This window comes from Plecotus auritus (assembly GCF_963455305.1).
Source record: "Plecotus auritus genome assembly, chromosome: 8".
Taxonomy (NCBI): domain Eukaryota; kingdom Metazoa; phylum Chordata; class Mammalia; order Chiroptera; family Vespertilionidae; genus Plecotus; species Plecotus auritus.
In genome coordinates, this window is record NC_137782.1 from 88,327,447 (window position 1) to 88,471,245 (window position 143,799).

Here is a 143,799-nt window from a genome sequence, read left to right on the forward strand (position 1 = left end):
AATACATAAACAGCACCGATATATAAGAGGAGAAATAATTAAAAATGAGCAAAGGATATGAACAGGAATTTCACAGAAATGCAAAAGATGTTTAAACATTTGAAAAGCCGGTCAACCACAACCTATACCAATCAATATGAAAGAAGATCGATATTATTGAGTTCTATCAGGCTGGCAAAAATGAAGTGTTTTTTGAAAACACTGTTGGTGAAATCCTGAAGTAACATTCATTTCAGGGGTCCTCAAACTTTTTAAACAGGGGGCCAGTTCACTGTCCCTCAGACCGTTGGAGGGCCGGACTATAGTTTAAAAAAAAAACTATGAACAAATTCCTATGCGCACTGCAGGCCTGGGACGAGTCGGCTGCTAAGCAGGACAGGCAACGGCACTCGGCGGGCCGGATAAATGTCCTTGGAGGGCCGCATGTGGCCCGTGGGCCGTAGTTTGAGGACCCCTGTGAGCCATTCTCATGGAGGCCGGGGGCTGTACCTGCCAACATTAGAAATGTGTATCCTGTGAAGCTAGTAATTCCACCCTTAGGATCCAGCCTCCTAATACACACACAAGAGAAACGACACATGCAAAATGTTATTCACTGTGCATTGAAATAGCAGAAGTTGGGAAGGAACCCCAGTGTCCCTCACTATGGGACTGGTTTAGTTATAGCTCATTCATGATACATGGATAGATGGAATCCCCTGAAGTTAGAAGAATGGATTAGGAATTCTTTATGAATCGGTATAGAAATAACACCGAGATCAGAGAGCCAAAGTGCATACAAATGTGCATGATATGCCACCATTTGTGCAAAAAGAAAGGCATCGAAATTCTCTGGGAGGATAAACAGAACTTTGAGAACAATGAGTATGTTTTAGGTGAGAAAGCTTTTTTCTTTTACTTTTGTATACTTAAAAAATAATTTTTGGCCCGGCTGCGGTGGCTCAGTGATTGAGCGTTGACCTATGAACCAGGAGGTCATGGGGTCATGGTTCAATTCCCAGTCAGGGCACATGTCTGGGTTGCGAGTTCCATCCCCGGTGGGGGACGTGCAGGAAGCAGCCTATCGATGATCTCTCTCTCTCTCTCTCGTGGATGTTTCTCTCCCTCTCTGAAATCAATAAAAATATATTAAAAATATTTTGGTGTTTACCTATTCAAAATATTCAATTAAAATCAGTTGCCAGCATTTAAAAATTTGGACAGTCCAGATAAAGACCTGGATTTCCAGTTTCTCGTAAAAAACTGGAATTACCTGGCAATATTGGCCCACGTTCTTTCAAGGCAACAATGAGCTATAGCTGGGTCGCTTTGGAGGGGCCGTGCTCTCCAGGTTTCTTGGATCAAACAGTTACTAATTGATTTTACCTGCCTGGCCCTGTGGGCATTGGCATTTGCAGGCATCTCTGTGCCCGATTTCAGATTCCATGGGGATGGAGTGGGGGTCTCATTATAGAAATGTGTGCTTTCCTCGCTCTCCTTTGGTGGGGGGGACTGATACCAAGTCAGACAAAGATATAAGAAAACTACAGACCAGTATCCCTCGCGAATATAAATACAAAACTCTTTGACAAAGTATTAGCAGACTGAATCCAGCAACTTATGAAAAGGATTATTCACCATGACCAAGTGGGATCTCCTAGAAATGCAAGGTTGGCTTAACATCTGAAAATCAACGTAACATACTGTATTACCAAAAGTCAAAAACTATGCAATCACCTCAGTAGATGCAGAGAATGCATTTGACAGCATCCATTTGTGATAAAAAGCTCTCCTTGAGGTGAAAATGGGAGTTCTCAGAGAGGAGGCCTGGATGCTTTGTTGACACCCAACCCCAGGCAGCTGGAGGCATCCAGGCATTTTCCTCCCCATCTTAAAGCAAAATTCCTCTTTGTCTTATGGTCAAGAGCACAACCATCTTGGGGTTTGCAGATTCAAAGCAATCCTGACTCTGAGCAGCTGTCCGTGAGTCCTGTGGGTTGGCTGTGCATTCAAAAGCCTGAAGCCTTACCAGACATCAGCTGGATGCACTTCAGGCTTGCAAGCCGCTGGGGAGGGGCGGTGGGTCGAGGGCTTGTCTCTGCCCTCTTTACTGGGACTTGTGGCGGGTCTGCTTTGCTGGCTGGGAGTTTGAGGAAGGGGTTGAGGAGCAGACTGTCCCAGACAAATGTATTTGGTTGGGATAAAGTGTGGTTCTCCCAAAGAACCAAACCAGCCCCGCCTGAACGCTGGAAGCCGGCCCCTGCACCCGGGAGGACTTTCTCCCTGGGTCTTGCGAGGAGCTGCCCCATTACAAATGTAGCGGTGCTTCAGCAGCACCACTCTTCTGGGAGAGCCAGGCCGAGGCGTCCGTGAGGGAGACCTGGAGGAGCGCCCCAAGAACAAGGTATGTGCTTTTCTTCTGTTGGCATATCCAGGGTGGCTTCCCGGGGACTCCAGCCGGGGAGCAATGGCTCTCCGTTTAGGCCCCTCGTCTTGCTGCCCGTGAAGCGGGGAGACATGAGGGCATTAGCTTGCACACGTACAATTGTCTGCTACACCCAGGTTGCATCTGAGTGTAGAGATGGGACTTTTAGGCTGTCCGACTGGTGTTCAGTAGAGGGGAACAGAAAATATGGTCTGACACCGGAAATTACTGTGAGCAAGTCTGTTAATCAGGGGAAGGCTCACGCTGTAGCCCAGGCCCCCTTGTGAGTCTTTAATACAGTGGTTCTCACCCTGGCTGGGTAGCTTGGTTGGTTAGAGCATCGTCCCTATACACCAAGGTTGCGGGTTGGATCCAGTCAGGGTCCCCAACCAATGAATGCATAAATAATTGGAACAACAAATCGGTATTTCTCTCCCTCTTTCTCTCTCCCCCCTCCTTCCTCTCTCTCTCTCAAATCAGTTAAAAAACCCACACAAACAACCCCACCATGGTTCTCAGTCTTGGCTGCACATTGGAATCTGCCGGGCCACCCAGCAATCCAGTTACATCAGCGTCCCTGGGGGAGGAGCCGCAGCATGGCTAGGTTCTGTGACTTCAGCATGCGCCAGGGCCAGGATCAGTGCTTTTAAAGAACAGCAGTCAAGAGATTTTTAAAAGGGAATTTGCTACCTCTTCTCAGTCGTAACAATGGCACTTTCCCTGCGTGTGTGTGTGTTTTTAATAATATCTTTTTATTGATTTCAGAGAAGGGAGAGGGAGAGATAGAAACATCAATGATGAGAAGGAATCCTTGATTGGCTGCCTCTTGCACACCTCCCACTGAGGATCAAGCCCGCAACCCAGGCATGTGCCCTTGACAGGAATCCAATCTGGGACCCTTCAGTCCACAGTCCGACGCTCTATCCACTGAGCCAAACCAGCTAGGGCCCTTCTGTTTTCCAAACTTGATGGAAAAATGTAGTTGTCTCACCCTGGCTGGTGTGGCCCAGTGGGTTGGGTGTTATTCTGTGCACTCAGGGGTTGCTGGTTTGATTCCTGGTCAGGGCACATGCCAGTTTCAGGTTCGATCCCCGGTGGGGACGTGCAGGAGGCAGCCGATCGATGTTGCACTCTCACATCAATGTTTGCCTCTTCTCCTTTCCTCCCTCTCTGAAAATCAATAAACTATTCTAAAGGAAAAAAAAAAAATTGTAGTGGCCTCAATATCCATCTCACGTCTTCCTGAGTTTGGTGTGGAACTGGGTTGACCTGGTTCCACCTTAGGTTGAGAGATGGGTGCTGACTGATCTGTCACTCAAAGTAATCCTAGCTCAGCAACTCACCAAGGTCGCTCTGGCCTAAGCCAGGGGCCACAGAAACTTGTTCTGGAGTGGTCAATGGACTAAGAGTCTTGTTCAATAGGAGGAGGGGAAACCCTCTCAGGGAAGGTGAATGGAGGGGCCGATGAACACTGGGGTGCCTGCCTAGGATGAAGGTGACCATGTGGGTGTCAGAATAAAATAATAAAAAAAAAAGGGTCCGGAGCCCTTGCTGATATTGGTGAGCAGCCTTCCCCACTCAGGCACAGTGGGTTACCTGCGTGTCCCCGTGCTTTAGCCGCCTTAGTTGGTGTTCCTGTTATCTGCCAGGGAGACTCTTACTCCATAAAAAAGGAGTCTAAAGCCAGAATCAAGTAATCACAGACTTCCCTGGGAAGCACTCTGAGCCAGAGCCATCCCTTGACTTCTGGTTCAGGGCCACCGGCACGCAGTAGGAACAAGCCACACTGAGACAGACAGGAGGCTCATCCAATTCTCTGTCTTGCCTGGCTGGGCCAGGGAGAAAGTCTCATTTTGATGCCCGTGTGACCTGAACCCGATTTTCCTTTTTAACCAACAGAGCAAGTTTCATGCTCACAGACCTCAGCAAGCAGTTATAGGTGGCAGAAATTTAGTTTTTTCTTTCTTGTATTTATTTTTATGAAGGCTTTCCTTAAATGGCAAATTATGTTGGGTGTTCTTTTTTGCAGAGGTAGCTATCTTTTTTAAAAAGGGGAGTTGAAATATACCAAGCACACAGCAGTTTCTTAGGCAGATGTGGCAAAAATGAAGGCAGCGTGAGCGAGCATGTTCGGAAAACTGTCAGGGAAAGCATGTGTTGGTTTAGAGACGGGCTCATGTGTCTGCATTCACAGCAGACAGCCTTTCTTAGGAGGCTCGTTTTTGGTCAAGACCAGGGCTGCACGGTGTGGTTGGGAATTCCAGTGACCATGGGCTCAGCCTGGGTCCAAGTTACTTCTCTGAACCTCCATGTTCTGAAACTGGGTGCTAATACTCCCTTTACAGGGCTTTTATTCGGGGCTGGAGCAGGACTGTCTTGAGGACTCAAATTACCTTAGAATCTAGTGTTCCACAGCTAGTCCCAGGAATACTTCATTTAATATGTTCATTTGCAAGGACTTGCTGAGCACAGATGTACTGAGGATGTGCGCTGAGCTCCAGGCGTTTGGGAACAATGCCACACTCCTCTGGCCTGGATGTCCCCTCCCTGGAGGACAGGGCTCTGAAGTTTAAGCCCCTTGGTTCCCTCCTCCCAGAAGCCCATATATTTGTGCTGGCAGTTGCAGCCACCAGCAAGCTATGCAACAGTCTCCAACGCAGGGTCCAACTCCTACACTCCCAGGTGGCTGCTTGCCTTACACGGCTGTAGATGGCAGCCAGCAGACTTCCCATCAAGCACATTGGAAAAGCCTATCAGTTTCAAAAAGGTGAACAATTTGATTAGTAGGATATCCATTTTGCTTCATTTAGTATTAAGACATTCATAAAGGTACAGGAAGATTTATCGCAAAAAGCAGTCGAGGTTAAAATGGCTGTACATCTAAGACCTACTGGTGTACCGGGAGTGGGGGGAGGATTGGTGTGTACCACAGATGTACATTGTATTCTGAAACACACATACCTGCAACCTCATTTAAACAGAGCCGAGGACTCTGCCTCTCTCCTGGCAATGACAGTGGAATTCGCTTCCTGTCTAGTTGGAGCACTTGGAAATCATGACTTTCAGGACATGCAATTTCCCCTTTATATGCTTATTTTTGAACACAGCCCCCACCAGATTCAAGTTAGTGAATGTTAAAGTGAAGTAGATGGGAAGTAGCAGGATGCAGAGTATTACCAAATGGAGACCCTCATTTGGTATAAGTTTGAGTCTACTTTTAAGCTAACCTTCCAGTAGTTGCTGGCAGAAAAAGCCTCGCTTTTATTTTCTAGTTTGATGGCCAGGAGTTTATCTCAGCTGAAAATGCATTTTTCTAGAACACCTTACGGCGATCAACTGATAATTGATAGTTGCAACACTGTTTCAGAATGGTGGGCGCTGCCTCTCCGTTTATTTCCAATCTTTGGGGGTTCGAGATGTTTTCTCATGACACTTTGGTGAAACATGCCTGCAGTTGGAGCCAACCCCATGAGCAAACAGGATGGTTAAAAATGAGGGTCACAATGGGTAGAAAAGACCATTGCTGGAGGGGCACCTGCTGCTCTGTGAAACCCAGTATGTCAGGAGTAGACTTCACTCAAGCTAAGTGGTTCTCACGCTTTAGTGGCAGACACTCACCTAGAGATGATTTGGGGGCCCCACCTGGAAGGTTTGGTGCTGGTAGCCTACAGTGGAGAAGCACCCCTCTGTGGCAGTCCTCATTGGCAAAAGCTGCTTCAGTGGCTTCTAGTGAAGTGTTTCAAATAGGGCACTCACCCGTCTGCTAGATGGCTCTCAGAACTGGCACTCATTTGTTCTCTTAAAAAGTGTGCATTTTTTACCAACGACCAGGCATTTGGACCAGGCACACAACTACAGGGCATTAAAAAGGCACAGATACTTCACAGCTTGGATCTCAAGCGGGGACAGAGCTGTGTGAGAGACCCTAGAACTGCTCAGGGAACCAAAGATGGGACGACGACAAAGCTTCCAAGTGCTGAAAAGGGAACCGCCCTACTAGTCAGCTGGACTCCAGAAGCTTGAAGGGCAAACGTTCTCTGGAATCATATTCTTCCTTGTTATAAAGAAAACTTAAAGAATTGTTCAACTTCTAGTTGTGTTCTCTAATTAAGTAGCAGTTGGCCAAAGCTTTTATTTCCAGATTATTCCAAAAGCAAACAGTAAGCAACAACATTCTTTTAAAATGGCTTTTATTGAGACACTTCCAGGGCTCCTGCAACATTGTTAGTTGGTCCCCTTCTTAGTTGGCTAAACTTTTCTGAATGTCAACAAAGTCCAGTCCCACCACCTCAGCAAGAAAGCACTCATCTGTCTCTGCTCAAACACCCAACCAGGAACCCCCACCCTGGCTATCTTGCACAAGTCTCTCATTAGTCCTCCATGGAGGATTAATACGCCCAGGCCAAATTCTTCCCAACTGTTAATTTCAAAACAAAGTGAGATGGCTTAAGTTCAGCTGGTATTACTATCCTCAAGTAACACACCTTCTTAATGCCATTTCTCCCCACCTCCATGTTATTTGGGGATATCCTGTCCTAAATATTAGCTGGCATCCACAGAACTTATAACCTGTGTAACAGAATTGTATCAGCCCCATGCCACCCTCATATTAAAGACTCTAGTTTTATGCTTTCTCCTGTATGGAGTAGCATGACTAACATTTTAGGGGGAGGTTGGCCAAATTTCTACTCTCAGATAACAAAAGCATTAACGAGATGAATCTTTCGGAAAGTCTTAGAAATTATAGAAACCAGCCTCTTCAGAAGTGAGAGGTGGCTGCCCAGCCTCTGCCCTCTGCATGGATCAGAGGATCACATCAGCATTATAATTGCTGAAAATGCTGGCTAATTCTGCTCCTTGTAACTTCCCTTCTTTAGTATGAGTTGATCTTGGGAATCTTTGCATAGTAAATATACCAGCTCCTTCCATCTTGAAAGCCCTCCAAATGGGTGATCTCCAAGCCTTTTTCTTATTAACAAGGTGGTTGAGTTATAACAAAAGAGAGTAGTTTCCTGTTTAGTACAATTGTTCCCATCATAAGGTGAAACCTAACATTTACTTCATTTAGAAGAAAGAACACCAGGGTATTAAGATTCTGCTTGCAAATTAATGCCAATTTATGTTTACATCCTTTTATCATCGAGACATTTACATATATAAGCAGGGTATGCTCCTTAACAAAAGGGAAACTGAAAAAAAAAAAAAAAAAAAGAGAGAATGTTTATTTTAGCAGTTAGAAAGGAGAAAAAAAAAAAAAAAGAATTTAACAGGTGCCTTGAAAGCCTTCTTCATGCCAGTGGCAGATCTTGGTCTTCCACCAGTCTCCTCAGTGGCCTTGGCTCCATCTCGGATGAGAGAGAGCCAGGGCATCAACTGGTACAGACATAATGGACACACAGGACTGTAATGTGTAATAAAGCAAATATTTACATTAAGCACAATACAGCAATTTATTTAGATGCTTAAAATGAATACAAAGGGAAATAAAGATCACAAAATTATACATACTACAACAGTGTGTCATATATTAAATGGTATAAATGAATACACCAGGTGGTGTTTAACTAAAGATAAAACTAAATATCCAAAATGCAGCACTCATTGGTTTGCTGCTTCAACACAACACACTTTCATACAGATCTTAAAAGGTGTCAAAATTAGTAGCTGCAAAGTCAATTCTTGCGTGTGGTTTTAGCTTAAAAGATTTCAGAAAACAGATCTGAAATACCAGTTTTTGTCTGTCAGCTGTAATGTCAAGGATATTCAGAACAAGAAAAATTCTATAATACAAGAGAGTCCAGATATATATCTTACGTGGCTGGCCTCTGTTGCAAGATTGTACAAGGTTATGTGCAAAAACTAAGTCTGTTCAAAAGTTTATACTAGCGTAGTTTCAAGCTTTTGCTAGGTAAACTAGATACAGCGTTTGTTACACAGCAAGGGCAACACTAAAAAAGAAACATCTATGATGGGTACACAATAACAATATCATAAGCATTACCTGAATAGGTCTAAAAGACTGTACAAATATACATTTTAACTATTCAGAATGAATACATGAAAAAAAATCAATTTTCCCCAGTCTACTATACACATCAGATTGGTAGCTTGTATGTTGGCCCTATGCTACCATGTGAATCAGGGTAACACTTCTTAAGAACATTCAACCAAACATTTTACAGAGGGAAAGAAATGTTGAGAAGGCAGATAAAATAAACCTCTGCTTTTCCTTGTGTGCATTCGTGAGCCACCAGCTTATTGGTTTTTCACATTTAGTTACTGTGTCTGTCACAGCAAGTTCTAAAGCAAATCAGCCAGTCATGTATCATAGAAATAACCACCGGGAATGCAGTGGCCACACGTCCTTACAGCCTGATGACCCAGCAACTCAGAAGGCAGTACCAGTTAGAATATAGTTTTGCAGTCATACTCAAAGAACAGAGTTCCAGGCTGCAGCATGTCACTGATGCCAGAGAACCTGGCCCTGATGTCCGAGAAACTGTCACTTATGCCTGTTGGCTGCTCAGTTTAACTCCAGTTAAGCTGCCATGCATTGGCTCAGCTACTCCATCAGTCATGTTCTCAAACTGCTCCCCATCCTCACTGTCAATTGTGCTATTCTGCCACTCAATCTGTGGACCCGACAAGCGCTCATCATTTTCAGATGCATTCTTCCACTGTGACTGGTCCTTGGACCAAAACCCTTCAACTTTTCCATAGGAACTATTCTTCCATTTCAACTGCTCTCTGTCACCTTGCATGGTAGCCTTTTTTTTGGCAGCTGGCTTACTGCTCCTTGCATCCTCACTCTGGGAAGACTCATCGGACCAGGTTCCTGGTTTCATTTCACAAGTGTTGTCCTCAAAGTCTGACACGTGCTGGGAACCAGGGCCACTCTCAGATGGAGAAGCGCCACCTTTCCACTCTACAACATCATCTTGGTCAACCTCACTATCAGAAGCATCATGCATTAGTTTGGTTGGTTCCTCAGTCAAATGAATAGTTTCATATTTTGAACCATCCACACCTTTTTGGTCTAGCTTTTCCTCAGATTCTAAAGCATCCTCAGAAATTACCTTCTGTATATGCTCCTCTGGATTATCATTAGGGATTTTAGGCTCAACTTCAAAAACAGGGTCAAAAGGGCTACCACTTCCATTGGATTCTTCTTCCAAATTTTCAAAACTGTCTGAGGAATTGTCATCTTCTTTCCCAAGGTGGAGCTTTTTGTCAGCAGTTTTACTAGCATTAACTCTAGAATCTTTCTCATCATGATTTTCAAATAACCACTCAGCATCAAAATCCATCTCATGCTTAACTTTGTTTAATTCTTTCATGTTGAAGCCCAGCAGCACACCAGGCTTGTACTTCTCACAGTCTCGGACACACTTCTTCCTCTTGTTACTAAAGTGGGAAGCAATGTCACTCTTCCACAACCATAAACTGGCTGCCAGCTTCTCAATTTCTCTCCTGGTGGGATAGGGCTGTTTGTTGAAATACTTTGTGAGGAAGCTTTTCCTGTCTTCATAGGAATCATCTTCATGACCCTTGGGGTCTAAAGCTAAAACAACAGGTTCCTCAGGCTTCTCCTCAAAGAAGCTGGGTGAATCACTATCATCATCTAACTTTCGCTTTTTCGTCAAGGGAAATTCTATTTGCTCGTAAGTGCGCTTCACAGGTGCCAGTCCTGGTGACTGATTAAGCCGAGAGGGTGCATTTGTCTTATCCTGGCCATTCTGGGTCTTCCCAACACCCCTGCAGTGAACTAGATGCAGAGTGATAGTTGAGGCAGTCATGTTGCTGGTATACACACCAAGGCAATGGATACATTTGTAGGTAAGCTTTTTCTCCACTGGATGAACCGTCTGAATAACTTGGTGCCTCTCTCGTAAGTGATGTGCAAGTGCATCAGATATGGGTCCTTTTAGGATTGAAAAGCAAAGAGGGCAAAGGGTTTTCCCAATATCTTTTTTATAGGGTACTGCAGCTTGAGGTGAACTTCTAACAGGAGTATCTGCCTTCTCCGGAACTTTTGGCTGTGGCTTTGGAGGGATTGGAGGGTTACTTTGGGCATGATAAGCAACAGATTCAGCTGGGGCATCCCTCAGGTTGTATGTGGTTACAAGGAGATGAATGTTAGTGTGACTACCCTGCTGCAATGTCAAATCAAAACTCAAGGTAGAATCTGTTTTAGGTCCCAACTCTTCATCAATGTGAACCATCCTCATGTGTGCTGCCATCTTTTCCACATCATTGAAAGTTGAACGGCAGAATGGACAAGACAGACCATGAATTAACATATGGTTGAGCAGGGTATCTGTGGGCAAATAGCGATTACAGTAGAGGCATTTGCTAGTAAAATTGTGTATTTTCATAATGTAGTTGGCTACCGCTGGGACTTTCTCAGCCTTATGTTCTTTTTCGAAGTGCACACTATAGACATTTTCAGGAAAAAGCTCATTACAGATTGTACATATTTTCCACTTCTGGGTTGAGGAAGTGTTGGCCAGGGGTGGGCCTGTGGCAGCTGCAGTAGGTTTGGAACTGGACTGACCTAATACTCTGGATGCCTGGGACTGGGAGAGGGAAGGAGACTTTAACTGGCCTGATGAGACAGAAGAGGCATTAGCAGATTGCAGGGAGTATCGTGCAGGTGCCTGGGACCTTTGCTCTGCCCCAAGCCCGAAAGATCTTCCATTTCCACTTGGAAGTAACTGCTTCACAGACTGAGACTGCTGAGGGATGGAAACTGGTGCGTTGCCACCTAGACCCAGTCTCATTGACTGACCAACGCCATAGCCCTGGCCTACAGATTTGACTCCATAATTGTTCTGCTGTAGGTGGACATTGGACATCATGTTGACTCCTGTAGAATTTAAGTTAGGCTTTGGTATTGAGAGTCGATTCACCATCTGCTGTGAAGGCAAAGACCGGACGTTTCCAGAAGCAAGGGAACCAATTCTTGATTGGAGTCCCATGCCCTTCTTCTCTTGAGGTTTGGGAGCAATTAGCATCAGAGGCTTGGATCGGGGAACTACCACATTTGTGTGCCCAATCATGGCAGTGACCTGATAGCCTATGCGTTCGTGGTCTTCGATGACATGTTGTACCAAAGCTTCATAGGACTTTGGTATGAAAAGGCATCGCTTGCAGTGAATACTACCCTCTTCCCAGGCATTTGGGCTTAAGGGGACAGCACCGTTGAGTGATTTTTCGCCTGACTTTGCTATGTAAGGTGCTGCCACATGCTGAAAATGTTCCCTGTAAATGTGCTTCCTAACTACTTCATAAAGAGGATCACGGTAAGTGCACTTCTTACAGTAATAAACAGCTTGCTCCACACTGTCAGCCTGCTTAGGTTTAAGGCCATCATTTTTGCTTTTATCTTTGAAAGTGCTGAGGCTGCTACTTGGTGTGCTGGCGTTTGGAGCATGAAATATTTTAATGTGTGTTTCCAAAGTCTTTTTGTCTGCATTGAAGGTACAGTAGGGGCAATTAAGGAGAATCCTATTTTCAAAGTCTTCACTATGGACATTCCGAAAATGACTTTTGTAGGCAGAGAAGAATTTTGAAGAAAATGGACAAGCGCTGCAGCAAAAAGGTTTTGTCCGATAGTCCTAAAGAAAAGACAAGACTGGAATCAGAATGCCACTTCAGATAGGCAATAACAGGTTCTAGGTTCTTGTTCTTAAAAGACATTATTTTTAAAGCTGAAACTCTACCAGGTGTACCAGTTAATAATGCGGATTTTATAATCAAAGAAAACACAATAATTTCAAGAGAAATAACAAAAGTGCTTTATTCAAAGTAATGTCCATCACTAGCTACACATTTCCCCCATCTTTCAGGTAATTTGTGGATACCGTCCCTATAGAACTTTTCTTGTTTTGAGGCAAACCATTCAGAGACCCAATTTTCCACTTCTTTGTACGTTTTGAAGTGCTGCTCAGAAAGTGCATGTGCCATCGATTGGAACAAGTGGTAATCTGAAGGAGCAAGGTCTGGTGAATACGGTGGGTGTGTTAATACTTCCCAGGCAAGATCTTTTAACATGTCTTTAACTGGTTTTGAAGTGTGTAAGGGTGCATCATCATGAAGCAAAATTACTTTGCCGTATCTTCTGGCCCATTCTGGTCGTTTTACGATCAAAGCGTGGTTCAAATTGATTATTTGTTGTCGGTAACGATCAGTATTAACGGTTTCACCTGGTTTTAGAAGCTCATAATACACCACACCTTTCTGATCCCACCAAATGCAGAGCATTGTCTTCTTTCCAAAGCGATTTGGCCTTGCAGTAGATGTTGATGGTTGACCTGGATCAACCCATGATTTTATGCGTTTGGGATTCTCAAAATAAATCCACTTTTCATAACCAGTCACAATTCGATGCAAAAAAGACTTTCTTTCGTGCCGTTGAAGCAACATTTTACTGATGACTTTTCGGTTTTCCATTTGTCTTTCATTCAGTTGATGTGGCACCCATTTTCCCTCCTTTAATATCTTTCCCATTGCTTGTAAACGATCAGAAATTGTTTGCTGAGCAACATTTAATCTTTCTGCAAGTTGTTTTTGAGTTTGACACGCATCTTCGTCCAATAATGCTTGTAATTGTTGATCTTCAAACTTTTTCAGTTGACCTGGACGTTCTTTGTCTTTCACATCGAAATCATCACTTTTAAAGCGTTTAAACCAGCGTTCACTAGTATCTTGAGATGGAGCATGTTCACCATAAGCTTCCCGAAGTATACGATAACTTTCAGCAGCACTTTTCTTCAAAATAAAGTAATTAATTAAAACTTCCCACAAATGCTCTTTGGCACAAAATTCGACATTTTTAAGTATAAAATTATCTATGATGTTAACACCTTCAGAAAATTTGACATATGAAGTTTGAAGCTTGTTGTCAATACAACAAAATAGCCTACATATCAAATCGCATATATATCAACATATGTTGTAACTCCATCTATTGAAAAAATCCGCATTATTAACCGGTACACCTGGTAAAGTATTGATTTTTTTTCTTTTGCAAAATAAATTTATGAAACAAAGTCAAATGAGAAAGCTGTTCTAAACTAAATACTTTTGAGTTTCACAGTGTAAATTAAAAAACAAAAAAGCCTCAATTTTAAGTTCTTCCTCAATGCTTGGGTAAGACCAGAGTCACATTTGCTGATTGAATGGCTTGAAGATAAATGGTCTATAGTTAGAAATGACAAGAATAAACTGTAATTACTTTCACTCTGTGAATTAGTAAGGCTTCAGATTTACTATATAATAAAATTCAAAGCCCAGAGTGTTGTAGTACAATTAAGCAATAACATATAAAGGCACACCTTTTACCCTTCCATTCATGGAAAAAATTTTCATTAAAAAAAGGCACATCTTCAAAAATCTCAAACATTTTTTCCTCTGATTGAAGTCCAGTATAGTATTCAGATTTCACTGCTGATCAAAATACTGATCCGAAAGTAGGCTTTCTTCTACAAGCCACGCTCTCCCTTCTTAAGAGCAGCCTCAAAAAAAGTAATGAATTGACAGCTTCTTTGATTCAAATTAAGAAGTAAAATAAAAAATGTCCTACAAACTGGGGAGCCAATGATGTTACAAAAAGCCAGAAGCACTGGTATCAAAGAGCAACTTCCAGAATTATGCTCATTGACACTTGTGTAGTAATTTGGTCCTTTGATGAGGACAGGTGAAACACAAGGTTGGTTAGAAGCCTACTTTAAGATACTGGTTTGAATCAAAATAAAATACTCCACTTTCCCTTAAGTCTCAACCCTTCTTTAGTGTTGGAATATGAGGCTTTGGGATTCATAAAACTGAATAATATGTCCCACTTGGAAGCTTTTGTATTCTAAGACTGTTGGTTAATACCTTTTCCTGGGGAATTAATAGCAAGAAAAAAACCAGATAACTATATCAAATTTCTGAGGAAGAGTTTAAAAGTACTAATTCCTTGCCAAGTATGTTCCAATACATGAACAGATCAATAATCCAGAATTATAATTCCTACTGATTATAGGAATTCCTAAGTCAGGTAACTGTAAAGTTACAACGGACAATCGATTCTCTCTGTGGAAAGGAAATACTATCTACTAACTCACTCTCTCTGTCATATTTTCACCTAGTGATACTTGTTAGTATCGCTGTTGCCTCACACTAGGTGTAATATTGTTTTTAACTCCTATTTGTAAAAACTTACGTTACACCTCTGTCACTGCTATCTTACAGAACCACCAAACCCTCCCCCATGTGCTGGCTTAGGCCACCCCCTTGAGGTGGGGTGAGATCAACAAAAAGGAGTAAGAAAACTTAAAAGGAAGAAAAAGTATGATCTTCTCCTCTCTAGAAAAAACAAGAATTGCGACAGAAAATGATGGATAACGGCCCTAACCGGTTTGGCTCAGTGGATAGAGCATCATCGGCTTGTGGACTGAAAGGTTCCAGGTTTGATTCCGGTCAAGGGCATGTACCTTGGTTGCGGGCACATCCCCAGTAGGAGGTGTGCAGGAGGCAGCTGATAGATGTTTCTCTCTCATCGATGTTTCTAACTCTCTATCCCTCTCCCTTCCTCTCTGTAAAAAAGCCAATAAAATATATTTAAAAAAAAAAAAAAAGAAAAGAAAATGATGGATAACGGAGATGAACAGAATGTTGGAGGGGAAAATGCTGGTATATAATGGGCTTCAGAACTTTAAGAAACAAAACTTCTAAATTTCACACTTGAAGTTTTAGTCCAATGACAAAAAAGACACAATGTTTTTTCTAGTTTTCCCTACTAAAGAAAATATGAAATACAGTCATGCATCGCATTACCAACAGATATATGTTCTGAGAAATATATCATTAGAAGACTTAGTCGCTGTATATCTAGATGGTATAGCCTACTATATACCTGGGCTATATGATGTACAGCCAGTTACTCCTAGGCTACAAATCTGTATAACATGTTACTATAGTGAATACTACAGGCAATTGTAACACAGTGGTTAAACATTATGTATCTAAACATGGAATAGGTACAATAAAAATACAGCATAAAAGATTAAAAAATGGTAAACCTGTAAAGACAGAGCACTTACCAAGAATGGAGCCTGCAAGACTGAAGGTGCTCTGGGTGAGTCAGTGAGTGAGTGAACATGAAGGCCTAGGACATTACTGTACATGACTATAGACTTTATAAACACTGCACATGAAGATTACACTAAATTCATTAAAAAATGTCTTTCAATAAATTAACCTTAGTTTACTGTAACTTTTTTACTTTATAAACTTAAATTTTAACTTTTTTATTTTATAACAGCTCAAAGTATAAACACACTGTATAGCTGTATAAAAATTATTTTTTCTTTATATCCTTATTCTGTTGTTTTTTTCTATTTAATTCTTAAAAATACTTTATAAACTTTGTTAAACACACAAACACATTAGTCTCGCCCTATCCAATGTCATCTATATCATTGTCTTCCACCTCCACATCTCATCCCATTGGAAGGTCTTCAGGGGCAGTAACACGCCATCTCTGAGGATAACATTGCTCTCTTCTGGAACACCTCCTGAAGGACCTGCCTGGGGCTCTTTTTGAAGTGACTTCACTCTTTTCAGAAATACAGTGGAACCTCGTTTCTCGAACTTAATTTGTTCCAGAAGGCTGCTTGAAAACTGAATCTTTTTTCCCATTAGAAATAATGTAAATTGAATTAATATGTTCCAAACCCCTAAATGATTCCGTTTTAACCTTTCTTATAGACAGTACATGTCTAATGTACTGGTACATTTATAAATACTCTTTTTCTTAAAATAATTGAGCCACTCCCTACTAGCGTTAAACAAATTTTTTATATACCACTGCCTTGGAAATGCTATCACCAGCTAACTGCTTTTCCTTTATACAATCAACAACCGTTTTTCTACATATTTAATTGCCTGTGATTGTTGTTTGGTGAGCACTTTCACACCCTTAGGAATATTAGCACTCTCAATATTCCTAAATTGTGCTAATCCTCGATTTCTCTAGCAACAAAAGCATTCTCTCCTTCGCTTCGTTTTATCTTGCTGAGGTATCAGCATGAAAGGGTCACATCAAAAACTGAAGTTTTGGTCGACAACTGAGACATTTTTTTACTGTGAATAACCTGGCTGAGAATCCAACTGTTCAAGATGGGAGATGTTTGAGAACTGAGATTTGACTGTATATCCATGGTGGTTTGTTTGGTTTCTTTTTTCATTATAGATTTGCTTGTAAGCAAATAATGCACCTCTCTAATGAGAACCTTTCAGTGTTTGGGTCCATTTTTCAAACTTTTTAAGGAGCTTGTTGAATGAAGTCAGCAAAAACTTCTGCCAAAGCCTTCACTGTGAAGTTTCTTGGAGATTCTTTTTCTTTTCCTGCAGTTTCCTTTTCTCTTGCCTTTTCTTCAGCTATTTGTTCCTGTTCCACTCCTAACGAGTCCTCATTAGTCAATTCCTCAGGAATCACCTCTAGGAGCTACTCAACCTCATCCTTATCCATACACAGGTTAAAGTGGTTTGCCACTGGTCAGCCATAGCCTGACTGATTTCTGCAATATCCCCATCCTTGACAAATCCTTTGAAGTCATGGATGGACTTCTTGCGTGTCTTCTTCCAGATGCCTTTCAGATATTCCTAGGTGACATCACCCTAAGCAGGGTTCTTATGCAGTCATAGATATTGTAATAATTCTAGAATTTCATCAGTATACTCTCAGTGTTTTTCTGTTGCAGCAATAGCCTGGGCCAGTGGTCCTGGCTTTAAAAGCTGCTATAACTCCTTGATCCACTGGTTGAATCAAAGAGGTGTTGTTTAGAGGGAGAAACACTTTAATGTTGGGGTGAAGATCACCAATAAAAGGAAGATGTCCGGCAGCATAATCAACAGTAAACGAAGTTCCTTGAAAGGTATGTTATTCTTCAAATAGTATTTCTCCATTTTGCTGCTATTGCAACTCAGGAGGGCATCTTGGAAGAGAAGCTGGTCATCCATGACATCCTATTGCTCCTGTGTTATACTATCAGTGTATGGTTGACCCTGAGGTTCTGTGTGTCAGATCACAGAGGGTTCCAATTTGTAGTCTGCAACATTGCCCCCAAGCAAGATTACTGCTTTCCTGTCCTTAAAGCCTTGAAACTTGGCATTGACTTGGCCTCCTTATGGACTGAAGACCTCTCAGACATCTGTTTTCAGAGTAGGGAGATTTCATCCATATAGAATTATTTACTCTGGCAAGTAATTTTCCTCTACAATCAGTTTATATAGTTTCCAAAAGTTCTTCTGCTGCCTTCACATCAGCAATAGCAGACTCACCACTCTTTCACATTATGTAATGAATGATGATTCATTCTTGAATCCTTTAAACCACTCAGAGCTAGCAGTATACTCAACGTCACAAACATTTTGCTTTGGCCATGATTGTCATGATGCTGAGAACTATAAGCTTCTGTGTCTGGTCTTCAATCCAGGTCATTAGAAGTTTCTCCATATCTGATATAAGCCCTTCTTGAATTTTTGTTATCTCGTTGCCTTCAATGAAGCAGATCCTATAACAGCTTCTGTCACTTTGTTCTTATTCTTCAAGATTGTAGCTATGGTGGAATGGGACATGCCTGACTGCCCAGCAATAACCATCACCGGTTTTCCACCTTCATAGTCCTTAATCACTCTTAATTTCATTTCCAGGTTAATCACTCGATATGGCCTCTCACTGTCAACATCAGCAATAGATTTTGTATGTTTAGGGGTCATGATGAATAAAACAAACAAGATTAAATCAAGCACAAGAGAAATGATGCAATCAAGAGCTGTGGTAAACAGATGTATGAATCTGTTTCTGGTGTAGCATACACAGCATACTGTTTTATAGCAAACTCTTGTTTTGTGAGTAGAAAGAATATTCTCTCAACAATAAAATGTGTAACACTGTAAATATATAAACCAATAACATAGTTTATCATTATTAAATATTTTGTACGTACAGTTTTTAAAATCCTCGCCCAAGGATATGTTTTTATTGATTTTGAGGGGGGAGCGCGGGGGGGAGGGGCGCGTGGGCGGGGAGAGAGAGAGAGAGAAAAAAAAAAGAGCACGAAACATTGATTGGCTGTCTCCTACATGCACGCTGACCAGGGCTTGAACCCGCAACATAGTTATGTGCCCTAACCAGGAATCAAATCTGCAACCTTTTGGTGTATGGAATGATGGTCCCACCGAGCCACTCAATCAGGGCTATGCTATACTTTTATGATTAGCAGTGGTTTGTTTACACCAGCATCACCAATAACACATTGAGTAATGCATTACATTACTATCTTTCAACAGCTTCAACACTAGACGATAGGATTTTTCAGCTCTATTATAATCTTATGGGACCACTGTTGTATATTCAGTCCATTATTGACAAAAACATTATTACATGGCACATGACTGTAATCAATTTTGACATTCCCCACTATGAAAGGCCTAGGGCTGAAAAGGGAGTATACCTGTCCGACTTACCTGGTTTTTTGTGAGTGAAGGGTCCCAAAGTCCTACATCCTCCCATGTAGTGTTTTTCAAATAAAAGTCATTAGGTTCAAACTGTTTAAAATCCTAGAAAACAGTGAAAGAAGTTTACAAAAACATAGTTGTATCAACTCTAGCCCAACCTTACTTATATATCCTTTCTCTTAAATAGGGTTGGAGTGATGTACCGGAAAAATCAACCCCACCGAGAGCTAAACTAGGAGCCAGAAGACTCTTAGGAAACACAAAAAGGCACATGGAAGTTGCATTGAACATTTTACAGCAACCAAATGTTCCCCTAATGATCAGTCAGTTTCCAAGGAAAACACTGAAAGTTTTAATTAAAAAATTTAGCCACAGATTAAATGCCAAAGTACTCTTCATTAGAGTTCTGAAACTCATCAATTGTAGTATTAGAATGGAGTGTAATGTTCACTTATAGCACTATAGATGTGATATTCTGGTTCTGTACAATAAATATGTTAGGGGCGGGGAAGGGGGAATCAGATTGGGAAGAAAACTGAAGATTTCAGAACCCAAAAAGGAAGAAAGCTATCCAAAGAAAATAAACAGTATTATGTTGAATTTATACTCATATAAAAATTTAATGGCCTGCATCTTCCCAGGCTAGGAAGATAGTCTTAGGGTATAATTCCCCTTGTTCCTAAAAGGTTCACAGTTCAGTGTGGGAAAACCAAATACATGTAAATTGCAGAATATGTAATGGGTGTAATCATGGGGGGGGAAAATCATGCAGGATAGAAAGGGTGCCTTATTTGCATTATTTAGTCTATGAAGATTATCTCACTGAGTGTGATATGAATGGATATTTCATCAGGTAGATCTACCTGAACTTGAGGGGTTGGAGAGATCATCCATGATGGGAATAACTTAACTAGAGAAGCTTCAGTCTACATAATCAATCCCTAGACTATTATTAGTGGGAATCAGGAAAAGAAAACCTGTTGAATAAAGGAAATTGCTTTTTACTTTCAATTCCATCTAAACATTTACTGAATACCTATTTCGTGCCCAGCACTGTACTAGGTGCCTGGGATATACAGATGGACAAGGTAGTTCTGATCCCTGACCAGGTGGGACTTAAAGACTAGTGGGAAACACAGCTTTAAACATTGTCAATCAGAGGCTTTGTTGACCAACTAAACATAAGACCTGGAGCAATGAGATCTGGAAAAGGAGAAACCAATACACTGGCTATTCCACGGGGCTGTTATAAATAAAGCTCATCGAATAAAAGGCTAGAAAAACAGTTTGTAAAGTCCAAACTGTTATACAAGGGGAAGATAATGGTCTGTGATGGGTCAAAAGGGCCAACAAATGCTCAAATCCTATGAAAGAGACGAAAAGCACCCAAACCACCATGACTCAACAATCAGAAGGTCAACCAGAACATTCAGGTGTATTAGAATGGGAACAGGCTCTGGAGTCCCAAAGACAGATTCTGCCACATGCATAGCTGTGAGGTGGACCTATTTCCTTACAGTTACTTCCTCTGTAAATTGGAGATAAGAATTTCTATATCCCTCCAGAGGTTGTTTTAAGGACTTGAAATTTAGAGATAATTTTAAAATTGCCTGAGATGTGTATGTCCTCAATGGTAATTGCTTTTGCTTCAGGATGCAAAGATGAAAAAGCCCATTTTAGGGAGAAGGGAACAAGTTAGGCTAATTGAGAAAGCTATGGTGAAGCTAACGGTGAGGTTCAAAATCAGAATCACACCTAAGAGTTCACCATCCTGGCCGCTGACACAAAGTAATGGATCCGAAGCTGAGTCATGTTAAAATTAAAAAATGGCATGCTACTTACTTCTATGTGTTCTTTACAGTATTCCAACCCAATGTCACTAAGTATTTTTTTCACAGTTTTCCGGGCTTTTCTTAAACTGCCAAGATTGTTGACAGGAAGTTGGAACATAGTTTCTATTGGAAAAAAAAATTTAAGTCAAGTCAAAACATGTACAACTTGTAATATTTACTAATTTCACTGATGGTAGGATCAAAAACTCTGGCCCAGTCTGACAAAATAAGATGAGTAGATATTCTATTATGTTCTGAATACTTAAAAGAGGCAGGCATAAATAAGTGGTCTCTGATCTTTTCTATTTTTAACAAGACATTTTATGTTATAGATTGACTATGAGTCCAACCTGGCACAATTCTAGTTACACTTTTGGTGATGGACTTCTAAAGTTGAGAATTAGGTTAATTAATACTGATTATTTAAAAATCAAGTGTGAGTGCTTTTCTCCTTGTGATGCCAAACCTCTGAAAATAGAAAATGCTCACCATTTCAGCATTATTACCGTATAATTTTGAGTGCCAGGGAAAAGCAGCTTTTGCTGTCTGGGAATTGTCTTGAACATTAATTGCTATGGCATTCTTTTTAAAAAATGACTTGTATTCCTTAAAAAAAAAAAAAAGTTTTTATTGATTTTAGAGATAGAAGGGGGAGAGGGAGAGAGAAACATCGATCAGTTGGTTGCCTCCAGCATGCGTCCTGACCAGGGATTGAGTCTGCAACCTGGGCATATGCCCTGACTGGGAATCGAACCAGCGACCTTTTGCTGCACAGGTTGATGCTCAACCAACTGAGCAACACCAGCCAGGGCTTGTTACGGTATTTTTAAAGAAATATTCTTAAAAGTTTCTGTATACCACAAAAGACACTAATGATTGTGTAACTTGCCCCTCAGCCAGCGCCATTCCTAGACAAAGGCACTCACTTATGGTCATGGAATGAATGCTGAGATGGGGAAAGCTAGGCACAGCATCAGAGCAAATAACAGTAACTGTTATATGACTTTAGGGGAATCTTGAAAAATGAAAAGCCTGTATGTGTGGTGAGGGAAACGAAAAGTTATTTAAATGATAAGACCTATCAAAGAAGAAAATTTTTATTCCCTTTCCCCAGGTCCTTAAAATCAATGGTTAAGAACATAAAGTTAGCAAAACTTGGGTGGATGAGAATGTGTATGGCTTCCAATGAGACCATAAATGTTTATTTTAAAAAATGATAACCATTTATCATCAACTTAATAATCTAAATCAGTTTTACAGTATATAAAGTTGTTTAAAAACCAAAAACAAAGGCATAAAACAAAAGCATCAAATAATTAAAACTTAATACATGCAAACCTGCTTTTCTAATTAATAAAGGCTATTACTCTATAATACCACTACCATTTGTAAACCACAATCATGAAGTCAACTAATCCAAATGCAATACCATGTTACCTCATTTATTATTCTAATGCGAAAATCAATTAACTATGAAAAATGGAAAAAAGGGTGAACCCTACCAAAACAAACAGTAACTCCTAAAATTCTGAATCTGAATATATTATCAGAACTTAGAAGTCTCAATATCCTATATAACCCTATATAATAAAAGCCTACTATACTAAGTGTCTGGTCATCCAGTTGGCCATTCAACCCATCAAAGCGTAATATGCTAATGATATGCTAAGGCCGCTCAACTGCTTGCTATGACATGCACTGACCACCAGGGGCAGATGCTCCGACCAGTAGGTTAGCTTGCTGATGGGGTCCAGCTGATCGGGACTGAGTAAGATGGGCCAGACACACCCTGGAGCCCTCCTGCAGCCCCTCCCCGGCCCCAACCATGCATCGGTGGGGTCACAGCTGGCAAGCGCAGTGGCAGTGACAGGAGCCTCTCCCTCCTCTGCAGTAATGCTAAGGATGTCTGACTGCTGGCTTAGGCCTGCTTCCTGTGGGGAGTGGACCTAAGCTGGCAGTCGGACATCCCCTGTGGGCTCTTGGACTGTGAGAGGGTGCAGGCCGGGCTGAGAGACACCCCCCCCTCCCCCGCCAAGTACACAAATTTTGTGCACCAGGCCTCTAGTATTCTATATGAAGAACCAAAGTTGAGCCAAAAGAGAACTGTATTTCACTGAGAAAAACAGCCTCTTCACCTTCAAGATGGACTCCTACCACTTATAAAGAATGACTATGGTATTCTCTGCCATCCAATAACCTGTATAATATTTAGCTAAGAGCTGACTTGAAAGTCACTTCTGATACAATTTAATGTGCATTCAAGGCCAGATCTATTACCTTATAAAAATGTAAATACTAAAGAGATGTCTTGTTTCTCTAGTCATTTATAAACTCTCTGTGGGTCAAAAACCAGCAGAACTTTCGGAAGAAGTTAATCTTGCTTCACTTCAGAGCAGAGATGTGCCCACAAGGCAGCCATTACTGGTTTCCTCTGCATCCTGGATTATTAGCTCAACATCTCAGCAAAACAAATACACAAAGATTTGGAAATGTTGCCACCACTGAAGCCACCAGTCCATATAGAAAACATACAGGGGAGTCAAACTACAGCTTAGAATAAAGAAAAACTCCTTCTTCTATGGAAAATACCAGGCATTCTAAGTGCCCACCCACAGCTAACAAAGTTGTTTGAAGACATCCAAATGAAGTACCAAGGTAGGTACCTGCATGGTAGGTACCCAATTTATACACCTATAGTTCTGAAAAAGTGAGTAAGCTCATAAGAAAGCTTCATTGTAAGAAGCATAATTTATAAAAAGTTATATTTCTGCCATACAGTAAACATCAAGTTTACTCATTTAGGCTGAATTAAATAGGCTTATAAACAAAATAATAATTCTGCTTATTGGAAAGTGCTATATAAAAATGGTTCTTTGTTCTATGATTAGCAACTAGGAGAAACCCAGGTTAAAGTTTATATACTGAAAGATATAGAATATTCTGAGCTAAGATTATAATTGTCTTCATGTCATTTCTAATCTTGGGAATTCCATTATCTGCCCCTTTCCTCCATGTATGTGCTTACAGTGGCCATTTTTTCCAATACTTTGTTCATCTGGAGCTGGAATAACACATTCATGTGTTAGAATCCTCAAAAGCATTTACAAAGATTCTGCTGTTAAGGGCCACTGTGTATACTTCTTGAGCTTTCCTGTGCCTATAGCAAAACAAGCCAAAGATTCCTTGAAAGAAAGCCTCCACGAAGCTCCATCAGTTAATGTCAATTATTATGGGTGACAGGTAGAACTCAACTCTTTATTTTTTCCCAGCCTCCTGCTTGCTGTAAAGAGAAAACTTCAAATCAATGGCTGGCTCCAGGATTCATTAATGTTATCTATTTGATTATTGTTTAAATACTTTTATTTACCCTGGCCTCCTCTCCACCCCTCAAAAACCCTTTTGAATTAGAAATCTGGAGAAGGTGCCCAAACCTTAAGTGACTGAAGGGTAGGAACAGAATAATTAGGAAATTCAGTGCCTGAATAGAAAGAGAGCTAAAAACAAAGTATTTAATTATTAGTCTTAGGGAAGATGTCTCACAGTTAATATTGAAAAAAATATTGTGTAGAGATGGGCTTACTTTCCCTCCTTTCTCTTGAGCTACCCTTGACTGTCAGGATGGCCATTTCCACAAGGTCAGCACCATTATCCTAATACCAAGGAGAGATCCCTTCAGCCAAACCATAAACCTCTTAGATCATGGTATAAACAAGGGAAAATATCCAATTTAATAGAATGGTACCATTGTTCATCAATAATTTTCAGAGCACCTTCACTTTGCCAGTCAATAAACTAGGAATAGAGAGATTAACAGCACACAATTCTTATCCTTCAACAGCCCATCAATTCTAGGGGACAGATCTAGAGCACACAGTAGGCACAAGGTCATTGGCGTTAAGAAGATACTTTGTTTTTGTGTGCTCAACTTCCTCTTGGAACCACTCCTGCTGTTGATGTGCAATCAGGAGGAGGCCCTTCGTCCTTTAGAGCAGAGTGTATATGACGACTCAGGCCGACCAATTAGTCTATCTCAGTAGACATTGACGGTACAGAGTTGGGCATGTGCCTCAAAAGGGGCTTACTGTAATGCTGAAAAGCAGTCAGGACCTGCCACTACATGGAGAAAGAAGAGGGTGAGAAAGATTCCTGCTGACATTGCTTAAGGTCCTCAATCCACCTGCACCTGAAAGCCAGTCCCACTATCCCCTGACTTTTCAGAAACAAGAGCAAACACATTATCATTTTTGCTTAAGCTTTGGTTTATGTCACTTGTAACCATGTCTTGGTAGTCCTGCAGTAGGACATAGAAGAGGAAAGATGGGGAATTTTGTGCAAAATAATTATACTTGTAATTGGGTCTATCGGCGGAATAGTTTACCAGAAAGATGTAATTATTCTGAAAGATGCTTTGGCCCTGGTTTCATTAATAAAAAACACAATATGGAAAGAGTAAAACATTTTCTAAATTCTAAGAATTGGGAAAACTTGAGGTATTAATAACAGAGCTGAAGATAAGTAGCTTTTGGGTAAGCATATAACACCTGATGAGCTAGACTTAAATAATTTTTTTCAGAACGATTTAAATTTATTGTTGAATGATTCAGTCACATTTCTTTTTTTCTGACCAATCTTTGTAAAAATTATACCCTCATCTACTAACTGGGGCCAAAACACTGAAGTTTTACTAATTCTCGGCCAAAATCCTACTCACATGCTTTTGTCGGATGACTGAAATAAAAATCTAAGATCCATAGGCCTCGGCTATAGATGAATTACAACCATATAAATTATATATAAGACAGATCAAATGCATGCACCTCCTTCTCCTCCAAGCAAAAATACTTCTTTACTCCAACTACTAAGAGGGCAAATAAAGGCAGAAGAGAGCCTGTCTCATGAGGAAATATTGATTCTGTACAGAAGGATGATGATACAGGATCAGTGACTGTGGACTTGACTGAAGGAAAGAGGTCATTAACTGGGGAACATAATTATAATCACTTATGAAAATATAGCACAGCCAAAAGGCTTGGATCTAGTCAGGTGTACTCGGGATCTTCTGAGTCAGAGAGATGAAGGGAAAAACCAACAAAAGGTAGTGCTAGTTTAGCAGGCTAAAGGCAAGGTTTGTAGGATCTGACACACCAAGAGTCAATGGGGCTTGTCTATGTACGATAGTCCCTCTGCAAAGCTAGCTGCCAGATCAAAGATGGTATAATTTAGTTCCTATTTTTAGGGGTAGAAAAACAAACAAACCAAAAAAAGGCATTTATAACTGTGCCATTTGAAAGTGAGACAAAACCAAAAACAAGCCTCCCCCGCCCCCCAATAAAACCCAACCTTAAACCTTTGACCAGACACAGATAAATAATCAAGCCAGGAAGGGGGAAAAAAAAAAAAAAGCCTCCAAATTAAACCTCTCCAGGTTATTTTAAGCTATTACAAGTGTGGATCTAGCATGGCATTTTCCAGTACATAATTCTGCATATTTTATATTCATTCTTATATGATGTTCCCCACGTTACTAATAAGAATACATGTTAATTTAACATACCAGAATATACAGAAGCAAATATGATCATGTGTCCTAGTTCCCATCACCTGCTGGTATAACTCTGCTACTTTCTAATATAGAGATGGGCAAAAGTACATTTACAGTTGTAATACAAATAAATACAATAATAAATAATACAACCCTCTGCCCTACCCTGTATTCAGGAACTGCAATCTGAACATATACCGCAGTCACAACTAATGCATATTAGCAAATGCAACACAACAATTTTCATAAGGAAAGCATTTCTAACATTGCATTGAAGGCCAGACAAGGATGGTTACATGTAAGAATGTTTATCCTTCTTCAGGGTACACCTAAACATCAGCTGCTTAGTCTAAACCAGTGGTTTTTAACCCCACCCCACCCTCCAAACCCTTGTTTCTAAAATCTTAGATGAATATTAAAGTAAATAAATAAACAAATAAATAAAATGGAGGGGCTTGGGTTGAAATGAAGAAGTTCTCTGTCCCCAAAATCTCTCCTTGAAACAGTAACTTGTCTAAACTAAGCTCATAATGCAAACTTATGCCAACAAGGCTGTCTACTGAAACATAAAATCTGGACCTGGTGGGCAATCAACCAAAGCAGGAAATTTGGGGGCTATAGTAGAATTCCAATAGTTCAGTGAAAATACCCCCAAAATATAATTAGTCTGATCAAAATATGGTTATAGGAAGCCCACAGTAAGCCTAAGGATTATAACATAGCTTTTACTTTGATGTTGTCTTTAAAGCTGTAAAAATAAATACAACCCAAATCAATCTTTAAAAAATTCAGACCCTTGATACTTAACTCAAAACAAAGTACAGTTAGTTGACCTTTGCACAATGTGGAGGTAAGGGACACTGACTCCCTGTGCTGTTGAAAATCTGAGTATAACTGAACTCTCCCAAATCTTGACCAGAAGACTTAATAAACATAAACAGTTGAGCCCTAACCGGTTTGGCTCGGTGGATAGAACATTGGCCGTGGACTGAAGGGTCCCAGGTTCGATTCTGGTCAAGGGCATTTACCTTCACTGCAGGCACATCCCCAGTAGGAGGTGTGCAGGAGGCAGCTGATCGATGTTTCTCTCTCAACAATGTTTCTAACTCTCTATCCCTCTCCCATCCTCTCTGTAAAAAAATCAATAAAATATACACTGAGTGGCCAGATTATTATGCATTCAGAGATCATAATAATTTGGCCACTCAGTGTATTAAAAAAAAACAAAACAAAAAAAAACAACAGTTGAGCCCTGACCGGTTTGGCTCAGTGGACAGAGCATCAGCCTGCGACTGAAGGGTCCCAGGTTCGATTCCAGTCAAGGGCATGTACCTTGGTTGCAGGCACATCCCCAGTAGGGGGTGTGCAAGAGGCAGCTGATCGATGTTTCTCTCTCATCGATGTTTCTAACTATTTCTCTCCCTTCCTCTCTGTAAAAAATCAATAAAATATATTAAAAAACAAAACAAAACAGTTGATTAACACATTTATGTTAATATGTATTAACACACTTGTATATTAATATTATATACTATATTCTTATAACACAGCTAAAGAAAATAAAGGAAATCACAATAGAAAATATTTACATTACTGTACATATTTATTGAAAAAAATCTGCATATACTAGTAAGTGTGGGCCCATGCAGTCAACTGTATTCCAATTAATGCTGATGAAAGTATATAACAACCTTATAACCCACACTGGGGTTTAAGAGTTAGAAATCTGAAGTTTCTTTAAACAGCTAGGCATTTTAAGAAAATTCTCATAGAGAATCAAAGCACCACTTACTTCACTGCTACCCAGGATAGTACTTATCCCCCCGCCCTCCCCCAACTGATTTTGTAATGTCTCTGTGGAAACATTTAGGACCCGGTTAAGATAAAAACAGTTTAGGCAGAAAGAAAGATCGTTCCCATATTCATACACTCTCTTTTCCCTCCTACTCCCCCCGCCCCCCAGCAACAAATTTAATACCCATCAACATAACTCATTAAAACTGTGGTCATCAGAAAACACTTTCTTTTTATAATCAACACTAGAGGCCCGGTGCACGAAATTCATGCATGGGGGGGGGGGGGGAGGGGAGGAGAGTGTCCCTCAGCCCAGCCTGCACCCTCTTCAATCTAGGACCCATCGAGGGATGTCTGACTGCCTGTTTAAATGGGCAGTCGGACATTCCTCTCACAATCCAGGACTGCTGGCTCCCAACTGCTCGCCTGCCTGCCTTCCTGATTGCCCCTAACCGCTTCTGCCTGCCAGCCTGATCACCCCCTAACCACTCCCCTGCCAGCCTGATTGATGCCTAACTGCTCCGCTGCCAGCCTGGTCACCTCTAACTGCCCTCCCCTGCAGGCTTGATCGCCCCCAACTGCCCTCCCTTGCAGGCCTGGTCCCTCCCAACTGCCCTCCCCTGCTGGCCATCTTGTGGTGGCCATCTTGTGTCCACATGGGGGCAGCCATCTTGTGTCCACATGGGGGCAGCCATCTTTGACCACATGGGGGCAGCCATCTTGTGTGTTGGAGTGATGGTCAATTTGCATATTACTCTTTTATTAGATAGGATGCGCTTATCTTTCCTGACTATTCTGGGATCTGAAGTAAACACAGACACCTTATTTGCTTTTAAGGGTGTAACTAAGTCTATATTTAAATTAAACCAGTTGTGAAAAGGTCTATATATTTGTATTTTTTAAAAAATGAACCTTGCCCAGCCGGTGTGGCTCAGTGATTGAGCACTGACCCATGAACCAGGAGGTCACAGTCAGGGCACATGCCCGAGTTGTGGACTCGATCCCCAGTGGCGGGGGGAGGAGGGGAGCATGCAGGAGGCAGCTGATCGATGATTCTCTATCACTAATGTCCCTATTTCTTTCTCTCCCTCTCCCTTCCTCTCTGAAATCAATAAAAATATATATATTAAAAAACAAACAAACGAACTTTTGTAAAGCCATGCTGGAACCACCCTCCAATACGTGAACACACCAAGATCCCAGACCTACATTCAATCTGCAAGTAATAATCCTACTCAATCTTTTTATAAAACATAATTCTGAACAGAAGTAGCTGATCTTTCAATTTCCTTCCTATAAACTTGGGTAAAAGACCTTCCAGATGCCAGAAGCTCTTCATAGAAAGGCAGCTCTGTCTTCTCTTTCTGAAGTCCCAAATACTACAGAACAAGTAACTGTCTGACTATCCCAGGGGCGGAATGCTCTTTTGGATTAGCAGTTAAAACTGTACAGCATGACAGAGGTAAGAAAAGAAAGTTTAGCTTCTTCTCTCAATGTGTAGTAGTGTTTAGCCTAAAAAGGGGGGTACTTGGAAAACCCTAGAAAATTAGAAACTATTTTGCAAATGAAGACACACTTGTACCAAAAGCTAAATCTGAAAAATGAACATCACTTACATTGCTCAGGATCATCATATTGGAACACTGTTAACAAAGGCAAGAAGCAGGAAGGAAATGTAACCAATTTCTGTTTTCTTTTATGCTTAATTACTAACTGCATTGACTTTTACTAGCCTGTTTGATAATGAAAATAAAATCAACACACCACCCAAATATTTGAGTAAAATATCAAATACAAATTGCCTCTAATTCAGGATAAAAAACACACCTTTGATTTTCTTCAATTTTTAACCAAATCAATTATTAAATTCCATATAATTAAGTTTTTATAACTATTTCTTTGGTCGGTAGACTATATTTATGAAGGCAGAGTGTATTTACCTAAATAGAGCATTCTGTATGAAAATAATTGGCCATAGAAATACTTTTACCCACTTTTTATAAACAATGTGTGAATTCCTTACACAAACAACCGGGCTCTCAGAGACTATTTCTATGTCTGATCACCTCAAAAGAGGGAAGCACAAACCCTACCAGGCAGCTCGATTCACACTGGACAGTTCCGTTCACAAGCTTACTCTTTATAAGGTTTTGTAAACTGCCTACAACTCTCAGGTCAGCTACAGAAGTCTAATCACTTAGTCACATAACAGCCTTAAGTTTTAAGACATTTCCTCCCTCCTTCCCAAGTTTTTCCCCCTCTCCAAGTTAACCATGTTCAGTTCTTTTCACCATTCCTTCTGCTATTGCATAATAGCATAAGTAAGCCAATAGATAGGCTCCAGCTTGTCAATCTCCTTGATGCCCCGAATTAACTGATATTCCAGATGTGACAAAATCAGAATGTCAAGTGGGATAATACTTCTCTAATAATATCATTCTGGATATTATTTTTAAATTAATGCTCCTGAAAGGTGCATTTGTGTTAGTGGCAGGCACTTCACACATATGATCACCCAAATAATTTTTTTTTTTTTTTTGCATATGTGCTGTCTTGTCAGCATTAGCTGGTTCAACTAGTGGAAAAAATATATTCTATGCTGAATCCATGTCTGGTTAGAAAGGAAGTAACATCAGCTTTAAGTTATCTCCTCAATTGAAGGAACACGAACATTCTGATTGCAAAATGAAAAAGAACCAATGTCCAGTACAAGCCTTAGGAAAATAAGAGATTGTGATTCATAGTCCAAATCACAATATCAACTGCAATGTTACGGAAAAGCAGCACTTTAAATCACTGAAAGAACCTATGGGATGTCTAATCTAAACTCTTCTCACTTTACATATTAGCAACTGAGGTGAAGCAACTGGTCCGAAGATGATCAGTTTTGTCAGTGTCAGGATTGGATCTCACACTTATATCCAGATCTAGCACTCCTTACTCACACAGATGAAGCTCTGATCTCTGACATTAATTAAAAGTGAACATCAGCATGTTGGATATGTATATCCAAAAAGTGCCAGAACTTCAATCCCCAGGATGAAGTGATGTTAAAATGTTAGCCAAACTAGCTCAAGTGGTGATCAAGAGATCAAGAATGTACACTCATCTCTAGTTAGATAGTCCAATCACTCCCAGAAAAGAATTGCAACAAGAACTCAGCTCTGAGACCATTTGCCCTACAGTGCTCTTTACCATCACCGTGGATGCCAACATTCACTGGCTAGTCACATCTGAAAGATATCTTTCTACCCAAATTGTAATGGTAGTATCATGCAAAAGGAAAACCATAACCTTGGCATCCTATCTAATAAAGAGGGAATATGCTAATTAACCATCACTCCATCACAAAGATGGCTGCACCCACAGCTGAGGCCAAGTTCCCATAAGGAGTCTTAACAAGCAATCAGCAGGGACCTGAGGCCGAGGCCACGCCCTCCCCCGCCCCCGTGGGGCTTGACAGGGGACCTCAGGCTACCCCCCTCCCCCCGCCCCAGTGCCAGGCCAGGGGACCTCAGGCCGTGCCCCCCCACCAGGTGGGGCTTGACAGGGGACCTCAAGGTGCACTTCCTGTCCTGGTGCTGGGCTAGGGGACCTCAGGCTGCTCCCTGCACCTGGTGGGGCTTGACAGGGAACCTCAAGGTGCGTTTCCTGTCCTGGTGCTGGGCTAGGGGACCTCAGGCTGCTCCCCCAGCTCCAGCGCCAGACTGGGGGACCTCAGGCCACGCCCCCCACAAGGTGGGGCTTGACAGGGGACTTCAGGCCGCACCCCCCACCTGGCACCAGGCCAGGGGACCTCAGGCCACCCCCCACCCCCCCGCCCCAGCACCAAGCCAGGGGAACCTCAAGGTGCACCCCCCAGTGCTGGGTCGGGGCAACTCAGGCCGCGCCCCCCACCCAGGGGGGACCTGAGGCACCCCCCTGCTGATGGGGCTTGACAGGGGATCTGAGGCTGTTCCCCCCTTCCAGTGCCAGGCCGGGGCACCTGAGGCTGCGCACCCCCCCCACAGCGGGGCTTGACAGGAGATCTCAAGGCATGCCCCCCCACCCTGGTCTGGGCTGGGGGACCTCAGGCCACACCCCCCGTCCTGGCGCAGGGCCAGGGGACCTGAGGCTACGTTCCCTGCCTGGCGGGGCTTGACAAGGGTGAGACTAGCCAGGTCTGGATCTATCCCAATGAGGGGGGGTGGGGGCGGCTGGGTCTGGGTCTCACGCGATTTTGAGGCGGGGACTTGACTATGGGTCCTGTGGTGTGCCCCAGACTCTGACAGGAGGAAGGTTATCAACCCAAATCTTCAACTGATAAGTGAATAAATAAAATACGGTATATCCATCCACACAATGGAATATGATTCAACCACAAAAAGGAATGATGTATTGATACATGCTCCAACATGGATGAACCCTGAAAACATTGTTAAGTCAGTCACAAAAGGCCACTTATTGTATCATTTTATTTACATGAAATGTCTAGGAAAGGCAAATCTTCAGAGATAGAAAGGAGATTAAAGTTGCCTAGGGCTTGGGGATTTAGAGGCAAAAATAGAAGGTGACTACTAACTGGGAACTTTGTACGATAGTAAAAATATTCTGTAAGTGATTCTGGTGACAGTTGCACAACTCTATGAATATACTAAAAACATTTAATTGTACACTTTTAATCAGTGAATTGTATCTCAAGGAAGCTGGTCCCCCCACCCCCCATCAATTAGGCCTAGTATATGATTTCAAAATATGGATAAGGCAAAGAATAAACAAAAGAAGCTTTACACAAAGACAATAATAGTTAACACTGGGATCATATTAACCCTTCCAGACTTTTATGCACACATAAATGTTTTTCTTTTAAAAGAAACTATCTATATTAGTGTTTATACAGGCAGCAAGAAAACCAATGTTGCTTGAAATTTTTGTAAATTTCTATTTTAAGAACTGTGTTTTCCAATAAGGTAGATATTTACCACAATTAGCTATTAAGCTTAAAATGTGCTTAGTCTGAACAGAACTGATTATTTTGATTATTTATACTGTGGTAAAATACACATAAACATCATTAAGATGGTAAATTTTATATGTATATAGTTCAATAGTATTGAATAGTTAGAATATTGTGCTATCATCACTACCATCCATTGCTAGAACTCTTTTCATCTTGTACACTGAAACTCTATATCCAATAAACAATAACTCCCCACTTCTCCCTCCCTCTGTGCATCTGCCAACTACCATTTCTTCTTTGTCCGATTTTGACTACTCTAAGTACTTCATATAAATAGAATAATAAATTACGTCTTTTTGTGACTGGCTTATTTTACTTGGCATAATGTCCCCAAGGTTTATCTGTATTACAATATATGTCAGAATTTCCTTCCTTTTTAAGCCTGAATAATATTCCAACTATGTATACACATTTTGCTTATTCATTCATCTGTTAATGGATACCTGGGTTGCTTCTACCTTTTAGCTATTGTGAATAAAACTGCTATGAACATGGCTGTACAAGTATCTTTTCCAGATCTTGCTGTCATATCACATAATTCTATGCTTCCATAGCAGCTCTCCCTTTACCAGTACATCCCACCAACAGTATACAATTCCAATTTTTCTACATCCTCATCAACACCTGTTTGCTCTTGACCTCTTTTCACATGCTTATTGGCCAGTTGTACATATCTTCTTTGCAGAATTGTCTGTTCAAGTCCTTTGCCCATTTAAAACATATTCAGGCCCTAACCGGTTTGGCTCAGTGGATAGAGCGTCGGCCTGTGGACTGAAAGGTCCCAGGTTTGATTCCGGTCAAGGGCATGTACCTAGGTTGCGGGCACATCCCCAGTGGGAGGTGTGCAGGAGGCAGCTGATCGATGTTTCTCTCTCATCGATGTTTCTAACTCTCTATCCCTCTCCCTTCCTCTCTGTAAAAAATCAATAAAATATATTAAAAAAAAAACAAAAAACAAACATATTCAGGATTTCCAAGGTTTAGTATAAAACATGCCAAGTATCTCATAAATATCTTTACAAAAATATTGATTTTAAAATGTCAATACTTTGGATGAGTTAAAATATTTTAATTTCGTTTTTTAAATGTGGCTACTGGAAACATAGATGAACCCCAAAGACATGCTAAATAAAAGAAGCTAGTCACAAAAGGACAAACACTGTATGATTCCACTCCTATGAGACATTAAGAGTAGTGAAATTTACAAAGACAGAAAGTAGAAGGATAGTTGCCAAAAGCTGGGGGAGGGGTGAGTGGGTATTATCGTTTAATTGGTATAGTTTCAGTTTTGCAAGTGAAAACGTTCTGGAGATTGATAATGGTTGTGGCTGCACAACAATGTGAGTGTACTTAATGTCACAGAACTGTACATTTAAAAAGTGGTTAAAATATTGTTATACATATTTTATAATTAAAATTTTTGGTGGTCTCTCCAGGGAGCACATCCATGCCTCCCTTCCCTCTCAGGCATGCATATCCTAAACTCTAAGGGCACCCAAGAGATTTGCAACCAGGTGAGCAATGGGCAGGGGCAGTTCGTCCTGGGCTAACCCACTGAACCTGTCTCCAAGGCCATCTCTGATTCTTCAGTGAATCAACAGCAGCCTGGCCTTGGCTCACTTCTGTCACTGTGACTTATTTCTCAGTGAATCAAGACAGCCCTGCATAGGCTCATTTCTTTCTGTAACAATGTCTAGAGTCAAAGCAGCCCCACAACCTAGGCTGTCTTCTGTTGCTTCTTCTATCCTAAGCCCGTCCTTGTTTCACTGTCCCCAGCTTTAATAAACATACTCTCAGAGCACCGAGACTCATATTGTGAAATCTTTCCTGCATGAAGTCAAGAATCCACACACTACCTGCGGCTCAACGCAGATCTGCTCCATCCTGGTTCCAGTCCAGTAAACATCCCCAGTCCCTTTTCCTTCTCCCCACCCTCGTCACTTTTTAATAATCCCCTTTGTCCCAGGATCTACTTGTGATGAATCAACCAAGTTATAGTTCGCTACAAACCATTGCAGCTGCTTTTTACTGTGCATGTGCTGTATGATCACTATTGTCAAATGCCCTACAAATTAAGCTTCACTTAATTTGCACAACAGCCCCATCATTATTATTACTGGAAAGGGGACGTGGCTCTGAGCAGGTCTGCCTAGGGCCAGCTGGTAGTATGTGGGTTCTTGACTTTGTGCAGAAAAAATTTCACAACACAAGCCCAGGTAAATTTTAGAGGACGTTTATTAAAGCTGAGGACAGTGAAACAAGAAAGGGCCTAGGATAACAGGAGAACTATGTGGGGGAAATGAGCCCACTAAGGAGTCAGAGAAAAAGGGGCCTTGGGAACAGGTTCAGGGGTTTGCCTGGTATGAACTGCTGCTGCCCACTGCTGCCCTGGTTGCAAACCTCATGGGGTCCCTTAGAGCTTATGAGATGTTTACCCGTGGGGGGAAAATGGGGTGGGGGGTGCGGGCATGCTCCTGGGAGGAAGACCTTGGGTGGGCCCTTGGTTTTGAGGGGTTTTATTTATTTTTTAAAAATATATTTGTATTGATTTCAGAGACGAAGGGAGAGCAAGACAGAAACATCAATGAGGAGAATCATTGATTGGCTGCCTCCTGCACGCCCCCTACTGGGCATGTGCCCTAGACCAGAATTGAACCTGGGACCCTTTAGTCCCTAGGCCATTTTGAGGGGTTTAAAGGCTGGGGTTTAGGGAAGAATCAATAGAATATTTATCTGCTTTATGCTAAAGTACCAAAATGATATTTATTCTCTTAACTTCATCTATCCTTGGGTGTGGCTGGCAAATGGCACTCACTAATTGGACTTTTGCTGTCTTCCTAAGTGATTTAAGCTATTTACCTTCTGGTTGGGGAGGAATGTCCTAGGTTTAGGGAAGATAGGATTTACCAGATGGCTGCAAACTACTGTTTAAGTGTCTCAGTTTCCCTATTCTTCTTATTCTGGATTACTTGCCTGTCTCATTATCACCATTTTGGAGAAGAGAGAAACAGGCTATGGGGAGGTACAGGCAAGCAAGGTCATGCAGGGGACAAAGGACAAAATTGGGGTTTGAACTCAGGTTGTCCTATGTCAATGTCTCTGGCTTTAACCACTACATTTTCCTATCTCTTTATTCATCTGTGTACCCCTGACACAAAATACAGTTTCTGGGCCTTCATCATGTATCCTTAATATGTTGTGTTAGTCATAGTTTTCTGGAGAAACAGAACCAACAGAATATAACAATGGAGATTCATCATAGGAATTGGCTCTTGAGACTATGGAGCCATGATCTGACATCGGCAAGCTGGACACCCAGGAAAGCCAGTGTAATATACAGTCTTGAGTCTGAACCAGGGGAGCAGTGGTGTAGGTCCCAGTCCGAGAGGAAAGGCCAAGAGTGCCAGAGTCTAGGGGTAGGTCAAGATAGGAGAGTAAATTCCCCCTTCCTCCACCATCCTGTTAACCCTCAAAGATTGGAAGACACCCACCCACATTGGTGAGGATGGATCTCCTTTATTCAGCCTACCAATTCAAATACTAATCTCTTCCAGAAACACCCTCACAAACACACGCAGAAGATACATAAATAAACGCAAATTTCCAGACCATGTTGGACAATATTGAATGAATGACTCTACGGTCACATATTAATGTCCCCAAACTGTTAAGTACTTAAAAAAAAAAATCTTAGTAGAGAGTTCACTTTTCTGGTAAATCTGCTCCAATCCAAGAGGCCTGGGAACAGTAGTATGTAGTAAGTCCTCATTTAAAGTCATCCTTGGTAGATTCTTGGAACTGCAGTGACAAGATGTAGAACAGAACCAATTTGACCATAGAGCTAACTGACATAAACAGGAGTTAAGTTATTCCAACATCGACTTCTCACCTGAAACCATGTTGATTGTTGAACAAAATGACATTATTCGAGAACCTGCTATATCTCACTATGTCAATATCAAAGGCTCCAATTGACTCTGCCTTAATAGATTCAATCCAGCGGGGATTACTTTAACAAGAAGTTCAACTTTTTTTTTAGTTTTGCAAAACTGAAATGATTCTAGAGTATGTAGTGGTACAGAAAAAGATTACAGCCATTCCAGACTTACTCAATCTAAAAGGTCTGCAGAATCACCAGAGCCTTAGGTATAAGGTAATGATATTGAAGCATTAACAAAAGGACGGAGAAAGAAGGTTCAAGGGTAAAACCTACAGCTTACATCAAACTTTGCTTTCATAGACAAAAATTTAGCTGAGCTATCAGCCACATGTAAAGTATCATAACTTCAAACTTCTGTAACAAGAAGGTGACAAGCACAATAAAGCTTTCCTCTGCCAAAACAGAAAGATGATATGATATAGTGACTAAGAATACAACCCTAAGAGCTGGACAGATCTGTGTTTAAATACTTGCTCTGCCACTTACTATTTTGGTGACCCTAAAAATGTTACTTAACTTCTGGAGGTCTGTTTTTTTGTTGTTGTTTTTTTATGGTATAACCAAATGTCAGAGGATTAAATGAGATGCTGCCAGTTAATACTTAAAAGCAGTTGTCATTATTGCCTTAAACCAGATCAGATACTGGGAAAATCACTTTAAAAAGTATGAATTCACACCAGAGTATAATCTTTTAAAAAGCACGAATTATTATTATTCCTGAGAATCAGATGTGTTTGTTATACATCTGTTCTTGTACACATTATAATGTGCATTCAAACTTACACATATACATATAGTAGTATTTTAATACATGTATGTGAACCATTCATGTCAGAGTAAGCATATCCTTAATTTTACAAAGCTGTGGCACTTAAAATGCTTATGCAATAGAACATCTGCAAATACCCAAAATAAACCTACATGTCTTACAATTATATAGAAACATAAAAGTGTGGTATAGATTTTGCATATTTAAAAATATGTGAGTCACTCCTCTTTTAAGAAGACTTTCAGACTTAAGAGACTAGTGAAAATGCTATTATGTTGCTGCTTATCCTATTACTTTGAGATTTCAGACAAGAATCCTAGTTATGACAACGAGAATTTCTAGAACAGCAATGGAACCAACAGTTTTCAGGGTTACTTCTGAGAGTGTGCCGAGAGACTCTAAGATACGAATTTGGATGGAGGGGAAGATGACGCCTGAGGGACATGATGAAAGTTGAGCAACTGCAACCAGAGGTGTGACCGCCCTCCCCTCACCTGCAACCCTTAATTTTATAAGCAAGAGTTCACATAAAATTTATGAGAAAGATGCCTTACTGCTTAATAAGAAAAGATTGAGAATATCTCTAACATCCCAATCTAGCTTTAGGGAATATGAGATGGAGAGCATTTCCCAATTTACTACTTTTAAAACAGGCATTCCAGCAAAGCAGGGACACATTGTAGGACATGATTCCAACACTTTGCTGTCTATATAAGAACTCCATAGAGCTGCTTGCTGTCAATACAGGTGGAAAACCTGACTTACAAGAAATGTGAAAAAAGGAAGCCAATTCACACCAGGCCTCAGAGGACATCCAGATATGTCCTCTGGAATCATTCCAGAAGCATGCGGCTAGCCTTTGCATCTAAATGGCGTAAGACAAAAGTAGCTCATTTTCAACCCCTTAAAAATTTTTCCATGATCTATCAAAGCGGTGGAAATAACTTTCCCATAGTAATGGGGAATGTACTTTTCTTACCATTCTTGAAAAATAAAATAATACATTTAAACTATCAAGTTTTTCTAACTCATCTCCTAAAGTCAAGATTTAACCAAAGCATTCTCTGTAGTAAAAACATTATTCTTATAGCAGGTTTTGACATTTAATGGTCAATCCCATATTTTCTGCAGAAAAGTTTTGTTTTTATTTTTCTTGATTTTAAGTCTAATGATCTTGAACCAGGATTCTCAGCACACCTTACATTAAGGACACTCGAAGTCTCTATTCACCTTTCTAGAATAAGAATTGTAATTGTTGACTTAAATTGGTACTTCCAATTTAAAAGTTTAATACATTTTGCCATATTTCCACTAGACAGAAGTTTCTTCAGATACACCAGGTTTCAAAAGATGCCACTCGTGCAGGTTTCTCAATTGTTGCCAGCTTTCGCCAGAAAAGGAAAGCTTTACAGATTTTCAAGGGAAGCACATGTTTCTGCGAGCTCTTAAATGCAGTATAAAGAGCTCAGAAAAAGACAGAAATGGCAGAAGGGCAAAAACCAGCAATTATCTGTCTAAGCAAAAATAACTGCTCACAGGAGAGAAGGAACAAAAGACTGCCCTAAACCAAAATATTGGAAAAAGTAACAGGACCAAAACCATACTTTCTTTTAGATCCTCATACAGGTAAACTTCAAACCAGACATATGCTACTTCAACTAACCACTAGCATCACAATTTTCATCTATACTGTCCTGGTGGGAGTGTAACTGTGGAGCCCATTTGGGATCCTTGGGCAGTAGCTGACATACAAGCACAGAACATCACTATGAAGTTATGAAGCATTCATTTGAGCCCTCATTAACCAAACAGCTCACAGGAACATTATAAAAGCCAGTGTTCCAAGCACAGGCCTGGGAACCAGCTCAGATATATTCTGGGGGCTCATTTCATTACTGCTCGTGGTATTGCCTTAATTTCCCTACTTGTGAAACAAGGACAGTCCTGAAAGAATTGAGAATGGTTTATAAAGTACTTGAAAAATAAAACAGGCAAGCCATCAATATTATTTTACTAGTGGCCCAGTGCACAGATTCATGCACATTGAAAGTTAATTAATTAGAATATTTTAATATCTTAATAAATATTTAATAAATAAGTACTTGTCGATGACTGTTCTTCAGACATTTTCTGTCGACGACGCCGGCTTCTTTCAGCTTCAGCGATACGTTGTGCCAATCGTTGTTCTTCAGACATATTCTGTCGACGACGTCGCTGTCTTTCAGCATCAGAGATACGTCGTGCCAATCGTTGTTCTTCAGACATATTCTGTCGACGACGCCGGCTTCTTTCAGCTTCAGAGGTACGTTGTGGCAATAGTTGGTCTTCAGACATATTCTGTCGACGATGCCGCTTTCTTTGGGCTTCAGAATGTCAACAAAAACAACCAAATTTACGATCGACAATGACAGATCGAAACACATGAGTGCGATTGGCGCCAGCGAGAGCTTTATATGTATCACGCATGTGTGAGTCAACTGAGCCTTTTATATATATATAGATAAACTTGCTTAATTAGACCTGCTTTCTGGTTTAGCTAAACTTTTTCAAGCCCAGTGAAGCACCCCAACTTCTCTTTCAGGTAATTGTCAGCAACACAGCAGTAAATATCAACATGAAGCAGATTATTATTGTAGATCACGCAGGGAGAACAAAGGGTAAAATATTTAACTGTAGCAGTGTTTGACTATATTCTGCACAGTGAGAAAAACTGAAGTCATTTTCAAGGTCCACCATTTCTTACTTTTCAGTAGGGTCAAGTTTCTAAACTTTCTAAATCCCCATTTTCCGGCTAATGAAAACAGGATTCTACCAAATCTCCTATCTACTTACTCCAAGACTTCTGTGAGGATCAAGTGAGATGAGAAATGGGAAAACGCTTCACAAACATTTGATTAAACTGTAAAATGTTTGCACCTGGCTGTAAAGCAAGTCGGTTCCTGGGCTGAAGAAACTCCAAGAAGGCTAGTCGCTAGGGAGAGGAAGCTGGGCGTTGCTATATGACGTCATTACCCGGTGCCCACAGCGACCGTTTCCGGGCTGGGCTGTAGGCCACATTTTGCACCATGGGGTCTTGACAGTGTTGGCTGTGATTTGGTGGGGTGTCGCTCCGGGGTGGTGGCAGGGCCTGTGTCCCACTTGGGGGAAGCCAAGTGTTGGTTTGTCGGCTCCAGGTCCATGCTGCTGTTTATTTTTAAATGGCCAGTGGGCATCCTGGCAGCTCCTGCATTGAGCATCTGCCCCCTGGTGATCAGTGCGCGTCATAGCTACTAGTTGGAGGGAAAGATGGACACTTAGCCTTTATATATATAGATAATACCACAAAGGCCAGCAAGGGAGCCTTTACACTCATCCTTATTAAAGGAATCAACTAAGTCACATGAGAAATGTCACATAAACACAAACAACCCAAAGTTGAACAACTCAATTACGGATCTACCTATCCCTACTGAAGAGGGAATTAGGATATGAAGAAATTTATTTTCAATTCTATGGGCTAGTCAAACAGTGATGAGCCTCTTATAGATGATGTGCATGTTTTTGAGTTAAACCTTAAATTGTAGTATATGTTCAGGGAAGTCTTCCCTTAGAAAAGTCTTAACAAAAATCTTTTATGCTCTCCTTTATTTCTGAAGCACTGATGGAATTCTTAAGATTTTATAATTCTTTAGCTGCTCTCTTGGAACTATGCTAGGAATCAATAAAAACAAGGAAGCTTGTGAGTGCATCTTAAAGAACTAAAGGTAGACAGTGAATACATAAATGGAGATGAGGGAACCCAGAACAGAAATAGTGCTAAGAATTTTGCATTTTACACTGATGTGGAAAAAAATGTATACTCTCAGTCAAAACTAGCACTTTAAACAGTTTGATCACATTTTACCTGTAAGTTTACACACACACACACAGCCCCACATAACCAGGTTCACATATATTATTCTATATAATAAAAGGCTAATATGTAAATTGACCGAATGGCGGAACGACCAGTTGCTATGATACGCACTGACCACCAGGGGGCAGACGCTCAACACAGGAGCTGCCGCCTGGTGGCAGGGGAGCGCTGCTCAGCCAGAGGATAGGCTCACGTCTGGCGAGCGCAGTGGTGGCAGCCTCTCCTGCCTCCGCGGCAGTCGGACTTCCCCCAAGGGCTCCCAGACAGTGAGAGGGTGCATGCCTGGCTGAGGGAGACCCCACCCCGAGTACATGAATTTCGTGCACTGGGCCTCTAGAGTGAGAGTGAGTGTGTGTGTGTATAATATATATCCCAATTTGAGAAGCCTGATAACATGTGAAAGGAGTCTTCTCCTCCCAACGAAGCAGAATATGTATTCTCATTTACGCTGATCCTTAACCTGACAGAAATCAAAGGTAGGTCATGACCAAAACACAGGTATAAGAAGCACTAAGAGAGTGAATGAACATAATCATATCCTTCCTATCACTTTTTAACAAGGTAAAAAAATAAAAGACAAATAAAAAACCATGAAGTCATGATGGAACCATGGCCATTAAAGTGGGCAAAACATAGATGGCTTTAAAGTGTCTCAAAATCAAGGTGGTAAGTGCCAATGTATAAACAAGAAACAGCCTTTACATTCAAAATATTAATTCAGTTACTGTGGAACTTTGGTTCCTAACAGTTTCAAACGCCAAGTTTCCAAACTAACAATATAATATGTATAACTGATAGCGGTGCACATCAGTAAAATATGGCATTTGCTCCAGATTTAATACCATGAGCTCTTACAAAATGAAAGAAGGGAAAACTGTGAAAGTTTATGTGATGCTAATAACACATCAAACTGTTAAGCAAACTATAATTAAATTATTTATAAAGGAGAACAGCATTTTTCTTAATCTTCATGCCATTTTAGACAAGTAAATGAAAGTTAAACTTTCATGGAAAGTATTTTACCTTCTGGAAGACCTAACAGGGTTAAGACATTCATTTAAGGTGAAACTCCTTTCACCTTAAGTCGAGGTTGAACAAGTAGCTTATTACGCAACAGTATTGGGCAACTTGATGTAAATATAAAATTAATTTCTAATCTTATAAAATAAAAAATGTTTTTGTACTTTCACATTGTTTTTAAAAAGTTTATTTCACTAAGATTTAAACAGGTTATTTAAAAAACTCTACAATGTTTAATTCTGATATCTTTCTCTGCACTTCATTTCCAAATCTAAAACAGCAGGCTGTATTTTGTGTGTGTACACATACACATACGTATTAATGGAATTAATCTGCCAAGGTCTATTACAATTTACACAATTCTGGTATTTAAGTATTTCTCAAAAGAAAAAATACACTTAAATTCTGAAGATTTTCTTTTATCTTTTCTCTATTAGTTCCCACTTTTTATAACGGCTCTATCTTCCTTATTAAACTGTAATTTTCAATTAAATGTGTAGTCAGAATGTATACATCTTAAATATATCAACCAACAGATTGCTGAATATTTAAAATTTCAAAATATACGATTTTTAATAGATATTCTTCAAAGTTTGTTAGTTACAATGAAAGCAAAACCATAGTATGCCTTAATCATGCTTTTAGTAATCAAATATAAATAATAAATGTATGTATGTTATAATGAAAATCAAAAGCCATATTTCTTGATAAAACCCTATTTATTGGTTGGTGACTTGGGAGCAAGCAAGTACACATTCATGGAAAGGCCTATTCTAATGAGAGAATCTTCAAAGTTTTTAGAAGCTTAGCAACTCTTGAGATTAGGTCATCAAAATAAGAGTAACTGAGAACTTACTTGACAATCTGTTCAATATGGTGATGTTTATTTTAATATAAATAGTTTTGGAACTTCTGCACTTTGGCTTAAGGGGAAAAAGAGAAATTTAAGCAAAACAAAAGAACAGTGGTATGTTTAAAACCAATGACTTCCAGATAGGTAGGGCGAGGAGGGAGGGGTCTTTAGATTCACAGCCCAATCACCTATATTTTCTATAGACTGTAAGAACCCAAATAAAAAATTTAGTTTGGCCCTGACCGGTTTGGCTCAGTGGATAGAGCGTCGGCCTGTGGACGGAAGGGTCCCGGGTTCGATTCCAGTCAAGGGCATGTACCTTGGTTGCGGGAACATCCCCAGTGGGGGGTGTGCAAGAGGCAGCTGACGGATATTTCTCTCTCATCGATGTTTCTAACTCTCTGTCTCTCTCCCTTCCTCTCTGTACAAAATCAATAAAATATACAGCAATCTCTGGTAAGGTAGTCTTAGAAAATTTTCAACAAGGGCCAAGATAAAGAAGGAATTTCTACTTAATGTTCAATTAAATAGGATAGGATACCCATACCCACCCTCTAGTTAATTGAGGCTTTTTACTATACTTTAATGAACCCTCACAATTTACCTAAATTCTAGCCTTCAAGCCCAATTGTTTGACCTTTTTTTTTTTTTTGAGTGTCAAACCAGGGAAATCTTTGAAGCCACAGAATCCTTTCCTAAGAGGTCACAGCAACTGTAGGAGAAAACAGCTATTACCAATGTCATCACTGTATCTTAAATATAGAATCTTTAAAAATTTCATCTCAAACATACCCTCAAATAAGAAATTGTCTTCAAATTACTCATTTAAAACTATGTGTAACAATATATCAAAAACCAAATACAGATCAAAATTATATTTGTTTAACAAATACTTTAACAATATTTAAAACTTACAAACAATACCCCTTTAGTTTAAATATCTGATTCTTGTTATTACTAAATAATTTAAAAGCAAGTTAAGTTTCTAATGGAATACCTGGACCTAAGGGCCTCCTTTTTCACTCACCAAAATGTTACTTGGTAGCAAATGTCCAGTGAAAAGTCTCCCCTAAGCACCAAAGTGGTCAACTATGTATCATATAATACAACCATTCATTTCCCCATAAATTTATTTTGGTGTATCTATATAAAATACCTGAAGTACCCCTGAGTATCAACAACCAGCCAATCTTTGGTAACAAGTACATGTTCATGGAAAAGCCTGTTCTGATCAGAGAACCTTTAAGGTTTTTAGAAGCTTAACAACTCTTGAGATTGGATCACCAAAAGAGCATAACTGAGAACTTAACATACTTTATGTTAAGAGTGCAGACTACAAAATATTAAAATTTTTCTCTTAAACAAGTCATAAGTCATTTGTTCAGAACCCTCAAATGCAACCATCTCTAACCGGTTCCTTGAGGAATGTGGCTAGGCTAAAATTTTGAAAGTGTTGGTTTTGGTGGTGACCAAGGAGGAAGAAGTCTCTGGCTTCCCTGTTGTTGCAGTTCCCCCTCTCCAAAATGAATATACCCACCGGTGTGAATTGATAATGTGGTCCAAAGAGCAAAGCAGAAACGGAGTCCAGATCCTCAAAATGGTAGTAGGGGGCATAACCACTAGACTACCTATCTAGTTCAGTACAAAAAGTACAACCCTGTGCATCACGGTGCAATAGCTGGGGCCCAGGTTTCGCATTGTGCATCTCACACCTATGGAAATAACAAGAATAAAATCTATAGAAATCAACACACCCTAAGAAGGTGAGTGTTCACCAAAGACCAGTGTCAACACTTTTGCAAAGGTGGTTGGCTACTAAGATAATGAATGGCAATTACAATCCCAAAGTTGAAAGAAAACAAAATTTTACAATCAACTGTTGAGTTTGATAATGGAGAACTCAATGTGGGCTAGATGTTTACCAATAAGGCTTTGCAAATCATGACACCCATCTACGTGCTTATGAAAATTACTACCCCACTAACATCTACCATATCTAAAGAATGATTAACTCTCAAAGAGCTGGAAAGATTTGGGCCATTAAGAAGGGAGATATCAGCAATACCCCAAACCAGTTACTCTTAGGTTTTTAAGCTTTTCCCTTTACCATCTGACCTTGGAAAGATATGGTGACACTGATTCAAAGTTTAAGGTGGAAGAATTCCAGACAAGGGGAGATCTGTGTACCAAGGATGTGCCAAGGTGATTCATCAAGAACTAAAGTAGATTGTTTGAGGGTCAACAGTTTTGAAAAGTAAAAGGATAGAACTTCTAAAATGCAGGGTGGATTTTTTAAAAGATATAAAAATCACTGCTCTTGACTCAATCCTTCGCCATGTTGCTGTCAGCTCACCAACTAAGAGTGCAGTGTGTCTTGCTAGGCCCATTTTCCCATGGTCTGTAGAAGGCGCTGTGAAGCACATCCTGTTCTAGCTCTGGGGCCCTTCCCCCGCCTCTGCAGCCTTACCCAGTGCAGAGAATGCGCCCCCTACTGACTCCAACACTCATAGCCTTTAGCCGACTTGGCTGCGGTGCATTTTGGGTGGGGGCTGGTATTTTCATGGCCATAAACCAGAAGCAACAATGCAGATCTCTAAAGAAACTGTATCAAGCTCCCCAGGAGTTATTTTTTTCTTTTTCATTTTGAAGGTTCAAGACACTGGCACGAGAAGCATCAGGAATAGGAGTTGGGCGTGTGGGGATGGACAGCATTAAAATGGCAAACGCTGGAAACAGTTTGGTTCTTTTTCCCTCCTAAGCCTTTGTCTGAGAAATGGGGTTATGGCAAGAACTGTCCAGAGGAATTGGTGAATGCAGAACATCAAGAAGACTTAGTGTGGGTGTGTGTGGCTAAAAAGGATATTAGATCTTAGTGCCCGATCTTGGGCAGAAGAGGAAGAGAAGCAATCGCGCCTTTTCCAGCAGACAGGCATCCAGTTTGGGGGGAGGGGAAGTCAGTCGGTCAGGCAGCCCAGAGGAAAGAGGTGAATAAAAGGGTGCTCAAAGAACTATTCCCCATTCATTGCATTAAAAAAAAAAATCTTTTCGCAGCTTTCTGGATTTCCATTTTCTACCATCTTATAAGTTGGAGCTCAGAATGCTCCTAAGAGGTCGTGCTGACCAGGCGCAGCGATTGAGTGAAGAGGGTGGTGGAGGAGGGTGGTGGAGGACTCCGTGATCAGGATAGGAGGGGAGCTGGCATATTGGGGAGGAAGGATTGCACAGCAGAGGCAGACTTTCACTCGTGCGGTGCATGCTTCCCGCCCCCCAAACTGCCCCCCCATCCCCTAGCTATGGGTGGATAGACCTGGCAGAAGGCTCGTCCCAGGCTTTGAGGGTGTGTGTGTGGGCCGGCGGGGGGCAGGAGGGAGGAAAGGCTGAGTTCCAGGGATGGGAGAAGCTCGGTTCTTGCCGAGGGCGGGGTGGAGGGAGATGCCATGAGCGGCTGAAGCTCCGGCGGCCAGGCTGGCTCGCTGGGCTCCGCGGGCTCACGAGGCGGGGAGCGGGGTTCGGGCTGCAGGAGGAGGCGCCTGGCCCCCGGAGCAGAGCCAGGGAGCGGTTCGAGCGGGGCGGGCAGCCCGTCAGCCCCAGAGTATGCAAAGGAGCGTGTGTGGCTGGAGGGCTGGCAATTTAAACAACAATGTGCCTTGGGGCCGGCTCGGCGGGAGGAGCGCGGACCGAGGGCCAGGCCGCAGGGCGGCGCGCGGCTTACCTTGACTCGGCCTCGAGGCGCGCGCGGGGCCGGCGTGCTCGGGGGCCGGGCGGTAGCAGCGGCGGGCGGGTGGCGGCGGCACGGCGGTGGCGGCGAGGGCGCGCCCGGGCTCGGTGGCCTCGGCGGGCTCCGGCTCGCGCCGCGGCCGCGGCTGCTGCCGGGGGGCGCGGCGGGCGCAGCAGAGCGGCGGGCGGCGGCGCGAGCGGCTTCCTCCAGTCCCCGCGCGGGCGGCGTCGTCGTCGTCGAGCGGTGCAGACAAAGGAGGGGCGGAGGGAGGAGACGGAGGGTGTGGGAGAGGCCGCTTCACTGGCTCGGGCAGGCGGACGGCGGCGGCCGCGCTCCTCTCGCTCCTCAGCTGCGGGGACCGAGAGAGGGAGCTGTGCCTGAGGAGACGCCAAAATCCCCCTTAGCGCTGCCCGCGGGAGGGGGAGGGGGGACAAGATGGCGGCGGCCGGGGGGGCGGGAGTTCAGCTCATGGATCTCGGCGGGCGGCGGAGGGGAGACCGGGCCGGCGGCGGCTGCGGCTGCAACGGGCGGGGGAGGGGGCAGATCCCGCGTCTCCCCTCAGCAGACAATACAAGCGCCTCAGAGCAAGTCCCCGAACCTGCCCTAGCCAAAATGGCGGCTGAGAAAGAGCGGAAGTGACGTAAGTGCTCATTAGCATAAGAGGACTCATTGTCCAGCTAAGTGTGTGTGTGTGGGGACGCAGTACCCTTTCCCCACGTGTCCCCAGGGACAACTCTCTTACTCCCAATTATGCTGGCACCTAACTTTTTCTAAAGGAGGGTGGCGCCTGCACCCCACCACCCCGCCTAAGGGAAATTATATAATCCCCACTGAGGAAGAAATCTCGCGAGAACCAAGAGGATTTGCCATTGACCCACTAGGAGGCGCCGCAGATAAAGGCTGCAGTGCGCTTCCAGGGCCCGTGTGCAAGGCAGGCGCCTTCCACTGGCCGCAGTGCCGGCGGCGGAGCACAAGCAGAGGGCCGCAGCACCCCTTGCACTCAGTCAGGTGGCCGAGCTGGGGATCCCTGCGCGGGCCCAGCTGGGCCTGGACTACATCTGGCGGGAGGGGGCGTGTGGGCAGCCCTGAGGCACCACGTGCTGAGAGGCCCAAGCTCTCACTGGCTGAGCAGCAGCGGGAAGGGCACGGACACCTGGCTGGTGGTGTCTGATGCCTCCAGCTTAAATGAGGTGTGAGTGCCTCGTGCTCCACACACCGACTTGAGATGAGACTCAACCCCATGGGTGATGCCTGAACCCTTCCTGGTGGGGTGGGCTATTCAGTGGGCAGGGGCTGTGTTTTACAGAAGGCAGGCTGTTGCCCTTCGACTTGACATTCTTCCAAGGCAGTGATGATGGACTCTTCTCTTTGGCCTGAAGAAAACAAATGGGATCCCTAGTGTTTTGAGGCCATTAGACTGGTGAAGCCTAAGGATGAGAAATGATGTTGCCAATGGACCTCAAGATCCTTAAAAACTACACTTTGACTGTACAGTTCTAGGGACAGTCACTTTTAGTGCTCCCACAACCTGATAGCTTAAGACAGCACATGGACAATTTACCTTTATAAATTTAGGTCAACCCCAACCAACACATTATCTCCTCAACATTTTTGAACCCACTTTTATTAGTAGGATGCATCTGAGAGTATATCATTGGCTAAACATACTGAAAAATACTAAATGCCAATAGTGAAGGATTAACCAAGCCTGTTTTCTAAAGATGTGCTCTGTAAATACACTTAACTTTTGCTGTTACTCTAAATTTCAAGGTAACAGTTTCAAGCCATATCCCAATACTCCAAAAGAATCTTACCTTAATTGAAAATAGTACAAATTATGGTTACATGTAGTCAATGTAACCTTCAAGTTAGCAGATTTAACAAAATGTGTCATCCAACACAGTATTTCATTCATTTAGGAAATTGTGATAAAATACATTCTTAAAACCCAAATCAGTATTTCAAAGGAAAACAATAGTTGGGAAAAGTTGTAAAAGAAAAAGGGGGGTAGGGGCGCAAAGCATTTGGTTTAGAGAGACAAAGATGACTCAATTACATGTTGCAGAAGACAGGCAAAACTAATATGAAATAAGCAAGTTTTTTATCTTAAGTTTAGCTTTCCTTAGATATACTTATATTTCATAGTGATAATACAAAGGGAGAACATCTGGATTTCATCCTTGGCCTCATTCACAAAGTAAAAAGGGATGCTGGATTCACATGTAAATGATTTTAGTGTTTAAGTCACCACATTTAGTACAAAAATGTATCTAAATAGTCTAGATTCTTTTCTAATAACTTCCAAATGGTGAAAGTCTTCACTGCTCAAATACTTTCTTTAGTGTAAACTTCAATAAGTCATAGTGTTGTAATGATTGTGGGAGTAAGAAATGAAAAGATTAAAAAGGCAAAAGGTATCTACTCTAGGGGAGGTCTGAGAAGGCATTACTTCTAGTGGGTTCTCGGAGGTACTTAGTTCATCTCTGCTCCAGATACTTGATAATGAAAACAACTTCGGGTTTGGATGAATGAGAACAGATTCTAAACACTTTAAAAAAGGATATTGTATTTCTTTATATTAGCTTAAAAGTAATTTTACATAAAACAGTGATGATTTTTCTAGTAATTAATGAGAGAAGTTACTTCCTGAGGAAGGTGGATCCCTGGTGCACCTGGCACAGCTCTGTGTAAAAGGGAAATGCAACAGTAGAGGCTCTTACTGCAATGTGTCCTATGGATTCAACTATGGGAATAGGCAATGTTCAAAATGGCACCAATGGTTTAATACTCTGGTATTCATTTCTGGTAGGATCTGTTAGAAATGGAAATGAAAAAATCAGACTTTAAATTTCTTGACTTTGGTAGCCAAATTAAGCCAGGGAAATGTAATTAAGAATACTGTTCACTAATTTTTTATTAAATAACTTAGAGATGCCTCCTCCTTTTATTTGCAAAGGAAAGTCAACTTGATCTTAAGCTTATATGCCCATAGTATGCCTCACCCAAAAAATTTAAAACATACTTCATGATCCAAAAGCTATGTTACAGTTAGAGACTGATCTTTTTTGAAATACCTACTTTAGGGAAGGTAAACAGAATATCTGCGCTGGCTTTACCAAACAACTTAACCTGCATTTAAACTATCAGATCATTTTTCTGAACAGAAAGAAAAGCTGTAAGAAAGGAACTTTTGTTTTTTTAAAGATGTAGCTTTCTTGAGGGTCCTGAAATAATATGCAAATAATTATTTTGTGAAAAAAAATCATTATATAGTATGTTAAGAGCAACTAAATTTATGCTTTAATAGCATCAATATTTTTCTTTACTGATATAAGTTATTGCTCAGAAGAGCAAACACAGCTATGCTATCAACTGTTGTCAAGTTGTTTCCAATTCAAATATATATTTTAAATAGACTTGCTTTGACAGTTGGATTGCTTCACCAAACTCAAAACTGCAAAGAACCAAACTCAAAACTGTGCTCTAAATGTATTGTTTTATCTGATTTAAGAAACTTCAAATACATTTTAAAAGAAAGGGCAAAAGTGTGTATTTCTTTTTCAATTCACACAGAAACAGTCGTTATATATATTTCATGAATAAGAATTCCTCTTCTGACATTAGGTACAAAGAGCTAAGAATATAGTTTTTATAGAAAATATTTCAAGATCTTCCCCCTGTAAGAAATTCTGCATTCACATACTCTAATGAAAGCAGCGATATTTTATGCAAAAAATCCATATGCATTTATTTGTAGGTCTTACTTAATACAGCAAAATGTTAAAGAAAATTGAGAACACTGCTCATTTTTCTAATTTAATTTGATATATAAAATGGAACTTCTTCAGAAAAAAAGATTTGCATGAAATTTACCTTACCTATGATTTATGCTCTAAGAGTACATTTTATAAAAATCAGCAACCAGGCTTCCTCTGTTTAAATTGAAATGAACGTGATAAATAAATGAGTAACTTTCTTTTATGTAGTTGCAAAGAGAGTCAATAATCCTTTCAAGAAAGAGACTATTTCATTTCCTCCCAACTTGGATTCACCGTAAACACGATCCACAAATGTTATTGGAACCTAGTTAAAAAAATATATGTTAAGTCAGTCTTCAAAAATATTAGAAAGGAAACGTAGCAGGCATATAAAAATTACTAATACAACCAAAACAAGTTAAGTCCTATGAAAGCAAATTCCTTTAAATTGAAGCAATTCCTTCAATTCTTACAGCAACTCTGTGCACCTCCTCGAATTTTTTTAAAATTAAACAGGCACTTTATTATCTAAAAATGGGCTATTATCAACCAAATCGACATCTGTTTGAAAGCATTGATCCTGCATATTAAGTTGGTTTACACAAGTTTGACTGCATTTCAAGGAAAAATTACACTGCAAAGTAAAATAGCCTTTCACTTAATTTTTTCATTAGTCTGTCAAATTTAGCTGTCATTATATTTTAGTATTAAGTTAAAAATTTTTTAATTTCCACAAGAGACGTGGCATTCTAGTTAGCTACTTCTTGCTCTGAGTAAGAGTCCTAGTGTTAAACAAGGCGAGTATTCCCTAATAGTTCACGACCTAGCTGTAAATATTACCGACCCTTACCTCCTCCCCCGCGCTATTCCTGTGCTTTTCGTTTACTCATAGGAAATGGGCAATGGAACTCAGCATTCACTTTAAAGTTGGGTGGGTGTGGACTATGGCAAGAGGAAAGCAGCGAAAAGACTCATCCCAGAATACTGAGTGGTCAGAAGAAAGGGCAAGGATGGAGAAGATACCAGTAACTTTAAATTATTTAAAAGGGACTGCTGCCTTTCTGTTAATCTTGGTAGGTCAAGTGTATTGCTGTGAAAGGGATGTGAATTTTCACCCGTTAGTGCATGGGCATTCTCCACAGCTGGAAGCCTTTCACATTTATTTGGTAGTTATGAAAATTAAACTTTTTACAATAAAAAGTCTAAACCTTATTATTTATGAGTACTGCAACATATTATTTACCATTAATTGCATACCTCGCCAATAGTATAATTCAACTGTCTTGCTCGAACAATCATTTCCATCTGGAAAACGTAGCCTTTAGAAACACATTTTTCTATTAATTTCTGTAGAACTTCTTTTCGATATAACCTGTATGAAATTTTAAAAAATATATAAACACCTAGATAAATATACTTGTTTACATGCATCCTGACCTTTCAAAAAGTTCACTAGTGTTCTAGCCGGTTTGGCCTGCGGACCGAAGGATCCTGGGTTTGATTCCGGTCAAAGGCATGTACCTTGGTTGCAGGTTCCTCCCCAGCCAGGGCCCTGGTTGGAGCTCGTGCAGGAGGCAACCAATTAATGTGCTTCTCTCACATCGATATTTCTCTCTGTCTTTCCCTCTCTCTTTTACTTTCTCTAAAAACCAATGGAAAAATAGCCTTGGGTGAGGATTACATTAAAAAAAAAAAGTTCACTAGTATTTTTAAGACCTAAAAATTTTACTAGTCATCCTTTATAATAAAAGCATAGTATGCAAATTGTCCCCTCCACCGGAGTTCTTCCGGGAGTTCGACCAGGGGGTGGGCCGGCCCGGGGAAGGGAGGGAGGCCCCTACTGGCAGCCAACAGCCGCTAGGGATCCCACCAGTGCTTGAATAAGTTGGTAAACATTTGTCCTGAAACAGAAGGGTCATGAAATACCTTGTAAATAATTTAGAAAATGAATTCTTAGTATCTTTTAGAGAATTATTTTCCTACCATACTATCAGAAATTATAAAAATATAGTAAAGTAAATCATTCAAAGCAAAACCTCTTGTTTTTAACTTTTAAAATTTTCTTAAAATTAATTTTTAAAGTGGAAAGAGTAGAAATTGTTCCAAAAGTTGGAAAAATAGAGTTGATAGATGATGAAGCAACAATATAAACCAGATGACAAGGAAGACTCTAGTAATTAACAGGGGTTTCCTCATAAATGTTTATGATGAGCTTCTATTTCTGGAGATCTACTAAATAAATTTTCTGGGATACACTAGCCCCTCCAAGATTAGGTTGGTTAAGCTAGGTTAAGACAGGAACTGGGAGGCAATCCTGGTTGGACACAGCTATCACCAGTCAGAAGTCACAGTTAGATACTTATAATGGGGGAATGAATATGCAGTCTAATTGTAGTGGACTGTAGGCCAGACAGAGCTCATCAGATTAACAAAGCAAGACAGGAGCAGGGAAGTCCTGTGCTTGAACCCAATCAGGAGCTTCCTGTTTTCAGTCTCTTAGGTAAACAAACAAACCAACAAACATAAAACCACCAAACAGTCTCAATAAGAAGGCAGCAATTTCTCTCTCTTTTTTTGGGAGCAAGTTAGGAGAGGCAGTTTAGCATAACTTTGTTCTCTTCCCAGTTAAAGGCCACCTGGATTTACAATGCCCAAGGGCTTTACCTGGAACCCACATTCACTTTTTTCTCAGGCTTCCTCTAGGGAACCCTACCTCTTTTGGCTTTTCAAGCTTTTAAGTGGATATTAAGTGACAGAGAGAGGAACCTGAGAACAACTAGTGTTTGCACTCTTTTACCCACATAGGTTCCATAAGAATTCAAAAGGATAAGCTTGGAATAAATCTAAAGTGAGGAGAAATGGATGGTAGAATAGTTATGCAATAAGTATTTACTAAGCAACCTACTGTGTTTAAGGCTCCTTTTTATGTTTTAGGATTTTAGCAGTAGAAACTAAACAAATTTATCACATAAAGTTAATTAAATAGGGAAGGGAGATTGGGATTATGGGAAAGACTATGATCATGATGGGATATTTCAGCATCACATTTTAAACTGGGTTTTGGCTAGGAATTCTGTCCCTTTAAGTCATTTTACTCCTCATAAATAATTATTTTGTAAGACATTTCTTTCTCTTTATTGCTGCCCTTTCTCCCACACTATGGCTAATAATGTAATACTGCTTATATGAAGCCATGAGTCAATAAATACGATAATTAGGATCCAAGTGGTCTTTGCTATTAAATGGCTTTACATCAGATTGCAGCCTTTTTGGGTTTCCCTTTTATTTGGTAAAAGACACATGCCTCCTCAATACTAGGAACTTCATCTAATGAGAAGTTGAACTTTAACAAAGCATGTATTTAATAAATCACTACTCTTATGAAGGGACAATGAGCTTTAATGATTTAAGAATTAAAAGTAGTGAAATCGACAGGCTCACTTTTGTGTGTGTGTGGCTATTCTGATATTTGCACAGAATACACCCAATCACTGCTCTTTCTAAAAGACACCCAGAGCTCACCCCTCCTCTATTCCCCAGATGGTCTGGTGTCAATGAGGTGCTGCCACCCAATACTCTCTCTGCTGTGTTTTTCTTCACAGCTGCGTTTCCATGTGATGCTGTAAGTCTCATGTCATTAGAATGTATAAACATGAGGACAGTGATTGGCATGCAATAAATGTTTGCTGAATCTAAACCTATTTTCTGTAGCTGTAAGTCTCATGTCATTAGAATGTATAAACATGAGGACAGTGCTTGGCATGCAATTGTTTGCTGAATCTAAAATGAATCACCTTTTAGTTGTGAAAGCACCTGCAAAGCTTTCAATAGGGGAACTAAGCCAAAAAACAAAGCTCCTACCTATCTCCACAACCCCTGGAGCCACCCTGGATCTTCGATCAAAGTCATCATGCCTATGGCCTGTAAAGTCCACATTGGCCATTCTGTCTGCACAGAGATTTTGCAAGTGCCACTACTTTTTGCATTGTTGCTACATGGTAATCAGTGATCTTAATCAGATAACACATTATTCCTTTGCCTTGAAATGTGGAACAAAAGGGATACATCTGTCTTTTACACACCAAATTCTGCTTTCTAACCAATTTACATTTTAATTCTAGAGAGGCTTCATTTTTAATATTTGGTCTCTAATTTGTGATGTCTCCTCTCTTCATTGTTTGGGGGGAAGTGGCAGACGGGGAGAGGGCAGTTGTCCGTGGCTCATAAACACTCTTATTTTACCAAATAAAGACATTAAAAAAATTTCCCTTCACTTTTGACCTTCTTAGTGTCTCTGAACTGCTGTTCAAGACTTACAGTTACACTATAGGTACTTATTACCTTTAATGGTCAGCTCCTAATTTGAGTGTGTGAATTCTAATGAAGAATCAAAAATCAACATTATTCAATGGAAAAAGTAAATATCAAGTAATATAAAGTATTAACAAATGCATGGGGTTTGGGCTTCAATGAAAATGAAAAGCCTTTTTATAGTTTTAATAACAAATATCTGGCAGGCTTTAATCATTTGGCATGGTCATATAAAATAGTTCATCTACTGTAGCAGGTCTAATATTAAACACATACACCACCCCCTCCCAAGAATAAACAAAAATAAAAAAATCCAGGGACCCAGCAGGAGGCTTTGTACCAATTAAATAAGAAATTTTATTTAAAAAAATGGAGAACAAGGTAATTGAAAAGATTCTACATAAATAAGGTTTTAAACTTTTCTGTGGACAATGCTATAAATATTTATATAAATTGCAGAAAATTCCTGAAAGAGGTGCTATTCTCTGGAGCACATTACCAGTGACAGCAATATTTAGAATGAGTAGTGAGTGGTCACTTTGGGCGCCCCAGAGGGCACTCCTATGGACAGAATATTAGTATTAATATGGACAAGCACACTAACCTGAGCCCTGCCTTTGATGCTTTTTAAAAAGCACAATATTTTTCAAGATGTGTAGGCTTCATTAGCAGCTTCTAAGACTATAGTCTGCTTTTTTAGAGTCCCAGGACAAAAACGGAAGAAACGCAAAGCATTTCTTTAAAATAAGCCATTGTGCCCAGCAGTTGAGTGTCTACCCAGGCACCAAGAGATCACCAGTTCGATTCCCAGTCAGGGCACATGCCCAGGTTGTGGGCTAAATCCCCAATAGGGGGTATGCAGGAGGCAGTGGATCAATGATGTTTCTCTCTCATCGATGTGTCTATTTCTCTATTACTCTCCCTTTCTCTCTCTCTAAAAAAATAAAAAATCAATAAAAACACATTTAAAAATAAAACAAGTCATTATAAAGCAAGAAATTTAGGCAGTTATAAGCAGTAGAAATAAAAAATTACAGGTTTTCACTGTACCTGAAACTTCCTGTTAAATCAGATGCTCCTGGTCTCAGCAAAATCTGAGTTATAAAATTGGCCCCACGGCTGTCAAATAAAACAATCAGGTTTTCTTTATAAAATAGTTTCTAAACAAGAGAAACACATCCAAGAGTACTAAAAATACTATCCTAATTTCATAAATAAATGCAACACTATTTCACAAAAATATTAATTTTATAGAACAAATAAATTCTTAGTCAGTGCAAGGAGATCTGATGTTTCTCAATTTTCAGAAAATAGTAACATTTGGAGGGAACCTATAAAGCAATCACTCTTTTGAACTTTAGGTATGAATGAGAGCAGATTTTTAACTTGTGTATTTGTCAGCAGCCATTTAGAATTTCAAACATCTGTCAGCTAGCAAAAGATGAGGGATCTGGAGTTTCCTTTTCAGATTCTAATAAGCACCAAGGGAGAGTGGCTTCAACTAGGTAATAGGTCTGCATAAAAATGGCGCTTAAAAAAAAAAAATGAAGGTGTGTAAGTAGAAGAGGGCTTTGGTTTTTGGCAATTTCTGGAAATTGTCCAAGGTTCAATCTGAGACTGTCTTAGTCTGTTTGGGCTGCTATAACAAAACACCAGTGTAGGTGGCTAAACAGATATTTCTCACGTTACTGGAGGATAGGAAGTCCAAGGAAGTGAAACCTCTTCCTGGCTGCCTTCTTGCAGTGTGCTCACACAGGGAAGGGGGCGAGGTCCAAGCTTTCCTCTTTTCTTCAGAGAGCACTAATCCTACCATGAATGCCCCACACTGAGGACCCCATTTACACCTAATTACCCCCCAGAGGCCTCACCTCCAAATATCAACACTTACAGGGTAAGGTACTCTAACATGAATTTTAACAGACACACTGAGTCCATAACAATGACTTTAGGGCACTGCTTCAAACACCTCTAAGTATCAATTACAAGCTATTACTGACTAACAGCTATTAACATTTCAAAAAGATGTGTGAAGCCCTCTTGAAAAAAGTGACTTTTGTACTGCAGCTATTTTATTGTGCTCATATTAAAAAACAACAACTTTTCTAGGGCAGCCTGGAGATAAGTTTCCACAGCCAAGGTAACCACCAAGGCCCTCTCATGGAAAGATGATTTTTATATAAATAACACGGGCCCAGCTGGTGTAGCTCAGTGGTTGAGATCATAGTTCAATTCCAGGTCATGGTACATGCCAGGCTGAGGGCTGGATCCCCAAGTGGGGATGCGGGGGAGGGAAAGCATGCAGGAGGCAGCCATTGATGATTCTCTCTAATCACTGATGTCTCTCCCTCTCCCTTCCTCTCTATGAAATCAATAAAAACATATTTTAAAAAATGTAACACAGGAATATAGCTGGGATGTTTAACAAAAACACCCCCACCCCTTAAATTTGTTTTAAAAGCAACAACAAAAAAAATTCCAGGGCATAGTCCTCCCCTCCCCCAATATGTATATGTAATCAAAGAAATTTAAGTATATATATCTACATATTGTGTGTGTGAGTGTATCTGCATGTATTTAAGGTAATGTATTTTTAAATAGGGGTCTCTTAAAGTGCAGCAAGAGTCAGACAGACTTGGGTTCAAATTCTGGTTCTGGACCATATAAATGAGACCTTGCACAAGTGATAACAATCTTTCTCAGGAGTTTATACTTTAAGTCAGCTCAGACATGAACAACTAATAACATTTACAACTAAATGATTCAACTAAAAGCTGTAAACTGTCTCTGATTGGGACTCCCTAATTTTAAGAACAGTTGTTTTTTTAAAAAAATTTTTATTTTATTTTATTTTATTGATTTTTTACAGAGAGGAAGGAAGAGGGATAGAGAGTTAGAAACATCGATGAGAGAGAAACATCGATCAGCTGCCTCTTGCACACCTCCTACTGGGGATGTGCCCGCAACCAAGTTACGTGCCCTTGACCGGAATCGAACCTGGGACCTTTCAGTCCGCAGGCTGACGCTCTATCCACTGAGCCAAACCGGTTTTGGCAAGAACAGTTTTAATGGACCGAAATCAGAGAGGCCTGAGAGGTCGCTGTTGGTTTCAACCTTGTCTGCAGTATAGTCAGTCACCTGGGAAGTCTGTGGAAAATACTGATGCTTTGGCCCCACCTATGAGAGCTACTCAAACGGTCTGCATTGTGTGTGTGCACGAGAAAGGGAGGATGAATAGGGAGCAGTTGTAATTTTCTCCCTACATGATTCCAATGTTTAGCAGGATTGAAAACGACTGTTTTATCCAACCCCTCATTTCTCTGAAGATTGAGGCACTTACATGTTTTAAATGACTTGCCCAAGATTCACAGTTAAGAGGCAAACTTGAGATTAACAGAATCTTCAACAGAAATGAAGTAGATGATAAAAAAAAATACTAATGGCCAAAAATTCTTTGCGGGTCTTCCATTCTATTTCTGCACCCCTTGGTTGTGGGCTTGCCTTGACCAAGAATTAGTCCCAGAACCTAGGACTCAAGAAGCCTTATGCCTGCAGCCTTGGTACTGTTGGACGCTGCCCTTAGGACGCCATGTAAAGAAGCTAGTATAGCTTTCCAGAAGGTGAGGGGCCACATGCAGACAATAACCATCATCAACTACTGATTGGATGAATGAGGCTACTTGGATCTTCTAGCATAGCTGCCTCTCCAGCTGAAGGAAGCTGCATGAATGAGCCCAGGTGAAGCCAGCAGAGGACCCACCACCAGCCAATCCATAGAACCAGAAGAAATAATGTCGTCGTTTTACGTCACTAAGCTTTGGGATGGTCTGTTATACAGCAATAGAAAATGAAACAGTAGGTTTCATTTCTATTTTATGATGAGGAAAGTAAAGCTTAGGAAAACATGCAAGGTGACAGATAATTAAATGACACAGTCAGGATTTTAACCCAGGTCTGACTACAAAGCCTCACTACTTTATACTCCTTAAAAAAAGTTGAAATAATTAAGTGTCTTATTTACTTAAAACGATAAAAAATACATTAGGAAAACTACCTTAATAGTCCCAAAATATAGATGAATAGTTCACTTAAAATCAAAGCTGAAGGTCCAGAGGATAAATTTGTGCTGAATCATACCATTTTTACCAAAGGTTCAAAGGTTTATGTTGATTTTCCTTAGTGAAAAATACCCCAAATAAAATAATCATAGGAAAAATTGTAGGTAAGAAGCTATCTGGAAATATTTATTGGAAGTTAATACTCTGATCCCACAAATACCAAGGCAGTATGGTAATTTAACCTAAATACCTGTTATAAACATATTTATAGTAGTTATACTAAAAAAACAGTAATCATAGCACATGTATATACCTGATTAATTTTCTTTTCAAATCCCAGCCATAAACACCTCCATTTCCTTTGTAGCGAGTTCCAGAGACAATGTCAAAATTACCTTCCTTTTGCTTCCTGTAGAACAAATAAATTAGCTGTCAATTAGAGAAAGCTACTGGGCTTTCAATAGTTACTTTTAAGAGTTACACAAACAGAACTGTCAAGACTTGCATCTAGGAAAAACAATGCCAAGGCAATAGATGAATTATTACTACTACTGAAAGATCTTTCAAAATAAGCTTTTCAAACTTGATCCTTTTCTTCCTTCATTGATATTTAAAACAGTACATTTGCTGACTGCACAATTTGAAACCATCCAAAAATGTAATAATAAAATTAAATTCACACAATCCCCCTGCATTTCTGTTCTTGTACCTGAAGTAAACAATGCTAAAACAGCCTGGCAACCTTCTAGATCTTTCTTTGTTTACAGAAAGACAACTCAAAGACAGGACTCCCTATAGTGTTTTATGTCACTTTTACAAATTTGGAATCCCAAAAAAGTACGTTTTGCAACTTGCTTTTTGTCACTTGATAATACAGATCATGGAATCATGGATATCCCTACAAAGTCAACAGAGAATTTCCCCATTCTTTTTTGTTGTTGTTGTTAATCCTCACCCAGGGATATTTTTTCCATTGTTTTTTAGAGACTGGAAGGGAGGAAAGGATGGGGAGAGAAAAAGAGAAACATGTGATAGAGACACATCAATTGGTTGCCTCCTGCACACGCCCCAGCTAGGGCCAAGGATTAGGTACGTGCCCTTGACCAGGAATCAAATCCGAGACTCTTTGGTACCCGGGCCGACACCCTAACCACCGACTCCCATGGGCCAGGGTCTCCATTCTTCTTAATAGCTGCAAAAATATTTCATAGAATATTTAACCCGTATTCTCATATGGTTGTTTCCATGATGGGTGCCCTGATTTCCAAGAGCACAAGCACAATAAATAGTATAGCCTGCTGCTTAGACTACACAAAGTAGAACATAATGGAATTGCTAAAATAATCCTAACAGATCTCACCATAGAAATTACTTTCCAAAAATGTAGCAACTCACTTCTTCCTGCAATATTTGAGTGTGCTCATTTTCTACAGTCTTATTGGTGCTAGATGTATTGCTGAATTAAGTTTTTAAGTTTAATAAACTAATGGGTAATAACAACATAGTTAATTATTTTATTTTTTAATTATATTTTTATTGATTTCAGAGAGGAAGGGAGAGGGAGAGAAAAATAGAAACATCAATGATGATGCATGCCCCCCAAATGGGTTGAGCCTGAAACCTGGGCATGTGCCCTGACTGAAAATCGAATCATGACCTCCTAGTTCATAGGTCAACACTCAACTACTGAGCCACACAGGTTGGGCTGCAGTTATTTAATTTGCCTCTCCCTGACTACATCCGACCTAGGGTGACTATCTTCTTAGGTTTATTTGCCATTTGAATTTCTTTTACCAGTACATATGGCCTGTTTGCATCTTTCCTGTTTCCTACACCACTTTTTCTATTTCTTTATCAAGTCAAAGGAGCTTTGTGTATTGGAGATATAAGCAGAGATGTTATCTCTGAGGTGATTCAATGCAGAGATCAAAGGATGGGAAATTATTGACCACTAAGGAGCAGGCAAAGAGCACTGCAGGCAAAGGGAACATAGCATCATATGAGCACAGATATGGAAGGAGTATGCCTGCAGTAGAAAGAGGAAAGGGGAGAGGCACAAGGTAAGTTCAGAAAGGGAGGCAGGGACCAGATCACACAGCAGTTTGAGGGACAAAAAACAACAAACCTGTGGATTTTCCCCTCTGTGTTATATTTTATACTAAATTCTTACTTAAAAGTATTATGTAAAATATTCATGCTTAATGTTAGCTGGTATGCCTATCTTGATGAATTAGAAATGATTCCACATTTCACCATTTTGTAAAACATTTGTAGTAGGCCTGGGTTTTCTTTATCATGTTTAAGTGGTTTCCTTCCATTTGTACTTTATAAAGTTTTTATTAGAAATGGCTGGTGAATTTGATCAAACTTTATCATCTACAGACTTAATCACACTATTTTTGTTGTTAATGTTATAAATTACGTTGATGAATTCCTAAAGATGAACCACTCTAGCATTCCTGAATAAATGTTCATGAGGTTTCACCCTTATGATCTAGGGCTTAATTCCATTTAACAGGAAGTCACCTACTGCCTTTTTCTGTAGTCTGGAATAATCTAGATAAAAAAGGAATTATTTGTTGATCAGTTCTTCAGGGCTCCTAAAACACATCATTTAGTCACATACTATATACTCATGAGTCTCAAATCTATATGTTGATTTTATTTTTGATAGCTAACAAAATAGCATGTTTATTTTTCAATTAATAAAGAATGAAAAACAAAAATAAGACCAAAATCAATATAAGATAAATGATTTGAATCGTGTATTTTTTTCAAATATTAGAATTACCTACCTAATGAATTCAGGAATAAATTTTGGCTGAAATTTAGAAAGAATAAACAGTAAGTCAGTAAAATAGGCTAAGGCAATCATAAATCACTAATAAAGAAATATGCCACTTACATGGTGTGAGAGATCAGCATCCATAATAATTATGTAGTTTCCTGTGGCATGTTTCATTCCATGTATATATGCAGTTCCTAAAAATGAAAATATTTATCTCCATTAAAGAAAATCACCGGAAATGCTTACATATACAACATCTGAACAGAGAAGCAATTGTTAAGCACTGAAAAGCATACGTTAGTCCTCTAAAGATGATCCTGATCTAGTATAATTAGATATTATTTACTCTCAATAAGAAACATCTCTCAATTCCATTCTTTGTCGTGAACTTTACATTAGTCCAAGGTACCATCTTCTGACGACCCCTCCTTACCAAGCTTCCCTGCTTCTGCTCTTCTCATCGTCCCATTTCCATAAAAAGCTTCCCTTGTCAGTGTCTTCTACACTGTAGGAAGCCTGGTACAGTAGAGCCCTGCTCTGATATTTGGGGCCAAAGGCACAGCTAGCAAATATTTAGCATCTTCAGACCTAAAAATTCCTCAAGGACTTGGCAGGTAAGTAACTTATTTCCCAGGTTGGCTTGTCAACTGGCTTCCAAACAGCTTTGAGAGGCAGAGGAGAGAAGGGGAAGGTCAAGTGGCCTCCCTCTCTTACTCTGCCTCCCTGCACTGACTGCATATCCTCAATGACTCCAACTCCAGTTGGGTATCACCAACTTCATCATTCTAGCTTCCTCTGGGCAGCCTGGGTTGCTGCTCCATCTTGGGGTGGTAGGAACCTCCAGCTATTACTAATCCCTGAGTAGCTTCACTATTCCATTGGGCTTCTCAGCAACTCCTTCACCTGTGTAACCAGGTTCTCTGTATTAAATTCGCTATATTGAAAGACTTGTGGTGGTTCTGTTTTCCCAAGTGGACCTTGACTGATACAGGCAACTCAAACCATTTAAATGTCATTAAGATCATTAAAAATCCTTATAGGGAGTTACTGTATTTTGGCCCTGTTCCAAACAAAATACACAATGAACAATCTGCCAAGTCAAAAAGCAGGTGACCGGTGAGAGGTTCTACTTACCTAGTCCCAACTTTTTCTCCCGTGGTCTTAGAAGCTGTAAGAATAAGAAAGAACACTTTGACACAAATAATAAAAAACCTGACTACTAAAAACTCTTTTTTATTCAAAGTTCTACTCATTTTAACAGAAACATAGCTATATTTTATAGATCTTAGAGCAGAGTACACTTAACATTTTTTTGCCAAAAAAAAAAAAGAAAGCATTTAGCAAAAAATCAAATAATGTAACAGCTTTTAAGGAAAAGCAACATTTTTTCTCGCCCCATCCTCACAATAAAAGCCAAATTTTATACTTTTCGTTTTTCTGATGCTTGGAAACGATGTGAACAATGTTTTATATCTGTCTCTTGATTTATCGTTTTAAACAATATCTATTGATTCCTTCCAAGGAAAACTGCAAGTCTAACTCACTTATTCTATACCTTTTTGGAATATTTGGTAGCCAGATTTGTTTTTTTTCAATTCCCTTTGTAATTTTAAATGCTGCTATCATTCTTCCTCCAACTTATCTTGACTTTATGCTTGAATGACCTCATCTCATTCTCTACTGGCCCAATGACAAGGAGGTTTTCTTACAGCCTCTCAATTACTTAGTCTTTCTACATTTTGTGCTTCATATATAAACCCTGACTTAATTGCTTTTTATCTTATCTGAAAACTTTTGAAAAGGTAGGATGCCAAGTTTTGGATTCTGTTCTAAGTTTCTTAGATACAGGGCTCAGATAGACACACACCTGAGCACATCTTGTCCCTTGCTGCATCTGCCAGTGTACTGGCAGGTTGTCTCAGAGTGTGAATCTCTAAACAAAGTACTTTCAGTTCCAGTTACCCAGGATAGGTTAATTTTTTTTTTACTACATGCATGCTGCTCTAGGTCTTGGGAAGGAACAAAGATAGATAAAATACATTCCTGCCCGATGAGCTCTTATACAGAGAACAAAACAGTCAGTCATCCTATCTAATAAAAGAGTAATATGCAAATTGGCCGTATCTCCGCTATACCCACAAGCCAGGCCCACCAGCCAATCAGGAGCGAGTATGCAAATTAACCCAACCAAGATGGCTGTGGCCACGGAGCAAGCAGGAGGCTTGGGTTTCCCTGGCAATGGAGGAAGCCAAGCTTCCCGCACACCTTGGCCGGCTCAGGCCTGCACTCAAGGCTACAAAGTTTCAATTATAGAAGATAAATAAATCCCAAGAGAAATGGCGGCAGCCATGGAGCTGGAGAGAGCAGGAGAATTGACTTGCCCCCGGTGATGGAGGAAGCCAAGCTCTCGCAGCCCTGGCCTTTGACTCAAGGCTACAAAGTTTCAATTATAGAAGATAAATAAATCCCAACAAAAATGGCTGCAGCCAGGGAGCAAGCAGGAGGTTTGGCTCCGTTCAAGGCTACAAAGTTTCAATTATAGAAGATAAATAAATCCCAGATACCAGGGCCTCTGCTTGGGTCGCGGGGGGGGGGGGGGGGGAGGCGTGGCCAGCCCGCAAACCACCACAGGTCCCTCACCCAGGCCACCCCATGCCCCAAGGGAACACCCTGATCCGGGACACCCTTCAGGGCAAACCAGCCGGCCCCCACCCGTGCACCAAGCCTCTATCCTATCTAATAAAATAATAATATGCAAATTGACCGTCACTCCAACACACAAGATGCCTGCCCCCATGTGGTCAAAGATGACTGCCCCCATGTAGACACAAGATGGCCGCCACAAGATGGCCAGCAGGGGAGGGCAGTTGGGAGGGACCAGGCCTGCAAGGGAGGGCAGTTGGGGGTGACTGGGCCTGCAGGGAAGGGCAGTTGGGGAAGACCAGGCCTGCAGGGGAGAGCAGTTGGGGGGACCAGGCCTGAAGGGGAGGGCAGTTAGGGGTAACCAGGCCTGCAGGGGAGAGCAGTTAGGGGCAAACAGGCTGGCAGGGGAGCTGTTAGGCATCAATCAGGCTGGCAGGGGAGTGATTATGGGGTGATCAGGCTGGCAGGCAGAAGCGGTTAGGGGCAATCAGGAAGGCAGGCAGGCGAGCAGTTGGGAGCCAGCAGTCCTGGATTGTGAGAGGGAGGTCCAACTGCCCATTTAAATGGGCAGTCGGACATCCCTCGAGGGGTCCCAGATTGGAGAGGGTGCAGGCTGGGCTGAGGAACACTCCCCCCCCATGCACGAATTTCGTGCACCGGGCCTCTAGTCCAGCCGTGGGCAAACTACGGCCCACGGGCCGGATCCAGCTGTTCTATCCGGTTCTCTTGCTCTCCCCTCCGCTCCTTTACTTTGAATTTATATTAGTTCACACAAACACTCCATCCATGCTTTTGTTCCAGCCCTCCGGTCCAGTTTAAGAACCCATTGTGGCCCTTGAGTCAAAATGTTTGCCCACCCCTGCTCTAGTCTATAATAATTACAATTCACTGAACAAAATCAAACAAGGTATGTCAGGTTTTATTTGATTTTTGTGACAGTTACTGAAAAATACTGAGCCCATCTGATCTCGGCCCTGAAAAAGCCAATCTTTTAAAGTTCACCTGAATAACCCCGTATTTCAGCTAGAAAAACTCTTTGGTTCAGATGAAAAAATGCTTTTGTCATTTATAAGTTTCAGATTGTTCAAAAGTCTATACAAACTATAAACCATGTTGCATATGATAGAATACTATGGAGCAGTTAACAGAATGAGATCATTTGGTGACAAAAGATCTTCAAGACATAATCAGAAAGTAACTATGATACAGAAAGGTTGCATTCATATTTAAAAACAAAAAACACCAGCATAATACCTAGTTCTAAGATGTGGACACATACACATATATGCACAAAAAGGCAACAGACACCAAAACTATTGACTGAATTTGACCCTGCGGAAGAGACTGGGATGCAGATCAGGAAATGCTCCTCAAAAGCAACTTCAGTTTTATAGGTAATATTTACATTTTACACCAGGAATGTACTTGATATTTCTTACATAAGGAAAAATACAAATTTCTTCATTTAGTGTGCGTAACTTTTAGACCCTTAATTCTACTCCCCCTTTTTGACCTGCTAATTAGCTGTGTAATCTGGGCAGTAGAGGGCACAATAGAGCTCACCTGTTGGGGGTCATGACAGCAAGCAGTGAATTCACAGATTGCTAGGCACAGACTCTCTGAAGTATATTTACAACACAACTGCTTATGAACTACTTCATGTGATATTATAATTTGCTTGACAAAAACCATTTTGTAAAAGTTTTATCATAGCAAATTTTGATGACACTTCAAACTATCAATTTGTACTAGAATCAACAGTATTTGAGTGAACCTATGTTACCATACTATTGAAATCAATGGGTTGAAGAGAAAAAATAAAAATACATCTTCAGCTAAGAAAGGTTAACTTTACTCTGCTCCTACTTTGCAATTCTTTACTCATCATTGAGGCTCATTGTTTCCCATCATTGGCCATGTGTAGTTCTTATTTCATGAATTATCTGTTTTTGTACATTTGATTGGGGTACTGATATTTTGTTAGAGAAAATTTGGTATTTGGGGATGAACAAAATATTTTATTATAATAAATTAGTCAAATCTCTTAGTCCTATAGTTATGTTTCATGTTTTAAAGTAATGAACATATCATATCTTATTGTACAGATGTAGATGTGAACAAAAACCATCTCCATCTTTTTCTTCTTTCTTGCTGTGTGGCCTTTGACCCAACCTCACTGTCCGTAAGCAGCATATCAAAGCCTTCTAGTCAATGATGATCTGTGTTCCTTAAAATGTAACCATAAATACTGTTATTAGTAATGGCCAGGAAGACAAGCGAGATGACTATCAAACTGGTGACAGTATGGCCCCTGGTGCTCCTGCATTCTTTGTCCCTTTGTCTTTTCAAGCATTAGTACCTGAGTTATAGTAGCAGAGAATAATTTGCACAAAACTGCTGGGCTGATCTGCCACAGATTTTTTTTTATCTGATTTCAGGTTAGGGGAGGAAACAAACCTCACATATCAAACATGACAGAAACATTCAAACAAAGAAAGGTTGAAGCCCTCCACAATGTCAGATCTCCCTGCCCTGTAACAGTTCAGGACACGTCTCCAACTTTTCTATCATCCCATCTCTGCCATTTATTAGTTAGCTGTGGAATCTTGGGAAGTGAATTAACCCTCTTGTCTATTTCTTCAACTACAGAGTTAAAAAAAAAAAATCTTCCTCGGCTTTCTCCTGAAGCATTCATTTCAACCAGTCCAAAAGGCTAGCTTGGACAAAGCATCTGGGCTGAACCACTTTATCTGAGTAAAATAACCATTTTTATCCATCTTTCCCCTCAACTAAACAATCATACATCACTTAAAAGCAAGTAAGTGCCACCCCTGGCAAGGTCTAACACTGAAAAAAATGTTCTAGTTTAAATAATTTAAAAGTCATAAAATAATGAACAGGGAATTTCCCTGGTACAACATGGAAATTATGATAGTAGAGGCTAATTTTCTTATGCACTTGAATTTTATTTTGTTGATGGGAAAAATGGAATGCTTTGAGGAATAATGTTGTTTTAGAATTTGTAAATGTCAATTTAATAGGCGATCCCTAAAATCAGTCAATCAGTTAGACCTCAAGGCTGAACTTCTATGACATATGTATTCAAAATATTGCCAGGTTGATGTTCCCAGATTAAATGGCAGCACATAACTCAAAGTGTTCTATATATAATGTGTGCATCAGTGGCCATGGCCCAGAACTTCTAAAAGAGAAACTGGGGAACTCTTGGCCAAATCTATGAGCCTACCATCATCACTGGAAGTCACTGCGAGAGGCTGAAGATCTGTCAACTTGTTATCTCTTTCTGTACTCCTGTACAACAGGAGATATTCAGAGAAGACTGGAGAATGACAGATCTGTGAGTTGCTCCTCTGTGAGACAGACAGAAAGAATCTCTATTATAGAAAAGATTACCATCTATATAAGGGTAACACATTTCCCTTAAACTCTTCCCACCAACAAAGATCTCCTCCAACTAAATAGAAATTATTTCATTATTTAGATTAGTCAAGAATATTTAGATCCAGTGACTATTTTTATGATGCTGATGGCCATTTCTTGAGATGCAAATAATCAATAAAGGCTCTCCAAGAGACTTCTTTATGTTTATGCCAATGGTTCTTTGTTGGGAAGAGGGGACAATTTTGCCCATAAGGGACATCTGACAATATCCTGAGACATTTTTGGTTACCACATTGGGAAGGAGAGTAGCTACTGGTATCTAGTGGCTACAGACCAGGAATGATGCTAAACATCCCACAACATACAGGACAGCCTCTCACAGCAAAGAATTATTGGTCCTAGATGTCAATAGTGCCAAGATTAAGAAACTCTTACAATACCCAATGCCTACAATGTATTTTCTAAATCCAAACCAGTGACCAAAAACAAAATTTATGAAGTCATAAAATGAACTCTCTGCCTAAGTTACTCCCACAGAAGAACAGGCTTCAAGGTACAGCAGAAAAATCTAAAGTTTAAGACTCAGAAAGTCAACCTACTCCCACAAGATTGTTCTACAGATAAAAATAAAAATGCCAAGTACTCTGAAAAGCCATTCCTGTTTCACATGAAAACAGTCAACTTTCTCAGTTATAAGCTTTTAGCTGCAGGCAGTATTTTCTTCTGAAAGGATGAGAACACCTAGAGAAAGGGAGCAAGAAAGATCAAGTCCAAGTCCCACATTACCAAATGCAACCTTGTTCTATAATATTCCTTGTCAATTCGATGTCATGCTTTAATTTTCTCCTTCAAGAAAACTTATCTACAGAATCAGTCATAAAAACAAAGTTCATCCAAAAACTATTTTACTGTAAAACTACTGATCAATGCATCAAAAAGATGTAAAATCTCAAACACAACGAAAATGCATCTAAATGCCAAAAAGTGTTTATCTTTTCAGTTTCTAGACAGATTGAATTTAAACACTGTTCATCTCTCATCTTTCTCCTACAAAAACACAACTGATAAGACAGAAAAATGTTCACACAACTTACAATTTTGTCTGGTCCATAGATCTTCTCCAACTGTTCAGCAACCTCCCTTGTTCCATCTGGGCTCCCATCATCTATGATTATAATTTCATAGTCGATTCCACTAAAATAAGAAAATTAAATTTGTATTGTTTGAATACAGTATTATAACAAAAATAATTTTAAAATTACTAATTCTTAACCAGTAGTGGAAACTTATTGCCATAGTAATCACTAAGAAAAAATTCAATTATCAAATGAAATGTCAAATATTCAGTACTTCACCTCCAAACTCAACATGTTGCTGAAAAATGTTATTATAAAATCCTAAGATGTTAAAAAATTGTCTCAAAGAAAACATTAAAAAAGCCAGTGAGCCTGGCAAGTGTGGGTCAATGGCTGAGTGTTGACCCATGCACCAAGATGTCATGGGTTTGATTTCTGGTAGGGGCACATGCCCAGGTTTCAGGCTCGATGCCCAGGTTTCAGGCTCGATCCCCAGGAGGGGACGTGTGGGAGGCAGCCTACTGATATTTCTCTTTCATTGATGTTTCTAATCTTTCTAAAAAAAAAACCCCATATTTTTTAAAAAACCAGTGATTTATATAATATATATGATAGTATATCATATGAAGTTTTATTTACTTTGGCAATAGAATTGTGGAACCTTAATATCAAATAGTTTATTAACTATTTCAAAAGTATATTTAATAGATAGCTCAAGTTGATTGCATAGCTCTGGATGATTATTTTTTAAAGTTTAATCCCAAATGATTTTAAGAACATAATCAGGAATAAATGCAACTTAATTTCACCCTTTAAAAAAACCTTCTTCAGAACGGCGACATAATCTTTTACACCTCTATTTCAATAGTTGTACACATTATCCTACACTAGCAAATAAAAGGAAATAGCACTGAATAACAAAATATTTCAATATCCGCCCTGGCCAACGTATTAAGTGATTAGAGCGTTGGCCAGCATAGTAAAGGGTCTCATGTTTGATCCCTACCCCAGTTGGGGTGGGTGCAGGAGGCAACCAGTCAATGTGTCTCTCCCACACTGATGTTTTTCTCTCTCCCACCTCCCTCCTTCCTTTCCACTCTCTCTGAAAAGCAATGAAAAAAAAATATCCTCAGGTGAGGATTAACAAAAAGATTTTTTTTCAATATCCTTCAAAATTAACCTCTTTCTGCTGCTCTCCACTGTCTTTATGGGATAGTTTCTATTCTAAAAACAAGCCAGCATAATACTTGGATGTACATGAAATCAGAATCATGCCCGTCACTACCCCCTTTAAAAAACATTCTTTTTGTTAACTTTATTGGGAATTTAAGGGGAAAGAAAATGAGACAATGCCAAACTTTCACACACAACATTCTGTTTCTTCTTGGTCCTTCTTCAGGTAATATGCAAGGAAGTCAACCAAAAAACACATTCCACTGTTTAAAGCTTAAGAAATTGAGCCCCAGCAAACTTCCAGAAAGAAAACTCAGCCTTATCAATTTTCCAGGAGTAAGAAGTATCACTTCAGCTTCCCAATGTGCTTAAACTTGGGCATGCGCTTACAAGCCCAAACAAGTAAAATGTTGATTCTAGCTGATGGGCTGAAAGATACACACTTCAAAGCAAAGTCACTTCTCTAGCCCACTTCAAAGCACCCATACCACCTGATGGTGAGATAGCCGAAAGGAATCAAGCTGAGCAGATATTCGTTAATGTGACTGAATCTGACAAGTTGTTTCCTTCATTAAACTTCACTTTTTAAAAATGTTTTTATTGATTTGGCTGCCCTTTGCACACTCCTACCAGGGGTGAGTTTCACCCACATTGATGTTTCAATGAAACCCAGGCATGTGCCCAGACTTTGAATTGAACCTAGGACCTTCTTGTGCATGGGATGATGGTCAACCAACTGATAAACGCACTGGCCAGGGCTAAATTTCATTTTGATTTAAAAAATCCATTCCGAGACTATTAAAATATAAACTGCACTACACAAAATATTTAAAAATAAAGCAAAATTATTGTATAATCAGAAGTCAAACAGGAACAAGATAATTCTCTAAATTAAAAGAGCTTGTAGAAATCAAAATAAAAATATAATTCAAAAAGAGGAAAAAGATGAATAAAAAATTTGAAGAACTATGTATGTGTAGTTATTTCGTTCAAAGAAAAATAATTAAAATAGCAATGTTTGTTTAACTGCTATGCTGTATACCTGAAACTAATACAAAATACTAAATGTAAACTGTAATTAAAAATAAAAATTAAAAATAATAAAATAGTGCAGCTGAAAAAAACACACACCCAGAAATGTTTTTCACCAAATAGCATTTCCAACGAAGTAATAATACTCAGGTTGACTGGCTGTGGGAGAACAGGCACTCTCTGAAGAATGCTGGAGAATCCTAAGCCAGTACAATCTCTTTTGACAGTGATTTGTCAATAACTATCCATTTTAAGCACATCTCTATTGATCCAGCAATACCACTACAAAGACTTTATCCTGATGTACCAGCAAAAGTATGAGTGTTTGTTGCAACATTAATCTAATAAAGGAGCACTCACTATATGTCACTTTTCAAAATGCTGGAAAATGTGGCATGAACGAAGTCCCGTTCTCATTTGTAAATGTAAAGGAAATGTAATATATATATAAATTTATATACAACATATATATAAATCTATGTTCATTGACATAACCCGGTTCAATAAAATATAACACAGCCATATGGAATATTATTTAATTTTCAAAATAATTTGCTAAGTTTGTATATGGAAAGATCTTCAAAGATTTCTGCAACATGGTTCCAAATGTGTAACATAAATGACGTTACTCTGTCCTGATACCAGGATTTTCCAAAGTTTAAGAAAATCTGTATAAACGCTTTCGAGCCCCAGGTTCTACCGATCACAGCAAACATTCACAGTGACCAGCGAAGCTGCCCTTCTGCTCTCTCCAGAAAGATTGTGCAGCCCCGCGGCAGCTCCCTGACCCAAACACAAACCTCACGCTTACATAAGCACCGGGCACGGGGGCGAGCGAGAGTGCTCGCTGAGACTCCCGGCTCCCGCCGCAGAGCCTGACCACCCAGGCTCCAGGTCCTAGAGCGAGGAGTGAAGTCAGGCTGACAGCCTCGCGCCCACTGAGAGTGACCAGCCCTTGAGAGAAAAAGGGATTGGGGGGCGGGACGGGACCGGGGAGTGGACAGTAAACAGTAGAGATTAAGGCGTGTCTCACAAAATCCAAGGGCAGGAAGGAGAACCCGAGACAGGGACAGAACCCCAGAGGTATACGCCTCTGCATCCCTCGCAGGGTGGCCTCCTCCCGGAGACTTCCCTCACCAGATGGAGAGAGCAGGGCCGCCTCGCGCAGCCAACTGCCGGCCACCAGCCAGGGAAGCCAGCTCATCTCCTTCGAGAGAGGGCCGCGCACGCTACCTCTCGGAGAAGCTTTTCACCAGCAGCCACACGATGAGCGGCAGGTTCTCGCGCTCGTTGTAGGTGGGCAACAGCACCGAATACTTGTCCTGTCCCGGGACGCGCCCCTCCGGCTCCCGACGAGACCTCGGAGAGGTACGATTCGCTGTCTTGGAGGCCATGGCGGAACTCCGCGAGACTCCGGACGCGGAATGACGTAAGCACGGCGCGGGCATGGCCGAGTCGGACCGGGCCAAATGCGGGAAGAGGGGGAGGGCCTGTGTGGTTGAGTGCTAATTCTCCTAAAGAGTCAGAGCTTATGAATCTTTAAAACTGAATCTGAATATTGTTTTAGGAAATATATATCTATTTATCACCCTTCCCAAGGTTCCGTAAAGTTTTTTAGTTTATTCCAGTCTCTAGGAGACGATAAGTCGGAAACGGAAATACCTTCAAGATAACTTCCGGAAGCAGCTGCCATGGCTTCCAGAGAGGAGGTTCTTGCCTTGCAGGCTGAAGTTGCCCAGCGTGAGGAGGAACTGACTTCCCTGAAGCACAGACTGGCGGCGGCTCTTTTGGCGGAGGACGAGCCAGCGCCGCAGGTTCCGGTGTCGCCCCTGCCGCCGAAGGCCGCCCTGTCCCGAGATGAGATTCTGCGCTACAGCCGGCAGCTCGTGCTGCCTGAGCTCGGGGTGCACGGACAGCTGCGGCTGGCGACCGCGTCCGTGCTAGTCGTGGGCTGCGGTGGGCTCGGCTGCCCACTGGCGCAGTACCTGGCAGCGGCCGGCGTAGGCCGCCTTGGTCTTGTGGACTACGACGTAGTAGAAATGAGCAACCTGGCCCGCCAAGTGCTGCATGGCGAGGCACTGGCCGGCCAGGCCAAGGTCTTTTCCGCTGCCGCCGCGCTGCGCCGGCTCAATTCAGCTGTGGAGTGCGTGCCTTATGCCCAGGCTCTTACTCCAGCCACGGCTCTAGACCTAGTCCGCCGTTATGACGTGGTAGCTGACTGCTCCGACAACGTGCCCACTCGCTACCTTGTTAGCGACGCGTGTGTGCTGGCTGGCAGGCCTCTCGTATCCGCCAGCGCCCTGCGCTTTGAGGGCCAAATCACAGTCTACCACTACGACGGCGGGCCTTGCTATCGCTGCCTATTCCCCCAACCACCTCCAGCGGAGACGGTGACCAACTGCGCGGATGGCGGGGTGCTCGGTGTTGTAACTGGGATCCTGGGCTGCCTGCAGGCGCTGGAAGTGGTGAAGATCGCTGCAGGTATGGGCCCCTCTTACAGTGGCAGCCTGTTACTCTTTGACGCTCTCGGAGGACATTTCCGCTGTATTCAGTTGCGGAGCCGCAGGCCGGATTGTGCAGCTTGTGGAGAACGGCCCACGGTGACTGACCTGCAAGACTATGAAGCCTTCTGTGGCTCCTCAGCCACGGATAAATGCCGCTCCCTTCAGTTGCTGAGCCCAGAAGAGCGAGTTTCTGTCACTGACTATAAGCGACTTCTGGATTCTGGGTCACCCCACCTATTGCTGGACGTCAGGCCTCAAGTGGAAGTGGACATCTGTCGTTTGCCTCACGCTCTACACATCCCTTTGAAACATTTGGAACGGAGGGATGGGAAGAGCCTGAAACTCTTAGGAGAAGCAATCCAGAAAGGGAAGCAAGGCACACAGGAAGGAGCAGCCCTCCCCATCTATGTGATTTGCAAACTGGGCAATGACTCCCAGAAAGCCGTGAAGATCCTACAGTCCTTGACAGCAATCCCAGAGTTAGACTCTTTAACAGTTCAGGATGTTGTGGGGGGGCTCATGGCCTGGGCTGCCAAAATCGATGAAACATTTCCGCAGTACTGAGGTGGCTGATATACATAGTCTGACCTGAGAAAAATGTGGATTGTCATGTTAACCTTAAAGATACATTTACTTCCATTTTTCTCAGTAATGTACAAAGACTGGATTCTGCATCTGTGAATACATACATTTCTTTTTATAAGGGGCTTTTTAATGGTAATTTATTGGATGATATAGTTGTTGAGGGTCTATAAAACCTGAGAACTGTCTTGTGTTTTCAGTACTTGGAGGGTGTCTTGAACAAGTGAGATATATTGTAAGTGACAGGATTTTGTGTCTTAATTTGCAGATCATTTGCCTGTCTTGCTTTTTTTCCACCTCCCCCAGTCAAAAGACTCTCTAAATGGTCTATTTTAGGCCTGGAATTAAGTTTTTGTAAACTTAGTCTTACCAAATTGATTGCAGATGATATACTTAAGATCAGTTTATTGTTTACTAAAGGCATTCTTTGGGTCTTATTTCTACTTCAAATGATAGAATATATCCTACAGAACTAAGGGTTAAGGTGAAAATTGTCTTAATTATCTGGAAAGTGATCATTAAATATTTTGAATTCATATAAAAGTGAAGTATTTACAGGTTAGCAAGAAAAAGGAAACCACCTTCATAGTATGTCAGTTTCTCTTACAAGTTGCTGATTTTTAAAGTTAGCTTCAGGGTCCACCCTATGTTGTACACATAACATTTTCTAAACTGTATACTATTGTTTGGCTTGCTTTGGATTCTTCAAGTCCAAGTTCCAAACTTCTGCCCTTTCCCATCCAGTCTGTTATTTTTATTGTTGGCTTCCCTGTATGGTCAGGATCCCAAATACAATACTGAATTAAGGTGGAATAGTGAACATTCTTATCTCAGGCTCAGATGAAAAACTGGTGATTTGATCAGTATTGCTTATTATTGCTTTACTATAAATAACCTATATCAAATTAATGACTTTTTTTCTGTTTATAGTTTGCTAAGAGTTTTGCCTGAATTTATCAGATGCATTTATTACGATTATGTGTTTCTTTTTTCTCCTGTTCATATAGTGAATTACATTGATATTTTTATTGTAGAAAAAAATTATAAAAATACACCCTCCCAGAAGTTTCCAACAGTATTGTCAACCACCTGCACATGCTTGCAACAGATCCCAGAATCCTCCCACTCCTGCATGACTAAAACTTTGCACCCACCAAAGAACTCCCCCCCTTTCCCCTTTAACTTGCCTTTTCTATCTTAATTTAGTTTGTTTTATTCCAGCATTTTACAGTAGTGCAAAATACAGATGGTTCTGATTTTTAAACATTTCCATGAAATGGCAGGTACTCTGCCCAGTTTTCAATATCTACAACAAAACTAAAAGTGTACATTTGGTATGTGAGTGTATATTAGTGGCAAATTGAAGAGGAAATGCCTTGACAAAGGGGGCCCCTACTTTCCAACTAACTCTGGCATATAAGCCTACCTATAATCAGAATTCATAGTCATGAATGTGAAATCTTTGTATCTCTGGCTACAAATGTTTTAAAAAATGAAAAAGCATTGCGGGCAGACAAAACCCTCTGCGTGTCAGATTTACTTACCGGTTTGCAACCTCTGATAGGGACTCTTGTCCTATATAATAAAAGTCTAGGTGGTGTCATGCCCTTGCGCGACGCCCTCATGTGACATTGTCACAAGATGGCTGTGCACACAGCAAAAGCAGGGCCCAGTGGCCACTCCTTGTGGTGAGGCCTGGAGGTCCCATAGCTCTGTGTGGCGTGGAGGAGGCAGGTCCTGGCAGAGGAGGTGGGTCGTGGCAGGGGAAGGCAGTTGGGGGCTATTAGGCCGGCAGGGGAGGGCAGTTGGGGGCTATCAGGCCGGCAGGGGAGGGCAGTTGGGGAGCAGCTGGCAGGCAGAAGCGGTTAGGGTCCGATCAGGCAGGCGAGCAGTTAGGAGCCAGCAGTCCTGGATTGTGAGAGGGATGTCCGACTGCCGGTTTAACTGTCAGACATCCCCCGAGGGGTCCCAGATTGGAAAGGGTGCAGGCCGGGTTGAGGGACACCCCCTCCATGCACGAATTTTGTGCACTGGGCCTCTAGTTTTATTATAAAAGGATGGCATTTAACAGTCAAATTCAAAATGAGGATACTCATCCCTTTTTAGCTGAAACATTGAAGCTCATTTTTTTAATATGGGTGCTTAAAGTATAACAGGCCATTCTATGTTATAAAGATGGAGCAGGTTTCTTATAACTGCTTCTCCCAAGGAGTTGTGGAAATAAATGACTGAGATGTGGAGAGAACAATGATCACTGAGCCTGTGTCTTACCTTCTTATTCCCAGGACCAAAACTGATTCTTATACGTATCAGGAAACAATCAAGTGAACAGAGATAGAAAGTAATGTCTTAAAGTTAGGCAGTTTTGGTAGTTCCTGCAAACCTGATTGTCATTGGAGACAGACCCAAGGCTGTACTTCCAGGAGCCATGCCCAAAACCATGCACAGAACTGGCCTGAGAACGCTGTCTGTGCTCTGCTAGCACTAGAGGAAACTTCCAGCAGAGCATCACTGATCTCACTTGACCTGGCCCCACTGCTCTCGTACAAAGCCCAACACCATTCAGCCCAGAGGGCAGGAAGCAGAATGGCTTTATACTGTACTAGATGTCCAGTGCACAAAATTTGTGCACTGGGAGTGGGGGATCCCTCAGCCCGGCCTGCACCATCTCTCAGTCCAGGACCCCTTGGAGGATGTCCGCCTGCTAGCTTAGGCCTGCTCCCCTCAGGGATAGGGCCTAAGCTGGCAGTTGGACATCCCTCTCACAGTCCAGGAGCCCTCACTCCTACTGCCTGCCTGCTCACTGCTCGCCATTCGTGAGCCTGGCTTCTGGCTGAGCGGCACTCCCCCTGTGGGAGCACACTGACCAACAGGGGGCAGCTCCTGCATTGAATGTCTGCCCCCTGGTGGTCAGTGTGCATCATAGTGACGGGTCGTTCTGGTCATACCGCCGTAATTGTCGCTTAGGCTTTTATTATATAGACTAGAGGCCCGGTGCACGAAATTCTTGCACGGGGGGATGTGTGTGTCCTTCAGCCCAGCCTGCACCCTCTCCAATCTGGGACCCCTCGAGGGATGTCTGACTGACCGTTCCTAAACCGTCAGTTGGACATCCCTCTCACAATCCAGGACTGCTGGCTCCCAACTGCTCACCTGTCTGCTTTCCTGATTGCCCCTAACTGCTTCTGCCTGCCAGCCTGATCACCCCCTAACCACTCCCCTGCCAGCCTGATTGGTGCCTAACTGCTCCCCTGCCAGCCTGTTTGCCCCTAACTGCTCTCCCCTGCAGGCCTGGTCACCCCTAACTGCCCCCCCCCTTCAGGCCTGGTCACCCCTAACTGCCCTCCCCTGCAGGCCTGGTCCCCCCCCCCCCCAACTGCTCTCCCCTGCAGGCCTGGGTCCCCCTCAACTTCCCTCCTCTGCCGGCCTGGTCACCCCTAACTGCCCTCCCCTGCAGGCTTGATCACCCCCAAATGCCCTCCCTTGCAGGCCTGGTCCCTCCCAACTGCCCTCCCCTGCTGGCCTGATTGCCCAAAACTGCCCTCCCTTGCAGGCCTGGTCCCTCCCAACTGCCCTCCCCTGCTGGCCATCTTGTGGTGGCCATCTTGTGTCCACATGGGGTCAGTTATCTTTGACCACATGGGGGCAGACATCTTGTGTGTTGGAGTGACAGTCTATTTGCATATTGCTCTTTTATTAGATAGGATTGCTCTTTTCTGAGTCTTATGAGGGTGTGTCTTGTAGGTAGCACCCAATCACATGCCTACATACTAGCAGCAAGAGTTCTGGGAATTTGAGTTCTGTTGTCTACAACAGGGAGGCAGAACTCATAATCTGGGATTTTTTCAAATTAGTGAAAGATTTTTCAAAAGATGGGCTGTTGGGAGCACAAAAGTGTCCACTTATGGGACCCAGCTCTTTTTATTCTTTGAAATCCTGTTTTCTCTGGGGATTGTGGCTAGTTTTTTATGTTTGGATGGGATTTGAACTTGATAATTTTTTTTTCTTTTCATTTAATAAACATCAAGTGCCTTAACTGTACCAGTCATCATTCTAGTTCTAGGATAAAGATGAACAAGAGATTTCCTGTTGTCATGTAGTTTACATTTAAATGGGGGAGACAAATCAAGTAAATTATTTGTAAGTGCCATAAAATAAAGTGGAGAAGGAGGAGCTATTTTGGATAGGTAAATTAGGGTTGATGTTAAACCCAAAACCTGAATGGTGAGGAGCCAGTTAGATCTGGGAGAACATTTCTTACTGGGAGTGGAAAGACACTCAGGCAAATAAACTTAGAATGATCAAGAAACTGAAGAGGCAAATTGGATTGTGAATGATTGGGGAGAGTAAAGATGAGGTTTGAGATACAGAATATATCATGTAGGTTGTAGACCGTAACAGGAATTTGGTGTTTATTCCAAGTAAAATAACAGCTAACAGCCGAAACCAGTTTGGCTCAGTGGATAGAGCGTCAGCCTGCGGACTGAAAGGTCCCGGGTTTGATTCCGGTCAAGGGCATGTACCTTGGTTGCAGGCACATCCTCAGTGGGAGGTGTGCAGGAGGCAGCTGATCGATGTTTCTCTCTCATCGATGTTTCTAGCTCTCTATCCCTCTCCCTTCCTCTCTGTGAAATATCAATAACATATATATATATATATATATATATATATATATATATATGTATGTATATATATATGTATATATATATATGTATATATAGAAATATCTATTAAAATAAAATAAAATAACAGCTAACATTTATTGAGCATTTACTATGTGATTTGGAATTTGAATCCAGATGGTCTGGTTGAGGAGTCAGCAGGTGCCCTAAGCATTATGCTGACTATACTAACTCTCACTGAAAACTTGTTGTTTTATATGTTTTCATTGTTGGAAAAACTATGCCCTGATCATCACAGAGTGGAAAGAGCTTATATTTCAGATTGACAGAAATGTACTCTGATGCTCTTGGTTTGCAGACTTCTCTCAGGGGAGGAACCCCAGAGTGAAATCCCTGGGAGCCCTCTAACACCCATGTGTCACACAGGTAATGTCCATTTACCAATGAGTCACTTTGGTCAAGGAAAGCGAGAAAGTCTCAACATAAAGAGTCACAGCTGGTAACTAGAAGGGTTGCCAAGGAGGGGGATGGTAAAAAAAGGGCACTATTTCTGATAGTTCCTGCCCAAGGGGCTATGCCAATGCATACTACGATGCCTAAGAAAGGCTATTTCCCAACAGCTTAGCATAGTCTTCGAACTTTTAGATCTTTGCCATTCTGGTGGTTTTTTAAAAGTCTCATTGTGTTAATTTACGTTTTCATAAGCTTGAGCAGTTTTTCATATCTTAAAAGTCTTTTCAAATAAAAAATACTGTTTATTTTTAGCTCATTTTTTTCTATGAGCTCTCATTCTTACTGATTTATTTAAGAAAGACCACTTGCGGGGGGGGGGATGGGCAGAATCTGCATTCCTTAGCAAGGGAGTTTTGAATTCATTCATTTTTCTGATATTTATTGGAAGTCCACTACGTATGTACCAGGTGTTGGCCAAGTTCTGAGGAGACAAGATACTTGGGATTGTGGGGCTTGTCTGTCAGGTGTCCAGAGCTCATTTTACAACGTTTTACGTGTAATTTCCAGAGCCTTTCCCACCTACATGATTTCATTTAATCCTTCAACAACTCTGAGATCAAGGGAACTATCTTTGTTCACAGGCTCCTCTTATATGTTCTTACCAACTATCGATTTCCCCGAAATAACCTAATTGGGAGGGAGTCTTGTTCTCAAAGTGGAATCCTCCTGTCACTAATGAGGTCAGGCTCTCTTGTCCTTGTGTAACATTTTAGAAAAGATTCTGTTGTAGATTGGGTGAATTTTTCAACTGTTCCCAAGTATTTCATGTATCCTGATGGTCATCAGAAAACCTTTTTCTTTGGAGCCACGGTGATACATTGTGAGCACAATGAATTGCCACTAGAATGAGGCTTGTATCCTGTTGGTCCATTGTTGATGGTCTCCAGATGGGGTCAGACTCACTTGTGTATGGCCTTTGGTCTTTTTTTAGAATAGATGGTTGGAGGCACTTGGGACACCCATATTATTAGCTAAGTGCAGATATTTCTGACATACATTCTTTATTCCCAATGAATGATTTGTATATACTGTTTAAAATTCTCTGTATACATATTTATGATATAACTAAAGGCTCGGTGCACAAATTTGTGCATTCGTGGGGGCTGGCCAGGGGGAGGGGCCCCAGGTGGTTGGCAGGTGGCCCCACCCTCTGGTCAAACTCTGGTCGAACTCCCAGTTGAGGGGACAATTTGCATATTACCCTTTTATTATAAAGGATTTTACACATGAGTTTCCCGATTAGAAAACAAGTATATCATGGGTGTTGGTTTTCCTTAGTTGAATATTTGAAAGCCAGGTGGCTTTAGCACTTACCACTTTTCCAAGTCCCGGGCTATTTTGAAGTTTTGGTATTAGAAACTCTCACATGTAATAAAATGGTATAAAAAAGAAAGTTGAACACAGGACTCAGGATACAATGACCTTGGATGAGAGGAAGGAGAGGATGGGAATGGGAACCATGTGGTTAGATGCACGTTATTGTTACGCCCATCCGATGGTGCTGAGTTTGTTTGGTGGTGAATTTGTGGCTAATATTAATTTGGTTAGGCATTATCCTGATACACCAAGGATGCAGGTTCAGTTCCCCCATCAGGGCACATGTAAGAATCAACCAGTGAGTACATAAATAAGTTGAGCAACAAATTGATGTTTCCCTCGCTTCTCTCTCTCTCTCTCTCTCAAATCAATTTTAAAAATTTCTTTTAAAAAATAAGTAGAGCAGATCATGCTCAGCCAATAATGAGAATGTCACAAGTCATTATGGTTAATCCAATTATGTGTACCTGAAATTCAAATAAAAAGAGAAAAGAGCCTTAGCCAGTTTGGCTCAGTGGATAGAGCATCAGCCTGCAGACTGAAGGGTCCTGGGTGCTTGACCCCAAGTGGGGGACGTGCAGGAGGCAGCCAGTCAATGATTCTCTCTCATCATTGATGTTTCTATCTCTCTCTCCCTTCCTCTCGGAAATCAATAAAAGAGATATATTTAAAATAATAATAATAATACTAGACATGATATTGTATTATTTTTCACTTTGTCACATTTTCCATCATTGTTTTCTATGAAAGAAAAGGCAAACAGTCCACCCCACATTTGCCTTTATTTTTGCTCCCTCATCCAAAGACTTATGTAGAAAGACCCTTTGGAGCATTTAATTAAGAGTTTTATAGAAAGGCTCTTAGGACCATTTAATGAATCAGCAGTGGCTATATATTTTATCCTTATCTGCCCATGTGTGTAGGCCTGTAACACTGACCCAACACAAAGGCATAAGTTTCCAGTTCCTTTGAGTCCACTTAATTAGAACTGGAACCTGCGTGCTCATAAATAGAGGATGTCAAGAGGGAGGCCACTTAGGTCATGTCAGAAGAACACAGCTGACTCATTCAAGAAATCTTTAATGGGCATTAGGAATGGGCAGGTAGTGGTGCCTGGAACACAGCTGTGAATGAGACTGACTTGGGTCCTATCCACACAAACTCACATTCTAGTGGAGGAGAGAGATGACAAACCATCAAATATATAATTACAAAATGTGATTCTTTGAAAAGGAATAATGGCTGGGTTGGTGGCCAGAGAAGACCTCTGATAAGAGGCCTGAAAGGGGAGATGGCAGGAGTCATGAGATGAGTCCGGGAAAGAGCATTCCAGGCAGTGGGAACAGCACGTGCAAAGGCCCTGGGGCCGGTAAGAACATCCTGAATTAGAAGAGCCAAGAGGAGACAACTAAGGTTGAAGAAGAGGAGGAGGAGAAGGCCAGGTCAGATCCTCTTCCGGAGGTCCCCAGCAGGATTGAGCTCTTGCTGCCCACAGTGACAACCCACTAATATGCCCCCCTGTCTCACTCCTCCATTCCCCTTCCAGAGCTTCCTGGGCTCTCCTTCCAAATAAACAACTTGTGCTCAGGGTCGTGTCCCAGGTCCCCGTTCTCTCACTCAACTCTTTGCTAGGACCTGACACCCAGTAGGTCCCCAGAAAGCATTTAAACAAATGCCCCTGGCAGCTGAAACATAGAGAAAGACTGGCATGGGAGCTTGGGATTTCATTTCTTCTTGTTTTTGTTTGACTTGTTTTTTGTTTTTTTAAGGAGAAATAGAGAATATTATTTTAGTACATAGAGGTTTTTCCTGAATGGGCTACACTACATTTTGTGCTCTCCATGAATACCCCCATTTCTTCTGCTTGCCAGATACTGGAACTTTTTCTCCTCTGGAATTTTATTCCTGGGTCCTTAGAATAAACACAGAAGAGTCTTTTGCTGGGGCTTCTCCCCCAAGTCTGGGCCTGGCCACAAGGCTGTGGAGGGAGGCAGAAGTCCTCCTGACACTCAGTTCCTCAGGAGTGAAATAAGGGGCCTGCTGCAGGCTGGCCCATGTGCTCGGCTGGATGTTGGGGACACCTGACAGCAAGGGACTGACCGATGCTCCTGTTATTGCTGAGTGGTGTCCATGGTGAGAGAATGTACTGAATTGTACTTCAGTTACTCATCTGGGTCATTTCCAGTTTGGGGCTATTATGAAAAAAAGCAGCTATAAACATAAATAGACTTGTTCACTACATTACTTTCATTTTTCAAAATAAAGCCCCAGTCAGACCTTTTCCCTCTCCACTGTTTACTCTGAAATTTGGGTCCCCATTTCCAGTAGGTTGACCATGAACTGCCTTTTCCTAGTGCTCCTTTCAGCCTGCTGTCCTCAGCTCCTCTGGCCGTAAGAGCTGCAACCTGGTCAGCTCAGATCTCTGGGTGGGAGCTAAATTGGCCAGAATTAATGCAAAGTGAAGGCTGCTTTGAAGGGGCAGAGCTCAGAAATTCAGCGTTAAGACTCTCCCCCCCACACTTATCTTCTGACATCTGGGGATTACAGCTCCGTCCAGCTGACATGGCATATGGAGGGCCATGTGAAAGACACACAGACCACACAGGGTACACTTGCCCCTCGACACGTATGAGGAGTTGGGAAGAATGTTCCAGCAGCCTCTGGAAGGAAGGCGATTGAATGGCATTGCTTAGCGAGCTTATACTTCCCTTCTGTTCCCAGCAGGGCGGCCGTGGGGCTCCTTCAGCCTCTCCCTTGATCCTTGTCTTCAAGTCTTTCCCCAGCACTTTTTCTGTCAGCACCCGCTTTGCTTCCAAAGGCCCTGGAGTAGTGGGGAAAAAAAACATTAAAAACGAGGTACACACCCAGAATCAGCTACGTAATTTGCACAGCCCCTTGTTCGTACCAGTAAGAATTTCATGATGGAGACAGCTGAGCATGAAACCGTGTGGGGCCCTGAGTGACTGCATTGGCCCTGAACACAATGCAGAGTGTGGGCTATTTGGATGTCTGGAGACATTTTGGTTGTCACAGCTGGGGATGGGCAGGCCTATCGGGGTTACTGGCAGCTAGTGGGTAGAGACCAGAGATGCTGCTTAACACCCTGCAATGCACAGGACAGACTCACAACAAAGATTCATCAGACCTCAAAGTTCAGTTGTGTCCAGTTGAGAAATCCTGCTTTAGTCAATGACAATTTTGATATGGGCCAGAAAGAAAAAAAGAAATTAGGGGGTTTTATGAAAACACACAGCCAGGGGTCCTGACTTGGTCTGGGGAAGGCTCCTCTGAGGAAAGGCCCTTGGAGCGGAGACATGAAGAATTAGTCTGAATTAGCCAAGCCCAGGAGGACTAGAGGAGGTGACAGATGTTGGGTATTAGGGGGTCAATTCTTAACCTCCTTTTGCTCTCTGTGGAGGTGCAAACCCAAGTGAGAAAGAAAATGGGATTTAGGTCGATGAAGGTGAAAAGCCCACCTTTATAACTAAAAAAGCTACTAGTGTTAATGTAAAAAAACCACTGAAACCTGTAAAGAATTTTTGTGAATTTATCTGAGCCAAACTGTCGACATATGCCGGGAAGCAGAACCTCAGTGAATTGAGATAATGCTCCGGAGAATGGCAGGTTACATCTGTATTTATACATTGCAATCAAAGGAAAGGGAACGTAGGTGGGTTACATGAAATTCATTGGTGATAGATTAAGGAGGTGGGATAAAGCAAAGTGGGGAAACCTCTGGGATAGGATAAAAAAATGAAATGATGGACATATGCTTCTTTTACATAGATGGATAGAGGATAGTTTTACATAATTAAACAGTTGACATTAACAGTTGATGATTAACTTGATAACAATAACAATGAGGGAATGTCCTGGTGCCATTTGTTGTGCCCTGAGGGGTCTGGGGTAAAAAGGAAGTTACAAGTTACCCAGACATCTCACAGATTTGTTATCTTAGAGGCAAAAAGGCAAATGGGCTCAGTAAAGATCTAAGTTGATCTTTCTCAGGGAAAATACTGGCCTAGGACATGACTGCCCACTATAACCTGTTTGTAGTTAAGTATTTAATTTTCAGACCATCTTTTGTAGTTATTTTAGGTTTCTGAGGGTGCACAACCGCCATGCAGGCCTCCCCGGAACTAGTCAGGTTAGCATATAGCCCCTTTCGTCCACACTAGAAACTGTGCTTAGGAACTGGCCAACCTTGCTACTATGCTGTCCCTGCCTCACCCACTCAACACCCAGCCTGCAGGGCCCAGCCTGCTGCTTGGCAGAGCGCTCCCCACCCCCAATCTCAAAGAGAGGAGGCAGGAAGGGGCCACAGTTTATATCTGTTTCCTCTCCCCAGCTCACCGTCGGGGTAGGTCAGAGGATGAGAGGTCCAGGGAGGGTCAGAGAAGCAGGAGGGTCCTCCGGCCCAGGGGTCTTCTCTGTAGCTGCAGAGGAAATCTCCTGGGAAACTTTGAAAAGCCCTACGCCAGGCAGCAGTCCAAACCAAGCCAGAGTTTAAGGGGCCAGGCATTGACATTTTCTAAAAGCTCCTCCTTTCCAGTATTTTCAGATAAACTACAGGACACCCAGTGTTAATGAAAAAAAAAAACACAAAACAAAACAAAAAAAACAAAAAAAACCCAAACCATTCAAACCTGTAAAGAATTTTTGTAAGTTTATTTGAGCCAAACTGTCGACAATTGCAGGGAAGCAGAACCTCAAGGGATGGAGACAATGCTCCGGAGAATGGCGGGTTATCTGTTTTTATACATTGCAATCAAAGGAGGGGTCGGAGGTAGGTTACATGAAATCCATTGGTGATAGACTAGAGAGGCGGGAGGAACAAAGCAGGGAAACCCCTGGGATTGGATAAAAAGTAAAATGATAGAGGCATACTTAGGTGGGTGCAGGAACAATGAACATGATAATAATGAAGGAATTGGTGGTATCTGTCCTGGTGCCCAGGTACATTAGGTTGTGCCCCAAGGGGCTCCAGAAAAAGGGAAGTTACAAGTTACCCAGACATTTCAAGGGTATGTTATCATAGATGCAAAAAGACAGATGGGCTCAGTTAAGGTTGACCTTGTCAGTGAAGATACCGGCCTGGGATGTAACTACCCACCATGACTGCTTTTAGTTAATGTTTAATTTCAGACCATCCTTTGTGGTGACTAGGTTTCTTGAGTTTGCAAGACCGCCATGCAGGCTTCCCCTGAGCTTGTCAGGTCAGCATGTGGCCCCTTTCGTCCACACCAGTTAACTTTGTATTTCAGAAAAACAAATACATTTTTTAATCCAAGTATGTCCCAATGATTGCATGGACATATTTATATTACAAACCTTATTTATCTGAAATGCCAAGTTAGTGGGAGTCTTGTTTTTTTTTTTTTTTTTGTTTTGTTTTGTTAATCTTCACCCAAGGATATTCTTCCTTCCTTCCTTCCTTCCTTCCTTCCTTCCTTCCTTCCTTCCTTCCTTCCTTCCTTCCTCTTTCTTTCTTTCTTTCTTTCTTTCTTTCTTTCTTTCTTTCTTTCTTTCTTCTTTCTTTCTTTTCTTTCTTTTTAGAAGAGAGAGTGGAAGGGAGAGGGAGAGACAGAAAGAGAAACATCAGTGTGAGAGAGACACATCAAGTGGTTGCCTCCCACATGTGCCCCAACCATGGCTGGGGATAGAGCCTGCAACTGAGGTACATGCCCTTGACCGGAATCGAACCTGGAACCCTACAGTCCGCAGGCCAATGCTCTATCCACTGAGCTAAACTGGCCTGGGCAGCAGTCTTGTATTTTTTCAAAAATATTTTTTTTATTGATTTTTAGAGAGAAAGGAAGGGAGAGGGAGAGGGAGGGAAGGAGAGGAGGAGGAGGAGGAGAGAGAAAGAGAGAGAGATATGCATCAATGTGAGAGCAAAACATCAACCTTTATTGGGGTCCTGATGGGGAATTGAACAGGCAACCTTTTGGTGCACATGACAATGACCAACAAACTTAGCCACACCGGCCAGGGTGGGTGTCTTGTATTTTCAGTTGCTAAATCTGGCAACCCTGGGATCGCAGGCGACTCCCACCTGCAGCCAAGACTGAGAAGCACTGCAGGGGAAACAGGAAGAGTGGGAAATAGGTGTCCTCTGCCCACCTCTTCCCACCTTTGGTTCCTGACCCTGAAGCAGAACTGTTAAGTCTGTGGACAGCTGGGGTGTGCTGACCCCATGGGGGAACAGCAGTCCGTCAGGCCAGTCCTGGGCCTGCCTTCTTGTTTTCCTATACCAGTCAGTGCTCCTTATGGATCTTTCTAGAGCGACTGGCTCAGCAGTGGGCTGGAAAAAACACACGTTTTTTTACATCCACAGAAAGCATGGTCAGTACTCCCTCACCGGAAGTGCATTTCCTATTTCTTTCACCATATCCAGTTATGGTCAGCTTTGTTTTCCAGCATGGCCCATCAGGGGTTCGGTAATGAGGTTATATATACTCCCATAATAAAACTGACCCCAATGGCTTTGATTCTATAGCTCATAAGGGCAAGTGGATTTGAACTCAGCCTTTAATTCCCTTGGACTTCAGTTATAAGGACTCTTTGACATTAATTTGTCTCAGAGAATACAATAAAGCCTTTCTTGTTCAAAGTGGAGTCATTGGACAGTTAACTATGCAAGCAGGGATAGGACACCCTGATTGGCCAGGTCTGGTCACATGCCCACCCCTGGAACTGGGCTGGATACAGCTCCACCCCATCGCGCACGGACTGTAAGTGAGGGACAGGTGGTTCTGGTTTTAAAGTGCAGGTTTTATTATTATTCAGGAATGGTGAGGCCAACAGATTAGGGGATGAATGCCGTTACACTCACAGATCCCAAGAGGAGGGGGCATGCCCTGGGGCAACCACCTAGGGAGGAACTGGGGTTGGTCAGGAGGCTGGGGTGGTGGGGGTGGGGTAAGGTGGGGCGGTGCAAACTTGGACAAGAAGCTTTATTGTGGTTTCCAGGAAGAGGAGGAGCAGGGAGGCGGGGTGAGCAGGTTGAGGATTGGCTCCTTTAAAAGATCTCAGAGGCTGGGGGCCGACTGGGCCCTGGGTGATTAGGGCAGGTGGAGAGCCGGACAAAGGAGGAGGTTGGGGCTCTGGATCCATAGTTTGCACATGAAAAATGTGCTTCTGGGTGCAATGTTTACTGTCTCTAAGAACTGGCTAACTCAGGGAGGGGCAGTCCTCCCTGTCAAAGCATCAAAAATACATAATAAAGTGATATGATTAATACAGTTCTCCAAATGAAAATCTACTATCTGTGGCCAGAAGTAGAGGCAGATGCCAGGCAGGCAGAAACAAAAGATCCACTACCCAAATACAGTTCCAGCCACTTTGACCCCAAATTCCAGCTCTGCTTACTTTGTCAATGTTCATCCTCACACTCCCAGATGGCCCGTCTTTCTTTGTCACTGGGATTGAGTGCACCCACAGGCCTCCAGGTTAGTTCTGTCCTGAGATCCCTGACAATATGACCCGGTCTTCTCCAGGCTTCTTGGTCCCATGTCACGGGGTCCACCGGGCCACATCTGCCGCTGTCATTCATTCGGATCCCTGTCGGGAAAAGCTGACAGTTGACTGTGGCGGCGGGTCTCACTTCCCTTGGCCCTGGGCCCTCTTGATTATTAAACCATCCAGAAGCTGTGCCTGCTGTCGCAGGAGCAGGAGTAATCCGAGCCATTTCATGTTTGTCTTCAGGCACTGCTAACAGGATTGCTAGTCAACTCCAAGGCCAACGCTGGGCAAAGCGAGAGACACACCATCAGGGCAGCTGCTGTCAGACTAGAGAAGACTGTCAGGTTTTGAGACACTTTGGGCTGTTTAAGGGGCTTTGTCCTTTTTGTTCCCACCTCCCTAGTCATTGAGATCCTTCCCCAGGAGGCTGGGGGTTCATTAGAAGCCGAAGATTAGAAGGCACCGCCTTTGTGGTTTTATGATTGATTCCCAGGAGGGGGAGCTGATGAATGGAGGGGCCTTGAGCGTGGGTCCTGGGTTCTGTGTGGGGAGAGAGGGCTCGGGCGTCTTCTTGAGCAGGAGGCTCTTATGCCCAGCTCTCAGCCTTCCCTTTTCTCTAGCAGCCGCTTTATCTCACATCTTACTCCAGCAGGAGTTTGCACACCCATTGAACCGTTTTCTCTGCTGCTTGCAAATTGTGTGAACTGAGCAGTGACCCTGGCAATGGACTGAGTTTGGGTTTGTTCCAAGGGATTATTTTGGGGTCATTTTGATCTGTACAAACCCAAAGAAGTTTGCTCTGTGACACTGGTCTTCCCCAGCTGTCCTTCCCTAACCCGCCTTCCTCCCGTGTCCTTGGCTCTTGTAGCGTCCCCACCGCCCTTCCCTGTGCTGAGGCCACAAACCTTGTAGTCATCGTTGCCTCCTCTTGCCTTCTTATCCCCACATCCCATCTGTCATCAAACCCTGTTGGCTCTACCCTCAAAATACACCCGGAGTCGGCCCATTTCTCATCGCCTCCTCTTGGGCTTCTAGAATGAACCATCTCATCTTGCTCTTCCTGCTCCTACCTGGCCCGCCTCAATCTGTTATTCCACGGCAGCCAGAGGGAATCTGTTAACACCCATGCTCAAAACCCTGCCCTGGCTCCATCTCACTCAGACTAACAATCAAATTGAGCAGGGGACTGCCATCTGCCCTCTGACTTCTACACCTGGTCTCCGATGCTCCCTCCTGTTCACTTCACCCCCCACTACATTGCCTCACTGTTGAGCCTCCAACACGCAAACGTGTGCCTCAGGGCCTTTGCATAGGCTAATCCTGCTGCTTTGCCCATATGTCCTTCCTTAGGAAGTCCTTTCCTAATTACTTCATTTAAATAAATTTAAATTTAAAAATGCAATTTAAAATCACCTGTCCTCTCAGGTTTCTGTGCTTTGTTTTTCTCCATGGTGTGCCACCTCCTGACATACTGTTTTCCTTGTTTATTTGTTTACTCTCTATCTCCATCACTAGAACATCCACTCTAGGAGGGCGGGGATTTGCGTCTGTTGTTCCCTGCTGTATCCTAGTGCCTAGAACACAGTAAACGCTCAATAAATATTTATAAAATGATTGATTTAATCACTCTGGCAACCATCTTATGGTCTGAATGAGGTTTGGAACTGTTGATGACCCTTAAAAAAATCTGCATGATGCATCTGAATTTTGAGTATGCATAAGGGTCCCCTTTTGTCCAGAGCTCTCAGAAGCAGTTCACTTGCCAGTTTGGTGGCTGAGGGAATGAGTAATCTATTACTCTTCCTTGTGAGTGAAAAGTTCCATTGATACTGTGTCTCCACATTCTTTGAAAATGTCATTGGGGATGAGTCATGGGCCAAGGGATTGCACCATGAAGCTGACCCATGAGCCAACTCAATGACTAAATCTTCCCCATGTAATGTCACCAGAGTCAGAGATGACCTCCCCTCCACAAAAAAAAAAAAAAAAAAAAAAAAAGTAAAGCAATTTCACTGGGGATACAGGAACCATATTGGGTGTGGGTGTGCCAGACTTGGGCAGGGTAGCATAGGTCAAAGGCATGACCTTCAGGGACACTTCTAACTGTCTGGCAAGTCACTCCACTTCTCTGAGTTTCCTTGTGTGTAAAGTGGAGATGATGTTCTTGTTCATTCATTCAACCAATATTTATTGACCACTGAAAAGGGGCTGGAGATGTTGAGTGAGCCAGACAGACAGGCACCTGTGTCCTTGAAGCTCACCATTGGTGAAAAAATAGATGATAAACAGGTAAGAAAAGATAGACATGAATTGCACTATTGAGAATGTCATGAAGGGAATCAACCAGGATAGTGGCAGAGAGTTAGGGGCCAACTGGCTTGGGACCAATGTTAGCAGGGCCATCAGGAGGACTTGGCACCAGGTAGACGGACCATGAGCAAATCTGGGTAGAGGGACCAGCAAGGGCAAAGGCTCTGAGGTGGGAACAAGCTCTGTGCACTTGAGGACAGAGACCAGTGTGGCTGGAGTTGGGGTAGGAGGTGAGGGGACAGAATAAGGTCAGGGTCAAAGGATGTTTGAGGGGTGGGGTGGGGGCACGGTGAGCAATTTGTTCTAAGGACCCACCAAGGACAAAATGTCATTATGTATAGAAGACATGAATGCAACGGGTGAGTCTTCCCTTCTGGTATGTCTCAGCTGGGGGCTGGGGGGCTGGACCCGCACTGAAGACCTCCTGGTGGGCTTTCCCCTGGGCTTCGTCAAGCCTGCAGACATTCCCAGGAGAAAACCAGGCTGCCCAGGGCCGTGGCATACTGGGAAACCAGAGAGGGATCCTGGAGAGGGTGCAGGTGGCTGAGAGTCTGGGTCACCCTTCAACCTGGGCCACATTTGAGCCCTTCATTATCATTGAAAAACAGCGGCGTGGTGAGTGGGCTCATGGGAAGTAAGGCACATTTCTCGGGGCTGGCCCTGGGAGCGTCCCGCCTTCAGTCTCTGACGAAAGCAGACACCATGAGCCTTTCTGATTTGCACCTTCAGCAGGATCAGCCTGACAGCTGTGTTTCACTACCAGGAGGGGGCGCTAGATCCCTTTTAAAAAGCTTGTCATTATGTACACTTGTATTTTTCTAAATGTAACATTCTTTCAATCAACTTTTAAAAATAAAAAAGAACTTACTTTAGTCTCGTTTTTAGCAATGATACTCATTACATCATAGATTTTCTGTACTGGTTTAGTTTTTCCCTAATATATATGAAAATAAGTACATCTCAACCACCACAGCAAAAGAAATTTTTTATGCTGCACTTCCTGTGAAACAGGCATTGTTCTAACAGCTTTATAACTATGATCTCATTTAATTCTCTCACAACTTTATGAGGTGAGCATATTATCATCACTCCCTTAGAGATAAATGGAGGCAGAGGTTGGCAGACTTGCCCTGTGGCAAGTGTCAGAGGTGTTAAAATGAGGCATCTGGAGTGGAAACCATGGAAACAGAAGGTTGAATGGAGGCTACCAGGGGCTGGGGGGAGGGGGACGTAGGGAATTTTTCAATGAATATAGAGTTTCAGTTTTGCAAGATGAAAAGGTTCTGGAAATCTGTTGCACAATGACGTGAATGTGCTTAACACTACTGAACTGTATCCATAAAAGTGGCTCATATGATAAATGTAATGTTATGTGTGTGTGTTTTACCATAATTAAAGTTTTTTTAAAGTAAGATAACTTTTAAATAATTTGAAGTCTAGCCATTTAGATATTCTCCAATGCAAAGTAAAGGTTCAAGGACGATAGGAAGAAAGGCATGAGTGGTGGACCCCACAGTGTGGTCAAGGGAGAGCACAGAGAGTGGGGACCTCTCAGTCCACCTTGTGGCAGCCAGGCTCCCCGGTGTTGCCCCAGGGCCCTTGTCTGGGAGACGATTCTGAGCAGGGTGGACCGTGAGCTTGATCTTAGGTACCGTTTTTAAAAAGTAAGTATGTTGCTTTTCTTTTCTGCTCTAGGCCCTAGTGGCTGTGTTTGAAATGGGCAAGTTTATGAAACCCGGGACGGTGGTGCTGGTCCTCGCAGGACGCTACTCCGGATGCAAAGCCGTCATTGTGAAGAACATTGACGATGGCACCTCAGATCACCCCTACAGCCATGCGGTGGCTGGAATCGACTGCTACCCTGAAAAGTGACAGCTGCCATGGGCAAGAAGGAAATTGCCAAGAGGTCAAAGATCAAGTCTTTTGTGAAAGTTTAAAACTACAATCACCTCATGCCCACAAGGTACTCTGTGGACATCCCCTTGGACAAAACTGTTGTCAACAAGGACGTTTTCAGAAACCCCGACGGGAGGCCAAAGTCAAGTTTGAAGAGAGGTACAAGACCGGCAAGAACAAATGGTTTCCAGAAGCTGCGGTTTTAGATATTTTTTGTTTCTGTCATTAAAAATCCATAAGAATAAAAAAATGAAAAGTAAGTATGTTGTCACTTTATCATGTATGTACTTATCCTTTCCTCAACTAAATGTAATGAGGCTCTGCCAAATGTCGCTTTAAGGATTATGCTTCAGGTTTATTTAAACTTTCCAACTTGAACTTAAAAAAAAAAGATGTTTGTCCATGCTTTTAAATAATCTAAATAATACAAAAAGAGTAAAAAGTGAGCATCTTCCCCACCTGAACCTGAGCGCCCAGTTCCCTGCCCCAGAGCAGCCCTGGTTATCGGCCTCTGTGTCTCCTTCCTGAGGTCTGTGTGCACAAGCAAAGACGTTGAAGCACCTCCTTCTCTCAGACACACAGGTGAGCTTGCTCTCCACACCGCTCCACACCTTGCTATTTTCACTTCGCGGTGCACTTTTGAGATTGTTCTAGATCAGTACATGTACGTAAACCCAACCTTTTTAAACAGCTCAGCTAGAATTCCACTGTATACATGTACCATGATCAAATTAACCACTCTTTTAACGAAGGGGTTCATCATCATCTTCTTTCTTCTGTCTTAGAGTTCCCTTTGGCAGTCTGCTGGAATCTATGGACTTCTCAGAAAAGAGTTTTACATGCATGAAGTAAAATACATAGGAATACAGGGAAACCAATCATATGGAAATGCAGTCCTAGCCATGGATACTTCTGGAAGTCTGTGGATGCTGGGATAAGGACCCCAAACTAATTTCTAGTCTATTTTCTACACGAATATGAATTTGTGAATGCTGTAATAAATATCCTGGTACACGTGCCTACTTATTTATGGAGGTTAACTTGCTAGACATGGAATTGTTGGGGTAAAGACAATACAGTGCCTTAACACCGAAAAGGGTGTTTATACCAGTAATACTAGTGCTAAGGGATGGTAGTGAGGGTCAAATCCTGCCAAAATAGAAGGACCCTTGCCTTCTGTTGGGATCCACAGGTGGTGGACAGGTAGGAAACACATAAAGGATAAATAATATTAGCTATGAAGGAGATCAGTCCTGGTAATGTGATGAGGGGGACTGAGTGGGGAGGTGGCTGATGTCCTCTTAAAAAAGGATGGCCAGGGAGGGGGAGGGGATATTTGAGTCCGAGGACTGAAGAATAACAGGTAGCCAGGCATGTGCAGATCTGGGGGGAAGATTATAGCCTTCTCATGCTTACATTACCCAAGCTTTGGGATTGACTTCTAATCTGAGGTTGAAGCCATAAGACAATCGTGGCGAGAGTCCTATACCTGCAGATGACATGGACCAGATGTTAGAGACAGCCTGAACACTCTCCCCTGGCCAGTATGGAAAGGTCCAGAAGAACATGGGGAATACAGAGGGTCCCTCTCACAAGAACGTCTTCCAGATACATAGGTATGTTAGGATTCTTACCTCCCTTATGGAACTTGATAAACCTGGATATTTTATTAGCAGGGTCAGCGGGGAGAGCTGACTTGACCAGGTTGTAGTTCTGAGAAAGACCAGTAGGTGGGGGTGAAGGACAAGGAACAGACGGCAGTACTTTGCAGCCTCCAGACCATTGCAATTCAGATTGAGCCCCTCACTGCCCAGGCTAGCTTGAAAGTGTATTTGAATGCCAGCTTCTGGCACATTAATCTGTCTGAGTGCATATGAGCTCCAAAGGAGGGAAATTAATGACAATTTATGTAGCACCGGTTATAGGCCAGGGGACCGCAAAGCTTATTTATGTGCAAACTTCTGCCTCCCCACTTTGCCACTACTATATACGTCAGGGGTCCCACAGGGAACAGAAACGAGGGGGAAAGGCATGGGGTGTGACAAATACATGTGCTCTTTCGTAATATTCTTTCCCCCACTTTGGGCAAGCATTCTAAGTACAGAGAAAGTTTTCTATTGTAAGAAGCATTACAACGAACACTTTAGCTGGAGGTCTGCCTGCTGCTGGTGGAGATTCTGAGCCATGGGCACAGGACAGCATAGGGCCATTTAAAGGGACAGCTGTTCATCAGCTGCTCGGTGGGAATGCAGGCTGCAGCTGCCAAGAAGCCTGGAATGTAGATTTTTATGTAAAAGCTCCAGGTTTTAAAATGTTAGTGACTCAGCATACAATGTGTGGTGCCAATGAAAGGATTCTTTGGGCTGGATGCAGTCTCCCATGTGCATGATGCCCACCCCCCTCCTCCCCCACCCCGCACCCTTGTGCCAGGAAGAAAGAAATATCCTTATCCCCAGAGACGTGGAGTTGAGGCGAAGAAAAATCTGTACAAAGAGACTTATGAAAATAACTTATCTTCCTCCAGTCTCCCCATATATTTAGTGACTTTTCCATCATCGCTATCCTTTGTTCAACCTATAATTTTAGGTACAGTGTCCACTTTGGGTCTTTATCTCCCTAGGAGGGTTCTGTGGCACATACAATTTTTATTAAATAAACTTTATGCTGTTCTCTTGTTACTCTATTTGGTTAGAGTCCAGCTGAGAACTGAGGGTAGAAGGAAAAAGAGTATTTTCCTCCCCTACATCATTGCCTATCTTATATAATAAAAGGCTAATATGCAAATTGACCCAACAGTGGAATGACTGGTTGCTATGATGCACACTGACCACAAGGGGGCAGACGCTCAACGCAGGAGTTGCATCCTGGTGGTCAGTGCACTCCCACAGGGGGAGCACCACTCAGCCAGAAGCCAGGCTCACTTCTGGCGAGTGCAGTGGTGGTGGCGGCAACGCTAAGGACCCCCCGAGGGGTCCTGGACTTCGAACTGAGGGCCCTCTCCCCAGTGCATGAATGTCATGCACTGGGCCTCTAGTTACCAATAAAATCCCAATATTTTCATGTTACATAACACTTGCTGAATACATATGAAGATATCTTGAAATATTGTTTATGCTCAGAAATATCTCCAAATTATGGCAATTATTAGAACCATGGCTATATCTTGTTAATTATTGGGGTTAGTAAAGAAGCTTGTTTATTACTGAACAACTTATTTGTTTTTTTTTTAAATATATTTTATTGATATTTTACAGAGAGGAAGGGAGAGGGATAGAGAGCTAGAAACATTGATGAGAGAGAAACATCGATCAGCTGCCTCCTGCACACCCCCCACTGGGGATGTGCCCGCAACCAAGGCACATGCCCTTGACCAGAATCGAACCCAGGACCCCTCAGTCTGCAGGCCGACGCTCTATCCACTGAGCCAAACCGGTTTTGGCAACTTATTTGTTTTAAAACTATTTTGATAAAGCTGTATTTCAGTATACAGCTTTATCAAACTATTTTGATAAAGCTGTATTTCTAATGCCTCCCAGGGGTGTGATGCCACTGGTCCACGGACCACAGTTTGAGTAGCAAGGGTTGAGAGCACATTCAAGCTCACTGCAAACCAGCTACTGTAAACCAGCGACCCCAACAAGGAGACAGTCTGTGATCACCCACAAAGCACATCTGTATTCCCAAGGCAAACACAACCCCTTTCCACTGGATTGTCCAGGGCCCAGGTTTGCAGGGCAAGCCAGTTGTGAATACAGGGTGTCCCCCCAAAATGTATACACACTTTAACAGCTAATAGCTATAGATTCTATTACATTTTGAAAATGAAATGTATTCGGCCTTTATAATTATTCAAAGTGTGTATACATTTTTTTGGGGGGGCATGCTGTATATATTTCCCTAAAATCCACGCATGCCACTGGCCGGCAGCATCCGTCACAGGCTCCAGTTATTGGGTTTGCTTTCTGATTTCTCAACCCTCCTGCTTGGATGCAGTGTGATTGCATTTTGCATTACTCTCTCCTCCTCTTTCCTCCTTTATTTTAACTTTTCACCTCACAGCAGCCTGGGTCAATGTGCAAATGAAAGGCAGTCCAGGGGAAGAGGAGAACTCTTGCTGGTCCGCCTGTTGGAAAGAGATTGAAGTGATTATTTTTCTCTCTCCCTCTCCTGAGCAAGTAGAGGTAGGTTTGCTGAAATTGCTAGGAGGGACAGCATTGCCATTTGAGCTTCTAGGAATGCTTCTTTTTCTTGTTTGAAGGAGTCTCTGTTCCAGCTTCCCCCATTGCCCTGCTCCCTCTTGCTGCTGCTCACAGAGGAAGGCTCCAGGGCTGGGTGTTCAGCCGGGCAGAGCCAGGTCATGTGTGACCGTGGCAAGCTCCTTATCCTAACTGAAAGATGGGGATAGTGCCAGTGCCCGCTGAGCTGGGCATTCCCCAGACCCATCTCTGCCCAGGGAGGCTGACTGTTAGGGCCTGCATCAGGGCGGTTGGGTGTTCTGCCTCCTGGCTTCTGGCTGGGTTTGCAAAGGAGGGCACTGGCAGAAGACGGGGGGATGGGGATTTATTAACTGTTTCCTGCCTGCTCTGGGCTGCAGCTGTGCTTTCTCTCTGACCAAAGCTCCTTCCAGGAAGATGCCTCTCCAGCTCCAGGCCTTGGGATGTATGCCAGTTATCAATTTATTGCCTCTCTGATACCTACTCTTGCCATAATGGGCAGAGTTCCTTACTAAGCATATCTCCTTTGCCCTGAGTGCAATATTAGGCTTTCTCAGTAGGGGGCGCTAGAGGGACACTACTGGCTCTGCCTGTTTACATGCTTCCCTCTCTCTCAGACCCCATGGCATAGCATGTCCCCAGGGCCTGGCCAATGAGAGCATTGGCTCCTCATGACCTCACGGATCGGGTGGACACATGGTCTACGCTACTCCAGTCAGAGCGAATCTCAGAACTTCTGGCAGGAGCTAATCGAAAGGTATCTTGCTCTTCCTGTTGGACTTGAACTTGAGAAGATGTGCGGCTGGGCTGCTGAAGCGGTGTTGTCACCATGAAGGGAGAGTCCTGAGCTGGCAGGTGGAACAGGAGTGAAGCCGACAAGATGGAGATTGTAAGAAGGAGGGAATGGCCTCCTGGTGACATTGAGCTGCACCTGGTGACATTGAAGCTGGCATGACCTTGGGACTTTTCAGTTATGTGAGCCTAGGAATGTCCTCTCTTCAAATTCTGCTCCACCACCACATGCCCTTCCCCCACCCCCCAAGACAGTTTGAGTTGGGTTTTCTGCTAGTTGGAATCATAATAATCCTGTCTGATACAATGTCCATTTTAATTTTTACAAAGTGGCTTTAGGAAGGAACTATTATGAAATATCTCCTCTTTGCCAGGCACTGCCTAATCTCATTTGGTCCTCTCCCCGTCCTCACTCAGCCCTTGGAGGAAGACGTTATCATTACTCCTTATTTCCGGATGAGGAAAACAGTGTTCAGAGAAGTTCGGTACTTAGCCCAGGGCCACCCAGCTAGTGGAAGCCAGAGCCGTGGGTCATAGCAGAGGAGTACGCGCTGGCCACAGGGGAGGGCAGGGGCAAAAAATCCAGATCCCAGAGTAATTGCCCAACGATGCCGTTCCCCCACATTCATTACCCACCTGCTAATGAGAAGATCTCCAACTTGTGGTTCTGCCAAGTCTGTTGTAACAAAGTGTGAAAACTCACTTGCAATCAGCAGCCGCCACTGTGCAGGCAAATGAGAGATGTGTGAAAGTCCCTGGAAATGCTGCACAAAATCAGGCCAGAGCATGGTCTCGTGTGTGCTATTAATTTATCAAACCCTATTCGCTGCTGCTAGTTGAGTTTGGGGGCGGGGGGAGAATAATTAACAATAATAGTAATAGCTACTATTTATTGAGCACTTACTATGGGCCAATTCTTGGTGCTTTAAATTCTTTATTTCATTTAATCTTCATAGAGGATGAACACGAGGTTCAGTAACTTGCCCAGAGATACACACCAAGGCAGTGGCTTGTCAGGGAATTGAACTTGAGATTCTTTGGCTCCAAAGCCCAAGATCATTCTGTTGGTTTGGGACTTGCAACCCTGTCTGCCACTCCAGGTTGTCACACTCACAGAATAGGATGTGCCTATTTGGGATGGTTCAAATGAGGAAAATGATATGGATTGCCTGCTCCAAAGACAAGTGTGCTGGTTGGCGAGAGGGCCACGTTCAGCTTCAGGACCCTCGTGCTGTCGAAGATGTCTTGGTGCTGAAGTCCACAGGACCCTTGCTGGACTTCTCATTCAGACCCAGCCCCGATGGAATAAGAAAGAGCTGATAGCTGAGGGCAACAGAATAAAGGGATTGCTTCCTTCCCCCAGGCTCCCTCCTCTCCCTACAACCATCCCAGATACCTGGGTTGACTGTCACTGCGGAGTAATTTTTATGTCAATTGCATAGAGCCCCGAGCCTCTAAAGTGAGGAGGCATTTCCCTCCTAATCGACTTTGTGGAGAAATAGCTTCTGTCCATTTAGCAGTGATTTTGGCCACCTATTAGGTTGATTTGTCACATAGAGAATGATTCTAAGTACTTGTTTTTTGGGTACCATGCATATATAATAATAAACATGATGGAATACCAATAGCTACCAAGTAATGTAGTCCCATCAGGTTATTCTTCCCCCTGTTTTTTTTTTTTAAACATGGACAGTTGTAGCTTTAAATTTATTTCAACAAACTTATTTATTTGGACTTTTATAGGTCATTTGGGTAAGCAGCATGTTCTTTCCAGAAAAGAAAATGAAAAAAAAAAATCTTTCAGGCTCTGGTTTATGGTCTCAAAACAAAGTCCTATAGTATCTTTTCATACATTTAACTCAAAATACAAGGATGTTAATTGGAGGACTAAATTCACATAATAGAAGTTGTCTCCAAGCAGAAATCATTGGGTGACTCTGGGCGGTGGGTTGTTTGCCCATCAGAATTGTGGTGTCAGCAAACAGGAATGGATGGTAATAAGATTCATGCCATGAAGTAGATGAACAAATATGGCTGATATGTTTGTGTGTTTTATGGGACTCCATACAGAAGTAAGGGACTCAGAAATTCATTTATTCAGCAAGTATTTACTAAGCACCTACTATGTGCCAGGTGTTATCGGAGACTGGGGATACTGCTGTATCCCCATGGGGCTGGCCATCTAGTGGAAAAAGAACTACCATGAGCAAATAAATACATAATGTGTTGGGGGATAATACACATTTTAGAGAAGGACAATGCAGGGTTAAGGGGGCTGGTGTTTTAAAATATAGATTTTATTATTATTCAGATGGCAAGGCCAGTAGATCAGGAGATGACTTCCATTGAGAAGACATTTTTTATTCTCACAGATCCCAAGAGGAGGGGGCAAGCCACACCATGGGGGCCCCTGGGGGAGCACCAGGGCTGGTCTGAGGAGAGAGACGGGGGAACAGTGGCACAAGCCTTTACTGTGGTTTGTGAGGGAAGGAATGGACAAGGCAGGTAAGCAGACTTAGGACTGGCTAGTTTGAATGGTTTCAGTGGCTCTGTGGTATGGGAGGCTGTCCCCTAGGGCAGGGGTAGGGAACCTTTTTTCAGCCAAGGGCCATTGGATATTAATAGCATCATTCACTTAGTATAATTCACTTAATATAGACTTATGTTGCTATGAAAAAAGCTCCTAGATTTATTGAATTTCTAGTCTTCCCGTGGTTGCCTTGGCAGGGCCAGACCAAATGATTTTGTGGGCCTTATATAGGTGGATGTTTTCCACCTCTGCCCTAGGGGTACCTGGCCCTGGGGTGACAGGCAGGTGGATGGTGGCCTGCAGTATGAGGGCCTGATAAAGGAGGTGGTGGGGTCTGGGGTTTGGATGGACTGGTTTGTATTTGAGAAGCATGCTGCTACTATCTCTAGGAATTGGCTAACCCTGGCAGGGGCAGGCTCTTCAGGGTCTGCTGGTCCACAGATATCAAAGCATCAGAGTACAGAAAATAGGAGACCTGGGTAACAGACTGGGGTATGCTGGGAGTGTGATCTTTTATACTGGGCTGCAAGGAGGAGGCCAGATAAGGCCTTTCTGTTCAAGTGTCTTTTGAGCAGAGACCGAATGAGGAGATGAAGCTAGTGACGAGGGGATACCTTAGGGAAGAGTCTTCCAGCCAGAGCAAACAGCAAGTGCAAAGGCCCTGAGGTGCCACTGCACTTGTCTGTCCCATGAAGAGAGGGGGCTGGTATATCTGAAGGAGAGAGGAGGGAGAGGCAAGAAGACCAGGAAAGGGAGGTGGGGCCGAAGGAGACTCTGGCTCTGACTGTGAGTGGATGTCACCAGCTTTTTTTGCTGAGGGGAGGATGAGCAGCAGCTGACTTGGGTTCTAGCAGGGTCCCTCTGCTGTTGTGCAAGAATGGATGGAGAGGGAGGCAAGAGCACAGGGAAACCAGGCAGGAGGCTCGGCAACAATCCAGGTAGGAAAGCATGAGGCTGCACCAGGGGAGGAGGTGAGTGCACCCCCTGTCATCACACATGTGCAGAAGTACTTTATTCTGTGTCTTCTCCATCATGTAATCGGCCTCTCTGGGGCAGGGGCCGAATCCAGTTCCGTGGTGTCTGTTTTGTCCCCAGTTGCTTTGATAGCACCAGTTTCAGGGTAAAGTCTCTAGAAATGTTTATTCGAGGATGTCTACTTTGCACGTCTGGGTTTTCTCCTGGGAGGAAGGGTGCCCCCAGCAGGGGCATGTTCCCGTGCCCATGTGCTCCCTTGGCAGCTGGAGAAATGTCTGGGTCTTCCCACCACCTCTGGGCCTTTGCACTGGCTGCTCTCTCTGCCACCTCCAGGTCCCTTTTCAGTGTCACCTTCTCAGAGAGTCCTTCCCTGACCCTCTTATGTGGCTGCTCTGCACCTCCCCGAGCCTGTCGGTCTCTGCCAGGTCACCTCGTGCTCACCACGGGAAATTACTGTCTCTGGTTCACATGTCTCTCCCCATCACTGTGTGGGTCCCACAGGAACAGGGGCTAGTTCTAAAACTCTCACTGGGGCAGGAGCTGGTGCCCATCCCGATGCCCTTCAGTGGATGGGGTGCCCATGCTCAGTAGCTGTGGGTTCAGGTGCTAAATCCCACCTGCACTCTCGGGAGATGCCAATTAGTGCAGAGTCACTGGATATGCCAGGGGTGTCGGGACAGGATGAGAAGTAGGCAGTGGCATGACAAAAGTTGATTCTGTCTTTATTTACAAATTTGATTTGTTCATCATGGATTTTTGACATTAAATTTGATTTTTAAAAATACTGCATTAAAATATGAGTTATCTTGATCACTGTTTTTTTGTTTTTGTTTTTGGCTCTGCCTGAAATTCTGAGCCCAAGGTGAGAAGTCCTGGCCCCGCTCAGGGTTGGGGCCTGAGAATCTGTGCTGCTAAATCAGCTCCCAATCCTCCACTGTGAGTCTTGCAGAAGTGATGAGCTAAATCAGAGATGGAGGATAACCTGGTTACTAAAATATAAAACAAATTGGAAATTTGCTGTTTCCCTTAGCGCAGTGATTTTCACACACTGTCCTGGCTGTATGGAGTACCAGCCATGGGCAAACTACGGCCCGAGGGCCGGATCCAGCCCGTTCGGCTGTTCTATCTGGCCCGCGGAGCTGAAAGAGCGGAGGGTTCTCTTGCTCTCCCCTCCGCTCCTTTACTTTGAATTTATATTAGTTCACACAAACACTCCATCCATGCTTTTGTTCCGGCCCTCCGGTCCAGTTTAAGAACCCATTGTGGCCCTCGAGTCAAAAAGTTTGCCCACCCCTGAGTTGCTTGTACCAGGGTCAAAGGGGAGGCCCCCTTAAGGCAGGGCAAGGGGCTGTGGCCCACACTTCAAGCGCAATAGCCCTTATTTGATCTGATTTATAGCCGGGCTTTCTGATTTCACATAATTAAAAAAATGTGGAAAAGCCATCATCACCAATTTGGTCAGGGTCCTAGAAGTGGCTAATTAGGTGTCTGAGGCCTCCTGGTTCTTAATTAGGACCAAGGGCCCCTGAGCCCCACTCCGCATGTGCAAGTCAGTATCTAGAGCAGGGGTGGGCAAACTTTTTGACTTGAGGCCCACAATGGGTTCTTAAACTGGACCGGAGGGCCGGAACAAAAGCATGGATGGAGTGTTTGTGTGAACTAATATAAATTCAAAGTAAAGGAGCGGAGGGGAGAGCAAGAGAACCGGATAGAATAGCTGGATCTCGCCCACGGGCCGTAGTTTGCCCAAGGCTGATCTAGAGCCTCTCTGACCCTCAAGGGAGGTCCTGAGAGGTGCCTAAGTCTGGGCCTCTGCCTCAGCCACCAGCTTCAGTCAGAATCTTTGCAAGATGCCAGGGATTGTGGGCCTCAGTGACCCCAGCTCCTCGCTGCACAGCCAGATTCAGCCTCTGTTCTCAGTGGGTGGATGGGTGGCGGGGGGAAGGGTAGGAAGGGTGTCTCCTCCTTGTGCTTGTCCCAGCTCCTCCTCCACCCCAAATGGTATTTGCCTTCCATCCCCTTGACTTTTAAAGGGCTCCATTTTATGCCTCTTTCTGTGTCACGTTCTACTTAGCATTTTCAGCTGTCCCTGTCTCTCACAGCCGCTTTGGAGGGGAAAAAAAGGTCATTCCATAAATCTAACTTGTTATTACCACGACGGCAGTGCCGATCGCTATGACACTCCCCGGGCTGCAAAGGTAGAGCTAATTAGTCGGAAAACTTACTTTTCAGGCGTGAGTCATGGAAGCAGGTGTCAGGGGAGCCTTTAACAAGGCCCTCGAGTCTCGAATGATATTTCCACTCTGCATCACTGCCTATATATTGTGATAGTGCACTGAGAGGCCCCTCTCTCCAGCCCCCAGGGGGAGAGAGAGAGGTGCTCGGAGGCCCAGCATCCAATGTTAAAAACAGATGCCTTTCTACTTCCTGGCCCTCTTTCCAGTTTCCCTTCATTTTTCATTCATTCATTCAACAAGTATTGATTGAGCACCTACTAGGTGCCAGGCCCTGTGCTGGGTGCTGGGGGTGAGCCATGTGGCTGAGTCCCTGCCAGCATAGCACTGGCCTCCGCCTGCTGGAAACGGACCATACGTGCGTGGCAGAGAAATTAACCAGGCAATTTTAGAGCTTGCTCAGTGGGTGAAAAAGATCAAGCAGGTTAGAAGGGAGAGTGGTGGTGGCGGAGGTGCTGGAGTGGACTCTGTAGAGATGTGGCCAGGGAAGTGATGGGAAGGAGCCAGCCGTGCAGTGTTCTATGGGAAGGGCAGTCCCTGCAGAGGGATCACAGGTGTGAAGGCTCTGAGATGGCAACGGGCTAGGTTCATGGAAAGAGCAGAAGAAAGGCCAGTGTGGCTGGGTGGAGTGAGCGAAATAGAGGTGGGAGCTGGGGCTGGGAGGAGGGCGGGGCCCAGGTCATGCAGGGCATTTGTATTTATTCCCAACGTGATGGGCAGCCCCGGTGGATTTAGCAGGGCAGCCAGTGATCAGGTTTGCTTTAGAGCATGCTTTGTGCTGCTGGCCCAGGGGAGGGGCTGTGGGCCAGGATGAAGTGATGCTGCCGGACCTGTGGGGGTGAAGACAGGCTGTGACTGTCTGGCACCGAGGGATGAGGGGCTCTGACCCCTGAGAGCTGAGTTAACCTGGTGGGATGGTCTGGGGTTCCCTCTACTGTGGGTCACCCACAGTACATGAGGTCAGGAGGTGCTCCCGGCGGCAGGTGCTCTGTGGGTCTTTGGGGAACATGGGAGTCCTTTGGGGGCTTCCGACTATGCGTCTCAGACTATTCAGGGAACCACGACACCCCCGCCCCCACCCCTGAAGCATCAACCCCACTCTCAGCTTAAATTTAGACATAGGTAACTAGTTTAAAGTATTTTTCCAAATTTTAAATAAATGTGGAATAGAATTAAAAACACAGCCTCTTCTTTTAAAAGATAAAATGAAGCGATTTCACCTTTGTAGTCAGCAATGCTGACAGGCCCCTTGGTGTGCACTCAACTGTGAGGGGTACCTTGGGGGAAAAGTTTGAGAATACGGGCCTAAAGGTGCAAAATAGGAGAAAAAAGGATGGGCGAGGTGGAAAAAGGGAGCCAAAGAGAAACAAGAGAGAGGGAATTCTGTATTTACCAACAAATTTCCCAAAGCCTTCCTTTCCCTCCAGCCCCACTGGGGCCCCACCTGGCCCGAGAGACCCAAGGGACCCAAAGAGACAGGCCTTTTACTTCTGGTCCCCACACTGGCTGGTTCTGCTGGGAGATACTTTCCTTTCTTAAGAGAACCCAGGGAAGGCGTTCCTTTTCACTGGTTTTCTTTAATTGCATGTGATCCACAGTAAAGACAGACATGCGTTGAGGCCGTTGGTACTTTTTCTCTAGGCACACCCGTGAAGCAGGTCTTTGCTGGGCATGTTATTTACATGGTGGAAAGAGCAAGCCATCTCCATATCGAGGGACACAGGCTTGAGGGCAGGGGCGGGCGGGGACCGTCACGCTGTGTGCTGGGACCAGCTCGGCTGGCTGAGGAGGGCAGGGACCCTTCTGGGATGTTTTAAACATCCTCCCAGGGGCGTGCACTGGGTCAGTCCTAGGCCAGGGCCACGTTCAGAACTGGCACGAACCTTAGAAGGCGTCTGCAGTGATGGCGATAGCGTCAAGCCGCAGGCAGGGCTGGGGGTGTCCTGGTGGTGGCGGTGGTGGTCTCTAGGCTCAGTTCTTGTCTCTGGTGTCTGAGGAGGCACTTCCGAACAAGATGTCACTGTCCTGGGACATGCCGCTCAGCTGCGACTTGGTTTTGATGAGGAACTGGGTCCTCCGGAACATCACCCTCTCCTGCTCCTGCTTGAGCTCCAGGTAAGAGCGGGAGAAGGTGTGGAAGATGGAAGTCACTGGGAAGGCCATGAGGAGGATGCCGCTAAGGATGCTGCTGAGCGCCACCACCTGGCCAGGCGTGCTCCTGGGTACCATGTCTCCATAGCCCACAGTTGTCATGGTGATGACAGCCCACCAGTAGCAGGCAGGGATGCTGGTGAACTCGGGGCTATCGGCCATCTCGTTCTCAATGACGTAGAGGAGGGGGGCAAAGAGGGCGATGGCCACGCAGAGGAAGAGCAGCAGGAGCCCGAACTCCCGGGTGCAGCGGCGGGCAGTGAGCCCCAGCGTCTGCAGCCCCAGGGAGTGGCGGGCCAGGCGCATGACATACAGGATGCGCAGCGCGCGCAGGACCCGCAGCACCAGCCCCACCTTGTCCAGGTAGCTGTTGCCCGTGCCTGGCTTGCGGCGGCCGGAGGCAGCTCCGTCCACCAGCAGGGTGATGTAGTAGGGCAGGATGGCCACCAGGTCGATCAGGGTCAGCGGGCTCCGCAGGAAGGTAAACTTGCTGGGCGCCTGGATGAACCGCAGGAGGAACTCGAGGGAGAACCAGCCCACACACACGGACTCCACGATGAAGACGTTGTGGCACATCTGGGAGCATTGGCCCTGGGGGAGAGGGGAGAGCCCCGGGAGAGGTCAGCAGTCCCACCAGGAGGAGTACGGAGCTCTGTCCCGGGCAGGGCGCTGTGCTACCCGGATGAAAGGTAGTCTGGGCACAGCCGGCCTGCCCGCCTGCCTGTGTCATATGGCCCTGGGGCCTCTATCTAGTGATGCTCACCCCTGGGTGAACACTAGGGCTTGAGGTGTCATCTTGATGCTGACCACCTCTCTTTCTCGCCCAGACCTTGCCCCAGAACTTAGAACCCAGATGGGCTGGGCTGCCTCCCTGATGTCACCTCTTGGGTGTTTGATGGGAGTCACAAACTCCTCATGTCCCAAAACAGCTCCTGACTTTTTTAAACATTTATTTTTGTTGAAGTATAATTGACATGTAAGTGTAAGGTGTCCATGTGCTGATGGGTGCATCTACACATTGCAACATGGTTACTGCCATCGATCGGACACCTCTATCATGCCACATAATGTCATTTCTTTTTTGTGGTGAGAACAATTATAATCTAGTTTCGTTGCAGAGCTGTACACTTGAAAACTGTATAATTTATTAATGAATGTCACCCCGGTAAATTCAATAAAAATTAAAAAAGATCTAGTTTCTTTGGACTCCTGATTTTACCAGCCCGCCTGTCGTTTCCCTGATTAGCAAACAGCGATTCCAACTTTCCCATTTTGCTCAGGACAAGAGACTTAGCCTTGTCCTGACACCTCCTATGTAATCCTCAGGAAGCCCCATCGGCTCTTTATTTAAAATGATTCTAGAATCAAACCACTTCTCACCATGTCCATTGCCCCAACCCTGGTCTAGCCACCATCCTCTCTCACCTGGACAGGGTGGGCACCCCCTGCCTGGCTCCCTCAGCCTACAATCCATTTAGCACACATAGCCAGAGGGACCCTGAGCACATGAGTCAGATCCTGGCCCTCCTTAATCAGCACCCCTCTCATGACTCAGAGGGATAGAACAAGTCTCCCAGGATACACGTGGCAGCTGCCACCTGTCCCGTTTCCTCACCCTTGACCACCTCGCTCACCTGCTCCCGCCTCGTGGGTCTCCTCACTGCCCCTCCAACAGCCCAGGCTCACCCCCAGCCCGGCCTTGACTTTCCCCAGCAGGATTCCTCTTCCCCAGACACCCACATGGCTCTGCCCTCCTGCCTCCAGCTCTTCGCTTCAATATCACCTTCCCAGGGAGGCCTTGGTGACCCCTGGTTTAAAAATCACCCTCTCCCTTTGTCCTATACCCGATTCCCCTTATCCCACTCTATTTATTCATAGCACTTACCATCTTTTAATATGCTTTAAGTACTTATTTATCATGGTTATTGTCTGTCTCTGCCCCCTCCTCCCTGTCCCAACAGACTGTAACCCCAAGGATGGGGCAGTTTGTTGACTTGAAAAGGCCCGGCGTGCGGCAGGTGAGCAGCTCACATGTGTTACCTGGATGGATAGAAGAGCACTGGACTGGCGTTCAAACAGAGGGGGCAACTCAAGGCCAGGCGGGCAAAGGAAATGGGGGCGCTGAGCCATTTGGGGTGGAGGCTGCCCGAGAGCATGGCCATCACTTCCACCCCTTGATCACTGCCCTGAATCACTAATTCAGGCTTGAGACAGCCTCATAGAAGAAAAGCTGGAAATCTGGAGTTTTCCATGAAATCTCCTGGATTTGAAATGTTGTGATAAGTCAGTACAAAGAAAACACTCAATCGGCCTCTCACACACACCTGCGTGCTGCTTTTGGCAGGCGGGCTGCCAGCTGGTCTCTGGAATATAACTGGATGGTGGTGACCTCAAGTTCAAAGGGGCCTTTTGGCAGAGAGGCAGGCACTGATGGTTGTGGCCTGGGGCATCCTGTGGTCCCTGGGCACAGCTGGGTTCTGCGAGTCCTGCTCTAACAGCTCTCTCTCTAGAAACACGTTAGAGGCTGGAGAGATGAACTCATACTGGGGGGCTCTGAGGTCTCAGACTTCTTATTCTCACACATGTGGTCACAGGGGTGTCACTGTCCTCCCTCCACTGGCCTTGAAGCTCCTTGAGGCTGGAAGACGTGTCCTGGTCACCCTGCCTCCCTGTGGTGCCTGAATACATAGACATACAAATGGGTGCTCACAGAGGAACTGAAGCAGTGCACCCCACTGCTCCCCAAATGAAGTCAAAGAATAGTACTGTCACTGAATCATGAGAAAGGCTAAGTACTACTTTTTAAAAAGCAAATATTAGAAGTTGAATAAAACAGTGGCTTTATTAGTATTTTCCTGATGAAATCAGGGTTACATATGTTGGAGCTAAAACAAAATCTATACTAATCTAAATACACGTACTTCCAGACAGGTCTCAAATGATGAGCATTTTCTCTTTTTTTTGTAGGTGAGGAACCTGAGGCACAGAGAGGTTAAGTAACTTGCCTACAGATGCACAACCAGAGTGGAGGAAATCAGATTTAAATTTAGGCTGTCTGGCTCCAGTCCTGCCCTCTTCATCAGCACCCCTTATGCCTATAAATAGTTAATTTTACTGGGTGATGCTGTGGTTGCACCATTTGTTTTTAAAATCCAACATATATAGCCCTGGCTGGTGCAGCTCAGTTGGTTGGGTGTCATCCTGTGCACTGAAAGGTTGTCAGGGCACCTGCCTGGGTTGTGGGCTAGATTCCCGGTGGGTGTGTGTGTGTGCAGGAGGCAGCTGATTGCTGTTTAACACTCACATCGATGTTTCTCTCTCTCTCTCCCTCTCCACACCTCTTTCTCTAGAGAATAAAAAACTAATAAAGTAAAATTCAATATATAAAAAAGTGCCAGATATCCTCTGTGGGTTATAAATGCAAAAGTATTGTTACTTCTTCCATAATGCATGTATGTGGAAAACCTCATGTGGTGAGCAGCTCTAGTTCTCCATCAGGGTACACAGCCAGTGCTCAATAAATGCTGGCTGGCATGATATTTGGATTTAGTTCATACTGCCAAACCTATTTCTCCAATGTCTATACAATTTACACCTGTCTAAACCAAACCTTTCTGTCTGTCTTGAAACTTGCTCCCAGAAACCCCATGTGTGGGGAAGGGGTCCTGACTCAAAGGCTCCAGGGTCTCACACAGAAGGAGGCTGAACTGGGGAGCAGACATCCCGGGGACTCAGCTCCCACCGAGAGCGGCTATGTGGGATGGCAGACCAGCAGGCCCCACCATACAGATTTTTAACAGGAGCGGGGAGTTTGAATTTTTAAATGAAAAACACCTTACTTTTAAATGTTGGGGCCCTAGCTGGTTTGGCTCAGTGGATATAGCGCCGGTCTGCAGACTGAAGGGTACTGGGTTCGATTCTGGTCAAAGGCACATGCCTGGGTTGCGGGTTTGATCCCTAGTGTGGGGCGTGCAGGAGGCAGCTGATCAATGATTCTCTCTCATCATTGATGTTTCTCTCTCTCCCTTCCTTTCCCTTCCTCTCCGAAATCAATAAAAATATATATTAAAAATAAATAAATGTTGGGGATCAAGTCAACATTTTGGGGAGTGCAGCCCATAACCCACCTTTGTGGGCTATATTAGGACTCAGGCTCCATGTGGAACCCATAGTTCCATATTTAAGAACACGGAATTTGGACTCCGTCAGACCTGGGTCTGGGCAAGCTGCTCGGCCTCAGTGTTCTCATCTGTCACGTGGCTGGGAGAACACCTGTACAGGGGTACAGGGATGCTGGAAGAGTCTCTGTCAGATCGGATGCAGGCAGGGCTGCAGCCGGCCCCTGGTTCCCCTGCTAAGTGGTGGCCTTGAGAATGGAGCACACCCTGCGCCAGCTTCTGGAGTAAACCCTTTCCATGCACTCACTTATTTAATACAAAGAAATGCTCACTATTTGAAGACACGTGCCTACACGCATCCCTACCACAAAAATTACATTTCTGGGGTATTTTTATACAAGGGAATTTGGAAGGTTGAGAAAGGACTTAAGTGGGTGAAATAAATGTTGATGATGTGTCATGTGCTTCAGGCCAAGCACATCATAAATCATGCCATCCATTTATTCACTCATTCAATCATCCAACAGAGAGCGCTGGAGTGTCTTATGGTGCTGGACACTGCTGTAAGACACTGGGGCACAGGGCCTAGAGCAGGACAGGTATGGAACTCATATTTGAATATAAAGGTGGATGATATAATGTCAGGAGGGAGGGAGGATGGTCCTCAGCCAGTGCAGTCAAGGAAGGCCTCCTGGAGGAGGCGACACTGTGAAAGTTGTGGACTTCTAGCAGACAGCTTTGTCTCCTGTCCTGAGTGACCACCCCCCATGCAGCGAGTCTCCCCGCATACAGTTGTGGGCTCTTACCTGCTCCTCCTCCTCCCTCAAGCTGGGCAAGGTGCTGATGGAGAGATTGACAGCGGTGATGGTGACAAAGAGCACTGACAGGCAGGCAAACACCTTGCCTGGCAGCCCTGAGTGCGGCCTCTCCACCATGTCACGCAGCCTCCGCATGCAGTGGCCCCGGTGGCCATCACCCTCCGCCAGGCCCTCACTGTCCTGGCTGTCACTGTCCAGCGGGTCTTCCTCATCCTCCCGTTCCACCATCTCGGCAAACTCCTCCATCTTCTGCAGGTAGCGGCGTTTGCAGCAGCCATCCAGGTGGTCCTCAGCGATGCCCCAGTACAGCAGCTCCTCCTGGAAGGACAGGGCACACATTTCACGCAGCAGCCGCAGCTTGCCCGCCCGCAGGAAGGTCAGGATGGTGCCGAAGGCCCCCGGGTTGCGGTCGAAGAAGAATTCATTGCAGGTGACATCGTAGTCATCGCACACGTTGAGGATGTCGTCAAAGTTGGTGCAGGCCTTGAGCTGGCCCAGCCGCGTCATCGGGAACTCCTCGAGCGTGGTCCAGGGCAGCGAGTACTTGATGCCACCCACATTAATGATGATCCGCCTCCAGCGGTCCTCGGGCAGGCCACCCTGGCGGGCCTCATCCTGAGGCCGCAGCCGTTGGGCCCGGCGGTAGAAGACGCCCTTGAGTGACTGGCTCTGTGGGAAGAAGGCCGGGTGGGAGGAGGCGTCGGAGGTGCAGCTCAGGGCGCTGTAGTCGTAATCAGAATTGTCTCCTGGTAAGAGGGTCATTTTGAGTCTTCACATCCCTCTCCGGCCTGGGGGAAGAAGAGAGGAGACCCTTAGAGACTCCCGAGTCTCAGCTGACAATGCTGATCCTGCAGATTATTTGCTGCTGTAGACTGAATTGTGTCCACCAAATTCATAGGGAGAAGCCCTAACCCCAGTGGGACCATATTCGAGGAGGGGCCTTGGGGCAGTGACTAGGTTTAGATGAGGCCATGAGGGTGGGGCCCTCATGATGGGATTAGTGTCCTTATAAGGAGAGGAAAAGATACCAGAGCCTTGCCCCTCCACCCTGTGAGTGCCAGTAAGGGGGCACCATCTATAAGCCAGGAAGAGAGTCCTCATCAGAACCTCACCAGGTTGGCAGCCTGATCTCGGACTTCACCTCCCCTCCTCACTCCGAACTGTGAGCAATAAATGTCTTGTTTATGAGCCACCCAGTTTAGGTATTTGGTTATAGCAGCCCCAGTGGACGAAAACATTCACTTAAGAGTGAAAATAGCAACAGCATCCTTCAGCATCCCCTAAGTGTTACAGTTCCTCTACACCCGCCTCATTTATATAAGTATGCTGAGTGCTGCTGTGTGCCAGGAGCTGCTGTAGGCACTGCTGATTCACAGCCACACACAGAATCAGACAGGGTCCCCGGCCTGTGGAGCTGGCGTCCCACAGGACTGTCAGGCAACTTCTGTACTATTATTTACTTAAAACTTCATTGTACATTAGCCCCAATTTTTTCTATTTGTTTAGCTTGTAAAGGTAGTTTAGTGTGGACCAGTGATTCTCAACGAGGGCCAATTTCTCCCCCAGGGGACACATGGCAATGTCTGGAGGCATTTTTGATTGTCATGTCTGGTGGATGCTATTGGCATAGTAGATAGGGGCCAGAGATGCTTCTAAATTTCCTACAGTGCACAGGCCAGGCCCCACAACAGAGAATTATCTGGTCCCCAAGGCCCACAGTGCCAAGGAGGAAAGGCACGGGTGTGGTGGTTATGAGCATAGACTCTGCAGCCTCATGCCTGGGCAAGTTACTCAACCTTCATGTGTTTTAATGTCCTCATCTGTGAAATGGGTATAAACATAGGACCTACTTCATGGAATTATCAAGACGATTCAATGAAGAGTACTTAATACAGTGCCTGGCACATAGTAGGTATGCAATGATTATTATTACTATTTGTATTTATCTTGGAGTGATGTTGCTCTCATAAATGGGAAAAGTATATCATTTGCCACCAATAAGAGGTAATGTCCAAAGAAATGCACAGTTACGACAACAGTGCCACGTTCGTTCACGAATCAGCAAACGTCCCCTTGAGGATACAGGAGTGAAAAAGACAGGCATGCTTGCTCCTCCAGGAAGCCTTCTTGGCTTTGCCAGCTAAATCGAGCTCCCTCTGCCCCACCTTCATGGTGCATTTATCTCCACTGCACTTATCACCCATTTTTAGAATTATCTGTGCACAAGCCTGGCTTCTTTATTAGACTCCCTGCTCCCTGGGGGGGAGAACTGTACTTGACTCATCTCTTAATCTCTGTGCCCAGCAGCATCAGAGCTCAGAGAAGTGTTTGCTAAATGAGTACATTTCCTGCTGAAGAGGCTGACATGGTGAGGGCACTTCTGAGAAACTGAGGTCAAAGTATCAGCTTACGTAGACTCCTTCCCTCCCAACCCTCCAAGCTAGAATGAGACTGCTTATTCATCCATAGCTCCTGGGCTGAATTTGGTTCACAAATATTTTTCCTGATATGGAGAAGATTTTGAAAGATGAGAAATTTTATGTAAAAATTCATGTTCTTGGTTTCTTTTGAAACCCAGGCTATCTGGCAACATTCGGCCCAAATTCCAGCTGAGAGATGACTGTCCCCTTTATTTATTTATTTTTTAAATATATTTTATTGATATTTTACAGAGAGGAAGGGAGAGAGATAGAGAGCTAGAAACATCGATCAGCTGCCTCCTGCACACCTCCCACTGGGGATGTGCCCGCAACCAAGGTACATGCCCTTGACCGGAATCGAACCTGGGACCCTTCAGTCCGCAGGCTGACGCTCTATCCACTGAGCCAAACCGGTTTCGGCATGACTGTCCCCTTTAAGCAGGGCGTGCATGCTGCCATCCGCCACAGTCCCCACCTTTCCCTGTTGCCTTCCTAACACCCCTCTACTTCCTGGCCCCTGTAGGCATTTGAGTTTGAGATCCTCAAATCATAGCAACAGAGGTCTCCAGACTTAAGCCAATCTATAGAAGAGCAGTGACTGTAATTGCTTTATAAAAGCACCATCCCTCCCCCAAACCCAGTCCCCATGGAAGCACGTGGTGCCATCAAAATCCATCAATTCCACATGGAAACTCATTTCTAGTACCTGAGTGTCAATCTGTACCCTGGACACGCGCGCGCGCGCACACACACACACACACACACACGTGTGCGTGTACACACACACACACACACACACACTCACACACTCACCTGTCCAGATGAGAAACAGTGTTTACTAGGAGCTGGGGTGGGGGGTGGGGTTCCACACTGGAGAGGAGATTTTTCCTAATAGGAATCCTTCTACAAAAGTGATGATTTCGTCACTCTACCTTTGGGGATAGCTAGTGTCACAAATTGGGTTTGGAAAAACTAGGATATACCTGTGCTTAAAATAAAAATGATTTGATTTTAGAGCATTGAGAATGCTTTTAACTTGACTTAAAATTGGAGTCCATCTCCTCAGGCAAAGCTGCCACAATACCCCCTCCCCCCCAGGAGTGACAGGCGTCCCCTTTAGGCACGTCACACCAGTGAGCCACCATCATCTTCGGCTCTGCTAAAGTATCTTTGCCACCGAAGACAAGAGGAACATGAATTCTGTTTGGCGAGAATGATGATGACGGAGGCCAAGGAACATTCCTCTGGCCCTGCAAGCCCCGGAGGGCTCTTGTGAAACCCACACGGCTGTCATCCCCTCTGCTCTTGAGGAATTTCTTCTTCCCACCCTCAGCGTCCTCTCCAGCAGGAAGCTCCCCCAGTGCGTGTTGCCTCCTTTCTCTCTCACCACTGGGGTCTGTTGTGAGTGAAAGCCTCAGTGTCCTGCGTGGAAAGTTATCCTGTCCCAGCAGATGGTTCAGGATGGAGAAGAGGGAGAAGCAAACTTCATTCGGGCCACTCCCACTCGGAGGGCCGGACCTGCCATTTGCTAGCTGAGGGATGGGCACACGTCTCCTCGCTCCCAGTCCGATGGGTGTGGGAGGACAGCTCCACATGCTCCAGACTCTACACTCCCCAGTGAAGGTCATAAATCAAACAGGCCGCGAAGTCCTGCTTCTGGAAAGTAACGCCACTTCTCACCCAGCCTGACACCCTCACAAAAAACCCGGTCTTTTAAAATTTCTCTGCGGTGTTGGGTCTGTCACTTCGAGAGCATGATGGAAGATAGTGATTTTACCTCTGAGGGTCTATGGATTCCAGCTTGAGGGACAACTTGCTGACCACCCCAAGCTGGGGAAGCAGAAGAGCCCACTGGCTCTGACATCCGGAGACCTGGGTTCAAGGCCAGTCACTGTGACTCTGGGCAAGACATGTCTTGCCTTTGAGACTCAGTTTCCTCATCTGTAAAATGGGGATATGATTAGCTCCCGCCTCCTTGAGTTGCGGTGAAGACTAAAGCAAATGACACAGTGACATGATTGCCCCAATGCTGGACATGCAATTGTGGGGGGAGGGAGGTTTCTGTCATCCCTCCTTCCACTAGCCAAGGGTGACTCCTTTCTCGACCTGATCCAGTGGGATTTGAACCCAGCATTGTCTGAGCCTGAGAGCCCATTGCTGGGGGATGTGGTCTGGTGCTGCCTCGGGGAAAGTCCTCAGGGATGCGGAGGGAAATGGAGGATGCTGCTGCCTTCTGACCCAGGAATCCCACTGCGGGTAGATTTCCCAGGTCTGGGTTTTCTGGGGTCTTGGCAGACATTGCCGGTAATAAATTTTTTTGCACTCAGATCCTTGATTCAGGATCTACTTCTGGGAAATCAGATGTAAGAGAGGAACAAGGTACAAGAATGTGCATCCCAAGTTGCGGGTTGTGCTAAGAGGTCCCCTCGTGCCCATCGGGGCGGGGTAGGGGGGATGGATAAGGGAGTCATGGTAGATGCAGATGGTGGATCCCCGTAGACGGCACAGGAATTGGAAGAAACACACTAGATGTAGATTTAGCAACACATTTAGGTCTTAGAAACATGGTGCCGAGAGGAAAAAGAAACAGAAGTTTATAGCACTATGCTATTTATGTAAATGAGCACACACACTATTACATATTTTACAAAGACTTATGTACATGTAGGGATCTATATCAACCACGGGGAAGGTGCCTGGGGGGAGGGAAAGGGAGACAAGCGTGGGGAATGGGGACTGCAATGAAGGGGCCAGTGAATAATATGGCCCAGCCCAGGCCCAGGATGAAGAGAGAAGTAGACAGAGTGTGGTTAACACAACTCTGGGCTTTAATCCAGGTAAAAAAATAAAAAAATAAAAAAGAAAAAGAAAAAGAAAAATGGAAGCATAAGAGCAACCAAGCCACCGGGTTCCGACTCACCCTGGTGCTGAGTGGAGATGCAGACTTGCCAGCCTCGCCCAGACCTTCACCAGGTGCTGGAGGGGGAGGCCCAGGAGTGGGCATTTTGACATGTTCCCTTAGAAAGTCTCACAGATGCTCAGGAGAGAAAGAGAGGATGCCATGAATGCCTAGAGATCCCCCAGGGGCTGAGGGGTGCAAGAACGGCTCTGAGCTTTGGAAGGGAGCCCCTTGCCTAATCTCTCAATGTCCTTGGGATTCTGGAAGGCTCTGTGGGCCCCACATTTGGGGAGATTCACTGGAGAAGCAGAAACCCTCTGGCTTGAGAGAAAAAAACTGCATTGGGAACGGCTCGATCAACTCCCAGGTATGAGCCAGCAGAGCCACCGACACTCCAGTGTAAGCTCTTCTGGACTCCTGGGAGGAGAATGCTCACCAGCAATGACTGAGGGCTGAGTCCACGTTTCCAAAGACAAATGAGAATTCAAACCGGAAAGAGTTCTGAGTGGCACCCCCACCATGAGGCCACTCTGCGGTCAGGGTTGACTTGGGTGGGGATGCACAGCTTGGTGGGTAGGAGCAGGAGGGGACTCCGCCCTTCCATCCTACGCTCATCCTTAGGACAGAGCTCTCTGTCCCTCTTCTAAGTGGGAGGGGGGCTGCAGACAGACAGACAGAGCGCACATGCTCGCTAAGCAGTCATAGCGCTATAACAGCAGCAACCTCATCCTCCCCCAATCGCACACTGAGTGCCAGGCACTGTGTAAGAGCCTTAATTCCGTGAGCCACGTCCTTCCCTAAGGGGCAGGTGTTACCATTAACTCCCCCATTTTGCAGATGAGGCAATTGAGGCTTTGAGAAGTGAAAACTCAGGACCCTGATAATAAGTGATGAAGCCCAAATCAAACTAAATCTGTGTGACTCCAAACCAAATCTGACTCTGCATTTCCCTGCCTCCCCGGAGGTGTTCTGGGGTGCGAGCCAGAGGTCCTTTCCCATGGGGTGCATGTCTCCACTACCTGGGTCTCTCAGCTCTGTTTTCTTCAGACAAACTTTTGGATGGTCTTTAGGGATGCAGAGAAGCAGGCGGTTGCTCGTGGCCGGGGGAAACATCTTTATTCCTACTGCGCATTTGCACAGGAGCAGAGGAAGGAATCAACAAAATGCCCGCATTTGTCAAGTTCTGAGTTGCCATTTTGGCTTCTGGGCAGAAGCTCTCGTGTGGCACCAGCCAGGCGTGAGGGTGGGGTCTCTGGCTCACCATCTGTAACTGATGAGCCATGCCCCTATGGTGGGCAAAATAATGGTCCCCCAAAGATGTCCACATCCTCATACCCAGAACCTGAGACTATGTTACCTTACACGTCAAGAGATGTTGCTGGTGTGATTCAATGCAGGATCTGAGATGGGGATGGTCTGGATCATCTGTGGGCCCTGTCTAATCACAGGGGTCTTTAGAAGAGGGAGGGAGGAGGGTCTGAGTCAGAATGTGATGACGGAAGCAGAGGTTGGAGTGATGCGGGGCCAGGGGACAAAGATGCAGGCAGCTTCTAGAAGCTGGAAAAGGCAAAGAAATGGATTATCCCCAGAAGGAGCACAGCCCTGCCAACCTCTTGATGTTCACCCAGAGACCCACTTTGAACTTCTGATCTCCAAAAACAGGAAGACAATAAATCTGTGTTGCTTTAAGCCACGAAATGGGTAGTTATATGTGACAGTAATAAACTAACACAGCCTCCAGGGCAACTTCTTAAAAGAAGAGCATTTCTTCCCTGAGCTCCCGAGGTTCCTTCTCACACCACATTTCTCAACCTGTGTCCTTCCCTCATTCCAAGCAGGTGTCCGGGGACCCATTGCTCTCCCCATGCTGCGCTTTCCCTGCCAGTGTGGCTTCCTCGGCCAGGGTTAGGGCTCCTGGCTGGGATGACCCAGACTTGGGTGATACTGCATTAATCTCCAATTAAAACGTTAATCAAAATGGATCCAGCCATTAGCCTGGCCCAGGTCCTGGCGTGCTGAATCTTTCCGAGAGACGCTGTACACACGGGGAGAGTCTTTCCTAGCTGCTTGCCGTCCGTCTTCATAATAATCCAAGCAGGCTGAACCTCTGTCCAGCTTCTTTTGAGCTGGGGCCCAAGTTCCTGGGGGGGGGGTATATTTTCTGGGAGCTGGGCTCTTCCCTCCACCCTCCACCTACCCCCACATGAGTAAATGTGCCAGAGTCACCTGCCCCCCTCACCCCCCACACCCAGAAAAAGAGACAGAGGCAGCTTCTAGAGCCGCCTCACTCAGCTGCTGCAAAATACCACCAAATGCACATTTGCCTTCCACCAGGAGGTGTTTCGGGGTGCGAGCCAGAAGGTCCTTTTCTATTTGTCTCCTTGCAGGGTGAAATCTGGGAACACAGGCATACACAAAGGAGCAGGCTTGGGGAAGCAGTGGGGACCTTGGGACAGCAGGAAGGGGCCACCTGCTTAAATAATCCCTCAGTTCTTTTTCCTTAGTGAGGGTGATGGCTGCAGTCTCTGGGGTAAGCCAGGGTGGGGAGGTGAGGAAGGGAGGAGGGACAGCATGGAGGTGCCTGCCTGCCTGGGAGGCGTGAGGCGCGGGCGTGAGGACCCGCAGAGCAGGGGAAAATCTGAGGCACAGCTCAGATCCTATCTGTAGCACATTCACTCTATGTTCCGATTTTGTTAATCAAACACAGCCGGCTATATAATAAAAATGGCCAACAGTGATTGAGTGCTTGCTGCTCTACTTTCTTGCCTCTCCCTTTCTGTTAATTCTATTTGGAGTGGCTCTTCCAGCCGCCATTTCCCACTCAGGGACTCCATTTCTGGGTTTAATGAGTCAACCAAGAGTGGCTTCCCAGACCTCTATATCTTCCGACAACAGGACATGTTGACTCTTCATTACATATAAGAAAGGGAAGTGGAGAAAGGCTGGCCCAGTCAAGACACCCTGCAGGGGTCCAGAGGGTTAATCCCTTGAATCTCAGGACACAGGTCTCTGTTCTTCTCTTCCCAGGGGCAACTCCCTCACCTCTTGCCAGAGCACCAGTGTGTCTGGTGCAGAGAATTCAAGGTGGCGGTGGGACCCCAGGTGGCTTCAGGGCAGCCTGCATTCTCAAGCCTCCAGGCAGGAGTCAAGGCTCTCTTGTTTCCAGCACATTCATGGTTCCCAGTGGGTTTGGAATGTGTCCCACAACAGACATCTTTCTGCTGGAGAGGGCTGGGCTAGGGAATGGCTGCTGAGGGCAATTCCCAGGAGCCATCTTGCCCATGTTTCAGACACCTGACCCACTCAGGAGGTCCTCTGCAGAGCTCCAAGGAAGAGGGCATAGGGGTCAAGCTTAGGTCCAGCACAGCCTGAGAAGTCCAGCCCCTGGCCATGAGCCCCTCCCCTGGCCCAGCATCGGGGCTGGTCTCCCCCAGTGCCCAACTTTCCTTGGGGAGGCTGCCCATAGTGACTCTGACTGCAGTAACGTGTGTGGGTATCAAACACACCCTAGTGACAAACCTCGGCTCAGATTCACAGAGGCAGGAGCCTCCCCCTATCCCTCCCAATGTGCAATGAATCAGCTCCTGCTCCCTCCTCTCACTCCCCCTGAACTTATCTCAAGGTGTCAGCAAAGCGGGGGGGGGGGGGTGTCTCTGTGTCTGTCTCATCCACCTGGGTGACTTAGGTGCCTGGCACCCTGCAAGTGCGTAAGAATAGCAAGTGTTTAAGAAAATGCCTGCTGAATGGACAGCTAACTCATGGACCTCATGGGTGGGAGCCTGCCTTCATCTGTAATGTTAGATCAGTGTTTCTCAACCCTTCTCCCATTCCCATCCTCCCCTAAGGAGCCTCTTACAGACCCTTTCCTTCTACCCTAGAACCTGTTCCAGACTCCCTTCTCCCCTGGAGAATGAACACACTAGATGGCCACAGAAGGGCCCTTCTACAACCTGTCCAGTGACTTTCTGCCCTACACACATGGGGGCTGCTGAGACAGCCACCCCACAGGCTGGGGGCTCTTCAAGGGAGTGCTGGGTCTCAATTCCCTTTAAGCTGCCAGCCGCCCTCCGTCCTATCCTGTCCCCACCCCACCCTTCTCCTTCCATGTTCTCTCCCCAGCAGGGGCCTCAGTAACTGTTTGTTAAATGAATGAAATAATAGCTGTTAGGCTCTTGGCATGGTGAGCTGTGCATAGTAGGTGCTCAGACAATCTTTGTCCAATCCACGAATGAGGGAATGAACTTTTCTCCTTTCCTTTCTCACTCCAAAACTCCAATCCATCCAGGCTGAGCCCCTCCTAAGTAGGGGGACCCTGAGGCTGAGGTGGTGACTACCCACTTTATCTATCAGATGCTGGAGCCGCAGGTGAAGGGTTGTCTGGGAACCCCCAGCGCGTAGCACGCAGTAGGCACTCAATAGAAGCTTGCTGAGTTAATGAATGACTCAATGAAGCCCACTGGTGGAAAGCCCCATTCCCTGCCTAAGGATGGAGTGAATGAGCGAGTGACAGACGCCCCGTCCACCTCCCCCAATTCTCCCTCCTCCCAGGATCTGCAAGGCGGTGAGATACCTCCGCCTCCGCTAGGATGCGTCCCCCCGACCCCCCACTCCCCCAAGTCACCGCCGTGGAAAAGGTCCCACACTTCGCACCCTGGTGACCACCCTCGAAAAAAACACCAGCTGGTCGCACACTGTGACCGTGGCGAGCGCGCTCTACGCCCTGCCCGCAGGTGCACCTAGATCCTCTGTCGCCCCAGTCACGCTCCTCAGCAGGTTTTGGGGTCGGCGCAGAGGAGCCCCGAACGGTCCCCGAGCCCGAGTTTGCAGGCTCGGGGGTCAGTCGGGACTCGGTGGCGCCTGGCGAGGCTGCGGCGCGCAAAGTTCCCACCTCAAGTTGCCGTCGCGGTGTCCCCGCCTCGGAGTTGGCCGGGCCGCGGCTTCGTCCCCCGGGCTGCCCGCGGGTCCCAGGCGAGAACCCAGGCGGCACGGGGCCGGAGGCCTCCCGGGTCTCCCCTGCCGTCTCCTGGAGCCGCAGGCAAGCTCGGGCTCCCGGGCCGGCTCAGCTCCCGCACTCGGACCCAGGGCCGCCCGCTCTGCCTCGCGGTCCCCGCCGGGCTCCGTGTGCGCCGGGAGCACCGCGCGGCAGCCGCCGAGGGAGGGAGCGGGGCAGGAGGCGGGACGGAGGGAGGGACCGAGCGCGGGGCGGGCAGAGGGGCGGTGGCAGGAGCGCGGCGCCGTCTCGCCCCGCAGTCCAGCCGAGGCAACACACCGGCGCCCGGCGTCCGGGTGTCCAGCTCGCGGCTCTTATCACGGACGGACAGCGCTCCACGCTGCCCCTCCCGAGCTCTGCCCGGCCTCACGCGCGCAGCGCCCCCTGCCACCACCACGCCTCCCCCCAACCCTCCGCGCTGGCGGCCCGCATGGTTCCCGCGCTCCACCGCCTTGGGGCTGCTGGCGCTCCAACCTCCGGGGTCGCGCGTGCCTTCCCTGGCGGTTGTAGGGCGCCTCTGGTCCTGGACCCTTGCGCCACTGCTGCAGGGTCTTCACGGGCACGTAAAGTCCCCACGCGCCACTGTCCCGGGGCCCCACGCTCCGCGCGCTCCATGCTCCTGGGGGCCACACTCGCCCTGCCTGTGCTTCTCCCTGGAGTCCAGGCGCATCATTGCCCTTGGGCCCCTCATGCCACTGCGGGCGCCTTGTAGCGTCAACTTCTTAGGGACAGCATGTGCTGGGCGAGGTGCCTTCCCCTCGAGGTCCGGGGTCCCGCATGTGCCACCTCTCAGAGTCTGCGTGGCCCAGCGGTCCACGGGTTCTGGGGTCCCAGGGTCCCGCCCTGGTGCACAGGCAGCCGGCTGGGAGCAACGCCTCGCCTCGGAATTGGTAGGAGTCCTCCTGCTTTTGCTGGGGTTTAGGTTGGACCGGAGCGGGCGCCACAGCAGAACCAGCCTCTTTTATTTTTTATTTTTGTTATTGTTTATTGATTGATTTTAAGGAGAGGAAGGGGGGGGGCAGAGAGAGAGAGAGAGAGAGAGAGAGAGAGAGAGAGAGAGAGAGAGAAACACCCACTAGTCGCTCCATCCATCCATGCATTCATTGTGTGACTCTCCCCGCAACCCTGGCATATCTTTACCATGCTCCAACCAACTGAGCTACAGGGCCAGGGCCAGAACCAACTTCCTAAGGTCTCTTGCCTCTCACCCTCCTCTCCTCTTTTCCTTCTGTCTCTACAGCCTTCTCGCATCAGAGAACCAAGGCTGTGGGCCCTGCCTGTGGCCTTCTCCTTAAGGGAGGGGAATAGGCTCCGGAGTGGTGGGGGCCCACTTTTTCTGGGATTTCATAAAGAGGGTTAGAGTGTTCACTCATGTGGCAAACCTTGGCTCAGGTGCCCTGGAGGCAACCACACTTGCCCCTAAGAACTCACCTCCTGTTGGGAGAGGGGCAAAACCAGGAACACTGCTGACATGCAGAGTAGGGTGGGTTACAGAGTGAGGGGAGAGAGACCACTTTATTTTATTTTTTATCTATTTTAAATATATATATATGTGTGTGTATATATATATATATATATACATATATATATATATATATACACATATATGTATATTTCAGAGAGGAAGGGAGAGGGAGAGAGATAGAAACATCAATGATGAGAGAGAATCATTGATTTGTTGCCTCCTGCACCCCCCTCCTCCCCACTGGGTATTGAGCCCGCAACTGGGGGCATGTGTCCTGACTGGGAATCGAACCGTGACCTCCTGATTCATAGGTCAACGCTCAACCACTAGGTCATCCCGGCCAGGTGAGAGAGACCACTTAGATGGACCTATGAGGAGGTGACTGAACCCTGACAAGGTGCAGGAGCCCATTGGGTGATCCATGAAGAGCTTTCCAGGTGGATGGAGCAGCAAAGGTGATGCTCCTGGAGCAGGAGAGAGGGAGGATTATCTGAGGAACAGGGACATTGGAGAGGGGACTGGGGAGGGTGTGCAGGAGAGGTGGTCCCTGGAGTACACTTTGAGAAACAGCTCTGTGTGAAGGGTCAGGCCTCAGCCTGCCTCTACCATCTGAAAATTGGGATATATATATATATATATATATATATATATATATATATATATATAATGTTTTCCCTTCTCATTGTTGGTCTTCCCTCGAGACATCAAGCTCCATCAGGGCCAGGGCTGTTGTGCTACCCACCCCCAGCATCTTCTGTACCGCCCAGCACAGACACACCAGGCCTCTGAAATAATTGTTGGTGGAACACTCAGGACCATCCTATGGGGTAGATTTTACTATCTCAGAGAGACCTTGAGGATGTGTACCTGAACCCTATGGAGGTCTTGTTAAAACCCACATGGTTGACCCCAGGCCCCCCCCCCCCCCCCCCCGAGTTTCTGATTAGAGGGACCCTTCTAACAAGTTCCTTGGTGATACTGATGCTGCTGGTCTGGGGATCAGAGTTTGAGAACCACTGATGCTGAAGGTTTGAAACTTAGCCCGGCTGGGTCTCACTTCCAAGCCCAAATGAGCTACCAGATCCATTGGGGATTCAAGCCTTACTGCCTATTGGGTAGGGGCAGCTGGACCTATGAGCACCTCTGTGGAGGAGCTGCTCCCAATGGCTGGACCTATGAGCACCTCTGTGGAGGAGCTGCTCCCAATGGCTGGGCCTATCAGAGCACTGTGCACCGTAGACAAATGTTGGGGTGACCCATGAACAGAAGACCCTGAGACACTGGGTGGAAACCATCCATAAGGGTAATCCCTCTCTCCTTTGCTGCCTCCCCGCCACCTCCCTCATCCACCTCACATACACAGACTCACTTGCTGTGCCCAGGAGTTAAATTACTGCCTGATCTTATCCTTGACTTGTGCTAAACTATGTCCAATAAAATTCTTTTAAATCCTTTTAAGGAATTCCCTCTTTTCAGTCCCCCCTCCCTTTAGAGCCTTCCAGATTTTCAGCTCTTCATATCTTCATTTTCTGCCTGAGAAGCATTCCTTCCCAAGCTGTTGTGTGGAAATGGATGTTGGTGCTGCCTGGGAAAGTTTTCTGAAAAGATGGGATGGTCTTTGCTTGCTGAGCACCTTCAAGGTGTCAGGGGGGTTGCTGGATGTCAGAGGTACACACTGGCCAATAGGTGGGCTCTGGCTCACAGACCTGTTTTATTTGGCCCTGCTGGGTTAAGTTTTTTAAAAAAAATTTGAATTAGTTGCCAACCTTTAAAAATTGGGAGATTTCACATAAGTTGTTTTTTCTTTTTTCTTTTGATACATCGGGAGACCTGGCTGACATCCCTCATGGGATGGTGTGCTGGTGCTGGCTCATGGCCTCCCCCCTCTTGCCTATGGTTTGCCCCTCAGCCCACATTATGTCCTTTAAGTTACCACGGGCCCAGGGAATCGTGAATTGCTGGTCTCTTGTGTTGGTAAGTAGTCTAGGGTCAAACAGTAAATGCAAAGCTGTATCTGAATCCAGGTCTGTCTGACCTCAGAGCCCAAGCGTGTCACTGAAAAACACGCCGCTATCAGCACGGGTGGCAGGAGGAGCAGGGCGTCTCTGGCCCCGAGGAAATACCTTAAAAGGGAGTTGCTGTCAGCGGTTTAAGAATACGCTCTCCTTCCCATTCATAACCAGCTGTCAGTTAGTCATAAAGTTCTGGGTTGTTTTTCTATGGCATGAAGGGTTATGCAGAGCTCTCCAAACTTTTCTATCCATCTTCTCCCTCGAGACGAAAAGGCTTAGATTTGCAAGATAACTGGTTATTAGGAGGTGAGTGTGGGGAGGGGGTGGGGGTGGTTTTCTCCCTTAGCTCTCTGGGGTGGGGGAACCTTAACTGGGTGTTTGTGTGTGAATTTGTGTGTGTGTGAGGGTGGTTTGCAGCTTGTTGAGTTGGGGTGGGGATGGGGTGGGGATAACCCTCGGCCCCCTCTCTGTGCCTTGGACACTCCACACAAGCTTTGTCCTTCTGTCTGGAGTGGCCTTCCCACATAGCTGGTTCCGTCAGGTCTCAGGCAGTGTCACCTTGGGATCTGACTGAGACCAGTCCTGGCCGGGATTAGGGTGCAGGGGGTGAGGCTGGGCCATGCAAGGGCACAACTTTATTTAAAGCTTTCTTTGAAAAGTTGATATTTTGCTCATAATAGATTTGTTTTGTACTAATTTTGATGAAAAATATTGTATCCAAAATGTTATTTATTTATTAAAAATTTTTTTGGTATGAGTTTATTTGAGCCAGACTGATGACATATGCCAGGGAGCAAGATCTCAAATGTTATTTATTGTGATCACTGAGCTTTTTGGTGCCTCCTTACATTTTGCAACCCCGTGGAGTGCCCCACCTGCCTCACTCCAGCCCAGCTTTGCTCCTAGCCCCCAGGATGTTCTGGATGGGGAGTCAGGAGACCTGGGTTCTGGTCTAGCCTGTGCCACTAGACTAGCTGTGTGACTGGACACAGGTCCCCTTGGTGCCTTGAGCCTCTCAGCTGCATCGTTGACCAGGGGAGGGTTATACTTTAGTTCTAGAATGATCCAAGATACCTACTAAAGCTCTGATAGGTTGTGTATTGTCTCCTGGACACGTTGGGGCTGTTTTAGACCTCGCTGACCCTGGTAATTGTGGGTTGTCACTGTCCTTTTCCCAGCACCCCACGCGAGGGGTTCCTCTGTGCAAAGCCCAAATCTTCAGGGCTGCAGCATGCCATGGGCATTGAAGCCCTTGCTCATGTTCCCCGTTTTGGGGGAAATTCTCAGATTTGGAAGTGTGGTCATGCACTCTATCCTTTGATGTCTTGCTTTTTGTTCTTTGGTTTCATTCATTGGATCATGGCACACATCTTCATTAAGGACTGAGCAAGCACTCGGGACACAAAAGACACATTCCAGCCCACAGATCCACATGCTGCAAGAAGTCTGCCTGGGGTGAGGACTTCCAGCCAAGCGAGGGCCATGTGGAGAGAATGGTGCACGGCCCTTTCTGCTGGGAGGACCTGCCGTTCTGGGGTCTGCAAGTGCCATCAGCCCAGAGCACCTTCCTGACAAGCGAGTGCCACAGCTCTGTGTTATGGTTCTCCTGGTCCTGACACCTCCCAGCCCACCTCCTTCGTTCAGCTTCCCTCCACTGCTCCAGCCCTCAGGGGACTCTCGCCCTCACTTTTCTCTCTAAGCCTTTACCAATTAATAGGCGTTCAGTCTAGAGCTTAATTAAGCTCTGTCTAGTGTTCCTTGTTGCTTCAGCCCGGCCAGAATGTCCTGGTTCTTGCAGGGAAAGGACACTTGCCTGGCAGTCGGTAACAGCAGGGAAGTCTATGCCCCCCAACTTAGAGGGCACAAACAGGTACATCTTGCTCCATCTGCCATGCTTTAAAAATAATGAATTATGAGCCAATATTTGAAATTAGGAGACCTCATAAAAAAATCTTCATTTCTGGCTTCCCTTGAAAACTTAGAAGATGTGCTGACCCTGAATGTACTGGTAAAATTGGCTGAAGCTGGTAGCAACTTTTTCCATGAGATGGGGTATGGGTTCTCCAGTTTGCCACAGTCTCCACTGCTCCTTAATGTCTTAACACTGTGCTTCCTTTATTCATCTACTTTACCTGACTGGCTCCTATAAGCATTGAAGATTTTTTTGTTGTTGTTGTTAATCCTCACCTGAGGATGTCTTTTCCATTGATTTTCAGAGACAGTAGAAGGGAGGGTGGGGAGGGGAGGAGGGAGAGAGAGAGAGAGAGAGAGAGAGAGAGAGAGAGAGAGAGAGAGAGAGACACGTCGATTGGTTGCTTCTTGCAAGTGGAGATCGAGCTGCAACTGAGGTATGTGCCCTTGACCAGAATGAAACCTGCTATCCTTTAGTCCTAGGGTCAATGCTCTATCCACTGAGCCAAATCGACTAGGGCAGCATTTGATATTTTAACCCTGGCTTTCAACTTTTTTCTTTAGGAGGGAAGACAGTTCCTCAGAGCTGCTATGCACTGGCAAGGCTCAGAGGAAGGCTGGGCATTATTGCTGAAGATTGTTGGGTAGATGTGGGAGGGGAGAGTCAGGAGGGTGCTTGCTAAGAATCTATTTTGTAGCTTCTTGGTATCAATGAACTCAGATGGGTGTATGAACTTGGTTAGTACTAGTTGCTTTACTTGTATATACAGAGATATATTTAATGTGAATATAAAAGAATACATTTATAAAAATTAGAAGAAGCTAACTCTTGAGAGCACTTACTATGTGCCAGATCTGTTCTCAGAGTTTTACATTTAATTCATAACCACCTGATGTGGTCAGTACTATTATTTCCCCTAATTTTAGAGACGAGGGAGCTGAGACACAGGTAAGTAATTTGCTCAAGATTGCAAGAAGCTTTGATTGCAACACAGACTGAATGGCCCTGAACCTCAATTTTAGCAGGATTGCAGCTACCGGGAGATGATGGCTTTTTAAACGGTTGTCTTCTCAGCATCGTCTCATTTCCTGGATTGTAACCTGTCTCCCTCCTGCTGGGAGTGCAAGGTTGGAGGCTCTCTGTCTTTGGCACGAGGTGGAAGGCACCCCATCTGCAGGTCTGTTACTGTAGGCTGTTTGGTCTGGGGCAAGAGGACAGGATGGGAGTGGGCAAGAAAACAGTGGCCCTGCCACCCTGGACTAGGTCCCCTCAGACAGCCCACGGACCCCAGCAGCGCAGGACCCACGAGCCAGCCCGGGTATGAGCTCATCCCCGTGTCCCCGAGTCTGAGGTCAGCACCCAGTGCAGCACTTGTGCTGCAGTGGAAGATTTTAGTATCCTGTTGTTACTTTGCATCGCTTCTGGGCTATGTTCCCTCTTATTTCATTTTCATCTGAAATCCTGAGCTCACCCTCCTCAGCCGCTGACGGGACCATTTATTTCCAAGGCTGCAGCCAGTCAGAGGGCTGCCGACAGCTAAGCGGAGCATTCTGGGCTTTTGCCACCTGGTTTTATTCCTGCAGACAGGCCTTGGAGAAACAATGTCTTCATTTTGCAGCGATGAAGCTGTCAGAGCCTCAGAGCCTCCGTTCTCATCCTCTTTGCCCAGAGGGCACTGCTGTGGCGGACTCTGCCTGTTGGTCTTCAGCGCTTTTGGACGCAAAACCTTGAGAGAGCACAGCCTGAGCTTTGCAAGTGTCCTGTCAAATGCCCCGCCAGGCGTCCCCCCCCCTCCCCCCGCTGCCGCCCCAACCTCCCCTAGGATCGTCATAGTTGGACCAGCTTAGAAAGATTGTGTTGTTAAACCTTCTCTCAGATAATGAAACAAAAGCCCAGAGAGGGTAAGAGACTTGTGGGGATTGCACAGCAAGTGAGTGGCAGGGGAAGACTGGCAGGCTGGGCCCCAGCCCTACTGTACTACACCAGCCTGCCTCTTTACGGTCTCAGAGGGCCAAGCCTTGAGGGACTCTGCCCTACGCACCAATGCTCTTTAGCCAGCTCTTCATGGGGCCCCTCCTCCCTTCATCTTGGCTCAGATGTTCTCTCCTCAGAGAGGCCCCCTCACGCCTGTCTAAAGCATCGCCCCTCCCCACCATATTCTCTCACATCCTCCAATTGCTTGTTCTCAGAGCTCTGGTCTGTATCTGAAATGATCTATGATGAGTTTAATGTATGTTTTTATTGTCTTTCCATCCAGAATGCAAGCTCCACAGGGGCAGGGACGCCCGGGGTCTGCTTCCTGCTCTCTTTCAAGCACCTGGCAAAGGGGGTCGGTCTGCAGGACTCTCTGTGGAATGAAGGAATGAACCTCGCCAGGTGGGTCTGGGAGACTTCAAATGATCCTTAAACAAGGAAACCGCTTTCAGTAAGCAATGGGAATTTAAATGTCTGCAGAATCACTTTTGTTTGCTTTAGATAAGGGTTTTATTTGTGTAAACGAAGTCCACTCCTGAAAATGCTCCAAGGACTATACATCTAGCCCCACTTTCAAGGGTTCACTTGGTGCTCTTTGCTGAGTGGCGGGCTTGTGCCACACCTGTGCAAGGTGCTGGGCAGGTGGAGACAGGAGAAGCTGGAGCAGTCAGGAATCGTCTCCAACTGGCCTAGACACAAGGAGAGTCCACTCGGTTCACAGGATTGAGAAGTCAAGGGGTTGGTCTGCCTGACTCCAAAGCCCATGTTCTTTAAGAACGACTTTTTTTTTGTCATCATTTGACACTTGGTATATTTTGATTAGCTGTTACTAGTCTTAGAGCAGCAGGGATGGAGGAAGTAGCAGGCTTGGAATCCAGAGAATGAAGATGGAGAGCTGCCTTGAGAGGACCAATGATCTTCAGTGGAGAGACCCAAGTAGCCTGATGCAACCCCAGGCTTCTCCCTCCCTCTGATCTTGCTGAGGCTCCCCATTGGCCAGGCCTAATTAGAAGGGGACAGGTACATGCCAGCCTCCCAGCCACAGAGAAGGGTGGAGAAAATTATCTGATGTGGAGGCTGCCTTCAAACTCTTGTTTAGAGCCCTGGGTTTTTACCAAAGAGTTTTGGGGCCATCTCAGTGGGCAAGGGGTGAGCCAGGGGACTGGACTCTGATCAGGCCAATATGATTCCACGAGTATGTACTAGTATGTGGTGGAGAGAAGGTGGAGGGAGAACACAGGCTTGAATTTGAACTTCAGCTCTCCCACTTTCTGGGTGTGTGACTTTGGACAAATCACTGTGCCCTTGGAGCCCAGGTACTTACTAATGCTGCTCTGTAGCCCTCTCTCAGTGGTTATGGAGAGTCAGTGAGGTTCAGGATGTGAAAGTGCTTTACAAACAGCTGAGTCTTGGACAAATTGGTTGCTTTACTCTCAGCTGCCAGTGCATTTCCATTGTTGAGCCAGAAATTCCAAGTCTAGCTGCAAAATGGCTTAGTGGTCACCCTGAGGACCTGGGAATGACTGCTGTTTTGGGCCCGACCAATCTACTTAAATTGGTTTCTGGTGGAAAAACCCACAGACTTCTGAGGAGCCCAGGTGTGGGTCACAGTTACTCATCGGTTCATGCTGGGGGCCTAGAGATAAAATCTTGATTTCAGCTCAATAAATGCTGCAGGCAGGGATCTGTTCTCTGCTCTCCTCCTTCCCTTACTCCAGCCAGAGCAAGCACCTCTGGGGTGAGGGAGGAGCCGGGGGGGTGGGCAGGGCTCTGTGCTTCCTGCAAAGCTGAGGGAAGTGTGGGGAAAACTATAGCCTCTCTTTTCTTTGGGGACTTACCTGCCATTCTGTAGTGGGTAGGAGACACCCCATGGCTGGAGCACCGTGGTCCCTGCACCAGGGAGCAGAGAACATTGCCTGTGGTTGCCAAGGCATTTAGCTGCAGAGGGGCGTCTCTTTAGCAATCTGGGCACTAGCCCAGTGTGAAGTCGGCTGGTGGGCACCACACCACTAATTGCTGTGATTTGGCCTTGAGCGCTGAGAACAGCACATTGTACCCGGTGCAGGGTTAGAGGCGTTCTCAGCCAGCCCTGCTGCCTGCTGTCAGTCTCCAGCTTTGATAATGAGTCAAGACTCATGTTTGTTATTGTGGGGTGGGAAAGAGGCCCTCTTATTCTGTTTGGCAGCTCTACATTCATTCTCACTCCCAGCCATAGGGTCCTGTGGGCAGCGGCCCGAACTCTAGCCTGGGTCAAGAGACAGGGCATTCGCCTCGGCTCGCTGCTCCCTGATTGCATATCTTTGGACAAGTGGCTTCTTTTTCCGGGCCCCAGTTTGCCCGTTAGGAAAACGAGGGACTTGTGCTGTGATATGACTGTTCCTTCCAGTGTGTTTTTAGGCAGGGTTCCTGGCCACTATTGACATTTGGGTCAGGAGGATTCGTTGTTTTGGGGTCGTCCTGTGCATTGTAGGATGTTTAGCAACAGCCCTGGGATGGCCAGTCGCACTTCCCCGCAAGTTGTAATAAACAAAAATGACTCCAATAAAAAATTATGATGAAAATCCCCTGGGTAGCAAAATTGTGCCTGGTTGAGAACTACTGTTTTAGGGTACAGGTTGAAAACTTGAAGGTTATGGAAAATCTTTCCCCTGGCATTACTCTAGAGGGTAAATTATTGTCATTATTTTTGTTGTTATTAGCCATTCACACACGTATATGTATATGTATATGTATATGTATATGTATATGTATATGTATGTGTATGTGTATGTGTATTTGTATATTTGTGTATGTATATGTATGTATATATGTGCATGTGTAAATGCAAATGTATGTATGTATACATATGTGTACATACGTATATGTATGTTTTCTGTATATGTATATTTGTGTGTATGTATATGTATGTGCATATGTATGTGTATGTGTATATGTATATACCTGTGCTTCCATCTTCACATGGCTTTCTGCCCTCTTGTGTCCTCCCATTTCTCTGTGTCCAAACCCTTCCTTTCTCTAACAAAGACACAAGGTTTAGAACCCATTCTCATCTAGCAGGACCCTTTCTTAATGTGCCAAGACTCTATTACCCAATAAAGTCATGTACCCCATCTACTCTGTGCGGACACGGGAAAATAAAATTGAACGAGACGAACCTTATTGTGCCCCGTGAAGCCCACACCCAGAGGGGCTTTGAGGAGAGGGAATCAGGTGAGAGCAGGAAACCCCCATGGCAGCATCCTCATGTTTCTCCCTCCAACATTACAACATGAGAATTTATAATAATAATTACGTTAATTATTACATGAGAATTTATAATAATAATTACATTAATTATTATTGTTTAAAAAAATATATTTTATTGATTTTTTACAGAGAGGAAGGGAGAGGGATAGAGTTAGAAACATCGATGAGAGAGAAACATCGATCAGCTGCCTCCTGCACACCTCCTACTGGGCATGTGTCCGCAACCAAGGTACATGCCCTTGACCGGAGTCAAACCTGGGACCTTTCAGTCGGCAGGCCGACGCTCTATCCACTGAGCCAAACCGGTTAGGGACAGTAATAATAGGGCTATATTAATTATTAATTATAGTAATAATAATGCCTTTCAACAGTAATGTACTCAGCATCCACATTTATGTAACTTTTGCAGGTTATGAATCTTCTGAAAAGTCAGTGTTACTGAACCAGCCTCTTTATAGTCAAAGTTATAAACTGTTTTCTCTTTCTTGTTCTGGGAAACTCTCCATGCTGCAGATTCCTGCAAAATTCAGTGCAAGATTCCAACACTTTTCAAAGTGTGACAAAAAGGAAGAACACCCTCCTTATTCCCCATCCAACACACACATACAGCATTAATTAATTATATTGTTAGGAATATAGCACTGCACGTAATGTTCCCAGCCCGGCCTGTCCTCACACAGGCCTGTGTCCAGCCATGCTGCTCGCACCGGCTTCATAACCTGGGTCCCAGCCGTGGCTCTGTGTCATCTGAGCGAGCGGAGCTGCTTTGGCCAACCTCACAGGCAGGCAGAGCAGCCGCGCAGGGTGTGACTGGCCTCACAAACGGGAGACCTGTGATGGGAGGGCAGAGGGATGAACACAGCCTGGCTGGGAACATTGAGTCATTAGAGTAGGATATTGTGGTGCCTTTGACTGGCCCAGTGAATTCAGCATTCTTCTCACATCATAGAAAGTGTTAATCTTAGTCCATAAAAATTGGGCATGCCAGAAAAGAGAAGTAACACATTTCTTTCCTTTCTATCACTTTAGGCTGGTGGTAAATTCAATCTCAGTCCTTAATGAGGCTTTTTATCCGCCCCCCCACCCCCCAACAGCCAGGAGTGTGTCAAGGTCCCGGCAGTGCCAAAGCAGCAGGAATGCCCTTGATTCTGTTTCATGTTTGGGGCACAGGTGTCATCATTGAGGGTGGGTGTCCTCAATTGGGGTCAGTGCCATGCATGCTGCAAAACATTCTACAATGCCCAGGACAACCCCACAAACCACAGAATTCTCCTGACCCTAATGTCAATAGTGCTGAGACTGAGACATCCTGCCTTTAGAGATTCACAAGCCTCTATTTTCCCAGCCATCTGACCCCTGACCGCTTTACAGTCTGGGAACCTCTTTTCCTTTCTCTTCATGGATTCTGATTTTAACTTCCCTCTCCATTCTTGTTATCTTCTAAGGTACCTCACCCTTGGAAGAGCTTAGTCTTTCACCAGCCACAGAGGTGAACTGTGACTGGTCCAAGCCAACCATGCCCATACCACAGTGCTAGATACTGGCTTTCCCAGCTTCTCTTGCAGCTAGGGCTTGCCATGTGACACAGTTCTGTCAATTAGATGTAAGGGGCAATGTGTTGGGGACTTCTGGGAAAGAGATTATCCAGAAATGAGGTGTTTTGGAGAGGAGAGCTGGCTGGTGTCAGCCCCCATAGCCTCCCTGCCTGGAGCAAACATATGAGGATGTGATGTGTGGCCTAGCCGGTTTAGGCTCAGTGGATAAAGCGTCGGCCTACAGACCAAAGGGTCCCAGGTTCGATTCTGGTCAAGGGCATGTTGCAGGCTCCTCCCTGGCCAGGGCCCTGGTCAGGAGGCAACCAATCAATATGTTTCTCTCAAATTGATGTTTCTCTCTGTCTTTCTCTCTTCTGCTCTCCCTAAAAATCAATGGAAAAATATCCTCAGGAGAGGATTAACAAAACAAAACAAAAAAAGAAAAAAAGAAAAAAGAAAAAAAAGATGTGATGTGTGGGGTTGTAGCAGCTATCTTGTGACCATGAGGTAAGTTAGGAGATTTTTCAGAGCTGCTTGATTTTTTTGAGCCACTGAATGAACTCTGAAACCATCTACTTCAGGCCTCTTGTTAAGTAATCCACAAAGGCCCTTAGAGTTCCAGGGGTCCTCAAACTTTTTAAACAGGGGGCCAGTTCACTGTCCCTCAGACCGTTGGAGGGCCGGACTATAGTTTAAAAAAAAAAAACTATGAACAAATTCCTATGTGCACTGCGGGCCCGGGACGAGTCAGCTGCTAAGCAGGACAGGCAGTGGCACCCGGAGGGCCGGATAAATGTCCTCAGCGGGCCGCATGTGGCCTGTGGGCCATAGTTTGAGGACCCCTGGTTAGACCATACTTGATACACATGGGCAAGCAACTTAACCTCTGTCTTACTTTTGTGTAAGAAGGGGGTGGGGGGCGATAAATTTCACATAAAATTGTTGTGAAGATTTAATGAGATGATATATGTAAAACATTTGATTCAGTTCCTGGCATATACTAAATATTCAATGTATTGGAGATGTTTTTGTTACTGTCCCTATAAACTAAATTAATGAGCTATGATATTATGGGTTGTATGGTAAGTTTCTTCTATTGATTGTTCACTCAATTGCCCAACAAATATGTATTAGAGCCTGCCATGCTAAGATACTGGGAATGATAGCAAATTATTTTAAAATAATATAATGTCATTAATCAATGAGGCCACAATAAATTTAATTTAAAAAATAAAGAACACAATTAGAGGGAAACAGTAGCCAAGAAGTTGTCTGTTAGATCTCATCAAAATTCCCCGTTATTTAAGAGTAGTATTTTACAAACTAGTTTTCTGCCTTCTGTCCTTATATTTGCCATATCCATTTACCATATCATTGTACTATGACATAGTACTCTTTTTTTGTTAAGTAGATTTACTGTAAAATGAAACTTTGTATCACTATGGCAAGTGAAAAACCAATGTCCCTTGACATAAACAAAAAATAGCCAAAATATAAATGCAATAATGAACTCCCTAATGTTATTAAAGCAAAATATTTATTTGTGTGCTACCTAAGATCATCTTACATACCACAGTTGTACCTATACCATACTTAACAAATAATCACACCCAGTGAAACATTTTTAGAAGTTTAAAAAGTGCCTGAGATTCATAAATGCTGCAGTGGGTCCTGACACAGAAATTAGACATAAAAATATGATTATTACACATAATTATTCCTCAGAAGTTCATCTTACTTAGAGGAAAATCACTATGAAATACAGCGTGGCTTTCTGGTTAACAATATTTCCCCCCTCCTTATTAAGTTTATGAAACATTTCTCCTTCATAATCCCTGAGATATTTTACCGTGAATGTAAGAATCCAATAATACCTTTCAGCAGTGATTTATTCTTCATTCAGCATCCAGATTGACTTAACTTTTGCAGGTCATGGACCTTCTGAAAAATCAGTGTTACTGAGCCAGTTTTTTTATGTCAAAGTTATACACTGTTTTCTCCAACCTAGCACAAGATCCCAACATTTTTCAAATGGTTGACAAAAAGGTCACCTCCCCCCACCCCTTCCCCAATGCACAATAACATTTCAAGAGTACCCTATCTAATAAAGAGGGAATATGCTAATTGACCATCACTCTGTCACAAAGATGGCTGCACCCCCCTTCCTGGCTGGGCTTGACAGGGGACCTCAGGCCGTGCCCCCCACCCAGCGGGGCTTGATGGGGGACCTCAAGGTGCACCCCCAGTGCTGGGTAGGGAGAACTCAGACCACGCCCCCACCCAGCGGGGCTTGACGGGAGACCTGAGGCTGCATCCCCCTGCCCGTGGGGCTTGACGGGGGACCTGAGGTTGCGCCCCCCTCCCGGTGCTGGGCTGGGGGACCTGAGGCTGTGCCCCCCCGCCTGGCAGGGCTTGACGGGGGACCTCAGGCCATGCCCCCACCCAGTGGGGCTTGACAGGGGATCTCAGGCCATGTCCCCCACCTGGCGGGGCTTGACGGAGGACCTCAAGGCACGTCCCCCACCCTGGTCTGGCCTGGGGGACGGACCTCAGGCCATGCCCCCCATCCTGGCACCAGACCAGGGGACCTGAGGCTACATCCTCTGCCTGGCAGGGCTTGACAAGGGTGGGACTGGCTGGGTCTGGATCTAGCCCAATGTGTGTATGTGTGTGTGTGTGTGTGGGGGGGCGGCCAGGTCTGGATCTCACACAATTTTGAGGTGCATGTGGGTCGGCGGGGACTTGACTCTGGGTCCCGTGGTGAGCCCCAGACTCTGACAGGAGGAAGGTTTTCATATACATTTTACTAATTTTCTTTTATCTCTGACACTTCTATTATAGAGAAAGGGCAAATAGCAATATTAAATTATTTCCTCTAATTAATCCCCTTTTAATGTGCATGAATTTTGTGCACCGGATCACTAGTATTATAATAAGTTTTCTTTGAATAAACCTGAACCTAAATTACTCAGCCTTTGGGAATTATCTTGATTTCGGGTTATTTTGTGATCGTCAGTCGAAGCCATGATGGGTTGTAATAAGATCTGAGGGGAATAGATGCTCTTGTCAGTTGTCCTGGGAGGAGAGGTGAGAGATGATAGGAGCTGAACCTAGGATGGTAGTTCAGAAGAGAGCAGCTTTGGAGATCGGTATGATTTAAGAGTCGATATAAACAACCCGGGGAAGGTAGTCCTTAAGAATGCGGGGGGGTCAGGCAACCTGTGGAATGGGAGAAAGTATTTGCAAATTATATACCTGATAAGGAGTTAGTAGCTAGAATATATAAAGAACTCCTACAACTAAACAACAAAAACCAAATAACCTAATTTTAAAATGGGCAAAGGACTATCTCCAAAGAAGATATACAAATGGCCAACAAGCACATGCTCATATCAGTAATCATTAGGGAAATGCATATCAAAACCACAATGAAATACTGCCTCAAAACCAGTACGAGGCTACTATCAAAAAACAGAAAATATCAATTGTGGTTGAGGATGTGGAGAAATTGGAACCCTGTGCACTGTTGGTGGGGATGTAGACTGGTGCAGCTGCTGTGGAAATCAGAATGATGAATCCTCAAAGAAATTAAACATAGAAATTATCATGTGATCCAGCAATTGCATATCTGGATCTATACCCCAAAGAATTGAAAGCAAGGTCTTGAACAGATATTTGTACTCCTATGTTCATAGCAATGTAATTCACAATAGCCAAAAGGTGGAAGCAACCCAAGTGTCCATCGATTATGTGCAATGGAACATTATTCAGCCTTAAAAAAGAAGGAAATTCTGACACATGCTACGATGTGGATGAACCTTGAAGACATTATGCCAGCCCTAGCCGGTTTGGCTCAGTGGATAGAGCGTCGGCCTGTGTACTGAAGGGTCCCATGTTCAATTCCAGTCAAGGGCATGTGCCCGGTTGCGGGCTTGATCCTTAGTAGGGGTTGTGCAGGAAGCAGCTGATCAATGATTTGCTCTCATCATTGATGTTTCTATCTCTCTCCCTCTCTGATATCAATAAAAAAAATATAAAAAAGACATTATGCTAAGTGAAATAATCCAGTCACAAAAAGATGAATAGTGTACAATTCCACTTATATGAGGGACCTAGAGTGGTCCAACCCATTCATAGAGACAGGAAGTAGAAAGGTGGTTGCCAGGGGCTCCGAGGTGTGGGGAATGCGGAGTCATTGTTTAATGGGTATAGAGTTCTAGAGTTGCAAGGTGAAAAGAATTTTGGAGATTGGTTGCATAAAAATGTGAATGTGCTTAACACTACTGAACTGTACACTTAAAATAGTTGATGTAAATTTTATATGTTATAAAAAGAATGTAGATGGGTCCTTTGGGAAATTACTGAACTCTGCCAAAATGGGCAGGTGGTGGCTTAGGGCCAGGGCACTTTGACTATTGGAGAAAATATGGCTTAGTTTTATGGTCACAGGCAGAAACGTGTTGGTTACTATATGGGAAAGAATATCCCTTTGCCCAACTGAGTCCTGGGAAAGGTTTGCTGGAAGAGTTTACATCTGAACTGTGTAGGCCAGAGCTGTCTTTTGCACACTTGTGCAGGTGTGATCATCCAGCTGTGGGCTAGCTGTTTCTTCAATGTATGGGGCAGCTGGAAAATTGGGTTTCAAAACATGTTAATGTTAGAAAGCTCATTTCCCACAGAGTCAAGGCTGGGAGGCAACATCTCCTCCAGAAAAAGAGGAAGTCCTCCCCATGCATCAATGGCTGACTTTTGGCACACTGTATGGGTTTAAAAGATTTCCCCGGGATTTGGGGGTTCATCTCCCTGTTATTGTAGCTCCCCAAATGTTCAGGCCTCCTTAAACTGGTTGCTGGATTATTGCAATTGCTTCCTTGACTCTGCCTCTCACCCCAAACCAGATGCATTCCTCACAATGCAGTCAGATCCTTCTCCCCAAATTGCAACTCGGATTCTGTCACTCTGTATTACCCTTTGAAAAAGGTCTAAACTCAGTTTAGCATTTGAGGTTCTCCACCTACCTCCCTACCTTGAATTCCCTCTTATCTTTTGCACCTGGCTGCCGGTGGAACATGCACACAGCCCCACTTGCTTGTTTTTGGCCTTTGACCATGTTATTCCTTCCTCCTGGACACTCCTCTCTAAATTTCATTCATCCTTCCAGGTTGAGCTTAACTGTCACCTCCAGCCCCCGAGAGACTGAATGCTGCCAACACCACAGGAGTGAGCTCCACATGGTTCCTTCCCCAGGTGAACCTTCAAATAAGACTGCAGCCCATGCTGACACCTTGACTGCAGCCTGTGACAGAGCCCAAGCAGAGGACCCAGTGAAGCCCTGCCTGGATTCCTTACCCACAGAAAATGTGAGAGAATAAATACATGTTGTTTTGAGCCCCTAACTTTTGGGGTGAGCTTTAAATGCAGCAACATATAACTACTACAGAAACAGAGAGGCCTATGAAGAGACATTTTCAAGGTCACAGAACTCAGGTCACAAAGCTGGTATAGTAACCCTCAGCTCACTCCCTGATCACCACCTCTGTGGCTCTAGAGTCTAGATCACAGTGGCTTTAAATGCTTGGTGCGGGCGTGTGTCCCCTTTCAAGAAGGCAGTGGGAAGCCACAGAAGGGTTTGGGGTGATGTGGGGTAAGAGGAAAACCCATGTCTTCCAGAGTCAAATGTCTTGATTCCAGCCAGAGACGTTGATGCTAGCCTGGGGCAGAGATGTCAGGGTCATGCTGGCAAGACCTCAGAATGTCCTCAGGAGCTGAACTGAGGGTCAGGGGCAGACAAACACACACTGCCTTGGTGTCCTTCGAGTCAGGGTGTTCTGAGGAGGCACGCGTGTTCAGAGGGAAGGCGAGGAGCAGTGCAGGCTGGCTCTGGCGCTGGCACTGTTTTCTGTGATAGTAACAGACACGAGTTACTGTCTGAGCTGGGACAGCCTCTGCAGCAGGCTCGGTCCCAACACAGCCCACTCTCCCGCACAGGCAGCATATCTGTGGCCACCCGCGGCCCCAAATGACAGCCACTTGGGAGGCTGATGTCTTTCATTTCCTAGTGACAATAGTGGAGGAAAATAGCTTTCTGGACTCAGCCCCAAACTGATAATTAAATGAGCACTTTATGGCCAGCAAGGGCAGAAGCCTCCACCAATGGCCTTCCAGAAAAAGGAAAAAATAGTAAAAATAGCCTTGCTCCCTTCATCCTCTTTCTCTTCATATGGAAATAGCTGACAGGCCTGCCAACAGCCTGGCCTCTGTTGATTTCCCCTCTCTATGTCTGCCAGGGGGATGCAAAGGGACACTTCGCAGGCCGAGAGCTCTAGTTCAGGTTCACGTTTCTGCAGGGACCAGGGGTCCCATCCCTTCTCTGCATCTCTTTGGCTTCCTGGGGCTGTTTCCTTAAGAAATGCCTCCAGGTTATCTGCAGAGGATTATGCAGACCTGGGCAAGGCCCGGGCAACAGAATTAGGCTGTGAGACTAGGGGCTTGGGACTCAGCCTGCCCCGAGTGCCAGCACGGGTCCTGGCATTTTCTAGCTTTGTGACCCTGGGCAAGTTACGTGACTTTTCTCAGCATCAGTTTCCTGACCTGTCAAATGGTACTACCCACCACGCAGGTGGTTGTAAGGATTCAAAGGGATGATGCATGCACAGCACTTGACGTCGTGTCTGGCATACAGTAAGCAACCCCCCAAATCTTAGCAAAATATTTATGCTAGTGGGGATCGGGGTGGGTAGTTGGGGAGGATGGCATAGGGGAGGCCCTGTAACCACCTAAGATCACTGTAAGGTCTGGGGCTGGGAAAGCAGGAACTTTACAAACTTTGCTTTCTAGCCTGCTTTAGCCTGCTTGAATAATGAGGAAAATAAACTTGGGCTGTCTGACCTTGTAGGCCAGAGACTAGATATGCCCATAATTTCAATGCCATGCCAGGTGCATTTTTTAATTGGATAGAACTGTGTTGTCTTCAAGGCCAGCAGCGAGATAACCACTAAGTGCACATAGGGCTGGCTCTTTAATAAAAAGGGAAGTTCTGCTTGTAACCTTGCTTAGAATTTGAATTCATTTTCTCTAAGCCCACCGGTACAGCCCACCGGTGAATAAGTGTGACTCCCCCGGCCTGTGCTCTCGGACCGCGGGACCTCACCCGAGAGCTTTCAATAAACGCGATTTTTCGCTTTAACCTGCTTGTCTTGGTCAACTTATTGGTTTCGGTCGGGTTAAGTCTGACATCTCTGATTAAACCTTACATTCTGGTGCCGAAACCCGGGAGGCTTATTAAGCCTCTCGGCCAGGACCTTCCTGACCGGACCAGTGTGCCTCAGAACCGATCTTCGCCCGGTGGTGAGGTAGGCTTCCACCCGTTCTATTCAGTGTTCCTAGGGCACCCTGTCTGTAGTCGCGGCCGCGCCAGGGGGCCCTCCTGCAAGGTATCCCAGGGATATCTTCCATGGACTTGCCTCTCCGGTGGGGACGCCCCCGAGACGGCCTGTCCCCTGCCTCTGTATTCGGAGTTCTCTCCCAACTGGGGACGCCTGCTTGAGAGACCTCTCCGACCTGGGACCTGAATCAGTATGGGCAGCAATTCCTCCAAGCCGGACTCCAAAACACCTGTAGGGTGCATTCTCTTCAATTGGCGCGAATTAGGGTACGATCAGACGGAACAGAGAAAGCGACGCCTCATCCAATTGTCCACTGAAATTTGGCCTCGCTACACTCTGGACAATGGCTCTGTCTGGCCCCTGGGCGGCACTTTCGATTTCAGAATATTGACTGACCTAACCAATTTTTGCCAACGCACAGGTAAATGTCCTGAAATCCCCTATGTTCAGGCTTTCTGGTACCTCCGCTCTCGCCCCCAGCTCTGTATGACCTGTTGTCCCACCCAAATTCTCCTCGCTAAAACAGACCCGAAAGCTTCTGCTCCACAGGTGCCGGATCAGCGACCCGTGGGCGACTCGCCCCCAGCAGAGCCAGAGGACTCAGCACTAACCATCCCACCGGAGTTGCTTGCAACGCCCCCTGTCCTGGCACCTCCTCCCATCCCTGCACCTGTCCTGGCACCTCCTCCTGTCCCTGCGCCGGTTCTGGCATCTCCACCCATCCCCGCAGCCTAAAAATCTTACAGAAGTACCCCTATACACTGGAGCGGATTTCCCGAGGGTCTGCTACTCCTCCCAGCTGAACCCGACTTCCTGCAACATCACGGTTCGAGTTGACAAGACCATCCAGGCACCCCCCGGAGGATTCTTCTGGTGCAACGGTACCCTAACAAAGGCTGTATCACCTCCAACACAGGTCTGTTACCCAGCTTCCCTGGTCCCTCAGCTAACCATGTATGGACAGGGAGAGTTCCTACAAAAACTCTCGCCAGCTCCCTCCCGCTTAAAACGCGCTTTCTCCCTGTGGTGGTCGGTCTCTCCCTGGCCTCTGCTCTGGCAGCGGGGGGAGGGGGGGGGGCCTAAGTGGCGGGGCTCTAAGCCACAGCATCTCCTCCTCTCAGAACCTAGAAGGAAGACTGCAGGTAGCACTAGAAGCCTCCGCTGCCTCCCTAGCCTCCCTGCAACGCCAAATAACATCAGTGGCCAGAGGCGCCTTACAAAACAGGCGAGCCCTTGACCTGCTTACGGCGGACAAAGGTGGCACTTGCCTATTCCTGCGAGAGGAATGCTGTTACTACATCAACGAAACAGGGCTAGTCGAAGAAAACATTGACATCCTCAGTAAAATGGGGGAGGAACTAAAGCAATGCCAACGGGGGGAGGCCCCTTCGCGGGATGGTGGGAGGGAGAAATGATGCAATGGATACTCCCCATACTCACCCCCTTACTAACCCTCAGCCTAATCCTAATGCTTGCTCCCTGTATTTTTAAATTTTTGCAGTCCCGCATGCAAGAAATCTCTCAGATAACGGTCAACCAGCTCCTCTTACACCCTTACAGCCCATTGCCCCTGGACCCCCCGGATCCCGACCTCGCTTAAACTCCTCCCCTGGTCAGCCTGAAGAAGTCAGACCAGTCATCGTCCTATGTCACCAAAGAGGTCGGGATGTAAGGTCTGGGGCTGGGAAAGCAGGAACTTTATAAACTTTGCTTTCTAGCCTGCTTTAGCCTGCTTGAATAATGAGGAAAATAAACTTGGGCTGTCTGACCTTGTAGGCCAGAGACTAGATATGCCCATAATTTCAATGCCACGCCAGGTGCATTTTTTAATTGGATAGAACTGTGTTGTCTTCAAGGCCAGCAGCGAGATAACCACTAAGTGCACATAGGGCTGGCTCTTTAATAAAAAGGGAAGTTCTGCTTGTAACCTTGCTTAGAATTTGAATTCATTTTCTCTAAGCCCACCGGTACAGCCCACCGGTGAATAAGTGTGACTCCCCCGGCCTGTGCTCTCGGACCGCGGGACCTCACCCAAGAGCTTTCAATAAACGCGATTTTTCGCTTTAACCTGCTTGTCTTGGTCAACTTATTGGTTTCGGTCGGGTTAAGTCTTACATCTCTGATTAAACCTTACAATCACAACCATGGACCTTGCTCTGCTTACCCGAAAGGCCGGACTTACCCAGGATGCCAGCTCGTGGGCCTCCCTGGAAACCGACCACTGTCCTGTTTGTTCTCCACGAGGGGCACCTTCAGTTGCCGGTAATCGGATTGTTAAAATGTGTGACATGGCCCGGGCCCAGGTTTGTGCAATCTGTGTTTGGGTATTGGGACTCCACAGATGGGCTTGTATTTGTCTTGAGAAGTTTGAAATGAAAGACCCAACTTGGTGTGTGTGTGTGTGTGTGTGTGTGTGTGTGTGTGTGTGTGAGAGAGAGAGAGAGAGAGAGAGAGAGAGAGAGAGAGAGAGAGAGAGAGAGATTTTGTTTTGTTTTGTGGCTAGAGGCTATAAGGTGGGGTGTGATAGAAAGGGCTCTGTGGAGGGGGTCTGGACAATCTGGTCTGAAGCTGTCAGACCAACCTTCTGTCCATTCCCTCAGTTTCCCTAAATGTGACACAAGCAGCCGGGGTCTCTAGCCCTTTCCAGCTCTTATAGTTGTGTTGGTTCCACCACCTGTGGGCTGTATGCCTTTGGGCAAGTGGGTTCACCTCCCAGCCTTTGTGTCATCCGCTGTAGAGTGGGGTTAATCATCATGCCCACCTCCCAGGACTGTTGTGAGGGTGGCGTGTGACAATGCTGGCAAATGTCAGCAGGTATCAGCTACGTGGCTGGAGCTCAGCCGTGATGCCGGAGGTGCAGGAGAAAGCTGCCTCTTAGCCAAGCTCCCCAAAGACAGAGCCTGATCCCCGAGTTTCAGCGAGGCTGTGAGTGGGGAGGGGGCAGCAGGATGGGGCAGGGGAGGAGCTTTGTCAGGCTGTGGTCTCAGGTAAGCTTCTGCCTGATGCTCCGGAGCCCCCATGAAGTGCACAGAGGGGTCTTGCTGAGGCGGGGGGCCAGCCTTTGTGAGCCTGTGTCCCCCAGTCCTTGTTCATGGGCTGCCTCTGGAGAGGAGGTGGGGGCTCCCTTACGGAAGAAGGCGATTCGCTGGAGGAGGAGGATGCTAGGCACTGTTAGCAGCCAACCCTTACCCATCCAGTAGGTAGCGGGGTAGGCCTGGTAAAGGGGATTTGGGTAGACACCTGCAGGACCCCCACGCCTCTTTTTTATTCCTAAGAGGTTGAGTCATGGTGGTCCTTCTATTTCTGGGCACAGTCTTGGGGGATCATGACCTGCGATGGGGTCAGGGGCTGGCATCTTGAGGACCCCGCCCTCCAGGTGGTACCACCTACCGAGAGTTGATGTTCCCT

General features: G+C 44.7%; 4 protein-coding genes and 1 pseudogene across 8 annotated transcripts; 2 read left to right on the forward strand and 3 right to left on the reverse strand.

Annotated features, from left to right (window-relative positions):
* Window positions 1–7,840: 7,840 nt before the first annotated feature.
* ADNP (activity dependent neuroprotector homeobox) lies at window positions 7,841–47,663 on the reverse strand. 2 transcript variants are annotated; one of them, XM_080685113.1, is made up of 4 exons: window positions 47,270–47,663; window positions 20,756–20,868; window positions 18,923–19,015; window positions 7,841–12,021 (listed from the first exon to the last, which is right to left on the reverse strand). In XM_080685113.1, exons 2-4 carry the CDS (start codon window positions 20,861–20,863, stop codon window positions 8,911–8,913), a joined length of 3,312 nt encoding a protein of 1,103 aa, XP_080541239.1. In that variant the 5' UTR covers window positions 20,864–20,868; window positions 47,270–47,663; the 3' UTR covers window positions 7,841–8,910. The 2 variants fall into 2 exon arrangements, with proteins under 2 accessions (XP_080541239.1, XP_080541238.1); XM_080685112.1 differs by lacking the exon at window positions 47,270–47,663 and adding an exon at window positions 39,892–39,975.
* Window positions 47,664–49,829: 2,166 nt separating this feature from the next.
* DPM1 (dolichyl-phosphate mannosyltransferase subunit 1, catalytic) lies at window positions 49,830–72,937 on the reverse strand. Of its 3 annotated transcripts, XR_013961475.1 has the most exons (10): window positions 72,747–72,937; window positions 69,327–69,426; window positions 63,322–63,355; window positions 62,305–62,381; window positions 62,195–62,220; window positions 59,713–59,808; window positions 56,395–56,463; window positions 52,291–52,405; window positions 51,154–51,358; window positions 49,956–50,087 (listed from the first exon to the last, which is right to left on the reverse strand). XR_013961475.1 is itself a non-coding variant. In XM_080685107.1 (9 exons), exons 1-9 carry the CDS (start codon window positions 72,905–72,907, stop codon window positions 51,254–51,256), a joined length of 783 nt encoding a protein of 260 aa, XP_080541233.1. In that variant the 5' UTR covers window positions 72,908–72,937; the 3' UTR covers window positions 50,194–51,253. The 3 variants fall into 3 exon arrangements, 1 of the variants encoding a protein (XP_080541233.1); XR_013961474.1 differs by lacking the exon at window positions 62,195–62,220 and having other exon boundaries at window positions 49,830–50,087; window positions 59,713–59,828; XM_080685107.1 differs by lacking the exon at window positions 49,956–50,087 and having other exon boundaries at window positions 50,194–51,358.
* Window positions 72,817–92,927, forward strand: LOC308256798 (large ribosomal subunit protein eL27-like; annotated as a pseudogene). Its single transcript, XR_013961680.1, has 2 exons — window positions 72,817–72,942; window positions 92,521–92,927. The product of XR_013961680.1 is annotated as a large ribosomal subunit protein eL27-like (transcript).
* On the forward strand, window positions 73,191–76,846 carry MOCS3 (molybdenum cofactor synthesis 3). The gene has a single exon (XM_080685106.1). It carries the CDS (start codon window positions 73,205–73,207, stop codon window positions 74,579–74,581), a length of 1,377 nt encoding a protein of 458 aa, XP_080541232.1. The 5' UTR covers window positions 73,191–73,204; the 3' UTR covers window positions 74,582–76,846.
* Window positions 92,928–104,837: 11,910 nt separating the features above from the next.
* Window positions 104,838–120,997, reverse strand: KCNG1 (potassium voltage-gated channel modifier subfamily G member 1). The gene is made up of 3 exons (XM_080683871.1): window positions 120,761–120,997; window positions 110,542–111,341; window positions 104,838–106,208 (listed from the first exon to the last, which is right to left on the reverse strand). Exons 2-3 carry the CDS (start codon window positions 111,313–111,315, stop codon window positions 105,438–105,440), a joined length of 1,545 nt encoding a protein of 514 aa, XP_080539997.1. The 5' UTR covers window positions 111,316–111,341; window positions 120,761–120,997; the 3' UTR covers window positions 104,838–105,437.
* Window positions 120,998–143,799: the final 22,802 nt, after the last annotated feature.

Bases quoted from the DNA above. Each gene is read 5' to 3' on its own strand.
- ADNP (XM_080685112.1), bottom strand. From the start codon at position 39,916: ATGTCTGAAGAACAGTCATCGACAA. The intron at 19,016-20,755 runs GTAAGTAGCATG...ACTGTTTTCTAG, and splicing joins ACTGTAAAGAACACATAGAA to GATTTTAAACAGTTTGAACC. The intron at 12,022-18,922 runs GTAAGTCGGACA...TCTTTTCTTTAG, and splicing joins CTTCACTCACAAAAAACCAG to GACTATCGGACAAAACCTTT.
- DPM1 (XM_080685107.1), bottom strand. From the start codon at position 72,907: ATGGCCTCCAAGACAGCGAATCGTACCTCTCCGAGGTCTCGTCGGGAG. The intron at 52,406-56,394 runs GTACAGTGAAAA...AATTTCATACAG, and splicing joins GATTTAACAGGAAGTTTCAG to GTTATATCGAAAAGAAGTTC. The intron at 51,359-52,290 runs GTATGCAATTAA...TTTTTTAACTAG, and splicing joins TGAATTATACTATTGGCGAG to GTTCCAATAACATTTGTGGA.
- MOCS3 (XM_080685106.1), top strand. From the start codon at position 73,205: ATGGCTTCCAGAGAGGAGGTTCTTGCCTTGCAGGCTGAAGTTGCCCAG.
- KCNG1 (XM_080683871.1), bottom strand. From the start codon at position 111,315: ATGACCCTCTTACCAGGAGACAATTCTGATTACGACTACAGCGCCCTG. The intron at 106,209-110,541 runs GTAAGAGCCCAC...CCTCTCCCCCAG, and splicing joins TGAGGGAGGAGGAGGAGCAG to GGCCAATGCTCCCAGATGTG.